The sequence below is a fragment of the Astatotilapia calliptera genome, chromosome 8, assembly GCF_964374335.1.
Source record: "Astatotilapia calliptera chromosome 8, fAstCal68.1, whole genome shotgun sequence".
Classification (NCBI taxonomy): Eukaryota; Metazoa; Chordata; class Actinopteri; order Cichliformes; family Cichlidae; genus Astatotilapia; species Astatotilapia calliptera.
Genome location: NC_137429.1, coordinates 24060238 through 24188560, shown reverse-complemented (window position 1 = coordinate 24188560; position 128323 = coordinate 24060238). Strand labels below are relative to the sequence as shown.

The 128323-nt window shown below is 40.0% G+C and overlaps 2 protein-coding genes and 1 long non-coding RNA gene across 4 annotated transcripts; 2 read left to right on the top strand and 1 right to left on the bottom strand.

Annotated features, from left to right (window-relative positions):
* Nucleotides 1–25359: 25359 nt before the first annotated feature.
* LOC113027656 (uncharacterized) lies at nucleotides 25360–38904 on the bottom strand. Of its 2 annotated transcripts, none has more exons than XR_003273112.2 (5): nucleotides 37840–38904; nucleotides 35875–37198; nucleotides 33331–33421; nucleotides 33159–33239; nucleotides 25360–26221 (listed from the first exon to the last, which is right to left on the bottom strand). It is a non-coding gene; the product is annotated as an uncharacterized LOC113027656 (long non-coding RNA). The 2 variants fall into 2 exon arrangements; XR_013911034.1 differs by having other exon boundaries at nucleotides 35875–36081; nucleotides 38584–38904.
* On the top strand, nucleotides 38888–116712 carry pemt (phosphatidylethanolamine N-methyltransferase). Its single transcript, XM_026177316.2, has 7 exons — nucleotides 38888–39169; nucleotides 42626–42733; nucleotides 70103–70218; nucleotides 84921–85066; nucleotides 94881–94992; nucleotides 113005–113079; nucleotides 116290–116712. The coding sequence occupies exons 1-7, from the start codon at nucleotides 39062–39064 to the stop codon at nucleotides 116342–116344; spliced, it is 720 nt and encodes a 239-aa protein (XP_026033101.1). The 5' UTR covers nucleotides 38888–39061; the 3' UTR covers nucleotides 116345–116712.
* Nucleotides 116713–126263: 9551 nt separating this feature from the next.
* LOC113027819 (dexamethasone-induced Ras-related protein 1-like) lies at nucleotides 126264–127963 on the top strand. Its single transcript, XM_026177639.2, has 2 exons — nucleotides 126264–126642; nucleotides 126898–127963. The coding sequence occupies exons 1-2, from the start codon at nucleotides 126372–126374 to the stop codon at nucleotides 127425–127427; spliced, it is 801 nt and encodes a 266-aa protein (XP_026033424.2). The 5' UTR covers nucleotides 126264–126371; the 3' UTR covers nucleotides 127428–127963.
* The last annotated feature ends 360 nt before the right edge of the window (nucleotides 127964–128323 follow it).

The window sequence follows — 128323 nt, the reverse complement described above, 5'->3', positions numbered from 1 at the left end:
CTCGAGCTTATCAAGAGCTTTTATGGCCTTAAAAGAATTTCTTAATAGATTTTAGTGACCAAGACAGAACCACCGTGATTTAAAGCCTGAAGGGCTCGTACATTTGCAAGGTTAAATACATTTTTCTGTGTTTGGCTTCCTGCAACAAAACTGGGCAGACTGAGTAGTACTGCAGTGCCTGTGCTCATAGAGTTTGTTTCACTTTTAATTGTCTGTAACCTTGCTCTTTATTTTAAAATGTGCATTTTGTCATCCAGATACTGTCATTGGTTTACAGATTGGGGTTTTTTCCCTTTAAAATTAATTAGGCTGAATTATCTAAAGCCAAGAGTCACTGACCTTTTCAGCCTCAGCTTAACCAGATATGTGATTCCCAGAGTAAGACTACTTAACTGTTCTTTCTCTGTTTAACCAGTGTAGCAGTTTCCTTCTGTCTGTAATACTGTAGTCTGTGACTCTGTTTTCACAAGCTGTTCAGCCCAGTTTGAACTACATCTGTTAGACGCTTCCACTAGTAACAAGCAGTATTCTGAATTTCCTTAAACAAAGGCTCCACTATTTCCTGTAAAATACAGATTTTTCTCTTCAGAGGAAATCCTCCAAAAGATTTGTGCTCAGACTGAACATACTTTAGCTCTGAGTTTAACGTAAAGCTTTTCCAAGGCTGAGATTTTAGGTGTGGTCTTAACAGCGTGGTTCTGCCAACTTTGTCAAAGATGTTTGAAAGCCAGAGATTAATATTAAGTAATGATTAAATGCAGATAGAAAAAATAACCTGAGTAAATACAAAGTCCCGTGTGAGTTTTACAACACATCTAACGAGACGCAGATTGACAAGAAAGTTTAATTTTTGTCTTTGGACAAGCCTTTGTGTTGCTTTTGGTCAACAGTGGTTTTCTCCTTGGATCTCTCCCATGGATGCCATTTTTTAATTCATTCAATTAAATTGTATTTGTACAGCATCCTCTTTGCTTAGGCTGCTGCCCCCGCGACCCGGCCCCGGACAAAGCGGATGAAGATGGATGGATGGATGTACAGCATCAAATCACAACAACAGTCGCCTCAAGGTGCTTTATATTGTAAGGTAGACCCTACAATAATACATACAGAGACAATCCCAACAATGATATGACTTCCTATGAGCAGCACTTTGGCGACAGTTGGAAGGAAATACTCCCTTTTAACAGGAAGAAACCTCTGGCAGAATCAGTCTCAGGGAGGGGCGGAGCCATCTGCTGCGACCAGTTGGGGAAAGAGAAGGAAGACATTTTTGCCTGGTATCTTTCTTACTGTTGAATCATGAACTCTGACCTTACTGAGACAAGTGAGGCCTGCAGTTTTTTAAATGCTGTTCTGCATTCTTTTGTGATCTCCTGGATCCATTGTCTGTGTGCTCTTGGAGTACTTTTTGGTATGTTCACTTTTCCTGGGAAGATTCACCATTGTTCCAGGTTTTTTCAATTTGTGGGTAATTTTAAGACAGATACCTAATACCAATATTTGGTCATTTTTAAATCCAGTATTCCAATATAATATTCCAATCCAGTCGATATTTTTTTCTTTCCAACACATAAAACATGAAGTGATTTCTTTCAAATTTGCTCTGTTCAATTATTTATTTATTAGTGTACTGCACAGTAAGCAAGCATTTGGCATCCTGGTCAACAACAAAAAGGACAGGTTTAGCACCCCCCCAAAAAAAACCCATAACAATCGTCAAATGTCAAAATAAAAATGACAGAAGAGTGCACATGCTAAAAACAGTCAGCTGCCAAGAGACTGAAATACACACAGATCCTCAGAAGTACTGCTGCATCCCACACACAACACGTGTACGGAAACATAAAAATACACACAGAAAATATGTTCATTCTTCTCTCCTAGGCAAACATCAAAGTAAAAAGTACTTGCGCTGTAGTTAAACTCTGGGGTCCACAGTAATGGAGACCTACTGCTGACCAAATGCAGTACTTAAGGCATAAAAAATAATTATTCTTGTATAAAAGGTTTCAGTGGCATTTTGCAAAGCTTAATGGGTTGTTTTTAATCATGATGCCAACATCATCCCCCATGACAATGTCTGTCTGTTTGACTTTTCATTCTGTTCACGTTTGTGAATTCGCATATGTCTAGTCTCAAGAAATGTGAAAAAAGATACGAGTCACACAGGTCTACGGACCCGTCAGTGACTATATACAAACATTAGCATATTCTGGAACTTTTTAAACTGGAGTAGTAGCAGGAAGTTGCTATAACTAGAATGAAATGGATGCTGCACAAAAAATCCTACTTGTCTTTGCTTTGCAGCATGTGCAGCATGTGCAGCCTGTGCAGACAGCGTTGTTTCTCTTTTTAAATAGAACTGTCCGAACAATCTGCAGTATGAAAATGAAGAAATTAGAGCTTGTATTGCAGCACATCATTTAGTGAAATGGTAAGTTCAAGCATACTTTGCTAACACATTAATACTACAGTCACACCAAAGACTGCAGCATGACAAAAGCAGTGGCGTGTCTAGAAAATTTTTTTGGGGGGGGCCAGGTAGGGGCACAGATTTGTAGAAGGGTGGCACATGTAATTGGCAGATAATGTTAAAAAAAAATTCTACCAACCGTTAACCATAATTCAATAATCCTATAAACCTAATAACCGGATGCGCTTTTAACTTTTATTAAAATGAGATTTTCACCACTATAGTGAAAAGTGTTTAGATACTGTGTTGATAAAGTACAAGAGATACAATCAGTGCTTTGTCAGTTTATTCAGCATTCAAGGACAAGTATTTTTACTGACAAATAGTGCACATATGTTTTGGGCTAAAACATTTTTGAACATTAAACTACAAACATTTTTAACATACAATTGGCAAATTAGCCAATGCAATGCAAAACTTATTTAAACTTATTAAAATATACTGAACTTTTAATAAGACTCTGTTACATGTTAAGAAGACAAGAAGTACAAAAACATTTGTGAACAGCAGCACTTGTAGTTGCAAAATATTTATTTTTTGATAGAGAACATTTACTCAAGTACCTACTCTATGCTTCATTAAATATTATCAATGACTTAGAATAGGTAGATCCGCCTGTTACAGTGACGGGTGGCGAAACGTGTTACAAAGTCATCCAGGCTTAATGATCTTGCCCTTTTCCTCTCAATACTCAAAACTCCAATATTGCTAAGCCTCTCATCAGTCATAGTTGTTCGTAGATGATTTTTTATAAGCTTTAGCACTGAAAAGCTACGTTCACAAGTAGCACTGCTGACAGGTAAAGCTAAAGCTATTCGACATAAACGAAAAAGCTGATGAAACACCTCTTTGTAAGACTCTAGGAAGGTAGTAAACCCCAAAATACTGGAGAGTTCATTCCCACACCCTGCTCTCCTTTGAACAACCTTTCTAGCTTGATACAGCTCATGTTTGAGGTCTTCAATATCACAGTCATACAGACCAGCCAAGCTTACAACTATTTCCTCTGACAAAAAGCTCTTACTCTTGGGGTTTAGTGCCTGTATACCCCTCATAATATCACAATTGGTCTTGTTGAAGCGCTTCTCCATCTCTGCATGTACATGGTCAAGAATGGGGTAAAATACTTCCCTCTTAAACTTGTCCTTGTCATCCTCCTTACACCTGTGTTGCCCGATTGGAGAATCTACAAAATAACCCTTTAGCCTGAGGCTCTCTCTCTGCACCCTTCTCTTAACTGTCTCAGAGGCAACAGTACACTGTTCTGCAATATCCATTGCGTCTTGCCACAGCTCATCAAAACAGGATTCACTTCTATATTGGTCCAAGGTGTCTTGAAGTGCATGAATTAGGTCTACAGCCTTTGCTAGATCAAGAGATGGAGACTGAAGTACATCAGAAAGCAACTTAATTTCCCCTAGAATTTTTCTAAATGTGGATAAATTGCCAATAAATGTGAGGTCAATTTGTGCCAACAGACCCCGTGCCTCCACTGATCTGTCACCGCTGTTCTCTAAATCTATCTCATGTAGCACTCTTAATATAGCTGGTAATCTGTCCATTACAGTTTTGCATGCACTGTAACGACATGCCCACCTGGTATCACTGAGTCTCTGAAGCTCTCTAGGAGCCTCTGGATACATGTCTTTTTGAACTGTGATCCATTTTTGGTGAACATATGAACCTGACATGTAGACATACAATTTCTGCAACAATGAAAAAAAGCAGTGTGCTTCAGGGACTGATTTCACTGCATCAACGATAACAAGGTTAAGGCAATGTGCATTGCAATGTACATAAAATGCATGTTTTGCCTCTGTTTTGATCCTGGCTGCAACACCCCTGCATTTCCCTGCCATTACTGACGCCCCATCATATCCTTGGCCTACAAGATTGGATCTATATTCAAGGCCATACCTTTCCAGACACTGTATGATATTTTGAGTGAGCCCTGCTGCATCTAGCTGACTTGCTCTCTGGAACTCTAAAAAACTCTCTTGAACAGCCCCATTGTAGTAATACCTTAGTACTAATGACAGTTGCTCTGTTTTCTTTAGGTCTTTTGTTTCATCTGCAATCACAGAGAAGTACTCACTCTCCTTTACTTCTCTGATAATGTCTTCACGTACCATCTCTGACAGACATTCGATTACTTCATTCTGAATGGTGTTACTGGTATATTTTGCATTTCCTGCAGCTTGTGGATTATGCTTAGAAAGAAGTTCCATTAACTCTAAAAAGTTCCCCTTGTTTTGTGATGTATCTGTCTCAAGATGCCCCCTTTGGGAGAGGTTTTGCATAGCTGTAAGGAGAACTACTTCAGCAACAGTTTTGATATATATGCGATTTTCCTCTACTTTTTTTTTATATGCCTTGTCCAAAGCATCACGCACAGATGAATCTGTCAAAATGTTTTTCTGATGTTCACTCCAAGCATACATGGCATTCGTATGACCTTCAGATTTCTCATGCCCCTTAAAACCTCCATCTTTATACATTGCCTTCTTCCAGTTTGAGTACCCTTCATGTGATGTAAAAGGAGTTTCAGAAGCATTTGGAATGGAAAAGTATCTACATGCAAAACAATAGACAGAGTCCCGACTTTGAGAATATTCCAGCCATTTGTGTTGTGAATACCATGTCTTGCTGAAGGCCCTCCTCTTTTCACCATGTACTGTTCGAGGAAATATCTTCAAGTGTGGCTGTCTAGGTCCCTCCGCTGGATTTTGAGATATCTAAGTGTGGGAGGATTCAATTAAAAAAATCAATGAAGAATTGTTTTTGATCTAGAACAACATCTCTTGCAAAAGTGACAGTATCAATATTATAAAATGTTTAATGCACAATTAAAGGCTTTCAATATTAATCTATGAAGTAAGATTGGAGGTTAAATACCATGTGGATGGCCCAGTGTCGTACATGATGTTGAAGGAGAAGATGTTTCAAAAGGCACCACATCCTGGTTATCTGGTGGATCATGAACAGGTGAAAAAGTGCCTGGGATAATATAAAAATATTACATTTCATTAAATAAAAAAAACATGTTATTTAAAGCAGGATTTTGTTTTAATTTCCAATTATGTACCACAATACATATATTCACTTATTTAATTATTTATTCCCAAATATTAGGATTTGTCCCCTATGGATCGGTTGAACACTTGACAATATAAACATCCCTTCCTTGCATTTTCCTTATTCATTCTCACATACCTTCATTTGTAGAAATCACAGGTGACAATGATGACTGCTGCTCAGTCCACCTTTCCCTGACATTGCTCTCTGCTTCTGGCGTTATTTTAGCCTTCTTAAGGAAGAAATTCTCAATATTTTGAGATCTTTTCATTCTCCACTCCTATTCTTCTATCTATACTAGTTGGCCCTGAAGTAATAAAGCAAAAACTTATGTCACAAACAACAACTTTCTTGATGTATGACCTTGACTGGAAGTCAGGGATGTCAAATTCTTGCCCTTATTGACCCCTATCATGCATGTTTTAGATGTTACCTATACCAACATAGCCAATTCAAATCAAATAATCCCCAAACACCTAGTTGTGCACAAGTCTGTAAATGATTCTTTAAATCAGCTGTATTGAAGTATGGAAACATCTGAAACCAGGAGGACCAGAACTGCACATCCCTGCATTGAACATGGCACAAACTTTGGTAATATTGATGTATAAAGAACAACACTGGCTGATGATGAAGTACAGTCAGCTGGCATGGCGACACTGCCAGTATTAACCTGCAACTTGGATTATATCTTATAACTAATAACTCTTATGCTAGCTCCGCGGCCGCCCAGTAGCCTACTGAAATATTCGGCGGTTGCAATAATTCTTTAAGTGTTATTTTTTCCTTGGTATTCTAATTTCACCGAAGTTTACTAAACTCAACAAACTTAATATTACTTACCAGGACATTTATTCTCTCATCATTTTCTTTTGCCGGAAAATAGCTTTCTGTGGTGCCGTCTTTCTCCTTCCTTTGCCGATGCTGCATTCACTTACACTCGGATATCTGAGCTTCACTACGAAAACGTAATCGTACATTTGATATTTAATTGAATTTTATTGTTTTAGCTTCGGGGTGGCACCTGGGGTGGCCAGTCTGGTTTGGGGGGTGGCCTGTGCCCCCCCAGGCCACCCCGCTGGACACGCCACAGGACAAAAGTTCCTATCAATGAACTTGAGATCTTGTTGCTGTTAAAACAGTTGCTTCAGTGATGGAGATCAGCTCAACTTCAACAACTTATTTAGAGACAGGTTGCCTCCCACGAAGTCACCTGTGGATTCACCTTCAGTCAAAGTGCCTGTCCAGAGGCTGAGAGGATTGTATGCTCAATCTCAATTTCAAAAAGTTGGTTGGCACAAAAATTTTTTCATTTCACATTTGCCAAAAAAACATCTTGTGGTGCTCCTGTGCTGCTGACCACAGTGTAAGACGTGATGTCCTTCAGCCTGACGTACTGTGGCCTGTCGGTGAGGTAGTCGGAGATCCAAGCCACCAGGCAGGGGTCCACCTCCATCCTGTTCAGTTTTTCCTGAAGCATACATGGCCGGATGGTATTAAAGGCACTGGAAAAGTCAAGAAACAGGATCCTGACCGTGCCTTTTCCCCCATCCAGGTGTGAGTGGGCTCTGTGTAGGAGGTACAGGATGGCATCCTCCACTCCGACACCCACCTTGTATGCAAACTGTAGTGGGTCCTGGGCATGTTGTACCTGTGGTCGGAGGAGGTTGAGAAAGAGCCGCTCTAGAGTCTTCATAAGATGTGACGTCAGTGCCACCGGTCGGAAGTCATTCAGCTCATTGGGCCGGTTCCTTTTGGGGACCGGGACGATGCAGGATGTCGCAGACTGAGATTGAAGACTCGTTGTAGCGGCTCCCCAAGTTCAGCAGCACACGCCTTTAGCATCCTAGGACACACCTTGTCTGGGCCTGCTGCCTTTCTGGGGCGAAGCTTCCTCAGTTGTCTCCTGACCTGATCCACTGTGACACTGGGAGATGTTTGGGAGGAGGGGAGGGGGGGAGATGTCTTGCTGCTGAGAGAGGGATTGGAGGAAGGGGGTGTCATGGTGTCAGGAAGGGGGGGAAGCGAGGGAGGTAGGAGAGTGGGGAGAGGACTCTGTAGTGAAGGTGAGGGTGGGGGGGGTTACTAAAACCGTGATTTTTTGCGAGAATGCCTCATGACAGTGACGTAAGCGAGTGCGCCGTTAATGACAACAGCTGTGTGCAGATCAACAATGAATCACATATCGATTGTGGGAGAGAGTATGAGCGTGCAGCGTTTAAAGCATGGAAGTACTGACCTTACTTTGAGTTTGATTCCATAAAAAGTGACAAAAACATTAGTGTCCATCGTGCGTGGGAAGAAAACTTCTTTTTACAGCGAAAAAAACCCCTAAACTTCCAAGCAAGCACCGAGTGCGCAACGACGTAATGGGAAATTCACAGAGACACTAGCGGATTCTTCAACTGACCGCGGCACACCTGCACCAGGGTAAACCTCCGCCTACCGCAGTCCTGCTTTACAGGTGAAAATAGAGCAACAGGACCGCTGAGTCTTTGACTTTATTTATTTTCTGCTGTGTTTTACTTGCATATATTTGAAAGACTGAGTGTAAACACAAAAAATATTTTATTTTATGAGCTGGAATGTGCAGAAAATAGGTTTAAATGTTAAACTAATTTATTCAAGTCAGAGAATGTTGCATATAATTAAATTTTTGCTTGATGCATAAAGTTAAAAGATTAAAACTGATAAAACAAGTTAAAAAAAGAGACTTTTCCATTTGATTACATTTTGTATGATGGATTATGTAGAAAAAGTAGAATTGGGCTGAAAGACCTATCGCTTTATTACCTCTTCAGGTTGTAAATCGTGGTTTTAAAAAGTAACTAAGTAACTAAGTAGTTAATTACTTTTGAAAATAAATAATCAGTAAAGTAACGGGATTACTTTTTGGGGGAAGTAATCAGTAATTAGTTACTGATTACTTTTTTCAAGTAACTTGACCAACACTGCTTATGAGCCACTGAAACAATGATGTGAGCATAACCTGTATTTTTCATGGTCCTTTTTCTTCTCCTTTTCTTTTTGGTAATAGAAGGTGACCATGGCCTCCTTCGATTCTAAAGCTGTACTGCAAACTCGCATAACCATTATGCCACTGAGGATAAATGCAGAGTAAAATGCTAAGGTTTTCCTACAATGTTGTCCTTCTTTGTTCCTAATAGTCCACTAACTCATACTCTGTTCATAATCATGTTTAACTATCAGCAAACTGAAGACAACAGGTTAAAAATAAAGCTGATATTTTATTGCCTGGATTGATTCAGAAAAATCGGAAATCAAAAGTATTACCTTGAGCCACGGATCATGAGTTTAGCTGAGCCCATGTGTAACTGTTGTTCTACTTGGAAGAAGTTGTTATAAGGCAATTTGGCCCCTGTGCTGAGAATGGTGCAGACCACTATTTGCTCTGGGATTTTCTATCTTTGGTATATGCAAGCTTCACATCCATCTGTTCAGTGTTCTTAGATGTACAGAAACATACAAATGGGCACAACAAAGAAGCTTTTAAGGCGCTATATCTATATGTCATGGTCCGTGGTCCTGTGTCTGTGGAATGCGTGATGCTCGGGTAGCCACACCCCCGGGCTGGGCCATCACCAGCACACCTGCTCTCCATCATGGTGATTACACGGAGATCCACTTAATCTGGCGCTGACGGATGCGCCACGCCAGTCCGTTAGTCATCCCCACAGTGGTAACCAGACTTCCACGAAAAGTGTGCATTCTCTTCTGCTTGGAACTTTGTTTAACCTGCCTACTTCTGTCCAGGTTTCTACTCGGCGTCTGCTACCTGCCTGTCCTCCGGCTCAACTGGATCTCGCGGTGCTCACCTGGCCCACTCGCCATTCCCACGGACTTCCTGCCCCCCACGGACTGCCACACTTCCCTCCCGAGCTCCCACGGTCCCGTTCTATCGTAAGCCCCTACTCTAACTCAGTCCTGATATGTTTTCCCCGCTTCCTGGCTCCCTAGTAATCATCTCCCCTTTCTATTGCAGCCCCCCGCCGTCCCGATCCCGGCTTCCTCGTGTCATTGTTTCCCCGGGTTTTTAGTTTCTGTTTTGCTCTCTAAATTCCCCGGGTCGCCTTTCGTTGTTTCAATAAAGTGTCTTTCTGTTAGCTCGGAGTCTGCGCCTGGATCCTTTCGTGCCCGCGCACCACGGCCCATGACACTATATGTGATATGTTTCAAGAGGCTGTTGAGCTCTAGTCAGCATTCATAGAGCTCCAAAGACAGACTTCACACCACCATCTCTTCCAGCTTTACAAAAGTAATGCTGTAATAAAAACACTGCTATTTTGCTGTAGTCTTATTGTCATTTGAACTCAATTTTTAAAGCACGTTTCTAGTCTTATTGATCAAAGCACTTCACAATAAAAGCCACATCTAGACTGGATTGTTATTGTATACATAGTTTGGAACTTCAAGTATCGAAGACTCTCACATATAGACACAAACACCAAGGAGCGTTCAGGACCTCACTAAAGAAAGAGCTAAGATAGACCCACTAATCTTCTGATTAGTGGGTCTATCTTGACCTCTGATGCCTTTGCAGTAGTAAAAAAAAAAAATGCTTAGCAACTGCTAGTTGTCCATCTATATACATAGGTATACACATTCACTGGTCAATTTATTAAGTAAACCTGTTCCCCTGCTTGTTAATGCAAATAATAATAATAACAGCTCTCTGGGCTGATAAGGCCAGAGAGTGGATCTGGGAAGATAAGCCAACTGCAAACCACTGAAAAGGAATGACATTAATACTGGTGTATAAGAGAGAACTACAGTCAGGAGAGGATATGATTTACATGTGGATGTTAAACCGGCTAGGACATAAAGAAAAATTGATGCAATAGGGTCTAATGCGATGGGGATTGTAATTAGGAACAACAGGATGTTAAAGATCCAAAGATTCAGAAAATATTCTGTCTCAGTATACTTCATTAGTTTAAACTAAGCATCACAAGGAGTACGAGTTAATTCACTGTCACCTTAAAATGATTTTGAAGGTGACAAGGTTGTCACTGAGCTTCCTTTTAATGCCACACCCTCATTCCAATATAGCACCTTCAGGATGTGGTGGAGCAGAGATTTACTGCTAACAAAACTGCAGCAGATGCATGATTCATGTCAATTCAATTCAATTCAATTTTATTTATATAGCGCCAAATCACAACAAAAGTCGCCTCAAGGCGCTTTATATTATACAGTAGATACAGAGAATAGCCCAACGATCATATGACCCCCTATGAGCAAGCACTTTGGCGACAGTGGGAAGGAAAAACTCCCTTTTAACAGGAAGAAACCCACGGCAGAACCAGGCTCAGGGAGGGGCGGGGCCATCTGCTGCGACCGGTTGGGGTGAGAAAAGGAGGACAGGATAAAAGACCTGCTGTGGAAGAGAGACAGAGACTAATAACAGATATGATTCGATGCAGAGAGGTCTATTAACACATAGTGAGTGAGAAAGGTGACTGGAAAGGAAAAACTCAATGCATCATGGGAATCCCCCGGCAGCCTACGTCTATTGCAGCATAACTAAGGGAGGATTCAGGGTCACCTGGTCCAGCCCTAACTATATGCTTTAGCAAAAAGGAAAGTTTTAAGCCTAATCTTAAAAGTAGAGATAGTGTCTGTCTCCTGAATCCAAACTGGAAGCTGGTTCCACAGAAGAGGGGCCTGAAAACTGAAGGCTCTCCCTCCCATTCTACTTTTAAATACTCTAGGAACAACAAGTAGGCCTGCAGAGCGAGAGCGAAGTGCTCTAATAGGGTGATATGGTACTACAAGGTCATTAAGATAAGATGGGGCCTGATTATTTAAGACCTTGTATGTGAGGAGCAGGATTTTGAATTCAATTCTGGATTTAACAGGAAGCCAATGAAGGGAAGCCAAAACAGGAGAAATCTGCTCTCTCTTTCTAGTCCCTGTCAGGACTCTTGCTGCAGCATTTTGGATTAGCTGAAGGCTTTTCAGCGAGTTTTTTGGACATCCTGATAATAATGAATTACAGTCGTCCAGCCTGGAAGTAATAAATTCATGAACTAGTTTTTCAGCGTCACTCTAAGACAGGATATTTCTAACTTTCAGTCAATGCGCCACAAAGAATTAAGATAGTTCTGAAAGGCCAGTGTGTACCTAATAACGGGGCCTGCAAGTGCTGAGAGATGCAAATACCATCTGCAAATGAACGTGACACAAAACGAAAAAAAAAGAGCAAAATTTCTACATGAATGCTTAGAATTTTTATTAAATACAAAAAAATGATAACTTCAAAGTTTTCTTAGTTTAACATAAAGAAGAGTAGAAAAGCGCTATATAAGAACCAGTCCATTTACCATTTAATATGCTAGATTGTTATGTATTTCTGTTCTGTTGTTCTGCCTGATAAAAAAAAAAAGTATCATTGCACAGTGTTTACCCTTTTTTTCTTAGTCTTACAGATTATAAACAAATGAATTCACTTGTTTTACCCCATCCATGGTGTTCACAGCAGGCTGAATGCCAAACTGTCGGCTCAGTTGATTACTGAAGACATCAGTAATTAGTGGCTGTTATCTGAAGTAAAGCTTTATTAAAGAGAAACATGTATTGCCCTCAATAACCGACATACAGCCCAGTTATTTATTTGCAGAACCTACTAATTGCTTGTCTGTTTTTGAGCTGTATAAAAAAAAGAAAAAGAGAAAAGAAAAATACTCTCAACCCACCACAGAAAAATGAGATTCCTGCTGCAGAGGAAATGAGAGATCACAGGGCCTGATTATTAAAAATGTTTTCCCGAATTACTAAAATAATGAAGAGGGAGAAGCTAAATAAATTCAGCAGATGACACAGCATACCAAATATTGCATGCATGAACACCAGCGTTTAAATTACAGCAGAGATTTTCTGCCGTTAGCGGTTATCAAAACATAAAATCTGATTTACTTGCAGAGATGTGTTTCATTAGTTGTAAGCAACAGGAAATGGCCTTGTTACTGCTATGCATCAGAATTTCAATAAGATTTAAATGCGTCATTTCCCGGTTCAATTAACCATAAAATGCAAATACAACACAGTTTAAAAATGTGTAATAATGATACAAAGTCATTCATTTATAGTATTTGAAAAAGCAATAAGTTAGTACTGTATGTTTGCATTAACCGATATGCTAAAAGATCAACAGATGGAGAGGAAACACTATTTTTAGGCCTAATAATTCATGATTAAGAATTAGATATTTTTCTCAGCAACTTCTGGTTTACTATTAATTACAGTATCACCTTTTCACATTTGCAAATGAGCCACAATAAGGGTCTGTTTTGGTCCTAACCTCCTTTAATTAAACATGGAGCAGTTAATGAAAAACAAAGGAGTGGTATCAAACAGATGGTAAATGGTTTAGATAGACAGATGGATTTACTTCTCATCTTTACACTGGGTAAAAACAATTCTATTTTAGTTTTCAATATAGGCAAAAAAGGACCAGAACATAAAGCTTGTATGCAGCCCTGTTAGATAACAGCTGATACCTTTTTACACAACCATCTGTCAAATCTTACACTGAACATGGCATTGGCAGAATTGGTAGAGTTAATATAAATTAGTTGGTTTCCTGAACCCGGCATTTATGTGCAGACCCGGCTTTTAAGCATACAGCCCAAGTTTGGGGTCAGGGATTTGGGAAGAAGCTTAATGTTAGCCTGCTTTAACATTGCAAAACCAGTTTTAATGTGTGTTTGGGGTCACTGTCCTGTTGGTGGAACACCCAAGTCGTGTCCAGGTTTCCACCATCTAGCTGTTGATCTGAGGTGAAGTTTGAGTTTGGAAGCTGTCCTTTGACATCCACTTTGTGCAGTGTACCAGGATCAATTGCAACAAAACAACTGCAGAGCATGACGCTACCACCGCCATGCTTGACAGTTGTTACAGTTTTGCGGGCTTGAAAGCGTCAACTGTAGTCCTCCCAACATACGTCGTCATTGTGGCCAAATTGCTCAATCTCCGTCTTTTAAGTGGTAAATGGACTGGTACTTATGTAGAGCACACAAAGCACTTTAAAGCTCATCTGACTATAAAACTTTTCTCCAGGAGGAATTTGGTTTGTCCATGTGGCCAGCTGCAAATTTTAGTTCAGCTTGAAGGTGTTGATTTTGGGGCTGGCGATTCAGTCCATCACAATCGAAAACTCACTTCACTGTCGACAGTAATACTGTTGTTCCAGCACTTTCAAGTTCAAGTAAACATCAAATAGCACTTATTAGTTCCTTGGTAATATCCAAGTAACATGTTACACTGATAATCCTGAAATCAGTAGACCTTCCCAACTTGTGTAAATATCCTTCTTAGATCTTCACTTACTTACTTGGACTTTCTCATTGTTCTAAGCAGAGTTGACTAAACTACTGGCCCAACAAATCCAGTATAGTAGCATTTGAATTGAAAAAAAAACCTTTACTGCACTTTTAAAACTTTGTAACTAATCTTTCTTTCTTTGTTTTCATAAGACATTGACCATATGAGAGCACAATTGCTGCCATACACCTGTTCTTGTGCAACAACTTATGCCCCCAATTGTCATGACATGAGCACATCTCTTCAAGGTCTAATGCCGTAAGGTTTTTCTTGCCTTTCAGACAGCTTTTAAGCACTCAACATGATGGATATTGTCTCATGACAGGTTACATAAAAACACTTTTTCCTCGTTTCTTCTCTTTTCTCTTTCACTGACATCGTATTGATCCACAAACCTAACTTTTGTGGCTTTTGTTCACTCAGACTTGACCACACTGTGGTCCTGATTGCCAATCAAGTTATTCTGTGTCCAATCAAACCACAAGAGAAAGACTGATAAAAGGACAAATAGTTGAGTATTCTTGATTGTAATAAAATAAATGCATTTCAGATCTCCACTTTTCTGAAATGGCAAACTGCAGCTCCAGCTTTGAGAATGGAGAAAGAATAATCCTAATAATCTTAAATAATTAGAATCTTTACCGTTTTCTCTCTAAAAGCAGCTCACACTGCTGCAAGAAATTTAAAAGGTGTTTTAAAAAAAAAAAACAACAGCCGCACATTTTTACTGGATTTTCCAGTTGGTCGATGTATAATTCCCAGATCCAGGATTTTGTGTTAACCACATATTATTTGAAGATAAAAACAGCAGAAACAGTAATATGTTCATTTTAGATGTATCAGGATATTCTAAGGCCTTTTTTTATATGTAAAGAGGAAAATTGTTTGGTATTTATTTAACTCATTCACTGCCATTGACGTCTATAGCCGTCAATTGCAGTGCATGAGTCAATGGGTTTAACATATTCACTGCCAATGGCTGGCAGTGAATGAGTTAAGTGCCAATCCAGCCAAATAATTTCAAAGTTCTTTTGTAGTCCGTTGCCTTCTACAGTATTTACTTTTTCCCTGGGAAAGCTCTGGTAGCAATGATCTGGAACTGGCTTGCTATACTTAAAATCTTTTTATCATACATAACATAAAACATTTAAGTGATTTAAGTGAACATTTAAGTATTTATTTGCTACGTTTATATTATAATCTGCAGTTAAAAGTAATATATATATAAATATAAGCTCAGTCCAAAAGGTCCAGTTGTACAAGTTGTGAGACAGATAAAGGTGCTGCAGGGAGTATGCCAAGTACTCAAAAAAATAAAGCAAGCAATGAAAACAAAATAAAACAGAAAATCTATGTGGAACTAAGCACAAAGGCAAGTTGACAAACTGCGTAAACAGACATTCCACAAAGGAGAGACAAGAGTACATGACATATACTCAGGAGACTGATGGAAACATCGAGCAAGACATACAACTGGGAAAGTAAAGGAAAGAAACAGAAGCAGTGAAATGAAACAGGAAGTTAGCCCTATGATAGACTGGTGGACCCGTCTCCCACCCTATGACAGCCAGGTTAAGCCCCAGCCCTCCAGGATGGAATGGATGGATGCAGTGGGCATTTCAGAGTCTTTTGGGGCACTGGGCAAAAGTTCCCAAGGGACAGTCAACCAACATTCATCAGCCTTAGGTTATTAACCCAAGGCTGATGCAGACATAGGCAATGGAGCTCAAGTGGCAACTAAAAAACAACGTCTGGAAATCCAAGCTGAAGAAACGCTTTAGTGATGAACACTCACAGGGAGGTCCACAGTCAGTATAACAAAAAAAACCAAAACAAAAAACTAAAGAGAGGCAAAGGCTATAAAAACACAAGTTAACAAGAGAAATGGAAACACCAGGGAAATCAGCTGAAACTAGTCATTGCAGGCTGAGACAAGGGAAGCAAAACTAAACACAGTACACAAGAGATGATGTGTGTGGCCTTCCAAAATAAAACAGGAAGTAACTAAACATGGGAACATCTAACACATAAATGCAAGCTTAAAATACACACTGAACACAACATGGAGGAATAATGACAACTCAGGGAATTAACTAAAAACAATAACTATGATTACAAATTACAAAGGAAAAGTCAGCCAAACGGAGAATAAAATTGTGGAAAAGAAAAGAAAACAGGAACTATAAGGTAGGCTGAAACTCCAAATAACCTAAAACAGGAACAACCTAAGGAGAATATTACATTATCTAAGCATCTTCCATACAATTAATGCTAGAGTAGCAACATTTAGCTATCTAGCATTACATTGACTAAAGGCTAATTTGCAAAATGGGGCCCTACTCAAAAAAAACTGTCATAGAGTTAGCACTCTCTTGAAATTGGATTTAAAAATAAGTTGTTAAAGCTAAAGTTCTTAGAGCATGTGTAGCGGATCTTGTGGCAGTTCAGAACATGACAATACTGGGTTATTTGTTGGTTGGCTAACAGACTTACATTAGTTTGCGTTAGTTAAGTGAATTGATGATAATACATTAAATGAAATGAACTAATGATATGTCAAATGGCAAGAGGCTATTGTCTGCAGATGTGAACACAGATGTGAACTAAAACTGACCTTTGGATTATTTATGGGCACAAAACTGATTTGAAAACCACTGGTTTAGATGTTCGTAACAAATGTGTAATTGATCCTTTGAGAGTTTGCGCTTTGGGATGGATTTCAGCTTGTTCCTCTTACCTCCATTCTTGAAAAGGTCTTCATACTGAGAAGCTGAAAAAGTCTTCAGAAATGCAAGCCAAATTGTGCCAAAGGCTCCGCCACAGGTTTCAACAGATGCCGATTTCAAGTAGCACCCATCAAAGCAGAAAATCAAAAGGGACGAAATGGGCAAAAATGAGTATTATGTGTCTGGTAATTTGTGCCAGTTATTTTATAGTCCATGAAACAAATAAGCTTGTAGATGCCGGAAAATAGACATGATCACACTGACCCCTTTATCACTAGAGAAAGCACTGATTGAATTTTCCAGTTCTGATAGGAAAATAAAATTTTAGGTTTGGGATTTTCTCCATATCAAGTATTGATCTGATATCACTGGTGTCTTTCTCATTTTGAGAGGGAGACTGTGCGTAATTCCTTTATCTCAACTTAAACTAAGAAATTAATACATCTAAGAAAATTTATTACACAAATTGGCCTTATTTGGTAGATAAATTCACAGAATAAGAGCCTATCCCAGCTATCCCAGCTTGTGAAGGGTGCACACAAGCACGGGCAGGATGCCAGTCTGTCACAAGGCTAACACAAAGAGACAGGCAACCATTGATACTTACAGTCAGCTAAGGCAAATTTGAAATCACCAGTTAACCTAACCCATGCATGTCTTTTGGACTGTGGGGTGAAACCAGAGTAGCCATAGAGAGCTTGTACAAAAACATAGAAACTTCACACAGAATGGCCTTATTCAGGATTTCTTGCTGTGGGGCAAAACCCCTACGATCACCGATGTCTTTAGTGCTGGTCCTTTGTTTGGTCTCTTTTTGTTCTCCCTGTGCTCCCCTTCAGCTCTTCCCTTTTATTCATCTTCTCTTTCTCTCTCTCTCTGCATGGGTATATGTGCATTTAGCCTTTTCTCACATTTCTAATTTTTACCCCCTCATCTCCTTAAATCCCCCAAATCAATCTCAGTACACCATGGGTATGAAAAACGCCATGAACACTGTTACATTTGTGATACCCCCTTTGTCCAAAACACATTGTTTGTTTGTTTTTTAGAAGGAACTTTGCAAACCTTAGCTCTGCTGCCATGTTCTTTATAGAGAAAAAAGGCTTTATCCTTGCAACCAGTTTAAAGAAGCCATAAGTGTTTTTTATATTTGTATTGTCATAAACTTTAACATTTAACGTACTGTCAGAAATCAACACGCTTTCTGCTGGTTAAATGCTGGAGGAGATATCGGCTCACTATGAAATGTGAGTGAATTCACTCACAGGGAAGTGTACAATGCTTTATACACCCTCTGCACATCATTTAAATGCTCAACCCCCCAGTATTGAAGTGTATCAGTTTACTTTTCAAAGTACTGTCACATGCACCTCACACTGCTCAGATGTCAGCATATTACGTAGAAATGCCGCTGTCAGTGGTGGAATATTTGTGTCAATAAATCAGTAAATTGGTGAAGAGGTCAGCAACTGAATTACAATGACTGACATTGTAAATGACCACATAAGTAACCTAGAGAGTGAAAAAGTCAGCCTTAAAGCAAAGAAATTAAAGCATGATGTAGCTTCCACTCTGTGCTCTTATGACTCATTCTCAGACTATATGAGCCAGAATTAAAGGCCACTTTGCAGCCATCTTCTGTCATTGCTACAGAGGCCTCTCGTTGACAGACTCATAAAATTACTATGATCGAATTAGAAAACTGCGTTAATCTGTTTCCCTTGGAGACTGAAGAGCGCTTCCCACAGAGAGGTGACGCATGTTTCCTAGTAAGAATACAGGCGAAAACGTAGGAAGACTACTGCACTGACTTTCTGCTCATATATGATGGAAATGGGCCCTTCAGCCTCAGTCTGTAGGTGACGTATTTGTGCATCAATTAACAGTCCCACGAGCCACATTGTCATTTCCAATCAATCTACTGCTGTAGTCACGCGGCAGCCGTCTCTATCGATCCAGTGACAAGGATGACTTGTTTACATACATAGTTACATTTTGGCTCGCCTCATTTAAACTCTAATGACATGATAGAAAGTAAGGATGGCGGGAAACTGTAATGTTTATAGAGGGAAGGAAGGGCAGGGAAGGAAGAACCAATACTACAATAATTAACAACTTAAGAATAGTAACCTCTTTAACAATATCGCATGATGTACTATGGGATTATAACTGTCCGTGCATTAATGTCATATTCAGTTCCATTTTATAAATAGCACCAAATCACAACAATAAATGCTTCAAGGCACTTTATATTGTAAAGTAAAGACCCTACAATTTTACAGAGAAACCCCCAAGAATCAAACAACCCCTGTGAACAAGCACTTAGCAAAAGGCTTAAAACTTTCCTTTTTGCTAAAGCACATAGTTAGGGCTGGACCAGGTGACCCTGAATCCTCCCTTAGTTATGCTGCAATAGACGTAGGCTGCCGGGTGATTCCCATGATGCATTGAGTTTTTCCTTTTCAGTCACCTTTCTCACTCACTATGTATTAACAGACCTCTCTGCATTGAATCATATCTGTTATTAACCTCTGTCTCTCTTCCACAGCATGTCTTTTATCCTGTCTTCCTTCTCTCACCCCAACCGGTCACAGCAGATGGCCCCGCCCCTCCCTGAGCCTGGTTCTGCCGGAGGTTTCTTCCTGTTAAAAGGGAGTTTTTCCTTCCCACTGTTGCCAAAGTGCTTGCTCATAGGGGGTCATATGATTGTTGGGTTTTTCTCTGTATCTATGAAGCGCCGAGAGGCGACTTATGTTGTTATTTGGTGCTATATAAATAAAATTGAATTGAATTGAATTGGATTGAACAGTGGGAAGGAAAAACTCCCTTTTAACAGGAAGAAACCTCCAGTGGAACGAGGGTGAGGGAGGGGCAGCCATCTGCCACAAACCAGTTGGGGGTGAGAGGAGGAAGACAGGACAAAGGACACACTGTGGAAGAGAGCTAGTGATTAATAATAACTAATAATATAACTTAACCATCCATCAATCCATCTTTGAGGTGTAAACTGGTCTTGGTTCTGCCCTGGAGCCTCCTCCCAGTAGAAAATGATGGAACCACCTCATCTAGGATGTGCCCATAAAACATCCTGGTCAGATGGCAGAACTACCTCTACTTGCTCTTTGAGGCTCATTCCAGTTTCAGTCATTATGCAAATAAGTTTGTGGAAACCTGCAGTCAGGTGAGACTGAAGAAGTCGCTTGGACGAGTGACGAAACGTTTCTCCCACAAAACGCTACGTCCAGATGAACAGAATCAACTTTCAAATTCAAATTCAAATTTTATTTGTCACGTACACAGTCATACACAGTACGATATGTAGTGAAATGCTTGGACAACTGCTCGTGACCTAAAGAAAACAAAAAAGGAAAGGCTATGAATAAGAAAGGAAATAAATATGAAAAATTAAAAAGGGTAAATTTAACTAGGAAGGAATAAAATATAAATTAAGGTTAAAAATGAAATAACTGTACAACACAAATTAGAATGAAGGGTAAATTTAACTGGGAAGAATAAGATAAAATATATAAATTAAAGTTGAAAATAAAATAACTGTACAACAAAATACACAATACACAATATAGAACTATATAAGAATGTATGAAGAAATCTAAATCTAAATAAATATATACACAATAACAGCAGCTGTACAAGTATTAACTGGAAATGAAGAATATAGTGACCAGTGTTGTGCAAAAACAAAGTCCAGAAAGTCCAGTGTGTGTGTAAGAACTGTATGTGTGGGTCAGTACTGTGTGGCGGTGTGATTGAGAGACCGTATCGCCTGCGGGAAGAAGCTCCTCCTCAGTCTCTCTGTGTTGGTCTTCAGGGAGCGGAATCGCTTTCCTGACCTCAACAGAGAGAACAGTCTGTTGTTGGGGTGGCTGAGGTCCTTCACGATCTTCCTGGCCTTGGTCCAGCACCGCCTGCTGTAGATTGAGTGCAGGTCAGGGAGCTCGGAGCGGATGGTGCGCTCAGCTGACCGCACAACCCTCTGTAGAGCTCGTCTGTCCTGCATGGTGCTGTTCCCGAACCAGGTTAAGATGTTTCCCGCCAGGATGCTCTCTATGGTGCACGAGTAAAAGTTCCTGAGCACCTTGGAGGGCAGTTGGAAGTCTCTCAAGCGTCTGAGGTGGTAGAGACGCTGTCGGGCCTTTTTCACCACAGTGTTGATGTGACAGGACCATGACAGGTCCTGCGTGATGTGAACTCCGAGGTATTTGAAGCTGTCCACTCTCTCCACTGGGCACTCGTTGATGACGGGGGTCTGGTAGTTCCTCTCCTGCTTAGTGCTGAAGTCCACTATCAGCTCCTTTGTCTTAGAAGGAGGTTGTTCCTCTGGCACCAGTTCTCCAGATTCCTAATCTCCTTCACGTAGGCCGTCTCGTTGTTATCAGAGATCAGGCCCACCACGGCGGTGTCGTCAGCAAACTTGATGATGGTGGTGGAGCTGGTAGTGGCCACACAGTCATATGTGTACAAAGTACTTTTGGAGATTTACTTACCTGGATGATTGAGCATACATCAAGACCTCATTCCAGTACATTTAGCTTTTTACTCAGTGTTTGTGAGCATATAAGGCAGCTTAACTGTTGAATAGATGGCTTTGATAAGCCCTTTCATTGTGATGACTGACCAGTATAGTGCTGGCATCACTGCAGACACTGCACCAGTCTCCTGCTCCTTTCTCCCCTAACTCCTAAACAGTGTTGCAGTACATAAAAACTGTGCCCAAAAAAGGGGGATCTACGCATCCTTAATGTTCTAGAAGGTCTTAAATTTAAATGTTGTTTTATAAAACTGCTGGCTAATGCAAGCCCTTGATGAAATATTCAGTTTGATTTCCACTAACGAATCTACTACTTAAGTAAATTTGCACAACTGCTTTTCACTTCTGACTGTCAGTGTCACAGATGTCGTACTAGTTTTAGTCTTTGGTTTTTGATGCAAGCCAAGCTATATGTACCTGTTGCGTGTAGCTGCAAAGGGATTCAGTAGCTCTTTTTTCAGTGGTACTGCCATGGCTCTCCCATAGAACTCTCCAGTGTTGTCCAGCTACATTCAAGCAGCAAGATTAAGCTTAAAAATCGTACATATGTTTTATTCTCATGGGTAGAAATAAAAACAAACAAAGACAAAGTCTGAGATATCCTTTTACTGTATTTTCACATACACAAAGTAAAGGAGTTGGGGAGGGGACCAAACTAAAGGGGATTCTGTTTTTTTGAAGTGTGAAATATGACATGAAAAAATAAGAGAAAAGATTCTACCACTTAAGATATTCGACGACTGTTTGTTTCTTGTGAGCAAATTACCCTGCATTAAATCAAATAAAGCATGGTCCCAAATTCTGCTTACCTGAAAACACAAGCGTGTGCACACACACACTGTAGTGGCGGCACTCCGTCTCTATTTCACTCTTCTGTACCACCTTTAGGAGTCAGTCCGGCAACATGTATTTGAAACGCGAGCAAGTCCAGGTACTTTTCTTGCAAAAAAGATGTTTATTGAAACTTTTAATTTACATGGCAATACTCGGTCAAAAAACTGTGTTGCTTCCAGCTTATCCGACTCCCCAACTACGTAATTACAGTGTGCCGGAAGCCCAAAATACTAAAAAGCGCATTAGAATGTCGGACTTCTATATTCTATACCTTTAATAAAACAGTATTTTGAAATCAACTAGAAATTATATCCTTAACATCAAACATGTATATTTCTCCTCTAATCATTTTACCAGTACCAATAAAATTAACCTTTAATTGGCTCTTACACACACCAAAACAGATCTTCTAATCAATCCTAACCCTCTATTTGGCATCTTTGGTTTGGAAGAAACTATTTTGCATGTCTATCAGTTTTGGTCTTAGAATTACAGCATCTGCACAAATATTTGCTATACAGGAGACAAATTTGTTATCAGTGCTCTCTTTTTATGCTTGAAGTACATATTGCCCATTTTAACTGCACTTGACAAATTGCTTTGTGCTGCGCAACTTTCTGGTAGAGGCCATTCATTTTCCAGGGCTCCCTGCACACCATGTGCAACTGAATGTTCTGACATGTCATTGCCGGATCATTCTGACCGTCTCACCTGACTCAGCTGTAAAACATCATGCTCGCTTCTACCACAGGGACTACTTGAAGTTCCCCAACAAAAGCATACAAGCGTCCTGTCTGTCAGTTCATTATACAGTATCAGACACAACACATTCATTTATCGATTGCTCTTTGATTAAAAACATTAGAGTACTGAGTTGCTAAGTTTCTGTGTAAATGTGGACTTGCTCAGGGCTAAAGCAAAGGTTTTTCTTAGAATAAACCAAGTATGATGATATTTGCAGAGGAAACATCGAGTACTTCTCGCTTCATAAAGCGATATAGAAGATGGATGGAATGTGACAATCTAAATGAAAGCTTTGCCCTGGAGTATATTATGCTTCTTTCCAATTTCACAGTAACTGTGTCATGGTTTCCAGACCCTACAGGGAGGCGGTTTTAGCATAAAACTCACTTTTAATGATGGAAAAAAACAACACCCCAAATATTCAGAGAAACAGAATACACAACAGACTCCAAATTGAGTGAACACATAGGAATGAAAAACACGTAAATGTGGACTTGCTCAGGACAGAGGGGAGTTCGAAGAGTTTGGTGCACATTGGTGGAAAGAAACATGGAGATAAGTAGACATTGGAAGAAAGACTAAAGGGCTCTGAAGGTATAAATACACAAAGGCCTCATTTGGAGGGTAGGGGACAGCTGGAAATACATGTGGAATAATGTATGGAGACACAAAGAGCAAAAGACTACCAATAACAGGAATTGTATGGTGTTAATTACCTTAGGGTTAGGGTTAAGGTTAGGCTAACCCTAACCCTGGCTCTGCATACAAAACACTTGTGGTTCAAATGTTTTATGTAGAGTAAGCCATTATAGAATCAAATAGTGTTGGGACTTTTGGAAGCCAGCAGTTTTTCGATTTCTTTGTATATTCCCTCATATCCATTCTGAAAGCTTTGGCAGTCTCCATTCAGGAATTTGCTGACATGTGTGATTCTGTACTGTATATTCAGGCTATGATTCTTATTCCTGACATTGGGGTGATACTTAATATTCTCTCATGAAAACTAAAGATAAAGTAAAAGTAAACATAAAGTAGCAGGACCAACATAGGAAGAATCAGTGGTACTGAACATGCCAATGACAATACGTTATTGGACTAGTTACGCTTCCGGAGAGGTGCACGTCAGGTTATGACCTACAGAATTTTAGCAGGTTTTGTGGTTTTGACGTACCTATGGTATACATTTAACAGCATAAAGCCCTTTACCCAGCCTTCTGCAGTCGTGTTTTATTTAGACCAGTAGTGAGGTGCTGCTTGGACTCTTGGACTTCCTGGACTTGGAAAACAAAGGGCAAACTTCATCACTTCAAGCCAATGATTCAAGATTCAAAGCGGTATAAAGAAAAGCATTTCTCTGTGCAATGAAATTCTTTCTCTGCTGTCCACACACAGATGCCGGTTAATATGTACAATAGAACTAGAACAGATAAAATACTAAGAGGATAAATAAATGGAGACAAGAAATTGAAGGATTAAATAGATTTGTGTGTAAAAGAGCTATGAGCTTAATATGCTGGTTTGATATGTAAGATAACCTGATGTGCAAAAATTCTGATTTATGTTAAAGTAGGTCAGCTGTTGAAGAGTCTGAAAGCAGTGGGGAAGAAGGAGTTGGTGAGTTGGGATGTTCTGGACTTCACACTTGTAAACCTTCGTCCTGAGGACAGAAGTGTGAACAGTCTATGTTGGGGGTGTGTGGACGCAGCTCTCCTCTGGACTCTGTGATGGTAGATGCTCTGCAGAGAGGGCAGCGGGTCCTGGTGATCTTCTCTGCGGTTGTTATCACTCTCTGCAGGCGTTTGCGGTTCATAGCTGTAGCGCTGCCGTACCATGCAGCGATGCAGCTGGTCAGTGTGCTCACCACAATGTAGCTGCAGAATCTGCTGTATACATAATTTCCTCAGCCTCCTCAGGAAATACAGCCGCTCAGCTGTATTACAGCCGGGGTTCAGTGTGCAGGTGAGGTCTTCAGTGATGTCGCCCAGGTACCTAAAGCTGCTCACCCTCCCCACTTCAAGACCCCAGATAAACACTATCATCATGATTCCTACAAAGCAGTAGAAAAAATTCATCGTACTTGATCACTGACCATCAGACTTATTATTATCACTCTTACTGCAGGTGCACAGTCAAACCATTTTTGTGGGAGTTGGAGGATTTTCTGTTTTCCACTAAGGGACTTCACTCTTTAAAGATTTTTGCAATGTGTGAAGGACACAGCACAGCCCATCAAATTCCCAATTATCACTTGGCATGTCTACTGAGAGAGAGCAGGGCACTCAGGCGTACAGTAGCTCCTTTGTGCCTAGTTGACATAGAGAGAATTTAACTGCAAACATGTACACCACTTTCCTGTGTGTCAGGCAATTTTGCAGGAATTTCAGGTGGTTCTTGTTACTGTACGAGAACTTGTCCAAGCACAAACCCACATTAGATACAGTACATGGCCTATTTATACATGGACAGCATACAGTACACATGGACAGCTTCCCACAGGAAAGCGAATGATTCAGTGCAGGTAAACACTATTTATCAAAACAGCCGCTGGGTGACATCATTTTCTTCCAGCTTTCTCTCGTGTTTACGGTCAAAGGTCGACGGAACGACAACAAGCGGAAGGCTCTGCATTTATTTTCCCACAATTCCCTCACCCAAAGTGAAAGCACTGAAACACCAAAGAAAAATAAGTAAATCTGACGTTATTCCAAATCACAAATGGAGGCAACAGAAAGTGGTTACAACACACTCCTTTAGAGCGTTTCCAGACACACATTTAGCACCGAATGTAATTTTTTACATGCAAATTGTCAGTGACAGTTATATACTTTATTTGGTTTAATGTTGGTGTAATTTCAGTAGAATCTCCTGTTGAATCCTGTTCATTAATGAATAATCTCCTTAATGGTTCTAATGTAATGATTTTTTTCCCCCATGGCTATTACAAGCTTTAGCCTGCTGAGTTTTAGCCGGCAGTCCATTGCACAGTGTTAGATCACCAGAATAATAGATGTCAATAGTAAGGGATCAGATAGCACAAGACAGGAAATTGATAAGAATTACAAATCTGCTAAAGGAAACAGTGGCAGTCCATCCTGCTGTTTATGTTTCGGGCTCTCCTCCTAATGCTTTTAGCAGCTTTACTGAATTAATAGAGTACGTAATGCTGAAACTCATCAGCAGTTCAGTTTAGTACCGAACACCTCATCTCTGATTTGTAACAACCATGAGTTATTACGCTAATTTCGACTTACGCAAAAGAGCTCACTTATGCAAAGAACATATCGATCCCTATGAAATGCAACTTACAGTAACATTCGCAAACAAGATGTACTGATAGCACGAGGGTTCAGCAGTTTCTTGTAATCCAGAAGGAAGTGCATCTTCCATTTAAGGATATCAGACTCATCGTGTATAGTAACGGATGTTGTTGTTTGAGTGCAGGAGGTGTATTCATTCTCTACACACTTTTCCTCTTTCCTGTTGGCAAGCAAACAAACAGAGAAAGTTTTATTAGACTCAAGTTGCTACCCGCTGCTGTGCGGTGACAATTTATTAATTTATTTATTTATACAGTGATTAATCAGCTCTAAGACGCACCTCTTCCCATAAAACAAAGAGCAAATACATATGGAAACTAGCGCAGGACATTTCCAGGAGAGTCATGACAACAAAGCAATCATTTACATATACAACATGTTAGTGGGCCAGTGAAAAAACTAACAACAATATCATAAAAAGGAAATAATTAATCAGGTAAAGCATGTCGGCCCATGCAGCCATTCACCTCAGCAATAGTTAATAATAATAATAATAATAAATTTTATTTATGAGCGCCTTACAAGTCACCCAAGGACACTTTACAATAGGATAAAACACTTAGTAAAACAATGGCAGAATAAGAACAATAAAATAAAGCACAAGATAAAATGAACAAACAGTGGATTCACAGTGAATATGCAGATTTGAACAGATGAGTTTTGAGTTGGGATTTAAAATGGGGGAGAGAACCAATATTTCTTATTTCAGGGGGCAGAGAATTCCACAGCCTGGGAGCAGAGCAGCTGAAAGCTCTGCTTCCCATGGTGGTGAGGCAGAAGGAAGGTACAGTAAGCTGGACAGAAGAAGAAGAACGAAGTGAACGGGCAGAACAAGTGGTGGTTAACAGGTCAGAAAGGTAAGAAGGAGCGAGGTTATGAAGGGCCTTGAAGGTGAGCAGAAGAAGTTTGAAAATTATCCGGAATTTCACAGGGAGCCAGTGAAGTTCCTGAAGAACAGGGGTGATGTGCTGGTAGGAGGGGGTTCTGGTGATAATGCGAGCAGCAGAGTTCTGAACCAGTTGAAGCTTATGGAGGGATTTTTGGGGGAGACCATGCAGAAGAGAATTGCAGTAGTCAATACGGGAGGTAACAAGACTATGTACAAGAATGGACGTAGACTGGGTGGAAAGAGAAGGAAGCAATCTGTTAATGTTACGTAGATGGAAGTAGGCAGAACGGGTGAGGTTATTGATGTGTGATTTATAAGAAAGTGTACTGTCTAGGATGACACCAAGGCTCTTAACCTGAGGAGAAGGGAAAACTGTTTGCCTTCAAAAGGTTGGATTTGGTGCCAATAAGGAGGATCTCAGTTTTATCCTCATTGAGCTTTAGAAAATTAGAGGTAAACCAGGATTTTAACTCGGATAGACATTCTTTAAGGGAAGAAGGTGGGAGGGAGGAATCAGGTTTGAAAGAGAGATATAACTGGGTGTCATCAGCAAAACAGTGAAACTGAAGATCAAATTTGCGGAAGATGGTACCTAGAGGGAGGATGTATATTATAAAGAGAAGAGGGCCTAAAACTGAGCCTGAGTTAAACAAAGATTAAACAAATTAACTGCATGATTTTTACTGCTTTAATGGGAGGGTGTGTGTCAAACATATATATTCTTCAATGAATGAATGAATAGGTAGTAGAAATATGAAAAGGAACAAATAAAGGGAAAGGTGTTGTTATCATTACCTAGTATTCTATTCATGAATATAATGTAGCCAATAAATTGGGTTAATGCCATGACCTAAGGGCCAGAACTGGCTCAAACGGTCCAATCTCTCCACTGGATGACTTTGCAAGTGTCAAATTTGAAAAATAAAATAATATCTTGCTGTGGAAAGCAACAGTATTTTTAGTGCTGGAATCGTAAAATATGAACTGAAAAGTGTAACGTTGTGAAAGTTTTGTACCTTTGTAGATCCACTGTGTAGTCACGGTGCTGAATTTTTATTTTAAAGATATCTAATAGGCTAATATGTGTCATAAATGGATGCTTCACCATTTGTAAACATTTACCAATTAACTATATAATACATAATGTGGTTGATTAATCTCACGGGTGCCGTAAAATGATTTGTAACTTTCAAAAAATATAATTAAATACAATTACAAAATATAAATAATCATTAATAATATGAATTAACAACATTCATTTGTTAACTTGGGCGATAAAAGTGTCAGTTTAATTGCTTATTTTATTTATTTTCATAGTGCAAACTGCTCAGACTGTTATTGAATGACCTGTGGAAGGTCTAGATTGAATGCTGGAGTTTTATATTGGGCAGTACAAGGAAGAGAAACCAGTGAATGCAAGGAAACTTTAAAATGGAAGCAATTTTATATGTATGGGAGTGAAAAAAATGAGCAAGCTGATGCCAGAAACAGGTGGGCAATATATATCAGCCAGTAGGCGTGAACCATGTCAGGCCCTGGTGCTGTCCAACTCTTCATACTGGAGACCCTTTCTTGGATGGATATATATATATATATATATATATATATATATATATATATATATATATATATATATATATATATGTATATATATATATGTATGTATACACATACACCCAGCACGCCCCTGCGAGCGGTTTATCCTTCAAGCTCGGGTCCTCCACCAGAGGCCTGGGAGCTTGAGGGGGTCCTGTGCAGTATCTTAGCTGTTCCCAGGACTGCGCTCTTCTGGACAGAGATCTCCGATGTTGTTCCCGGGATCTGCTGGAGCCACTCGCCTAGCTTGGGAGTCACCGCACCTAGTGCTCCGATTACCACGGGGACCACCGTTACCTTCACCCTCCACATCCTCTCGAGTTCTTCTCTGAGCCCTTGGTATTTCTCCAGCTTCTCGTGTTCCTTCTTCCTGATATTGCTGTCATTCGGAACCGCTACATCGATCACTACGGCCGTCTTCTTCTGTTTGTCTACCACCACTATGTCCGGTTGGTTAGCCACCACCATTTTGTCCGTCTGTATCTGGAAGTCCCACAGGATCTTAGCTCGGTCATTCTCCACCACCCTTGGGGGCATCTCCCATTTTGACCTCGGGACTTCCAGGTTATACTCGGCACAGATGTTCCTGTACACTATGCCGGCCACTTGGTTATGGCGTTCCATGTATGCCTTGCCTGCTAGCATCTTGCACCCTGCTGTTATGTGCTGGATTGTCTCTGGGGCATCTTTACACAGCCTGCACCTGGGGTCTTGCCTGGTGTGATAGACCCCAGCCTCTATGGATCTTGTGCTCAGAGCTTGTTCTTGTGCTACCATGATTAGTGCCTCTGTGCTGTCTTTCAGTCCAGCTTTGTCCAGCCACTGGTAGGATTTCTGGATATCAGCCACCTCCTCTATCTGCCGGTGGTACATACCGTGCAGGGGCCTGTCCTTCCATGATGGTTCCTCGTCTCCCTCCTCTTTCTTGGGTTTCTGCTGCCTGAGGTATTCACTGAGCACTCGGTCAGTTGGGGCCATCTTCCCAATGTATTCTTGGATGTTCGTTGTCTCATCCTGGACTGTGGTGCTGACACTCACCAGTCCCCGGCCCCCTTCCTTCCGCTTAGCGTACAGCCTCAGGGTGCTGGACTTGGGGTGAAACCCTCCATGCATGGTAAGGAGCTTTCTTGTCTTTATGTCAGTGGCTTCTATCTCCTCCTTTGGCCAGCCTATTACCCCAGCAGGGTACCTGATCACGGGCAGGGCGTACGTGTTGATGGCCCGGATCTTGTTCTTACCATTCAGCTGACTCCTCAGGACTTGCCTGACCCTCTGCAGGTACTTGGTGGTTGCAGCCTTTCTAGCGGTCTCTTCATGGTTCCCATTCGCCTGTGGGATCCCCAAGTACTTGTAACTGTCCTCTATGTCTGCAATGTTGCCTTCTGGTAGTTCAATCCCCTCAGTTCTGACTACCTTCCCTCTCTTTGTTACCATCCGACTACACTTCTCCAGTCCGAACGACATTCCAATGTCATTGCTGTATAGCCTGGTAGTGTGGATCAGTGAATCGATGTCTCGTTCACTCTTGGCATACAGCTTGATGTCATCCATGTACAGGAGGTGGCTGACAACTGCTCCGTTCCGTAGTCGGTATCCGTAGCCAGTCTTGTTAATGATCTCACTGAGGGGGTTCAGGCCTATGCAGAACAGCAGTGGGGACAGAGCATCTCCTTGGTAGATCCCGCACTTGATGGTGACTTGTGCTATGGGCTTGGAGTTGGCCTCTAGTGTTGTACGCCACATCCCCATTGAGTTCCTGATGAAGGCTCTTAGGGTCCCATTGATCTTGTACAATTCTAGGCATTCCAGTATCCAGCTGTGGGGCATTGAGTCATAGGCCTTCTTGTAATCAATCCAGGCAGTGCACAGGTTGGTCAGTCTGGTCTTGCAGTCTCGGCTGATTGTTCTGTCTACCAGTAGCTGGTGTTTTGCGCCTCTGGTATTCTTGCCAATTCCTTTCTGTGTCCCGCTCATGTATTGACCCATGTGCCTGTTCATCTTAGCCGATATGATGCCTGACAGGAGCTTCCATGTAGTACTGAGGCAGGTTATTGGTCGGTAGTTGGAGGGGACCGGTCCCTTCTTGGGGTCCTTGGGGATCAGGACCGTCCGGCCTTCAGTTAGCCATTCCGGGTGTCTCTCGTTAACTAGCAGCTGGTTCATTTGTGCTGCTAGACGCTCGTGGAGTGCAGTCAGCTTCTTCAGCCAGTAGGCGTGAACCATGTCAGGCCCTGGTGCTGTCCAACTCTTCATACTGGAGACCCTTTCTTGGATATATTGGATATATATCCAAGAAATAGATATCCAAGAAAGGGTCTCCAGTATGAAGAGTTGGACAGCACCAGGGCCCGACATGGTTCACGCCTACTGGCTGAAGAAGCTGACTGCACTCCACGAGCGTCTGGCAGCACAAATGAACCAGCTGCTAGTTAACGAAAGACACCCGGAATGGCTAACTGAAGGCCGGACGGTCCTGATCCCCAAGGACCCCAAGAAGGGACCGGTCCCCTCCAACTACCGACCAATAACCTGCCTCAGTACTACATGGAAGCTCCTGTCAGGCATCATATCGGCTAAGATGAACAGGCACATGGGTCAATACATGAGCGGGACACAGAAAGGAATTGGCAAGAATACCAGAGGTGCAAAACACCAGCTACTGGTAGACAGAACAATCAGCCGAGACTGCAAGACCAGACTGACCAACCTGTGCACTGCCTGGATTGATTACAAGAAGGCCTATGACTCAATGCCCCACAGCTGGATACTGGAATGCCTAGAATTGTACAAGATCAATGGGACCCTAAGAGCCTTCATCAGGAACTCAATGGGGATGTGGCGTACAACACTAGAGGCCAACTCCAAGCCCATAGCACAAGTTACCATCAAGTGCGGGATCTACCAAGGAGATGCTCTGTCCCCACTGCTGTTCTGCATAGGCCTGAACCCCCTCAGTGAGATCATTAACAAGACTGGCTACGGATACCGACTACGGAACGGAGCAGTTGTCAGCCACCTCCTGTACATGGATGACATCAAGCTGTATGCCAAGAGTGAACGAGACATCGATTCACTGATCCACACTACCAGGCTATACAGCAATGACATTGGAATGTCGTTCGGACTGGAGAAGTGTAGTCGGATGGTAACAAAGAGAGGGAAGGTAGTCAGAACTGAGGGGATTGAACTACCAGAAGGCAACATTGCAGACATAGAGGACAGTTACAAGTACCTGGGGATCCCGCAGGCAAATGGGAACCATGAAGAGGCCGCTAGAAAGGCTGCAACCACCAAGTACCTGCAGAGGGTCAGGCAAGTCCTGAGGAGTCAGCTGAATGGTAAGAACAAGATCCGGGCCATCAACACGTACGCCCTGCCCGTGATCAGGTACCCTGCTGGGGTAATAGGCTGGCCAAAGGAGGAGATAGAAGCCACTGACATAAAGACAAGAAAGCTCCTGACCATGCATGGAGGGTTTCACCCCAAGTCCAGCACCCTGAGGCTGTACGCTAAGCGGAAGGAAGGGGGCCGGGGACTGGTGAGTGTCAGCACCACAGTCCAGGATGAGACAAGGAACATCCAAGAATACATTGGGAAGATGGCCCCAACTGACCAAGTGCTCAGTGAATACCTCAGGCAGCAGAAACCCAAGAAAGAGGAGGGAGACGAGGAACCATCATGGAAGGACAGGCCCCTGCACGGTATGTACCACCGGCAGATAGAGGAGGTGGCTGATATCCAGAAATCCTACCAGTGGCTGGACAAAGCTGGACTGAAAGACAGCACAGAGGCACTAATCATGGCAGCACAAGAACAAGCTCTGAGTACAAGATCCATAGAGGCTGGGGTCTATCACACCAGGCAAGACCCCAGGTGCAGGCTGTGTAAAGATGCCCCAGAGACTATCCAGCACATAACAGCAGGGTGCAAGATGCTAGCAGGCAAGGCATACATGGAACGCCATAACCAAGTGGCCGGCATAGTGTACAGGAACATCTGTGCCGAGTATAACCTAGAAGTCCCGAGGTCAAAATGGGAGATGCCCCCAAGGGTGGTGGAGAATGACCGAGCTAAGATCCTGTGGGACTTCCAGATACAGACGGACAAAATGGTGGTGGCTAACCAACCGGACATAGTGGTGGTAGACAAACAGAAGAAGACGGCCGTAGTGATCGATGTAGCGGTTCCCAATGACAGCAATATCAGGAAGAAGGAACACGAGAAGCTGGAGAAATACCAAGGGCTCAGAGAAGAGCTCGAGAGGATGTGGAGGGTGAAGGTAACGGTGGTCCCCGTGGTAATCGGAGCACTAGGTGCGGTGACTCCCAAGCTAGGCGAGTGGCTCCAGCAGATCCCGGGAACAACATCGGAGATCTCTGTCCAGAAGAGCGCAGTCCTGGGAACAGCTAAGATACTGCGCAGGACCCTCAAGCTCCCAGGCCTCTGGTAGAGGACCCGAGCTTGAAGGATAAACCGCCCGCAGGGGCGCGCTGGGTGTTTTTTTTTATTTATATGTATGTATTGCTGTAGTGAGAAAGACTGCCCTTTGATACCAAAGTTGTAGCTAGTTTTTATATTTGTGGATATTTCAAGAAAAGACTGACTATCTTACCTTTTTTTCTGTAGGTACTCTTTCAAATGTTCACTTGTCTAAATGCATCAAAGGTCCAACAACTTGCCACGGCCCCTTCAGCTATGAAAGGAACAGTTAATATATGCATGGTTTTACCTGCACTTACTCTTGTATAGACTGTATAAATGCACTTGAATACTGATTTACTCACCTACATACATACTTCAGTGAATTTGAATGGTGGTGTATCTCCTTAGCGTAGGATAAAAGCTACGACTGATTAATGCGCACGAACAGTAACACTGCAAGCAGGAAGAACCACATCTCACTGATACAGTTATCCAATGATTTGCAGATCCTTTCATGTGGAAACAAATATATAATACAAACATGTTCCACTGAGTAACTGATGTTGACATAGCATTTTGACAGCTTTACTCTGTATGCACCTTCTGCCTGAGGGACCTGGGTCTTGAGCAATGAATGCAGTCAATTAAACCTCATAGCAACATGTGTTAATAGATATATCAGTGAGAGAAGAAGGTGAAGGAAATAAAGAGTTCCTGCAGGCTGTAAGACTGAAGCATGAGATAGAGAAACAGCATAAGAAGGGAAGACCCGCAAAATGTGTTTTTTTTTCTTTTAGTGATATTTCAGTGGTACTTGACCCTCTTGTATGTGTATGTATATTGCATGTGAATTTACAAGAAGTGGTTTTTATGTGAATAGCTGGATTAATGTTTAACTATACATGGAAATAGCTACAATTATTTGTCCTGCAAACCGAACAGGCCTTTCAAAACTTTGACCAGATGTGTCTATGCCATTATTCAGCCAGCTATGTAATCAAAGGTGCACCGTCGTTTTTTGACAGGTGTGTGTAATAAATGCAGCCGAAATAAAGCCAACAAACTCTCCTCAGCTGTGCAGTGAGGACCTCGTGGTGGATAAATGGGTCAAAAAACACAGGGGGGATGGCGTAACGGCCTGTTACCATACTCATTGAAGTCATCTATTTTTTCTCAAGCTAAACCCCCCAAAATTGTTTTTGTGCATTTACATAAGCAAAAAGTACTGCACAAATTTTATGAGCAATCCCTCATTTCTTTTCATTTTGCTTCCGAGGACCAAGATCTTTTCTTATGGTATTGTTGCTTTTTCACTCATTTTCAGTAGAGTGCTTGTATACAACCATTTGCAGGGGAATATGTTAAGCCATTTAACAATGACCTAAGGCTTATTCAAACATATTAAAGTCACCTAAATCTACCTGTAACAGACAACTTAGAAAACATTTACATTTTGCATTTCTTTAGATATCACAGTTTGATAATCATAATGTCGTATTTTTGCAGCAATAAGGTGATTGGCATAGAGCTATTAACTGAAAAAAGTGGCCTATCTTGGCAAAATGTAACTGGACAAGAGGAAATAAAAGAAGTTGCAGTCATAAAACTGTCCACAGCAAATAAGAAGTATCTGGAAGTCAGGTCCATAAGAAATAGAAATACAAGACCTGACAGGACCTGACAGATGCATCTAGCCATTCAGCTGATCGATCTATTGTTTGCCAAACCCTCATCAGAAAGTCTCAGCTGAAAGGTGGCTATCAAGAAGCCATTCTTATGAAAGAGGGAGAAAAGGTATGCCAAATTGAATCCATCTATCCATCCATCCATTCGCTTCCACTTATTATTTTCAGGGTCGAGGGGGGCGCTGGAGCCTATCCCAGCTGTCTTAGGGTGAGAGGCGGGGTACACCTTGGACAGGTTGCCAGTCTGTCGCAGGGCCAAATTGAGTCCAATGAATCCATAGATCAAAATTTGAAATCTTTGGATCAAATTGTTGTCGATGTGTGCTAAGGAGAGAGGTGTTAAAGTGTCAAAGCCAAATGTAAAACAGTAAATATGGTGGAGGAATTGTCCTAATTTTGTTTTGAAGCACACACCGAAATATGGTTCTGAGAAGAACTATATTAAAACATACATCATGTTCGTGAGCAGAGAAATAGAGACATGTGATATTGTTACTTTTTCATGATCCTTAGCAATGAAGGAGGAAAGTTAGAATCAAACATTTGCTATGCAAGTCACTCTCTTTGGGGAAAAAAACCATCATTTGTACAGTCACAGTGATGCAAGCAGCTACTGCCATTGCTTAAGAACACATGACTTAAATCTCTGCTGGTCCTGCATACTCAATTTCAATAACCACAGCAGCAATTTTGTCCAATAAGAATGAGTAAATAAGGTAACAGATTATATTATTGAAAAAGACAGTTTAGTCGTGTAGGAAATTCAGCTGCAAAATGTAAGATTTGTTATTGGAATGAATAATTAATTATTTATTTTATGAACTGAATGAGTTTATCATTTTATCATCTCAATTGCTATAAAGTATCTTCAACACAGCATGATGTTTATTTTGTAAATGATGTTGCTACTTAGAGCATAAAAGATAAAGCAGGGCATTAAAGTGACGAAGAAAATGTATTATTATCCTACGATTGACAAGTCGCTTAGGAATAGTGTTGTTATCTTTAGTCACTTTAGTGTCTCTCAATCAGTTCCACATATTGCTTATTCACAGATGCTTGCAATAAAAGACTATTCATAGAGCCATATTTACGCACTTGAGCATATTTTGCACCAGGTAAAATATTTCAGTTAATGTCAGTGTGAATGGCTGATTAATTTGATCATCTCCCACTCTTACTTACAGTGTTACTTCAGTTCATTGAAATTTGCAGGCATACCTTTATGCACAGCTATCTTAAAGTCCCAGCACAGCATCTTAATCCAACTGAGGTCTTGAATGTGACTGGGTCATTGTTGCACCTCAGTTCTTTTCTTCTTCGGCCATTCTGTTGTAGATTTGCTGTTTTACTTGGAATATTTGTCCCACTGGAAAACTCAGTCTGGACCAAGCTTTAGCTGTTGGACAGATGGCCTCATATTTGAATCTAGAATACAGAAGAGCTCACGGTCAGCTTAATGGCTGCAGGGTGCCCAGATCCTGTGGCTTCATCACTTCTTCATGTCAGTGTTTGATATTTGACATGAGGTGTTTCTGTTAATATGCTGTGCCAAACGTGCACTATGGGCAATCATCCCTATCTGAAGGACATTGTCCCAGAATGGCCTGGCCCTAAGGGTGTAATTAAATGGAATTTAACTGTATTTTAGCTGAAATTCTCTCTCACATTGTACGTATGCTGTACTTTTTGGGGCGTGGGCTGTATTATGGAGTGGCTCCATCTTGTCTAATTTCCAGCTATACTTTAAGTATACTGTAAAAGCCTGAAAAGCCCCTGTATCTAAGATGGGGAAATATTGTCTGTTTTTCTGCTAAATTACCAGGACATTATGCAGTAGGTTACTTTAAAATTAATTACGCACTACTTAAATTTACTTACATTTAGGGATGTCAAAGAAAACCGATACTCAGATATTGTTTGACACTAAAGTTATTTTCGAATTTGATATTAATTTGCAAGAATATCAATATAAACAGTGTCCTTGTCACCTCCTCCACCTGGCACAGTACTTCAGAGTGCACCATTGCATACAAACAGGCACACAGCTCTTCTCCCCGCTAACACTTGAAGAAATTAACATTCATAACACTGAAGAAAACTTTAAAATAATTTTAAAGAGGTCACCACGGCTCTCATTTCAATGACACTGAAGTATTAGACAGTCATTATAAATGTCACCTTGAAGTCGCACACGTTAACGTTAGGCGTTCAACTGTTAGCAGCTACCCGATAGCCACATTAACCACCTGTTATCATTAACTTAGCGGCTAGCAGACTGCAAATCAAGGATAGAATATTGAGTCATTCCTTTTGTTGTTGCAGGATGAGGTCAAAATCGTCCCAATGGTATCAAAAATGTTATTGGGTATGGAGTATTTTCCTGGGTTCTTTTTGTAGTAGTTTGAAATTCTAGTATCATTATAACCTTACTTACAGTTGTAACTATAATTACATTGTAATTTCAAATAAAATACACTGATATTCAATTTAATTACAGCTGTATTATCGAGTGTTACTTTCTTGTGATTTTTTTCAGATGCACCTTTGCAAACCTAAGCCATGTTGCCATGTTCTTTTAGAGAGAAAAGGCTTTTTCCTGGCAACCCAGGCATACTTTTTCAGTCTTTTACTAATACCTCCTGTCTTTTTGTACTGTCATGAACTTTAACATTTAACCCGCTAATGGAGGGCTGCAGAGTCGAAGATGTAGCACTTTGTTATCAGTTTCTCTAACCACTATATGGTCTGACCTTGGGGTAAATTTGGTGGGATGTCCACTCTTGTTAACACACACTTTGATGTTCCAGACCTGCATACTGAAAACTTCAGCTTTTATTGAAGTGGCCACACTTGTTGATGATCAAATATTAAGTGCATTTCCTTGGAAGTACCTGTTACTGTACCACTGCTGTTACTAACATCAAGGCTTCAGAATATTAGCCATACAAACACAACAATGGTTGTAATGTTGTGATTACACGTGTTTTATGGAGGTTGTAAGCAAGGAAGCAAGGAAGAGAAACAAGCAGAGCTGAATGAGACAGAGGGAAGAGAATCTTAATTACGGCCATAATCTTCACCGATTTCGCGCTCATTTCATTTTATGTGGCAAAGTTGTCGGCTTACATGCGGTGATGAATGGATGGTATGCTCTGTCAGGGAGCTGTAAGGCTTTCAATGCACTTCCTCTATTTCTCCCTCTACATGGGGTGTCTTCTGCTTAATGACTGACTCCAAACAAACACTGGCAGTTGGAGGAGGAGAGGAGGAAGAGTAAAGGAAAAGGTGCAGAAAAATAGAGAGGACAAAGTATGGACATAGATTAAATGAGAATAAATGAGAATGAGGAAGGAAGGGAAATAAGATTGTGATGTTGAACAGGAACAGGAAAAAAGATGATAAAGGGATGCAAATGAAGAGGTCATGGGAAGACAATACAACAAGGAAGTATGTAAAATGTAAGGGGACAAAAAGCAGAGAATAGGATGATAAAAGCAAGGTGGAAGGATGAGTAAGAAGAAAGCAGAAAGGAAAGAAGAAGAGCTGTAGGAACTTTTTTTAAAAAGATTAGAAAATGACGAGGTTAAAAGGAATCAGGGGTGGAAGTAGGTCGGGAGGAAGAGGTCAATGAAAAGACAGTGAGTCAGGAAAAGAGAACTGTAAATACACAAAGGAGTTGGAAACAGTGGAAGAGGAAAAAATGATAGAAGGAGAGAAGATGCTTACAGAAATGAGGCAAAAGCAGAACGAAACTCAGTGCAAGAAAGGACATAAAAGTTAAAGAAGAAAAAGACAACAAGAGAAGTGAGGGAAGAAACGAAAGAGGAATTATTAACTTCAGCCAACTGGGAAACAAAGCTGAATAGGTCTGCTTCAGTTGTTATTACCCTTTAATTTAGACTTCTAAAAAAAGGAAAAAACACTTACAAAAAAATCTGTTTCAATCTTCATCTTGCATTTAAACTGATATGTTTTACAACTGAACGGTTTATAGAGGTTATAGCTGGGAGGGAGTCCTACAGGTTATTTTTTTCAAGCCAGCAGATGTCACTCTAGAGCGACAGGCGATCCTTTTTACTACAGAAGAGGAAAAAAAAGGACATAAAAAAATCAAATATTAAATGTTCAGGTGTATTTTACAGAACATATTCAAATAAATATTAAAACATTATTTTGTTATTATTTTCTTCATCTGCAAAATTAAAATAAAATAAAATAAATAAATTGAACCGCATTTCCCACAATGCACTGCAAGGTTGGAGGTTATCTGGACATGTGTAGATACCCACAACTGCCGCCTCTTTTTAGTGATAAATTAGAACTTTGCTCTGTTTATTGTGCAACACTTATCTTCCGCGCCGGTGTGTGAGTGCTGCGTGTCCGTTAGCGTCCACTCTGCGTGTATATGAGTGACAGCAACGCAGACGCTGAGCGGAACGACAGTCCTGCTACAGACAACCACCCCGCGCTGCTCGACTGCTGCGGAGGGCTCAACAACGTCGATTATTCCAAGGTAAAAGTGAAGCCGTGTCACAGGAAGTTGTCCCGCGTAACGTAGCTCCGCTTCCCTGAGAAGCTACATTTGTCTCTTGACAGACCGACTGAACTATTGAGCGCTGACCGCCGGAAAACACAGTCGGTACAGTTGGTAATTTCAAAATAAATGCACGACTTTCTTCATTCGGAGAACACGTGTTTACTATGACCAGTACAATGCAGTTTCAGCATAAAACACAGACGTAACAATTCTTGTCTGTTTAATTGAGCCATAACATGTATATTTTGTGACATGCAGGGTATTGTTATGCTCTTATTTTGATTAAAACAGAAGAGGTTATGTAACCGGCGCAGGTTGAAAAATGGAGCAGGGAAAGTGCCATGTTTGCTAGCTATTAAATTGTGCATTTCAAAGATAAGTTCATTATTATTGAAGTAATAATACAAATACCAAGCAGAACATTTTAACATTACATTTTCCATATCCATAAACGAAATATGTCTTAGTAAATTAAAAAAATGATTAAAGGTTAGGTGTTATTTATTTATATATTATATTTATCTAACTCAGCCCATCATATTTTTATTTACATTTTTAAATGTAATTTTTTTTTAAATTTATTTTCATATTTTAATTTGTGTATGTATCTGTTGATGGCTGGCAACTTTGTGCAGACGTTTAGCTTCATTTCCACACATGACAAATATAAATATATGTAAAGACGAAAAATGCAAAAATGTAATTGTGTAAGCTGTTAGCCTACAGAATCTTGTGAGCATGTAATATCTTATCTGCTGCATATATCTCAACAAAGTAATGCTAACCTGTTCAATTTCCCTTTTCACTTTTCTTATCCTTCCAGATAAAAGATTAGCTGTGATTAGCCTTTTTAATGAAAACACACGGTAGTGTTAAGTGTTTTTGCCACCCTTTTGTCCTGCTCCATTAAATCTTGGCAGATATTTACTTACCATTTGCCAGAGGTGGGACCAAGTCATTGTTTTGCAAGTCTCAAGTAAGTCTCAAGTCTTTATCCTCAAGTCTCAAGTCAAGTCTCAAGTAATGTCAGGCAAGTCAGAGTCGAGTCTCAAGTCACTGGTGTAAAAGTCCGAGTCAAGTCACAAGTCTGAAACTTTGAATTTCAAGTCCTTTCGAGTCTTTAAAAAAAACAAACGAAAAAATAATGTTGCAGTTATATGCTAAATGTAAATATTAGACCATGTAATTTTAAAATCTGTGTTTTTCTCAACACATACAAAATAGTGAACTTAGAAAATATACACAAATTGTGAAATTGCACCTCTTTAAAATGCAGCTCAATTAAACTTAGCTCCAAGAATAATTTTCACCGACAGTTCTGAGATACGCTGCATGTTATTCTTGGATGCGGTTGTAGGACCAGCTTTAAAATCGCATGACAAAAATATCATACACATTAAAAAAAACTGTATCACCAACGTAGCCTGGAAAACATTTGCTAGTTAGATGAAGTCAGCTATCTCATCTTAGCATATTTATATGCATATTTATAATTATACGGTTCTTGGAGTGAGTGCATACACTCATGAAGTTTAGTAACTTCCGGTCACTGCAACAAGCTCAGGTACAGTTTACCGACGGATGGGTGCAGGACCTTGAAATGCACCGTGTAGAACGAAAGACCATCGTACGTATCATAAGTTTACCAGTCTCACAAATCGTCTTCATAAATACACATTCGTTAACCGTTTATTAATATAACCTTTGAGCTCAACGGTAATTAATTAGTAGTGGAAATAATTTCTGGTAGCATCACAGAAATGTAGCAGTGACAATAATACTGTATGCTGTAATCGTACTGGGCAATTAGTGATACAAAAAACCTGTTTTATCCTGTGAATAAAAGTATGTGTTTTTGTCAGTGTACCATAATAACAGAAGCGAAACGCAATATTGTGTCAGGACAATTTACTATTTATGCACAATAAATAAAGGAGCATAGCGCGACAATTTCTGTTCAGCGCCAGACTTGCTTGTAACCTATATCACCAATTATGTTATGAAAATGACGCATTAACTACAACAGCAGACTGACCTTTGTGTAAATGCTTGGAGCAGACTAACCTGTGAGCTGGAGGGTTCTGGGACGTTATATTTGATCTTTGAATGGCTGCAATCCAGTCGCCTCTTTGTTACTTCGGAAACATGGCTCGAACAATTTCTCTTCAACGACGTAATCCGATAACAACCGATCTCTTTACCCATCGGCTTCCCGTGGCTGTCATGCGACCGGCTATTGCAGTTAATAATACAACAGCTTCTTGACATTTTTGTGTTTCTTTTTATCGCTGTGTGACTGATTTTAATTGAAAGCCTGCGTGCGCTAGTACCGCTTGCCATGAGTTCCCAGAATCCTTTGCGGTTCTACCCGTGAATGACGTCACATTTTCAATCTCCATATAATATGCATGTTAAATTTTATATTTGGGGTAAAATATCAAGTCTTTTCAAGTAAACCGGTTCAAGTCCAATTCAAGTCCCAAGTCATTGGTGTAAAAGTCCAAGTCAAGTCACAAGTCTTAGAACTTTTTTTCAAGTCAAGTCTAAAGTCATAAAATTAATGACTCGAGTCTGACTCGAGTCCAAGTCATGTGACTCGAGTCCACACCTCTGCCATTTGCCAGTTTTATTCAGTTTTACCCCTGTAATGTAAGAACCCCTCTTCAAGAGAGGGGTTTGCAAACCCCTCCAAGCTCTTGTAATCCAGACCATTCCTTTAGCAAAGCCTTCAGGCTGAAAAGAAGTAAATTTTATGTAGTCACGATGCTGTCATGAAGTCTGCAGATCTTTCCTGTTGACTAACTGCAAAATGGCTCACAGTACTTTTGGCTATAATTCCCTTTTGGTGCTGACACTGTGAAGAACACAGAAGACACCCAAAGTAAACAGAGGGCATTAGCCTAAGGACGGATTTTATTGCTTTCCATCACTGGCGCCAGTGGATATAAAGTGGAAAACCACACAGAGGAGCCTACTGTTTTTGAAAGAAATCTTATCGCTGTTGCTGCACTTCATAAAAATTAATTAAGTAATCTTTACACCCTTCAGCGTGTTTCACTGTGTGATCTGTGATTATTTTGCTCCTGCTTATTCAATATCAAAGCGCTGTACGAAAGCTTTTGATATAGCATGACTACGCGGTAACTGGCCAGTTCAAACCATAAGTCAAGGACACTTTGGTCAGATTAGGGAAGATGGTTGTATAATGTGTAATAGACTGTATATGAAAGATGAGCTGAAAATTGTTTTGTAGACTTTGCTTGGAATTGGCCGGTAGAGCCAGGGCCTTGTCATCTAATGCTAGTTCTGGCTAGTTAGCTTGGTTAACAAGGTGCATCTGCTATTTATTGTCATGTTATATGGAATGGATGTGACCTTAATTGACAAGTCAATTTTTTGTTTCTCTTATTTTCCCGTGGTTATTTCTTTCAGATGGACTTGACGCTGTTGGAAGCCTTCCTAAAACACATTCATGTTTACGACTCCCGCTTGTGTATTGCTGTGATTGCCATCCTTTTTAACCCTTTATTTTGGAATGTGGTAAGTGCTGCTCTAGATTGTATTAGAGCTTTTTTTTTTAGCTACTAAAAAAGAGTGTATATTAGTTTTAATGTGTGTACTTCTCATCCTGTGCAATCAAAACCTTATTCTTCCATTGCCAAAAAGAGCAATTGTTTTCCAATAAATTTTTGTTAGACTTTTCGATTTGAAACCTGTGACGGTTACCTTCAAACAGCAAAAGTCAATACTTAAAAAAAATAAAATAAAAATCGAACCAAACAGTTGGATTGGAGGCCTGTTATTGCAAATAGGATTTGTAGCTTCCAAGATGGCTTCAGTGTTAATTCTGCGTTTTTTAGCATAACAAATGTAGGTCATCAGCATACGAGTTATCAGGTTGAGATCTGAACTTTAACAGGGTCATTAACACTGCCTCAAACCATGACACAGCCTCCATTGTTTTAAAGATGCCTTTAGACACTCACTGTTGTCTCTCTTTTTTGTCTTCTTCCAAGTCAAAAGAAGCCACAGATTTTGTTTTGTAATTTGGCGTACTTCAGCCTTTTCTCCATGTTTCCCTTTCTTAAAAATGGTTCCTTAACAGCCACTCTGATGACCATTTCTGATGAGCCTTTAGTGAACAGTAGGTGGAGGGGCAGATGCAGCCCTCAGGTCTTGTGTCATATCTTTGCTGTTTATTTTCCTATTTGTTAATGATAGGACTTTTATGTATTATTAATCTGCTGTAAATGGTTTTCTTTTGCCCTCCCTGTTCTTCCTTTGCCCTCCACATGTCCACTTTCTTCACGTTTTTAAGGACTAACTGCACAGCATGCTGAGATATGTCATGTTTTTGGCTAATAGCAGTATGGGAGTCAACGTGTTGGAGATTAGTAACTAAGGAAGAGTCTGCATTCATATTTTTAGTCCTTTACATCATCAGAGGGTAAAGACTCATTACATAAACTTTTACGTGACGCTCCACAGATGCTCCAGGTATCAAGTGCAGGCATAAGTGCGCACGTATTTCCCACTGATGGTAGTTATTGAGACAATTAAGTCAACACTGTGGTCTAATTATATCTGCAAGTCTACATAATACTGTAAATACAACATTATGTTACATAAAGCCAACTCAACATATTAATATCTAAAGTACGTAAGCATTAGTTAGATTAAAAAACATGCATATATATCTATACATCTTTAATTAAAACTTCACAAGAGGTCAAACAGATATATTGCATTTTCATATGTCTCATTGGCTCCAGCAGCCTTCATTTACTCTATGATGCTGCTGCTTAACTTTCATAATAACAATAATAATAATAAATTACTCTGCAGTGGAATTATTCTCTGAAATTGGCCTAATTTAACTAGAGTTTCACTGCTCCAACTGGTTCATGTGTCGGGTTTCGAAATTCATTTAATTAACCTTTTAATGATGACTCACTTGGCCATTTAATCTATCCACCATAACACCTGCACAGCCCAGCAAGAAGCCCCAGCATGTTTGTCTTATGGAAGGAGAAGCCAATTATCTGCATTTAAGTAAATGTCACTGAGGTACTCATTTCAAATCATCCTGTTTCAGCGTTATGATGCAATAGAAGCTTTAAGTGGCTATAATGTGAGACAAACAGCGTTAGGATTTGCTCATATAGAAAGGTTATCAAACTTTTCACTTTTTTATTATCTCCTCTGTTTGAGCTACAGCGCGGTAATTGTCAAAGTTGTGACTACTCTGGATGGAGGTTTAATTAGATTTTATTGGAATATTATCTTGTTAAAGAGTGACTCAACACATTTGGGATGGATGGTGTTATTCTCTACCCCAACATCAGGCTAAAGGAACTGCCAGTGGGATTTTAAGAAGAAATGACAATCCCTTTGTTGTCACCTAAAGAATAAGGAAGATGATTGTACAGACTGATTTGATAGAAGGTAGTGGAAAAGTAAATGTTACACTCCCAGTTCACTTTTTCTTTTTGTGAATTAATATAATAGATGCGTTATGGAGGTATTTTGCAGCTAATAATGCTAGAGGATGTTTGGATTAGATAAGTTTCCTCTTGCTAACTGATCCAATAGATGCATTTCCAAGAAATATTTGACTGTTAAATTGATTGACAATTTTACAGGTTTTTTTTCTTGTTTTGTTTTTGTTACCAACTAGCTGCTAACTTTGAATTTAATTTAGCTGTTAGGAAAAAGTTTGCTACAATGAGAACAGCATGAATAATAATTAAAGAGGTGAAATGTGATGTAACACCAGTTTGAGAATTTCTACTTTGAAGGTAGTGTATTGTATTTTATCCATTATTATCTATGTGCCAGAAGTGGCCATTTCTAGATGGGATGTTTCTGCTTTGGGTTAGCCGTCTTATGAATGTATAAAGACACAAATATGTATAATGATACAGTGAAGTAATATTATACATATAAACATGCCAGAATTTATTTTTTGTGTTGTTTTGGTAGCTGCCTTTTTTTTTTAAGTGTATTTGCATCTACACGTTTAATTCAGTTTCTGACAAGTTTTATTAAAGCAGGCTACCTGATGAAAGCGTCAAAAAGTCAAAAACTGCAGTTCCACTAGTGGCAACCTAAGGCTGGTTAACAAAGGCACCAGTGCATCAGCATTGCACCCTAACCCTTGATAAGGAGCGTGGCCACTTTGACTGACATAGCCTAGACAGCATCTATTACTTCAAATTATCAAGCTAGACCTCAATGGTTAGTTTTTGTGCCGTTGGTGCCTTTGGGGGCATTTTAAATAGATTCTCTGACAACATAATGGCCTTCTGTGTTGTAAACACCAGCACTACATACAGTCCAATAACTTTAACCAACCTTTAAAGTTGCAATCTGGCACGTGTGATATTATTTATATGCTATTAGCATATAATATTTTTAGACTACTTAATTTATTTTAACACAGTCAAAGTAAAAATGTACCCTAGAGATGTTGTAGCCTGAATTATCTCTAAGAAGGATGAGCATTTAATTGGAAAGCTTCCAACACTCTCATACTTCAAAGTTGCCAGTCTACTTTATTATTAGTGAGCAAGGACATGAAGCTACTTTTGCTTTAACAGCTGCAGTGTGAGGTACACGGTGCCCTGTTAGTTGTTTAACACAACAGGAGATGGTTGAATTGACAGGAGAGTCTGTAAAAGCAAAAGCGTCTGAGCTGAAGATGTTTTGCAGTTTGGAACGACCCAGTAATTATCCTGTGGTCTGTCTACTGTCTGCAGATTTTTTTAGGTGACAGAATTTACAGTAGGTCACAGTCACACTGCATTGTGACAAAAGAAATACTTATAAGAACGCAAATTGTTTCCTGCTGCACATTCAGAGGGAGCCTAAATGTCCGGGTAAGACTAAAGGCAACTGAAGAACAGTTTGGAAGACATTCCCAGCCCTCTTTTGGCTTTGGGACCAAATTCTTTAGATGTGATCTCCTAAGAAGACATTTCTATTCTGTTTGAGTATGTCAGGAAAATAAGGACAGTCCTTCTTTCTGCACACTTACATTTTATTACCAAACTGACTGACAAAAATGCTGATGGTTATTTAAAATTTCATTTTTTATGTGTAGGTTTTTTTAATAAGTCTAGTTTGGACCAGACATTTCAAAATACTTCAGAAATCACTGTCTGTGAACACAGTTCATGCAGATAACATGATCTAGAAACCTGCCATCTTCTCTGGGCTGAAGCTCATTTAAGACGGACTGAGGCAAAGTGGAAAACTGTTCTTTGGTCAGATTAATTGAAATTGTCTTTTGGGAAACATGAAAGAGGGGAGCGGCTAGTCCGCTTGTTATCAGCAATTTGTTTACAGACTACATCTCTGATGGTGCATAAATGCTTATAGAATAACCAGATTGCTCATCTAGAAAGGAATCATCAATGCTTAAAGGTATGAAAACCTTTTAGGTGAACCCCAACTATTTACCTGTTTTTCATATTCAAGTGTGAAAATTGTGTAAAGTATTTCCTCCCATTATCTGGTTTTATTTTCACTTCTGAAAAGCACCAAATGCACAAATATCATTCATATCAACCACTTAATTTCACAGGAAAAATTTGCACGGCTAATTTTATTCTTTTTTCTTCACATGTAAATTAACAGATCACTGTGTCTGACAGCAAGTGCTCAAAGTGTGCACCAGTACAGGAAATACAATAGTAGCATTTTACCTCAGACACACAATTAAACGCTGGTCCAACAATGTGGGTGTCCTTCTTTTTCAGCATATATAAACTAATCTGAACTAAGTTATAAATAACTTTATTTAAAAAGTACTGCCATATTTTTAGATTTGTCTTAGGGAAAGGTATCATAAATAGTTAAATGAACTGGGAGAAAATCACCTTTCTATATATAAAGCAACATGTAACTGAAATGTTCTATCAGGAGGTGAGAGACATTCTGTAGAAGTTGTTATAGAGTGCTAAAAAAATCAGTATTTCCTGGTCACACAGCTTTTTATTAGAAAACTCCAGGTACCTATTAAAAGTCTCAGCATAGAGGTATAAGTCTGCAGTGAGGTACTACTGAATACGTGCACCCACACGTGGTTCGACCTGTAAAAAAGCAATCGCAGCTTGGCAGGTACCAGTCAGGAAGCTTTATCCCATTTGCACTCAAACTTTACACAAATAAAGAAAAGCTGTTTTTTATCACCATATGAGGCCACGCTATGCTAGTGTTTCCAAATCGTGTTTCTTATGCAACAAAATATCCCTGAACTGTTCCAACGTTTATACTGAATCGGATGATGTAACTAAAATGAGATGAAGCACAGAGCAGCTGCCCTGTTACAACGTGAAGTCGAGGCGCGCTTCAGTTAATCTTCAAATTAAACATCGTAATGGTGTTTAAAATGCAAGGTTGGTTAACTGCTCTACATCAGGAGGAAAAACACAAACATATCAGGATGTCCAACCTTCTACCTTTGGTCAAACACAAATCGGAGGCTGTTGCTAACACATGCTCAACAAACATGATAAAAACAGACTTGATTTTTGCAGAAACCAGCAAATAATACTAGAGTTGCCATCTTCTAATGGCTACTATTGATAAAACTTCATATTGGAATGTAGAAGTTGTCCCACGCATGTCAGAGAGAAACCCCCCTACCGTATGTCAAACCAGTGATTTATAACCATGATAAATATCATAAAACTATGATATTTTACAACTCTGTAACAATCAATAATCATATGATCAAAAAAAATGATCATCAATCTAAACCAAACCGTGAAGATAGCTGTAGAAACTGACTGTTATAACTCTCAACATTTGAACCAAAAATGTCACATTTGTATTCATCAGTCTATTAGACCCGTTGCCACTGATTGGGTGTAATTTGACATACTTCAGCCTTTTCTCCCAAGTACCTTTGCTGTAACAACCTTTCCCCTGAACCGTCTCTGCTGATGCTTCAGCGAACAGTAGATGGATTTTTTTCTTTCTCATTTCCTAAGACATGACTTTCAGATACTGTTCACCTGATACTTTTTCTTTTTATGCCTCCACTTGTCCAGTTTTCTCACATTTTTAAAATCACACTGCATACCATGCTGACATACGCCAAGTTTTTGGCTAATTGCTCTATAGCATTAACCTTACTAGCTAAAAAAAAAATAACAACACTATTTTAGGCTTGTTGAATTGTTATCTCATTATCTTTGGCATTTTTCATAGATTCAGATAGTGTTTTTGTGATAGGCTGTTACTAACAAAGTACCCAAAGATACAATCTAAAATGGGTTGTCAGTTAGGTGCAGGTTTATAACCTTGAATGATTAACCCTTTAGAGCCGGTCGGAGCGGGCACGCTCTGTTTTGCGTAACTATTTTTAAATCCCGGTAGCTCTGCAACCACGTAAGCTAGCGCAATAATTTTTTTTTGCATATGAAACCGGAGGAGTTGTACTTACATCTTATGCCATGAGCTTGTCCTAGGTCACAGTTTCCTTCCACATATAGCTTTGCAAAAACTGCATAAAAAGCACTTGCAGCAACAAAAACACAATATTCCAGAAACACGCTTCGCCGATCCGATCAGCTGTTCATAACACTTCCTACGTCCATCAGCGTGAACTGTCGCATGTCCACCATGAGCTGCCCGAAACCGGAAGTGACGTCATTTTGCGGAAATGTAGTTTTTTACGATCGGGGCCTTATGAGCCCATACTTGTGTTTTTAAAAGTTATGTTTGAGTTTATGACTTTCTGTGTCGTTTCTGGGATGCTTAGGACTCATATTGCACTGCTGGAAATAGTTTATTTTGATGCATATGCTGTTATTTTGCAAATTTGCATTATAATATTTATTTTTGTTTTTCCTGCAGTATATGAAAATTGGTGTATTTCAAAAATAAAACTATGAAGACACTCAAAATAAATTTCCTGTGGTGGGAAACTAGTTTGTGCAACTTTTTTGTATTTACAGTTTTGAGGGATAAGCCTCTTAAATTTCTCTAACTCGAAATATATGTTAAAAAAAACAAAAACGATTTTCAATTTTTTTTGTAGTTTATTGCACTTTTTTGCAATTTATGTAATTACTATGCACCTAATGCAGATATATTATTAAAATTTGGGCTATAATGGTTGTATTGATGTATAGCAACTTGAAATACTCCCAAAAATGGCACCACAGCATGTAAAAATGTAATATAAGCTCTGGCGGACTTGGTTCTGTGGTAGGTCTTAAAGGGTTAATAAGTCAGTGTTAAGTGGCTTGAAAAACTAGAGGATGTCTTTGAAAATGGTCAAGTACAAGAGCTGTACTAAAAATGAATGAAAAAGCAACCAGTATCCAAAGAAAACCTATAAAAGACCCCCGGAAAGCCTGGAGGATTGCTGTTCAAAGCCACTTTTAAAAATTACAAAAATTTTCTGGATCCTTGGAAGCAAAATGCGAACAGATTACTTTTTCACAGTACTATATTATTGTACTGAATGCTAAAACGAAGTACCACATATCTCTTTTCATGGTAAAGGTTGCTATCCTTGCTGTAAACCATAATCAGTAAGTCTGCGACTGCAGGAATGACAGTGTAAAGTTTCACCTGAACAAGTGCGTGTGTCAGAGTGCTGTGAGTAATTCTACCAGGATGACTCATACTTGAGGTGAAATCACAAAAGAAGGGGTGCAAATGAAAGGAGAAAAAAAATACTGGTAAAGCAGCAAAAACAATCCTCCTACTTCTTAAAGTAATTCTTCATAATGTCTATTATATAACCTGTAAAGTAATAGAGCATTAAATCCATAAAAAGGATCATGACGCTCACGTGATAGTTGAACTTGAAATACTCTGCCGATCACAACCGATTCCTCCCTCGAGAATGCTGCAGCCACGGTCAGACATCATCTTTTTAAGACATTTAATGTTTTGATTGAAGAAACCCAATCAAAACAGAGTTTTTCCAGAGTTGAAATTGCTGTAATGAATGTTGCTTCAGCAACCACTTTGAAGCATTGAAATATTCAGGATCATGCCCAAATGTTAACAATTTTATCTGTCTCTAAAACAGACCCCGCTGCAGCCATGTTTTCTCTTTCTTTAGTCCCGTGTGTTTAATTCATGACACATCCAGTGCCAGGAAATTGACTTAAAGAAAGAACTCAGCAGGGCCAGGAGGGCAGTGTGCCAGAGTGAGGCTGTGACACATTGACCTTGTTATGAAAGGAGGATAATCCTGAGCTTTAGGCCCCAGAAATCAGCCTGTGGTTGCACCGATTCTGGGCATGGTACACTTTGTGTGTAGGGAATGAATCTCTGCAGGCATTACTGACCTCAGCAACACCTGCACAGTGTGGGCTTTGAGCCTGTGTGTGTATGTAGGTGGTCTATATACTGACTCAGGTACCCTGTCTGAGAGCCGGAAGACGGCAATATATCTCTGCCAGTCCAGATATTGCACCTGCAGTTTGTATAGAAAACTTGAATATGCTCTTAACTGCAGTGCAACACTGACTGTGATGATTGCTAATTAGCATTACATTGGAATTTTTTAATTACTCATGATTTTTACATGTGAATCATCTCTTATAATCAAGTTGTATTGATTGCATAGACATGCATGGTGTAATTTCTGAAAGCCTTGGATGTAGTGTTAAATGATGGGTGTGCTTTTTAGGAGCTAGAATGGGCTTAATTGTCCTGTGTGTAAGCTTTATAATCTGTGACATTTTTACAGTCATACCACTTCAATCAAAAGTGTTAATTTTGTTGACCAATAATTTTCATCATAGTTTTTTTTTTTTGATGAAAACAAGATGAAAACAAAATAAAACCTAATGCACGAGGAGTATGATGAAATGTATTGACACTTTCATCAATCTCTTTGTGCAGTAAAGCCAGACTACTATAATCTGATGATGATTAGCCGACTAAAACTGAAAGAATTCAGATTCTTGAATTATAACTGAAACTAAATGACATTTCAGTCAAAAGACTATGAATAAAACTAAATCAAAATTAACTTTCAAAATTACACTGGTTTGAAGAAATTTGTACAAAAAATAGTAATTGTTTTGTGTTGGGTAGCACCACTTAAAGTACTAGATTTTTACTTTTTTTTTTTAAGAGAGATCCAGATCAGATGATTTGTTTTTGTTCTCTTACATCTCTCAGTAGATTCGTCATCAACCACCATTCCACATAGTGTTATATCTCTGCTTTTCTGCTCTACTCTTACTTTTTGCTCTCTCATCCACACTGCCCCATCTGCATAACCACTAAGGCATTGATGACGGAAAGACTCAAGTAATTCATATTAGCCTGTCATTCCTGTACCTCAAAGTTTTTAGTTGAAACTAGAGATGGCACGATACCACTTTTTTATGTCCAATACTGATATCATAAATTTGGATATCGGCCGATACCGATATGAATCCGATATAGTGTTTTTTTTAATCAATAAAACTGTTTTTTAATATCTTGCTGCATTTTGTATAAGTTCATACTCAAATTCAAACAAAAAAAAAAAACCCACTAAAGCTATTCTGTTATACCTGTATGCAAAAAATACACTACACCCAAAATATTTCATAGTTCAGCAATACTGATCAATCTAATAAACTTAAACCTACTCTATCCTCCCTATTCTGGTATTTTACAGAGTAAGCAACCTAACTAATAGGGTTGCAAACTCCCAGCAAAAAAAAAAAAAAAGGGAACCACCCTCCACCTCATGATGTCTTATCGACGTAATCAACTTTAATTTGATGCAGTGTGAAAAAAATGCACAGAAATAAATTATTTTTCAAGAATAATTAAATAGATTCAACATCTTTCTTCAACAGAACTGCAGACTGCACAGATGGTACCTTCCCAAAGGAAAAAGTACTATAGCTTACTAGGGTATATTAGACTTAATAGTTACTATATACAGTAATGGACTTCTATACATTTTACATCAGATTAAAACTTTGGGTGTAAGATTCAGATAATTATTTATTAAAAGCTAGACATTTTAAATGAGAATAAGAAAGAAAAGTATGTCTCTGTGCCTCTTTTCCCTGTTAATGCCCTATCGGCCCCCCTGGCTAAATTTTGCTACATCCGCCCCTGCACAGTTACCAGCCGTCAGCTAGAAAAGGATCCTGGTGTAGAAAGTAATAATAAATTAATTCTAACAACAGCTTATCAAGCTTAAACGTGCTGCTGTTGTTCACCCGCTGGTTTCCTCTTTCTGGCGCAAAGTGGGCGATAAACAAACAAGAGAGACGGACTTGCGACGGAAAAGCCGAACAGCTGATCATTAATCAGTTTCATGATTGAAGTAGCAGCAGGAGAGGGAGAGAGAGAGAAGAGGCAGTCGCTCCATATATCGGTTGTTAAGCTTAACGCTGGAATGCTTTACAAACATTCAGAGATGAACTTACACACTTGCTTTACTTCTCTCTGGGATAACTTCCTCGGAGATGAAATGGTAGCGAGGCTCCGAATGCTCAACCAGACAACAGGCCTTGCACGCTACAGCCGCTCTATCACGTGATGCATACTGCTCCGATGTGCTATGAGCGGTTATGAGCAGAGTTAAGCCATGTCACAAGTTTTGTGAGGTGCTTTTTTTTTTTAATATTTAATGGATCGGATTACATTTTTTTTCCCTCTCCGATATCCCATCCAGTAATTTAGGTCAGTATCGGACCGATACCGATACGTAATATCGGATCGGTCCATCTCTAGCTGAAACCTTATACAAACTTTATTATTTCAAAAGAATCGCAGGCAAAGCAGTCAAGTCACGGTTATGCAGTCATGGACAGGTTTGTGTGCCACACTCCTCTTTCTGCTCTCTGCTTACATCCTCTCTTTCTAAAACTAGCACCTAGGTGAAAGAAAAGGGTTGTTGACACGGATATCTTTAAAGCATTATTTTTGTGCCATTTACATTTGCATCTATCATCACTGAAACCCTTGAATGAGTTTCCATGGCAACAGCCATGTACATTATACCATGTGTTTGTGTAGATGACATTTCTGCTCATATTGTAAAACAAATGCTTCATTCGCATTTTGTTTTCATAGAAATCTTTTTTAGGTAGCGTTACATGCATGTTTTCGAGCTATGTATCTAATTCATTGGTAGGAAAGTGGTCAGCTTGTCTTTTCTTGGTTTATCTACCTTGAGCTCACATTCCAGCTAGAATTCACACTTGACTTCAGGCTCTAGGTAAAGAAGGTTTTTATGCAAAGCATGTTCTGATGACCTTAAAAATGTTTGTCTGCAAAACAGTTTGCTTATATTTAGTGGAAAAGGGCCTGACAAAGTCTACTTGAACCTGGACAGGGCTCATATAAATGATGTAACACATTGTCTTTGCTGTAAATGACTGATTGCCAGGAGATAGACTGTAAGATTCTGAAGTTTGAAAAAGGAAATATAGATAATGAGGTAACAGAATAAAAAAGCTCTTATTATTAAATTACATTATACGGACAAAGGTTTTGGTCAACACCTCACAATCTCTACAGTCAGGTATCGGTCCCATTGCCATGAGACTCCCACAAAACTTAAGTACCTACCTTGACCCACCTTCACAACTGTTTGTGACACGTACCGCAAACAGTTGGGAAAGAATGGTTCACTCCAAAAAGCTCAAAATAGTGCAGTACTGTAATAGGATGCCACCATTGCACACCAGTGTGTGAAACCTCTTCCCTCCGAGATAATCCAGGATTAACTCTAAGTTTAATTGTTGCAAATGGAAGCATTTAAGAGCAATTCAGTGATGAAACAGCAGACTATGTAAACTTACAGTGTGGAGTCATCAAGTGCCAAGGTAATGCAGTGTAATGTTCTACAGACTCAATAACTACAGAATTCAAAACAGACCACTGCTGGACTCTGGAGCAGGAGAACTGTGTTCTGTAGAGTGATGAATCCTGCTTCCTTACCTGCCTGACTCCACTGTAACATTTGCTGGAGGACAGGTAATGCTATGGGATTGTTTTACTGGGGTGGCCCTGCAGAGCCAATGAAGATAAAGCTTAGTCCTTCACCATTAGAGAATTCTGTGCTCCCGACATTATGGGAGTAATGACCTGTACCAAATGCAGTGAGTGCTCACACTTAGCATTATTATTATTATTATTATTATTATTATTATTATTATTATTCGTTTATTGTTATTGTCACCACAAGTACCTGCTGTACTGATTCTACCTACCTACCAGTGTTTTAGCTTCTATTTGTGACTGACCTGCTCTATGACTACCACATATTTTTTAGTCCTCCATCTGTCCTTTTGTTCTCACTTTCCATTTCCTTTGGCACTTGAATGATATCAAAAGAGGAGCAGATACACGTGCCCTATTGAGAGACCTTAAAAGAAAGTAAATCCTCTTTTAGTTCTAAGGTTTTATAAATCAGAACATAATAAAATAATTTCTGGTCCATAGCAGAATGAACAATAACACCAAAAGGTCATACCAATGTTCAGACAATTTGCAAAAAACCCAAGAACTACATACAATACAATTTTCTTTATATAGCACATTTAAAAACCAAAGGTATACCAAAGAAGTAATTAAGAGCAATAACAGATACAAATAGATAAAAATATAGTGACAGGTGGGAGACATAACTAACCAGTAATACACCATGTACAGTAGCACAAGCCAAAAGGCTTAAGGTTAAATCATTATAAACATTAATCAGAGCAAAAAGATCAATTACAGTACACTTACAAATGCAGGCTCTAGGAAGCAGAGAAGGCTAGGCTAAATAAACAAGTTTTTAATCAAGATTTAAAAGATTGAATTGAATCAGATGTGCAAATAGCTTGAGGCAGACTATTCCACAGTTAGGGTGCAATGAAGGCGAATGTGCGGTCACCTCTGGTCTTAAGCCGAGATCTAGGTCACACCAGGAGCATTTGACCTGCTGATATAAGCGCTCTCCTGGGGGTATAAAAGCTGAGAACAGTAAGATAGATGAGCGCGGTATTATTTATGATTAGGGATGGGTATCGTTTAGGTTTTATCCGATACTGGTGCCAAACCGGTACTTTTGAAACAGTGCTTAAAGAATGGAGAACACAAAATTGGTCCAAAAACCTCTCATGTTCAGCTGTTTTTTTGTAAAAAGATAACAAGCTTAGCCTTTTCTGCAGCTATAGGGGATTTATGGCATCACTCTTGGCTGGAAGCAGTGCTTAAACAATGGAAAAAACACAAACTTTGTCCAAAAACCTCTCATGTTTAGCTGTTTAACTGCAAACAAGAAGACAGCCGCATGTAGCTATGATGATATTTGCTAGTTCACCTTACATGCATTAATGTAATAACGTGGTTAGCCTACTCAACGTAAATTACATACGAACAACATTAAGCTACTCACGCAGAGAAGAACGGCTGCTGCTGCATCATCATCCTCATCATTTCTGCTACACTGGCAGGGCTAGGGGCCAGGACTCTACTCTTCGTGTTTTTGGGGATGTTGCTAACTCCGGGTCTGATAACAGGCAACACACCCGCAGTAGATATGCTCGGTGTGAGGTCTCGCAGCAAGCTATCAAATACGGCACATTTCTCAGCTTTTAAAAAAAACGCTATGCGTCGCCAGGTGTTTCATCGGATTTGAGGTGTTACCTCCTTTGACAGTATCACAGTATCAGCTTAAAGCACTTGTTGCAGGCTGCTGAGTTTGCATATTTTGCTGTGAAGTACAGCCAGACTTTTGACCGCTTCGCCTTGGTCATTTTTAATCTGTAGCTCTGCTCTAAAAGAACGTACGTACCTGGCCCCGCCTACTATCCTCGGAAACGTAAAATGATTGGCTAGAATCTAAAGTGTATGACATCTCAGGAAAAAAAACACTGAAATAAAGCACCGAAATGTGCGCTGCTTTTCGGTCTGGTTACTACCGTTTATGTCAGAACCGATACCGTTACCCATCCCTATTTATGATTTTAAAAGTGAGCAATACGATTTTAAAATCAATGCGATATTTAATGGGGAGCCAGTGCAGGTCGGAAAGAACTTGAGTAATAGACTCAAACCTACCACTCCCAGTTAAGAGATGCGCAGCAGCATTTTGAACTAGCTGCAGTTAGTTAGTTAGAATTACAGTAATCAAATCTGGATGTAACAAAGGCATGGATACGTTTTTTTTAAGATCCATAAGTGGTATATAGGGCTTGGCCTTAGAGATTAGACATAATTGATAGAATCTAGATTTAACTACATATCAGACTCTACAAGCTTCAGTCAATGTGTTAAATGCTGAAGTTTGTGACAGTACAATTAGGAAAAGACTGAGTAGGTATGGCATGTTGGAAGAGTTTCTGGGCGAATGTCTCTTCTCTCAAAAAGAACATGGCATGTCAACACAAACGCCTCATACCAACTGTGAAGCATGGTGGTGGAGGGGTGATAATTTGGGCTTCGAGTCAACCATTAACTCCTCTGTACACCAGAGAGTCAAATGTGAGGCCATCTGGATGATGGCTAAAGCCTGGCTGACATAACTGAAACCTTCAGACATCCACCTGGTTGAATTTTGTGTCATGACCTTAGGAGAGCTGTGTATAAACAAATGGGCTATAATTTCTATGCAACAATGTGAGAGACTGGTAAGTGATTAACAATTAATCACTTATCAGGCATTAATAATTATATCTCCATTAGTACCCTTTACATTATTGTTGCTAATTTTTCTACGATAAAATGAAATGAACACGTCCAATACAACTCACCATTTAGTTCAATGAAACAAGGACAAAGAAAAAGGAATACCCCCCTGTTTGTAATCAATCACCTGACTGCACTGAGTGTTATCAGCGTGAATATGGATATTTTCTTTTTCAGAATCAGAATACTTTATTAATCCTTAAAGAAGTTATGTGGGTTACAGTTGCTCCAAGACAGTAACAGTAACAGACTAAACTAATTAAATAATACAATATGTTAGAGTTTACAAATGTAAGAAATAGCACTAATATATAAAAATCACGCAATCATAAATCTCAAGAATATTACAGACTTCACGTGAGTGGGCATTTATCTGAGAGAAAAATTTAGATTACAAATGACATTTGAGACTGACCAAGAATCTGAATCTGAAAGCTGAGATTTGAAGTAATGTGGATGTAGTAGCAAAATCCTGGGACGAATACATCAAGTATAGTACATACAGTTTTGTTTATTTCAAAGCCAGTCACTGAAAGTGATCCTAAGATAGAAGCTATTACATGGTGTTTCAGCCTCCAGTTTTGACTGCCCCACTCTGTGGCTGCCACTTATTTTTCTGTATTAAGCTACATCTTTGAGCCTTTCCCTCTTTAGTCCTCCTGCACCTGACCTTTTCTTCTTCGTTTCTAAGGTCCTTGAATATTATCAGCAGAGAAACGGATACAGACATGTACGTGTGTTTTAGGAGTTCATACCCATACGTCAGTGCACTGAACTGTGACAAGAGTCTGCTAGGACATGAAGTCCAAAGTGGGACCAAGAGAGTTGCTGTTGTGCGGATTTTGAGAGGTTCTTGCTATTTTATTAACAGTCAAGTTGAGGAGGCCGAAACAAACCTCAGACATTTCCCAGATAAACTCACGCTCACCAACAAAAGTAACAGCATTCATATCAGCTTGTTTAAAGATGACATTGGTAGGATTGACATTTTGTTTAGCTAATCTCAAACTCTTTGCTATCTTTAGTAACTATATACTATCACTAGTATAAAACCCTGAACTGATACCATATCAGTTTGTCCCGTCATTAGTTATGTCAAAGCCAGTGCACAATTGTTCCATTCTGAAAGGACACCATAGTAGTTATAGTAGTAATAAATTCAAAATAGGTTTTAAATATGGGTACTAAGCATTAGTATGGTGTAATATGGTAAAAATATGTTACAAGTAATGTTTTTTTTAAGGTAATTGAAATGGAATGGTAGTTCTTGAACAACAGTTCAAATGTAATTTATGACTCTTTATGGCAGGACTGTACACCCCATCACAATAAATGGGGAAATCTAAAACTTATTTGGCCACCTATGGCACTATTTAGCAGATTATTGGATAAGAAATCAGTAAATATAATAAAGTTATAAAGTAAATAACTTTTGGTTTAGTTTTAGTAAATGTTGATTTTGATGAATAAATATGTATTGTTTTGTATTTTAAAAAAGTAATGGCACAAACATATCGAGTACAGTTCTCCCCTCAAAAATAGAGGTTGGTCTTAGTGGAAAAAATAATTATGCCACTAGCACATGCATTATTAATCCCACCGTATGTGAAGATAAAACTGCTAGAGCAAACAGCATATTAATAGTCATGTGAGCTTCTCTCTACATATTAAGATGACCCAGTGACCTACATTTGAGGAAACAAAGGGCTTATCAGCTAATGCTGTCAGCAGAGGTCGGGGGGGAAACAAAAATGATGACAACTAGAGACTCTCTCGAGTTTGGGACCACACCCTTTTCAGCAATATTCTGTGAATTCGCTTAGACCAACTTGGGTTTGGTACTCTCTGATATTATAGCAATGACTTAGTAGAGTGTTACTGCTAAAAGAGATGGCTGGATCCATGAGCGTAACCAGAGATTTGACAATCATCATCTTTGTCTTCTAGTCAGAAAGTTCACATGGGCATTTTGACCTCAAGTGACTGAAGTCAATAACAGCAGATGCATTTGTTTCAGCGATGCAAGAGATACTCGTGTATTTATCGCTAGAGTGAAGAACTGAAGTTACAGTTCATTGCTTTTACGATTTTATTCACTAGACTTTTTTTTTTACTTGCAATCAATTACACTGATTGCAAGGTTGACGTGACCTCAGATGTACCTACACAGCGTAGGCTAATGTCTGCATGTTTTGGTGAGTCACACCAGTGGGCACAATGGAAACAGTTTCGAGATTGTTGATGTTTTCTTCTGGTTGTCACATTAAAAGTCTGATATGCTGTTTGATTTGCTATAGTTAAAAGAAACTGATGCTGGCATTTCAAATAGGCCTAAAAAATCAGCCCCAAGCATCATAGTTTTTGAACAAAGTCTTTAAGATATAGTCATGTTTTGTTTTCACAGAAATTTGACAACTTTCTTTTTCAAATAAGTACAAACTTGCTGGAATTAAGAGGGGTGGGGGGGACAAACAAACAGAAAAAGCATGGCACAGTGTCTGAGTTTGCAAAGTTGCATTTAAACAAATTACACAAATTCTGGAATTTGATGTCCACTGGACAGCAAGTCCAAAGTGGAGATGTTTGGCCATAATGCATAGTGCCATGTTTGGCAAAAAACAATCACAGCATATCAGCATAAACATCTCATACCAACTGACAGGGCTTGGACAACTTGCAGTTACTTAGTTGACCATGAATTTCTCTGTATACCAAATTATTTCAGAGTAAAATGCACGGTAATCTGTCCAACGGCTAAGGCTTGTCACAAATGGTGTTTGTTAAGTTAATGGTGCTAAATGTGGTTCAACAAGTCACTGAATCACGGGCGTCCATATACTTAGTTTTTTACACAGAAGGACTGGAGCGAAGTTTCCTGCTTAGAGTTAAATTTTTGTCATTATGGGATTTTTCTCCCACAGAAGACCAGGAGTATTTAATCAGTACCATTTGTCTGTCTGTCTGTTTATTAGCAGTTTCCTCGAGCTCGAGGTGAAAATCATTTTAGTGAAAATCGGGTCAAAGTCACACCAAATGTGACAATCAGTTAAAACTTTATATTGTCTGCAAGGTCTTTAAACTTCACAAAAATATACTAGGCCTTTAAGACTACCTAGGTTGGCTAATCCTTTGAAGTTGATCTTCATTGTTAGGGCCCAAGGTAAAAGTTGACCTTAACATAAATTTGAAGGAAACCATATCGGGTAAAATATAATGTAAAAAGGCATGGGCTTAGCTGTATGCCACACTTGTTATGTTTTTTAATCCATCATCCTGTGATGTCACATTAAAGACATAACGTTTCCAAAATCACACACTGAATTGAATTGAATAGAATAGAATTCAACTTTATTGTCATTGCACATGCACAGGTACAGGGCAACGAAATGCAATTTGCATCCATCCAGAAGTGCTTTAGTGATATAGATATATTACAATATATATTAGCAATAATATAGATATGTGAGTATATTACAGAAATGGGTCTATTATGGTATGTTATAATGTACACGGTATGAAGTATGTTGTGAATATTCTATAACTATAGGTATGTACAGGCTGTAGTGAGTACAAGCTATGTACAGGCTATGAACAGGATATAAATATGAAAAACTATACAGAATATGAAATAAATAACTTTACAGAAATCTGAGATATACAGCTATACAGAAATGGGAACTATGCAAGTTGTAAACAGTTGTAGGATTAAAAATTATCGAATGTACAGAATGATTATTTACACAGAGCTATACAGGGAGTGCAGAATTATTAGGCAAATGAGTATTTTGTCCACATCATCCTCTTCATGCATGTTGTCGTACTCCAAGCTGTATAGGCTCGAAAGCCTACTACCAATTAAGCATATTAGGTGATGTGCAACTCTGTAATGAGAAGGGGTGTGGTCTAATGACATCAACACCCTATATCAGGTGTGCATAATTATTAGGCAACGTCCTTTCCTTTGGCAAAATGGGTCAAAAGAAGGACTTGACAGGCTCAGAAAAGTCAAAAATAGTGAGATATCTTGCAGAGGGATGCAGCAGTCTCAAAATTGCAAAGCTTCTGAAGCGTGATCATCGAACAATCAAGCGTTTCATTCAAAATAGTCAACAGGGTCGCAAGAAGCGTGTGGAAAAACCAAGGCGCAAAATAACTGCCCATGAACTGAGAAAAGTCAAGCGTGCAGCTGCCAAGATGCCACTTGCCACCAGTTTGGCCATATTTCAGAGCTGCAACATCACTGGAGTGCCCAAAAGCACAAGGTGTGCAATACTCAGAGACATGGCCAAGGTAAGAAAGGCTGAAAGACGACCACCACTGAACAAGACACACAAGCTGAAACGTCAAGACTGGGCCAAGAAATATCTCAAGACTGGTTTTTCTAAGGTTTTATGGACTGATGAAATGAGAGTGAGTCTTGATGGGCCAGATGGATGGGCCCGTGGCTGGATTCGTTGTCACTGATGAGGCCAATCACTGCACGAATATATCTTAAAATCTCAAGTTTTTATAGCTTATAGAAGCCAAAGATTTCAGCCAATCCTCCTCCAATCATATGGATAAACATAATAACATTTTAGTTATGTAATGCTTCGAGGTCAGGGTCACACAAATTAGGAAAAAAACTTTAGTTTCCATTGGATCATCTCCGAACATTAAAGGAATATATTAGTGATTGGGAGACATAGGCACTTTCTTTCTTTGAACTCTTTAAAACATCAATAGAACAGAACATTGACACAAAATCATTAATATACTACACTAGACTTCTGTGTTAATAATGCTGATGTCAGCACAAATCATCTGTGAAAATAATGCATATGCCATTATTTGGGATTTTCATATTATCAATGCTGATATTACCTTAAAACATCATCAGGTTTTCGAATACCCCTGTTAAACTTCATCCTAACCAGTGTAGTTTTTTTTTTCTTTCTTTGGTGTATACCTTTCAATTTTTAATGGAAAATCCATTTTATTGCCTTGCAATTGGCATTGTGGTATTTAAGTTATAGCTGTAAAACCGTATAGGACGAACAGTTTAGTAATGGAATGGTTACTAAAAAGTCTACATAAAAATGTAGAAAAATGATGTGTGAATTATATCAGGCAACTATTCTCCAAATGTGTTTTTGTTGTTGTTGTTGTTGTTCATTTAATAAGCAAAAAAAAAAGTTATATAACAATACATTTTCGGGATAATACTGATGAAAGGACTGTCAGAAAAGTTCCTGTTCTGATTTCATAGGTCATTAATTGTAAAAAACAAAAGTCTTTGTCGATCACATTGCGTTATTTGTGTGTCCTGAACTTAACAAACACCAACAAAAATGGATAAAGACGGAGTATTAAAGGTCACGGTGTAAAATGTTTTTGCACCTGGAGGGCAGTGTGATGTAACTGTGACCACAACAAACTGGGTACACCATCAGCTTTGAAGCAGCAAACAGTTTTTACGTCTTTTTGTTCTCTTATTTTAATCTTTATGACCTGGATCTAAGTAATACAAGGAGAGCATTTAGGCCTTTAGTCTTTTCATCTGCGTGCATTCAAGTCTGTGTTTACAAAGCCTTTAAGCATATCAGCTGAATCCTTTTTGGTGACATTATTGGGGTGATATAATAGTCGTCCTCTTGCGCCTATGGCGTGATCTCATTAGACTTTAAACTAGTACAAAAAGTATCCTTCATTGTTACTGTTACTATTTTCTATCCTGTAAAATAAATAGAATAATTAGCCACGAATTAATAGTCTCAACTACTAAAAGATTAGAGCAACATATAATTACTGTAGAGGTGTTTGAACCTACTTAGATAGACAGTGGGGGAAAAGTATTTGACCCCTGGTGAATTTATGATTTTTACCATTTACAAAGCGGTCTGTAATTTTTAATAGACGTTTTGTTTGTTTGTTTGTTTGTTACCTAAATAATGTAGATTCTTGTGACAGAAATAAGTCTTTGATTTACAGCTTGGTGGAATAAGCACATCTGTCAGACATTTCTTGTAGCTGGTCACCAAGTTTCCATACTTCTCAATGGGAATTTTTACAGATATCTGAAGTTTCAGCTCTCTCAGTAGATTTTCTGTTGACTTAAAGTCCAGAGACAAGCTAGGCCAACTGCATGAACTTAATCTGGATGGACAACCTACCTGTGATTAATTTTTAATGTCCTAACTGAGTGAAGAAGGTTTTCTTTCAAGACTTTTCAATATCTTCCTCAGTGCATTCATACTCAGTGTTGGTCAAGTTACTTGAAAAAAGTAATCAGTAACTAATTACTGATTACTTCCCCCAAAAAGTAATCCCGTTACTTTAATGATTACTTATTTTCAAAAGTCATTAATTACTTAGTTACTTAGTTACTTTTTAAAAACACGATTTACAACCTGAATAGGTGATAAAGCGATAGATCTGTCAGCCCAATTCTACTTTTTCTGCATAATCCATCATACAAAATGTAATCAAATGGAAAAGTCTCTTTTTAAAACTTGTTTTATTAGTTTTAATCTTTTAACTTTATGCATCAAGCAAAAATTTAATTATATGCAACATTCTCTGACTGGAAGAAATTAGTTTAACACTTAAACCTATTTTCTGCACATTCCAGCACATGAAATAAAATATTTTTTGTTTTTACACTGTCTTTCAAATAGATGCAAGTAAAACACAGCAGAAAATAAATAAAATCAAAGACTCAGCAGTCCTGTTGTTCTATTTTCACCTGTATAGCAGTAGTGGCGTAGGCGGAGGTTTACCCTGGCACAGGTGTGCCGCAGCGGTCAGTTGAAGAATCCGCGAGTTTCTCTGTGAATTTCCCATTACGTCATTGCGCACTCGGAGCTTGTTTAGGGGGGAGGTTTCGGTGTAAAAAGAAGTTTTCTTCCCACGCACAACGGACACTTATGTTTTTGTCACTTTTTATGGAATCAAACTCAAAGTAAGGTCAGTACTTCCACGCTTTAAACGCTGCACGCTCATACTCTCTCCCACAATCGATATGTTATCCATTGTTGCTCTGCACACAGCTGTTGTCACGAACGTCGCACTCGCTTACGTCACTGTCATGAGACATTCTCGCAAAAATTTCACGATTTTAGTAACGCAGCGTTCCTACGGGAAAGTAACGGTAATCTAATTACCGTTTTTGCAATAGTAATCCCTTACTTTACTCGTTACTGTAATCTGATTACTTTTTTCAAGTAACGCGTAACGCGTTACTGCCCATCTCTGTTCATACTTAACCAAAGTAGCATTGTATCTAACCACTAATCAGAGACTGGGTTTTTAAAGTGTATCTTTGATCAATTTGTTGCTAGCAGCCTGCAAAAAGGCATCATTTGTTTGCATTGTTTTTTTTGTTATTCATCTGCTGGGGGCAATAAATGATCACACACAATAACATTATAAGTGATTCAAACTATGTTCAGTCTTATCTCAATCTTACAGGACTCCAGAAATCTATCCGTATGTGTAAGTTTAGTTTGCTCCATGTGTTCTGTCCTGGCAGACAATTAATCAAATATTCACCAGTTTGTGTGTATCCATGTGTCCTGTCCATGTTCTTGTTCTCTTTCTCCTCATTACTCCAGGACGGCACACATCCACGCATTAATGTACTTGGCTGAGTCTGTGTGCAGGTTGTTCTCCATTACATGTCTTTTAATACAGTGTACAACACACACAGACACACAAATGCAAAAAACTTTCAGCTTCTTATGAGGCTAAAGTTCAAGGTGACATTCTGTCATTATAACCTCCATGCATGCCGTAGATTCTGCTTGGAGTTCTGTTGCTAGTATGTTGCAGAGGGTGTCTTGAGGTAATATTCAGTTGGGGCTACTTTTAACTATGTTTTCCCATTTCAGCTCCTTAGACATGGTTCCATCTATCTGTTGTCCTGACTTGAAGTCCAATCAAGTGCCTGTATCTCAGATTTAAGTGGGCTGATGGGGATGCAGGTGTAGCCTGTTACCTAAGCCTTGATTGAATTTGTGCTGAAGAGCTGCTAGTTCTCCCAATGTGGCGCCACTGCCTGTACTCTCCTCATCTGTGCCTGCTGTTAGTTTCAGCGCTTGATTGATGATTTGATAGCAACATCAGTAGTCTGCATACAGAACACCTGAATATTTTTAGCATACGCCATCACCCAGTGAATGGTTGCAAATCAGGCTGAACGAGGCTTAGAGGCCCACTGCCTGATCAGAAGAGAGTGTACTAACATAAATGGCCTGCTAATATGGATGATGGAGGTATGTTTGTTGGGTTTGAGATTACTAAGACTAGCTAAGCTAATCTTTTTTTTTTCATGATAGTTACAGTAGATAGAATAATTTATAGTCCTAACCTAAATCTAAAATAACCAAATAATTTTAAATAAAGACCTAATATTTATTAAATTAAATTACTAAAACTTAAATAATACATATGAAGTATATAATCCGTGTGTCTAGCAAAAGGATTTGCTCTACTGTCAATCCCTCTAAGCCACAAATGTAGAAATTTTAGCCCTTTATAGTGATAGATTTTTATGTACAGCGACGTGAATCGTATCAATGAAAACTTGCACAAACTGCCATGAGACTGTGGGTTTTTTGTGGGTTTTTTTTTTTTTTTCTTTATACAAAGTCGTCATTTTAATTTTTTTCCAGTGAAAGTCATGATTATTCTCTTTTGGCATGGACATGGACAGCGAGAGAAACCGTGGTCAATTAGTTACTGCTGTTACTTGTTTGAAGTCTGCTCCCTGGGGAGCATGTGTAGTTGGTGCATTGTAACATCCAAACAGCAGTGCATTCAGTGCAATTTCATCTATAGTGTTTTATCGTCCTTGTGCCAGTAGTTACTTTTTCCTTGTTAAAGTTTACTTTGGATTTTTTAGGTCAATGTAGAGGGAAAGACACAGTAGAACTCAACCCCAAAAAACCCAACATGTCTTTATAAGATTGTTTAACCTCGACCCGAACTCTTCCACGACATGCATTTTTAATTTCTCTTTGATATTTGGGCATATTGGGGCCCGATGAATGTAAAAATAAAGAATTGCCAGATTTTTTTTTTTTCTTACCTTATTTTTGTTTTTAAGAAAAATAAGAGCCATATATGAGGATATTCGTTTAAAGTTTTGATAGAACAGCAGCAGTATAATGTCCTCGTAAGTGGATATCAGGCCCATGTAGAGCACTGGTCACTCTTCTGTATAAAGTTGCTTCAGTTCATTGAGGTTCGCAGGCATTTGTTTATGCCACACCATCTGATTTGGGTTTTGCAACACATCGTTCTTTTTGTGAGCTATTTAGACCTTTCTTTGATAATGTGCATGGATCATTGTTGCTTTACCTATTGGACAGATGGCTTCACATTGGACTGCACAGTGTTTTTAGGTATACAAAGGAGTTCATGTTACTGTGGCTGCAAAATAAGTCCAAATTATTATACCTCCACCAACGTGCTTGACAGTTGGTTTGAGGTGTTTGTGCTGATATGCTGTATTGTGTATTATGTGTATTATGGGCAGTCATGACCACTTTGGTCTTATCTGTCCAAAAGACATTGTTTGTGAAGTTTTTTTGTCCTCCTGACAAACAAGCCATACTTGTTCAGTCTTTTTCTAATTGTACTGTCATGAATTTAATCTTTCCTATTGAATAAGCTTTTGATCATTTTTTTAAAAAAGTGATGCCCTACTATATAAAACCTCAATATTTAAAGAGGGTATCCATTCTTTTTCACATTAATGTATAAAGTATAATAACATGGATTAGCCTGAGTCATCTGGTATATTTAGCAGAAAGTAATAAAACTCTTAATATCAATGACTAAGAATTTCATTGGTCACAAAATGTCCTCCTCTCTTAGGTGAGTACACTCTCTACCTCTTTTGAACCCATCTCTGTACTTATGCATTTTATTTATATTCAGTTGGAGCTTAAACTGTAGTTTTATTAGGGACACTTGAATGGTTACATAATGTTTCCTCTCTTATTTTTGACATTACCAGGTTGTCATGACTTTTTCCTATGATTTTCTGTCAACTCTGGAAAAACCTATGATAGAGATATAATGGACACATGTAGGGAGGCAGATGTGCTTACGTAACATTAGATGTACATGGAAACCTGCCTGAATGACTTGCTGAAAGACTAGATTCAGGAGAATGAGTGCTAGCACAGAAGCTAATTTATTATTAATTGACCAAATAGTTATTAGCAATTTTATCAACAGGTGTAATTACTTCTCGTTTATATCTGTATATTCGACTTTTTTGGCATACACACATTGTTAAATGCATTTTCAACATCCAAAGTTGGAGCAACATCATGTTAAGCTTTATTAGTTAGCTACATTTAGCTGGAATCTTTTAGGATCTGTCCATATAGCGCAGCATTTTCTGTTTGTGTTTCCATTGATAGTTTAGCACAGTCTAGCAGGGGCTGTAGTCTGGTGTAGTGGTGTAGGTGGGGTTGCCAACAACTAACAAATAAGAGACCCTCTGGCATGCCAGAAGCACAATGCACAGAAAGCTGGGCATAGTGTAAATAAGTGCTGTATGTTCATGCAGCCCATGAGTGACCCTAGAAAATTTGCAAGTAGGTGTTTTTTGCCAACTGGTCAGGAAATTTTTTCTCCAGTGACCAAATCAGGATGACATTTGAGCAAGTATATGACACTGGCAGTAAAGCAGAAGTTGACCTCTTTTATAGGTTATTCATCCCAAAATTGAGGTGCTAGAATGAGTCAGTTTATTATGTGATACAAGGAATTGTGAAGCTGATGGGGCGCTCTCACCAGCATATAAAAGAATGTTTTCTTATTTTTGTATTGAGCACACATCCTGTCTTTATTTTTTATGTTTTTAGATCAGTGCCACTTACTTTGAGTCTCAAAAAGAACCATTGTGAATTGGTAAAATAATATGTTGATGTGTTTGTAAAATGCATTGTGTCATCATTTCAACACAAACCTGCTATCTGCAGACCTAATCATTATTTATTCCCCCACTGTTGCTATGATTGTTCAGTTTCATTCCAGCTCGCTGTGTGCTAATGTCCATGTGGAGCAGACTGCAATGCAAACTGTGGATGTAACCATACATCTTAGTCAAAGTACATCAGCTGCTGGCCCTTAATTACATAGCAGTTGAACTCTGTTAGGAGGCAGAAGAAAAACGAAAGAAAGGAAAAGGAAATGTCAGCATACGGCTTGCTGAAGGCTGGGATTTAAAAAACAAAACAGACGACATGAGCTTCAGAGAAAGGAGAAGGGGATTAATTCTTGATTTAAGCTTTTCATCTATTCTAAAAATGCAAAGAGAGCTGCCAAGTTTTCTCAGCATGCTTAAGCATGCTTTCTCAGCTGCTTCTGATCGGTCTTGAGCAGGTAGCGCTAACCCATTAACAATGCAATTTATACCTGGGGATTGCTGCACTCCATAAAGGACTCTTTACCACTTCTTAACATTTGTTTCACCTCACCTTTATATTTATATTCCTCCTCTTTTTTCCTACCTTGCCGCTGCTGAACATAGAAAAGCTGTTGCCATGGTAACATTTGTGCCTGTGGGATTCATTTTTGTTGTTTTTGGTTTGTTTTTGTTTTTTTACAGTCATCTATGCATTTCCTTAGCCCACTGTCAGGTGGTAATTTTAAGTTTTTCAGTCATTTCACAAACAGCACTTTGAGTTGCTAATGCCACTGAAAGGTTCACCGTATGGACAGATGGGTTAAATGCCTTTTGTGCTGCATAAATGGGCAGGATGTGACTATTTTCCATTCTCTTTTTTTGGGAGAGAAGTGTTTTGGAAAATGCAACTGTGACCAGTTAGATAAGATTCTATGGTGTCACTCCCTGCTGGATATGCACGGTAGTATATAAAGAGCTTAAAAAAAATAAACACTTATCAATAGCCAGCAAGAGAATACAGCTGTGTGGAAATGCACCAGCTGTTTCAGAGGTGAACAAATAAACTTGAACAAATAATCGCTTCAGGGCAGAACAACATATGCAAACAAACAGCACTCTTCTGTCTCTATCATGGGCACAATATTTCAAAACTGTAGACAAAAGTCATGATATTTAGCTATTTAAGGCTCAAAGCCAGATACCAAAAGCAAACAAGATCTCTCTGTCTCTATACGAGAAACTGCTGTGGTAGCCAAAGAATCCTGTTTTATTCTTTTTCTTTTGCCTTCTTTTGGCTGCTCTTTAGCGATTGACACAGCAGTGTATCTGCCTCTGTCTCGTCCATCCCTTGCATCCTCTTATGTCACACCAACCGTCTACATGTCCTCTTTCACAACATCAATGAACCCTCTCTGTGGCCTTCTTTTCCTCCTGCCTGACTGCTCCATCTCCAGCATCCTTTGTCTAGTATAGCCACTATTCTTCCTCTCTACATGTCCAGACCGTCTCAGCTTCACCTCTCTAACTTTGTCTCCAAACAGCTCAACCTGAACTGTCCGTCTGATATTCTTATCCTGTCCATCCTTGACACTTCCAGTGAAAATCGTATTCATTTTTGAAAACTTCATTAAAATGCAGATAAAGGCAGCACTTTTGAGACTTCACAAAAGTATATGCAAATTGACCAGGAGACCATTTTCAGTATTTTGTCAAGAGCATTCTGATTTTTCATGGCCAGTAAAGCCAATGTTTTCATGTGCACGTATTGTTGTTGCATACATAATACTGTAAAAAAACAAACAAACAAAAAAAAACTGTTGTGATAATGACCTAGATGTTTCGGGCATATAATGAACAGGATTTTGCATGGAGCTTATTTTCTTGGTTGAATGTTGCTTGTAGATGGACTATAAAGTATGCTTGCTTGGTAAAACTGGTGTAACCCATTCCCTCACTGACCTGGGACTGCAAAAAACTGGCTTCAGTGGCTTCAGGACCTCCTGTTTGATCTACTCATGAATACAGATGAATCTTTCAGGTGGCTTTTAGTAAACTCCAAATGGGCTGTCATGTGTCTTTTATTGAGGAATAGCTTCTCTCTGGCCACTCTACCATACAGGCCTGATTGGTGGAGTGCTACAGAAATGATTTTCTTTCTGTAAGGTTGTCCTTGCTCCACATAGCAATGCTGGAGCTCTGCCAAACTTGAGTTTAAAAAGTTGAGCTTTGAGGGTTTTTTAGACTGACATAGTGTGACAAACAATCATTAACTTTCAGTTTTTTAATGCAGTTTAATTGGATATTTATGGTAAACACCGTTGTCATTGTCTTCCTGTTGTCAGGTGGCGAGATGGGAGCATCGTACACGAAGACTCTCGGGGCTCTTTGGTAGCCCCTACCTGGCCTGTTGCTGCTTGGGCTTCGTCATTATACTGCTAAACATTTACCGCAGCCACAGGTGAGGAACACACTTTTAACCATAACAAAATATGGTTTGTTATCCCCCTCATCCAGTCCAACAATTTTAAATTTGTACGTCACCTTTGATTGAAAGAAAGCCTTGGTTCTCATAACATTGGATGGCAGGCCTTCACCAGTCCAGTGGTCACTTGGACATCATTGGACATATAAGCCTGTATGAATTTGTCCCCTTTTACACTCTTTGTTTCGGTTTCTTCTACTGTTTCGTCCAACCTCTGTGCCTTCTTTTTCTGCTTTCTCCACAGCTCCTTTTTCCTTCCTCCTTGCTCTTTATCTGTGCCCACGGTTCTGTATGTGGCAGTATCACCCCACGCTTTACCACTTCCTATATGGTGTCCATACACCCACACCTCCCCCTGTGGGTCAAAATGATGACAAAGGATTCTCAACAAAGCCACACACAGACTGTATGTCAATGCAACAACAAGCCTTTTTTCCCCTCTCTCAAAGGATCTGTGTGATGTCTGTTGCTGGGCAACAAACATTTTGGGAACAGGCTGGTCCAAAGAGATAAATTGTCTTGCCAGTTTTCTCTTGTGCTCAGGAAGAGAATTTTTATCAACTCACCATGCATTCTGAGTAGCTAAATATAGCTGTGGGACAAAGCGATTTATTCACTCACTCATTCATTCACAAGAACTGAAAATGTGAATTAGGTGATTAAATGCTGTAATAAACTTGGATGTAGTCATATAAGGCTGCAAACAAGGATACTGAATAGGAAGCTGTGGTTCCATGTCTTGTCAGAGGAAAAAAGGCAAGACTTCTGGATGTCCTTTGGAGAGACGAGTTAAAGTGAAAATGTTTGGGAAAATCCATGTTTGATGAAAACCAAACAAAGCAAACCCAAACATTATGGCTAATGGGTAAATTTTCTCATTTCAGTGCAGCTAGCCAACAGTGTTTTAGTTTTAGTGACCTTGTTTTTCACTGAGTCAGCAGATCTGTCACTGCTTAGCTAACATAACTTAAGTCTATTAGCAGCAACCGACGAGCCAGCCAGTGACTCTAACTTTAAAGACTTATATCTTAGATCCTGCTTCACAGACAGCTGTGACAGTTTCAGCATAGGGCTCCATGGTGTAAATTGGCCTTAATACATGTACTGTTTCATGTCCACTTTAAGAGGGTTGTGCTTAAATAAACACTTGCAAACTGCAATTAACTGAAGCAACACATAATGAAGAAATATAGAATCCTATGAATACTTTTCTCTTCACAACTATATACACTGATAGTACCGTAAGTTTGCGGGCCATGAAGTTAAATGTTAGCATGTTCACTTCTTAATAGTACAATTAGAAAGGACCCTTGGGTTTAGCCCACACAGTCTGTAAATTTAGCTAATTATATTTAAAACCAAATGTATCCCTGACAAAGCAATTATTAGAGCGCATTTATTTAGAAATCTTTATCGTGAGGTTCGTGTAAATTCGTGCAGCAAACCTAGATACAACAAAGCCTGTCAGCTTTTTCAGTCAAACACCTTGAACTTCACTGCATCATGTACATGTAGCTGTGTAAAGGTGCAGGTTTCATATCCCTCCATGTGTCACTGCTGCTGCTTGCTTCAACTCCTACACGCCCCAACATCCACCTGTTATCTGAATGGATAATTACTCATCAACTATTTTCTTTGTTAGGAATAAACTTGACATTGTAAGGGAAACAAGCTATCCAAATCTACCTGATCCTGTGTACAAAATGCATCATTCATGTATCATGAATTAAAGGGGATTGGCCAGATTCTTTGGAAAGCTAAGTTCAGTTTCACTAGTCACACCCGTGCCTGATTACTGCTAAACATGAATCAAGAAATCGCTTGCATAGAAACTGTCTGACAAAGTGAATTGGGCTAATAGATCTAAAAAAGTAACACATTACACTGTGATATAAAGACATAGCCAAGAAACAAAGTCTTTTACATCTATCAGTGCAGAGTTACAAAGCTATCACTAAGATTTTCTGACTCCAGTGAATCACAGTGATTGCCATTATCGACAAACAGAGAAACCTTCAAACACCTTCCCAGAAATGGCCGACCTACCAACATTACACAAATAGCGCATCAATCACTCATCCAGGAGTAGGGATGGGTATCGTTTAGGTTTTATCCGATACCGGTGCCAAATCGGTACTTTTGAAACGGTGCCGGTGCTCAAACGGTGCTCAAACCGGTGCTTAAAGAATGGAGAACACAAAATTGGTCCAAAAACCTCTCATGTTCAGCTGGTTTTTTGTAAAAAGATAACAATGTTAGCCTTTTCTGCAGCTATAGGGCATATATGGTATCACTCTTGGCTGGAAGCAGTGCTTAAACAATGGAAAAAACACAAACTTTATCCAAAACCTCTCATGTTTAACTGTTTTCCACTTTTTCTTTGGTCATTTTAGCCTTTTTGGCCAGGGTGAAGGGAGTATCTGCCATCAAACAAGAAGACAGCCGCATATAGCTATGATGATGTTTGCTAGTTCACCTTACATGCATTAATGTAATAACGTGGTTAGCCTACTCAACGTAAATTACACACGAACATTAAGCTACTCACGCAGAGAAGAACGGCTGCTGCTGCATCATCATCCTCATCATTTCTGATACACTGGCAGGGCTAGGGGCCAGGACTCTCCTCTTCGGGGTTTTTGGGGGATATTGCTAACTCCGGGTCAGATAACAGGCAACCCACGCACAGTAGATGCGCTCGGTGTGAGGTCTCGCAGCAAGCTATCATACGGCGCATTTCTGGGCTTTTAAAAAAAAAACGCTATGCATCGCCAGGTGTTTCATCGGATTTGAGGTGTTACCTCCTTTGACAGTATCACAGTATCAGCTTAAAGCACTTGTTGCAGGCTGCTGAGTTTGCATATTTTGCTGTGAAGTACAGCCAGACTTTTCGCCTTGGGCATTTTAATCTGTAGCTCTGCTCTAAAAGAACGTACGTACCTGGCCCCGCCTACTATCCTCGGAAACGTAAAATTATTGGCTAGAAGTGTATCACAGCTCAGGAAAAAAAAGCACCGAAATAAAGCACCGAAATGTGCGCTGCTTTTCGGTCTGGTTACTACCGTTTATGTCAGAACCGGTGCCATCATGGCACCGGACACCGGTACCCATCCCTATCCAGGAGGTCTCAGAATAACCCCGAAAAACATCTAAAGAACTCCAGACCTCACTTGCCTCCATTAAGGTCAGAGTTCATGATTCACCAATAAGACGGAGGCTGGGCAAAAGTGGGATCCGTGGGAGAGTCCAAGGAGAAAACCACTGGTGATCAAAAAGAGTACACATTTGCCAAAAAAGCTCCCCAAACATCTTGATGATCCCCAAAACCTTTAGGAAAATATTCTATGGACTGACGAGAGCAAAGTTGAACTTTTTGGAACGTTTGAGTTCCGTTACATTTATCATAAATATGAACACATCGTTTCATTTAAAAAAAAAAAAAAGCATCATACCAACAATTGTGGCACCAGCATAGTACTGGTAGTGTGATGATCTGGAACTGCTTTGCTGTTTTGGGACGACCTGCCATAATTGATGGAACTATGAATTCTGCTCTCCACCAGAAAATCCTGGTGAAAGTCTGTCCAGTAGTTTCTGCACAGAAGCTGAAGCACAAAGTGTGAACTTTTAAATGCAATTAAGATTCTTTAGAATTACCTTAAACAGGCCGTTCATGATTGCAAAAATCTCCAATGTAGCTGAAGTGCCAGTTATCTCAAACACTTGATTGCAATTTTTTCGCCAAGGGTGGCACAACCAGTTATTAGGTTGAAGGGCAATCGGTTTTTCATATAGAACGTTGGTAGGTTTGGACAACCTTTTCCATTCCCTTAATAAATGATTTTAAAACTGCATTTTGTATTTACTCAGGTTATCTCTGTATAATATCAAATTTCTTTGATGATCCGAAACAGTTTGACAGATATTCAAAAAAATAGATTTTTGTGCGCGTTTAGAGGGCAGCACACAGAGGGCTCTGCTGTAAACATTTGAAAATAAATAAAGGTGAAGTGGTAGCTTTATATACAGTGGGGCAAAAAAGTATTTAGTCAGCCACCGATTGTGCAAGTTCCCCCACTTAAAATGATGACAGAGGTCAGTAATTTGCACCAGAGGTACACTTCAACTGTGAGAGACAGAATGTGAAAAAAAAATCCATGAATCCACATGGTAGGATTTGTAAAGAATTTATTCGTAAATCAGGGTGGAAAATAAGTATTTGGTCACCTCAAACATGGAAAATCTCTGGCTCTCACAGACCTGTAACGTCTTCTGTAAGACGCTTTTCTGTCCCCCACTCGTTACCTGTATGAATGGCACCTGTTTGAACCCATCATCTGTATAAAAGACACCTGTCCACAGCCTCAAACAGTCAGACTCCAAACTCCGCCATGGCCAAGACCAAAGAGCTTTCGAAGGACACCAGGAAAAGTATTGTAGACCTGCACCAGACTGGGAAGAGTGAATCTACAATAGGCAAGCAGCTTGGTGTGAAAAAATCAACTGTGGGAGCAATCATCAGAAAATGGAAGACATACAAGACCACTGATAATCTCCCTCGATCTGGGGCTCCACGCAAGATCTCATCCCGTGGGGTCAAAATGATCATGAGAACGGTGAGCAAAGATCCCAGAACCACACGGGGGGACCTGGTGAATGACCTGCAGAGAGCTGGGACCAAAGTAACAAAGGTCACCATCAGTAACACACTACAACGGCAGGGAATCAAATCCCGCAGTGCCAGACGTGTTGCGCTGCTGAAGCCAGTGCATGTCCGGGCCCGTCTGAAGTTTGCCAGAGAGCACATGGATGATACAGCAGAGGATTGGGAGAATGTCATGTGGTCAGATGAAACCAAAGTAGAACTTTTTGGTATAAACTCAACTCGTCGTGTTTGGAGGAAGAAGAATACTGAGTTGCATCCCAAGAACACCATACCTACTGTGAAGCATGGGGGTGGAAACATCATGCTATGGGGCTGTTTTTCTGCCAAGGGGACAGGACGACTGATCCGTGTTAAGGACAGAATGAATGGGGCCATGTATCGTGAGATTTTGAGCCAAAACCTCCTTCCATCAGTGAGAACTTTGAAGATGAAACGAGGCTGGGTCTTCCAACATGACAATGATCCAAAACACACCGCCCGGGCAACAAAGGAGTGGCTCCGTAAGAAGCATTTGAAAGTCCTGGAGTGGCCTAGCCAGTCTCCAGACCTCAACCCCATAGAAAATCTGTGGCGGGAGTTGAAAGTCCGTGTTGCTCGGCGACAGCCCCAAAACATCACTGCTCTCGAGAAGATCTGCATGGAGGAATGGGCCAAAATACCAGCTACTGTGTGTGCAAACCTGGTAAAGACCTATAGTAAACGTTTGACCTCTGTTATTGCCAACAAAGGTTATGTTACAAAGTATTGAGTTGTATTTTTGTTATTGACCAAATACTTATTTTCCACCCTGATTTACGAATAAATTCTTTACAAATCCTACCATGTGGATTCATGGATTTTTTTTTCACATTCTGTCTCTCACAGTTGAAGTGTACCTCTGGTGCAAATTACTGACCTCTGTCATCATTTTAGGTGGGGGAACTTGCACAATCGGTGGCTGACTAAATACTTTTTTGCCCCACTGTATGCATCCTGAACCAGAACTATTTATCAAAACAAATTTGTTCAATTCAAAAATTAATTTGATGAAGTCGCTGGTTGGACTTAAGTGAGTCAGTTGTTGGGCTTGCAGGCAGCACTTCTGATGAGCACTGCACATGTGAAAGTCAACAAAATATATTTGAGCAGGAATGCTTTTAGTGTCTGTCCTGTAAGGTAATGACTAAGTGAAACACTGAATCCTTGGAAAGTGGAAAATGTTTTTTTTATTTAGTATTTTTTGCTGACAAATTATTTATCCTCTTTTTGTACTTGCTTGCAAATTCTGAAGCACGGTTTTCTTGATTATTGAAATAAACCTTCCTTGAAGGTCACATTTCTAATAATTGGGTATATACAGTCTATTGCATAATGTTTTCTGCAGTTTCAACAAAAACCTTTTAGAGTCTTATGCTAGGTTGGATTTGGGAATTACAAATCTCTAGACAACATGCAGCAGATCTGGGGGATATAACAGTTAGGGAGTCAACTTGCATAGCCCCATACAAATTATTGCACTTTTTATTGAAACTGCATGGTTGCAGCTACCAGCATAAAAGTCTTTAACTTTTAATCAGTGTAACCTGATTATAAAAATGAGGCAAACAAGTTTAGCTGCTCTACTTATTACAAATAGCTGTGCCAACCAACTGGACCACTTTCAATTGCATGGCGATTGCACAGGTAGCCTTCTTGGAGGCAACCTGTCTCCAAACAGTCGTAATCTCCCTCACATTAACGGTCTCCGTTAGACACTCTCATTCTCAGACAGATTGGCAAAGGTTTGCATTTAATTACTGTCTAATCTATAAACCCAGACGGATTGTGAACACATTGCAATCAGTCCAAGTCAGTCTGTAGGTCTGTGATGTGTCTCTCTGCAATATGGGACTTGAGTCAACCTTTGCTTTTATATTGGAGTATAACCAAAGTACAACCAGGTGGCAAAGGTTCCCAAGCACCAATCTCATTTTGTGTCTATGTCACTAGATGTAGATGAATTTCTGATTAAAAATCTTTAAGCTTCTGGCCGGACTCTGAGTGTAAGTAGTTAATATGTGCTTCTGTTAAATTATGAATGTCTATGCATGCAGACAGTAACAGACTTTGTGGATTTGTCACAGTTAATCGCTGTATTATCATAAACAGATTGCATGTAATTGCCAACTTGGTGGAATTTCTTAACAAACTGATGATCCACTAAAGGTGGTTTGACTTTGAGTGATCACTGACCTTGTTCCCATCTTCAAACCAACCACTTCAGTCGCAACAACAGTGGAGTCCAAGTTAACTGCACAGTTTCATTAATTTTGGCCATAGCAAAGTCTCTAACCATTACTTTCGTAGTGTGAATGTAGAATTAAGGTCCTCAGTTAAATAAAGGTGTTGTTTGTTACATCTGGGGTTTTTTGCTGTTCTGTTTTTTCTTTTTCTAGTCAGGACTCTTTAATATTATTAAACACAAAAATAAAGACCTATTCTGGTATTTATATAATGGCAGTTAAACCAGTAAAATCATTTTAAAAATCATTAAAAACCATCTGTTTTGTAGAAGAGTTTATTATTTGACCGATGATGAAACCACAACAGTGTCACGCCGGTGCTCCAAAATGAACTTTGTAAGGGAAATCAGTGGGACTTTAATTTAACAAAATTGCTGCAGAAATGTGTAGAATAGCAAAACACCACAAGTAAAATAGATGAGGTTGAATGACGTATTCACCCGGTGAAAAACTTGATTTAGCGCTAATTACCATAGTAACAAAGACAGAGTAAAGCTGTTAGTGAGCAGACATGAACATTAATGAATGTTGGGTTTGGGTTTTTTTGTTTATCAATCAAAGTGACTCATTACCCACGTATTTGGCACGTGGGCATTGTTCTGGTCAATTCAAGCCCACTAAGTCAGATAATATACTATTCATTGTTTATGACAAAATAATCTTTCCTTGAGTGAGAGCACGATGGCATGACCTGTAGAAAAGGTCTAGCTGCCTGGTAGTTGAAACAGGACATTTTAATCTTTGTGGTATGTGTTCTAACCATGCATCCATTTGTTCACCTTGAATGCACCGTTTCTATTTTTAGAGTTGAAGACATCAGTGCCCTGCTTGCTTTTTCTACCAATGCTACAGCCTCATTTCTCAACTAAAAGCTTACATTTGCTAGTTCTGCTGCTGTTCATATAAAAACTTTATCTTACCAAAAAACATTTGTATTCATATTGTCTCTCAGCATGCCATGAAGAGTGATGAAGTCAAAGTACTATACAAGACACATCTCCTGGATGCACTGGTACGCATCTTCAGTGATGTATCCTGTGGTCATCAGGTGTTTCGGGTCTCACAACATCATACACCCTCACCCAGGCTCACAGCCTCGATGGCCCTCTTCTTGGCTGCCCCAGCCACACCCAGCCGGCCTAGGACTCTGCAGAGTGATCGTCCTGCAAAGCCCCTACAACCCACTTCTATGGGCTCATAGAAAGTCTCTCAGCCCCTTCCCCTGCACTCCTGCACTAGTTCCTGGTACTTTGCACGTTTCCTTTCATTGGCCTCCTCGATCCGCTCCTCCCAGGGCACTGTGAGTTCCAGCATGATCAGCTGTTTTGAGGCCTCAGAAATAATGATCATACTCAATATAGTAGTGCACATTTTTTTAGTTTTCAGCAGAATCACTGTGCTTATTGGTTGTTTATGACAGCGGTCCCAAACCCCCGGCCACAGACCGGTACTTGTCCGTGAGTTGTTTGGTAGCGGGCCGCAAGAGTTGAGGCTTGGGTGTGAAAGTTATGGTTTTCTTGGTTTTACTTGTTTTTTATTGTTTTTGGGGTTTTTTTATAATTTTTAGCGTTAACTTGGTTTCCCTGGGTGTTTTCCTGTGTGTTATGAATAAATCTTCTTTTTTTGGTACTAGTACTGGTTTTATTTTGTTGTATTTATCCGTGAGGCCAGTCCGTGACAATATTGTCGGACGTAAACCGGTCTGTAGGGCAAAAAAGGCTGGGGACCGCTGGTTTATGAGACTACCATGGCTGTGTTCTGATCTGCTGCTCGGCCAGTTCAGCAGATTTGTCCTCTGCAGGAAAGCGCAAATAGAAACATGCAATTCTGCTCTGCTCACCACAGCAGATACAATGGTCCTCTGTGGAAAAACAACAAAAAACCCACCTAAAACATTATTACTGTTTTCAGTCCCAGCTAACAGACACACTGACCAATTGACCTTAAAGCCTCTTTGTTGTGCTGCTAAATTGTCCGCCTAAATGACTTGCTTACAGTGCTAATGACCTGATTGCCAGCTACGCCTTTTTATAGCTCTGTCAGACCAAAATATAACTATTTGACAGGCATGCAGGATATCAAGGGAGTTTATTTTTATCTGCCAACCATACAGCACTGATGCTCTCCACTGATTAGGCTTAATGATAAACCTTTAGGGAAAGCTCTCTGAGCTTTAATAAGTCAATTTTGTAATTAACTGTCTATGTTTATCTTTCCTGCTATTAACACAGAGTCGAGAGCAAATGACAGATTTAGAAGTACTAAATATAAAAGGGTTACACATTCAGTCGTACAAATTGCTCTGAATTTGTAACATGAATATATCAAAAATCCATGTATATAAATATGATTAATGTTTGGAAAAGGTTGGCAGCAGGTATTGAATTGGTTGTCTGTACAGCTCCGTTTGCTGATGAATGAGAGACAGCCTGTACTGAACATGCCTGAGAAGACAAACTTTGGAGTGGCCAAACATGAGCTACCTTGAACTGTGAGTCAGGGTTCCTAGGAGCAGCCCTGAGTCATGTTACTAAAGCTTTCAAAATTTTGTCCTTTACTAAATGACGTACTTTTAGTAAGTGTACATGTACCTTCGGTTTTACTTCTGCAAGTACAAACTGGCTACAGAGGCTTGTGTTAAAAGCACTGTTGCTCCCTGTGCCTCGAGTTGAATGGGTAGTTTTGTAAGGGAGAAAATCCACAGACACTTACCCATTTGAGAGTTGTTGTTTTTTCTTGGGTGGGGGTAAAGAATCTTTTTGTTTTTAATTTAGGCATTGTAATGTGATTATTTTTGGGTGATGCAATATTAAAACCAGGCATTAACAGTCTACATTGATCATCATTACACAATGCAAGTTACCAAAGTTGTTCCTTAAAGTTGTCTGCAAAGAACTATTTTAAATGTTGGACAATTATTTGCCCAACATCATCCTGAACTCTGAATCAAGATGCATAAGTATCTCCGCAGAGCGTCACAGAGTTGCTGTCCACATTTTTGACTGTTTCAATGTAAACACAGAGCAGCTGAGACTAGCAGGAGTAGTAAAAAGATGGAGGGCAGTAGCTCCTCTTTTCTGTTGCATTTACAGTTGAGAGTAATACAAGTTGCTGCAACAGCTGCCTGTGTGATCATGGCAACAACAGAAATCAAAGCGAGAGAAATGCTACACAAGCAGATTTTATCTGTGATGCGGCAGTGGACACACCTCAGAGAACAGATAGATGAAGGGGGATAGAGCAGGGGTGGGCAATCTCAGTCCACGAGGGCCGGTGTCCCTGCAGGTTTTAGATGTGTCCTCGAACCAACACAGCTGATTTAAATGGCTAAATTAGCTCCTCAACATGTCCTGAAGTTCTCCAGAGGCCTGGTAACGAACTAATCATGTGATTCAGGTGTGTTGACCCAAGGTGAGATCTAAAACCTGCAGGGACACCGGCCCTCGTGGACTGAGATTGCCCCCCTCCTGGGCTAGAGGATCATCAGCTTCAAACTTAGTAGACAGTTATCAGTGTTTACAATTTTGGTAGAACAAGGTAATATATGTTGCTTTAACAGAATGTGAGTGTTAAAGTAAAAACACATAAAAGGAACAGCCTTGATGGAAAATGTTTGTAGAGACATTTGCCACAGAAAACATCAGCTTCAATAATCCTGCTTTTTCTGTAAAAACATTGGAGCTCTGTTAAGTATCCCCTAAGGGAAGATGCACAATTAAAGCAATGTGCACAGAGCAAACAGGATCCTGCAGAGCATTTCAGGCTTGTTGACACATTCCTTAAAGAGTCAGAGTAGGCCTCCAGGCTCGAAAGAAGAACTCATTTAAGCCCATAACCGATGGACCAGAGGTGTCTGTCAGTCAAGACTGCTAATCTGCAAGAGGTGGCCTCCACTGAATACAATATGTTGGCCCCCATCTGTAACTAAGTCTATCAATTTTTTCTGACTTGAACTAAATGTGGTACATATATGATACATGTAGGAGCCAAAAGTAAGAGTTCGTATTATGCACAAGGTATCTTTTTCTTTTCTTTTTGTCAATTTAGTTCTCTTGTCTAAATGGACATCTCTATCTGAAGTTCTTATTAATCATCTTAAAAGACAACATTTACTTTTCACAGTCTCAAAGTTCTTAAGTTGTCTGGCACATTTTCAAGGATGTATTTGGAGATCCAAAGAGATCTTCATCTTAGACAGATTAAAAAAGACTAGTTGCTGTTTTCTGGCTAAATGAAGTCAACAACTAGTTGACCAGAGTAGACCAGACAGCAGCATTTCCTCGTGAAAGTTGTGAACTGATCTGTGCAGTATTTCTATTTGCTACTGGCTTGTAGTCCTGCCAATAGTAAGCAAAACTAGCAAACATCTCATCACTGCAGGAGCAGGAAAGGAAAAAAAGCAAGAAAAAATCACTCTGGAGGTAGTTGTGCTGCAGTGTGAAGGGGAAATCTAGGAAATAAGGGGAAGATGGTGCACCCATTGTTGCTGTAACTGAGGATCCTAATGGAAGCATGAGCTACCTAAAATATATGATCACTGAGTGATCAGAGAGGATTTCAAGCATTTTCAATTAGACTATAGGTCAAACTCCAAGGTTTAAATCTTAAATTGATGTGAAATAACCAGCCTTGTTTTTTGTGTTTCATTTACTTCTAAACTTTTAAACTAAGCAGCTCACTTTGAAAGACCCTTTATGTGACTCCCACACGGAAGCTTCTTATCTGACCTCCAAATATTTCCTCTTCATTCTGTGGTGTTTCTGTCTTGTCAAACATTCTGTTTCACATTTTGAAGGCTTTAATGGAGATGCTGTATGGCTTTGACCCGTAAGGCTAATTTACGTTATTGTGATGAAACAATTATATTACCATGAATAGACACTTTGCTGTGCTATAGCATAAAATGGTACAGGAAAACTTGATTTTAATGAGAGTTTTTCTGTATTTCTTGGACCAGCGGTGATTCGTCACCATTCATTACAAAACATTCAGTGGTCAGTCCCTGAGACCCACTAACCCCCTGCTCACATGCCCGTCCCCCTGACCCCTTTTCCTGCCTCCTTTCCAATCCAAATCTCAGCAGTATGCTCTGCCAGACAACCTTACTTAACAGACATCCCAGCAGTTGCTCTTTGTGTCTGACGTGGCAAAATGCCACATCACATTACACTTCCTGCTTCCTTTTGCAAAAGGAGGAACGGCATAAGATTCACAGCACGGACCCCGTAACCTAGTTTTTTTCTTATTAACCGCAAACCTAGTTTGATTTGGGAGCCATTTTCCTCGGCAAGAAGCACACTACATTCAGACCAAAAGCTACAGGTGTGTTAAAGCTTACGCACATATAGACACACTCAAACGCACACATGTACATGTATGTCATCAGCCCCAACACCTGTGTGGATGTTGCCTTTGAAATTCTGGAAAGATATTACTTTTGAATCCCGTGGCCAGGTAACAATTCAGATCAGCTGGCTGTGAGAGTCCTCATAAAATTCAGAGAACTGTAGAATGTAAAAAGATCCCAAAACATAAAAGTCAGATAATAAATCGGCAGTCACTTCTCCCAGGTTGCTGTAATGTAGACTTTACAAACCTAATCCATGACTTGTTCTTTTTAGAAAGAAGAGGGTTTGCAGAACATTTCCTTTTGGAGAAACGAGCCATAATTGTATAGTCTTTTTCGGATTGTCCCATCGTGAACTTTAACATGTCTTAAAATGGACTAAAATTGTTTCAAAATGGTCTTACAGCAAATATTAGTTATTAAAGATCATTTTGTTGTCTTTCCTTTCAGTAGCAGCACCTGCCTGGTACTTACCAATTTAATTCACTTAAACATTAAGGATCTAATTAGGTTTTCACACATGGTGGCTTGGTGTTGTTAAATGACTAATCAGACAGGGTAATATGTTAAACGACGCCATGTGTTGTTGTTCAACTGAGGTTGTATTTACCTAATAAAACAGGTTTACCTTCTTTTTTATGACTACGGTATATGAGCCAAATGCTTGGTTTCAGACAAAACTGTGAATCATGCGACCCTACAGCCCTTGTATGTTCCAAGAATAAAACCAGACAGCTTAAAATGAGAATAACAGCTCCGCTATAAGTATTTGATACTTTGTTACATGATGTATAAATGTTGCATTAGTGATTCTCAGTGAATTAAGTAAGGAGTGGTTTAGTCAGTATCCCTACCTTAGTCTCATGAACTTGCCTTTACCCTTTAGAATGGTGTTCATATATAAATATGAATTGTCCACATAAGTTTATGGAAGTTGTGCTTCTAATAAATCATAGAGCAAGCAGTGTCTGAACAGTTATTCAGGTGGCACTTAAAGTGGTAATGGTCTGTGGACAAAGTCTCACTGTGAATGCTTTACAATTGAAATCGATAATTGCATTCGTAGTCAGACCTCTGCTAGTATCATCTTTTCATAAAGGCAACACAAAAACCCAGTGGAGCATCTTTTAGAGACCCTTTCATCCTTTTAGAAACTCTTCATTCAAACATTGTATGAAAGCACAAAATGCAAAATAATTTTTTTTTTCAACGAGCACACTTGCCCGACACACAACCCTCACATCATCTGCCAGTCCTGCAGTTGGTGACTAGCTCGATAAATGATCAAATTTATTTTGGGGACATTAAGAAGCAAAATGAAAATGTGTTTTCAAGTATTATTAGAGATAATTAGGTAGAACAGTTTGCAAATCATAGACCTTTAATGGATTACTCTTGTTCTGGATGTATTTCTGTTCAAAGATATCAGAGTAAGGACAGCATGATGGCGTGTTGGTCAGCACTTTTGCCTCACTGGATCCTGGGTTTGAAACCACTATCTAGCCACCGTTGTACTGTCAGGCTATCTTATAAAGTCAGGTCAAAGCTTTACAGTATAATTCTGAGAAACCTAGTTTCCACTCGAGAAAACACCTGATGACAACAGCTTTGAACCGTTAGATTGTTCGGACAGATGCAGATTAAGGCTGGGCCACTGGAGATAGAAAAGAGTGGAAAGAGGAAACAGATTCTACCCACTTCAGCAGCTTACTAAGCTGCTGTATGGCTAAGGTACTTTACATGTGCTACTAAATTTGAAGCCAGATATGCTAATGTTATGTACAAGAGCAAAATCTTATTTTTTAGCATGAAAAAATGCTGCAAGACATTAGTTCTCCATTATTATGTGTTCAGTTACAATACCTGGAGCATCACACAGCATGCCACATCCAGTATGATGTGTGCTGCATGGATGTTACACACTTGTTGTATAAGATAACAACAAATTTGTTATGAACAAAGTCACGACAAGTGGGGGGGTGACAGCTGTATCTAAACCTGTCCTTATACTCTATTTTTGTGACATTACAGGTGACAGCTGCACCTGTGTTACAACTGCATGCTTCCAACCCTCCAATTTGTGCTGCCCTTACGCTGGCCTTTATTGTACTGGCTGTGTCTGTGTTCTTGAAGTGGTGCATTGTTAGGAGATAAGCTTCAAACCTTTCCACTCCAAAACTTTTCTGTTTTGCAATTGCAGCAGCATGCTAATCTCCCTGTTGTTTCATACAGTATAGTACCACTGTATATTCAGGATGTAAGTTTAGGATATTATGGTAGTATTATACAGGCCTTAAATAAAGCAATTGCTCTACTTTTCTGCTTTTGCTGTACTGTGTATATAACCACTATATTCACCATAATGGGACCTGGTCACTTGTGATTTCTTTTTTTTTTCCTGTAGTATGACAGTGGCAATGAAGGCCCAGGCCAGGTGGGAGGTGATGGAGAGGACGGAGGTTTTCTACGCTGGGATAGGTCTTATGGTGTTTGGTACCCTTCTCGTAGTGAGCAGCTTCCTCGCTCTGGGATTCACCGGAACCTTCCTAGGTGAGTCCCAGACACAGTGTCAGATATTAAATGGACACAAAATAATTTTAGTCTAAATATAACTTCCTATTAAAGAATACTGTACACATCACTGAAGAACAAAGATTTAAACTGTAAGCATCTATCCAGACTGGCATATATCAGCAGACGCTTGATTGCCATTGTTCCCAGAGGGTGAATCCCATGTTGTGGTGATTCCTCTTGTGACACTAAATGGTTTACATATGTAGTTTTTAATACAATTCTTTAACAGGTACTGAATAGATTCTTGCAGGCTGTTAACACACTAACCCAACCTTCAGATGCTAACGATCAGAATTTTATCAAATCAAGCCAGGTGGCTTTATTGTGCATGTGCAGTGATACAGTACACAGTGACACGAGACAGCGTTCCTCCAAGACCATGGTGCTACATATAACAGACAATCAACACATGACTACATAGTACAAGTGCAAGGAAGGACGTAGAGACACTGTTGGGCCTTCTTAGTTAAGGAGCAGGTGCTGAGGGACCAGGAAAGGTTCTCCGTCAAGTCAACGCCAAGGAATCTGGTGCTCTTGACGACCTCCACAGAGGATCCATTGATGTTAGGTGGACAGTGATCTCTCCGTGCTCTCCTGAAGTCAAAATTATCTCTTTTGTTTTGTCCGTGTTCAGAGGCAGGTTGTTGACTCTACACCAAGCATTAGCTGTTGCACCTCCCGTCTGTATGCTGACTCATCGCTCTTGCTGATGAGACCCACCACAGCCGTGTCATCGGCAAACTTGATGATGTGGTTCGAACTGTGCATTGCTGCACAGTCAGCAGAGTGAACAGCAGTGGGCTGAGCACACAGCCCTGAGGGGCTCCAGTGCTCAGTGTGGTGCTGTTGGAGATGCTATTACCGATCCGGACGGACTGATGTCTCTCCGTCAGAATGTCTGGGATCCAGTTGCTCAGGAATGATTGTGTTGAATGCAGTTTGGCCCTCACTGTTCTGAGGGCTGCCTTTTCGCCTGCTCTGAAGGCGGACTCTCAAGTCTTTAGCAGCTCACACACCTCTGCAGTCATCCACAGTTTCTGGTTGGAGCGTATTGTGATAGTCTTGGACACAGTGACATCATTGATGCACTTGCTGACGTAACTGATCATAGATGATGTTTACTCCTCCAAGTTGGTGCGGTTGCCATTTGTTGCAGCCTCCCTGAACATGTCCCAGTCAGTGTGCTCAAAACAGAGATGGCACCTCACCTTTCTCAGAACCGGTTTGCAGCATCAGTGAGATTGTGGGTACAATAGCATGTAGATGTTAGCATTTACCATAAATTATAATTTTGCTCAGGGTTAAGCATTACAAAACCCCAAGCATGGCCTTAAACACTTGTTTTGTGTTCACTTAACTGCATTAATTATAATAAAATCATATTTTTTTACAAACTATAAAACTATAAACTTTACAAACTATGAGCAAACAAAGCACCACATTGTGCTCTTGTACATGAAAGCTACAATAAAACAGCCTTTAGTAACATTAAGGGATCACATGAGACACAGGAAAATGCAAAAGAGGACATGTAGTTCATGTCTCTACATAAGTAAAGACACATGAACTCTGACACATTTGAACAATTCATGCGCCCCAACATATTTCTCTGAATATAGTCGTTTTCATAATCATGATATGGCATGTCCCAATATCTTCTTGTTTCCTTCTGAGACAAACACCTTTTCTTTTGTTCAATGTACTCCTGAACACATGCAGGCATTGTTTCAAATGAACATGAGCTCAAGATTGCCAGGACCATTTGGCATGCAGTAGCTTCTGTTTTTTTAGGTCAGTCGACTAAATGAGTCATCTTCAAGAACCAGGCAGATTGTCTGAGCTTCTTCAGCATATTTGTCCATCGGTGCACTGAAATGCCCTCAGTCCATCACTCCGCTTCAAACTAATCACTATCTGTGACAACACAAGGGAGGCAGGAGGAACAGCAGGACGTGCCAGGAATGTGCATGTGTGATAACAGGAGTCTACTTTGTATTCGGAGTGGACAAGCCGGTCGCAAAACGCTGTTTGCAGGTTTCACTCTCCAACCATTTGGAACAATAAATTTTGCAGTTATAAAACAGGAACAATTCAACTTTCAGTATACCTTCAAATAAAAAGCAGTAGTAAAAGCCACATGTCTGGCTGCTGTTACATTTGATGTTTGTGCATACAGTCCTCTGAAAAACTATGGACATGCTGGCTCCTTCCATAGGATAGGGGGTAAGTAGCAGCCAGGCATTACTAATCAAATGCACATGAATAAATAATAATAAGTGTAAACTCCCTGTTGATAACCAGTTAATCAAATGCAATTAATTAGCAGGGAAAATTGATTGATGATATGCCAAAATGTCTATAAAATCAGAGGTTTTGGCAGTTTGGTGACGTGTAGAAATGTTTTTCTTTTCCCTAAATTTAACAATTTTATCTCATCTTGCGTGTTACTGTGTTCTCTGCACTTTCATTGTACTGCCTGTCTGCTTGTCTAGTAACAATAAAGTGAATTGAATAGAATATTTATCTGTTCCTCCGTAACCATGTCATAGACTGATAAAGTCATAAAGAGAAACAATTACTTGAAGCTCTTGAATCATGGGATGTAATTCATTTTTCACAAGACTGCATAGAGAGCAGTGAAAACTCTTTTTAAATTGTATGTTTAATCGAACATTCAATTTTTTTTCTACTTTGAATACAAAAAATCTGAATGAACTGAAATGTTTTAACCATTTTTTTAACGATCGGTTGCACAAAACTGAGAAGTTTTCGACAAATGACAATAGCGTCACAGTAAGTCTCTTTCTGTGGTCAACACTAGACCTTTAGAAAACAAAAGATCGCAGCAACAAAATAGGACATCAAGCAAGAATTAATGAGATAAAATAAAACAACTAAAAATTAAAAAGGTGCTTTTTGTGTTTATAATGTATAAAAATTGTAAAATAAAAAAATGTGATGACCTCAAATTACAGAAACAAAAGTGTAGATGGTGACAATTAAAAAAACAAAAAACAAAAGCTACTGACCAGTCATAGGAGTCACTACTGGTTTATTTAACATTTTCTTTGGTGTGTGGGGAGACGTTGACATGCAGAATTTTAAACAGTGTTATTATGGCAGTGGATGACCTTTCAGCTGGTGGAATAAATATGTGGTATTGCTACCCTTAGCAGCAATAGTTTTACAGCATGTTTTGCAAATTTCTGCAATTTGTTCTGCATCCTCCTTGTGAAATCAACACACATGCTCAGCGCAGTGCGCCAGGTAGAAACTTTTCCGGGTGGGAAGGGGGGATTACATGCAGACAGCTTAATATTCGCAATTTATACTCGATGATTACAAAAAATCGAAGTGCAAGACAAGAGTGACAAGGAAAATGTGGTGGCTACTCTATGATTGCCTTGATGTTTTTCGCGTTCAGAGACTAGTTGCAGGTTAGTTGCAGTGACCAACGGTTCACCAGGAGGTTATGCTTGCAACATCCTCAAACTTTGAATGACCACTTTCCATTTGCTTTGTAAGCACTGTCAAACAGAGAGGTGAAGGTTTTCAAATAATTGCTGTCTACTTCATAAGTGCCGACAGATTGACAACATTTTGCAGTCAACCTCAGTCGATTTGGGGGCCCATTTTACACAAGTTGCATTCATCAGCACAAACTAACTGTATGCTGGTTCTGTTCCTATTGAGGCTTTACAGCCACTACCCACATGATGCTAACTTGTCCACCATTTTGCATGTGTGATAATTACGATGACAATGTAGAATCAGATAAATAAGGCCCCAGACACAGAGGCCTACAAACAAGTCTGCATCCATCTGACAACCACTGGGGCATGAGGGTAAAATGTATACGCCCTGACCAATTCTGAGTGGGTAATGGTAATTGATGGCACTTGCTGGGAAAATCAAATGATTGCACACAGGTCTACAGTCCAGTCAGTGACACCCTGACAACCACCTGTCATTAGTGAAAAACATGTGGTTTGCAACTGGTTGGCAAAAACCTCCTTGCTTTGGTTGGTAGAATACTTTGAAGACAGCAGCTGACTGCAAGTAGTCTCAGACCTAGTTCCCATCTTTTAATCAACCATTTCCAAGGCAACAAGATTGCAGGTTCATTGCACACTGTCTCAATAATTTTGGTCACGGAGTGGTCTCAAACCACCATTTGTCTAGTGTGACTGCAGCATGAGATATACAGGGCAAAAACTATGAGGAGTTTTAAATGTTAATCAAATAATAAAGATCTTTGTATTCCTCCCAACTGTTTCCCAACTGATTAATCTGAATTAATTTGAAAATTTCTGTCTGTGTAAGTTTACATATATGTGTTTCACTCTTGAGATGATTTTAATTGTGTCGGTATGATCTCTATGTTCCACCATGTTCCCTTTGCCCTTCCACCCACATAAACAAACACATACTGAAGGACATAGCCTGTGGGTGTATGTTGTGTTTCAATGTCTTAAATGCTCTATATTAATCCCCTTGAGTCACGGTGACCTGATGATTCAAATTGATGGCACAAGGTTAGAAACAAAGATCCAAACAAAATCAAATTACGCTCGGTGTTAACCTGTTGATTCTGATCACAGACCCACATCTTTAACCTCTAGACTACCACAGTTATTGCAGCTGCTTGTCCACCAAATCCAAATTGCCTAATTTCATAACCGTATTGAAACGACAGTGACGCAGGAGCTCTTAAATCTAAACGGGTTAACAGTAGTCACTTTGAAAGTCAAAAATTGAGGTTAGCATATTGTTCCGTCAGCCAGTTACAGCTGGTTTTCTATTCAAAACCAAGAAATTTGTTTATATAATCAAATTTATATAATTTTTTTTTTATCCAACTCTACCTGTGGCGTTTAAATGAGCATACATTATGAAAATCGTTATATAACTTGGACACTTGGACACAATTCAGCAGGTCAGTGTTACCTACTGGAGTCTGCATGTAAGTGTATGTGTAAATATTTGTGTGTGTGGGTGTATGAGGAGGGTATAAGGGAAATATTAGAATTTTCATGCCCTGTTACATTTAATTCTCAAAATGGGTCAGAAAAAGTTCATGTGTGTGCAGTACTTCTTACGTAGTAGACCTTAAAGGGCTAACGTTACTTTGAGTGGTGACCTAGTTTAGCTGCTCTCACTAACATTTTACTCGCAGACATGCATTTGTTTAACAGACACCTCTATTTTATGGCAAAAGTATCAGAAAGACGTGTCAAAATGGCTTTGACATTTAAACCTCTGAGGTCTAAGTGATTTTCAGTTTCTCCTGGTCATGAAACACTAAACCAGCTTCTTATCCTCTTATGAGATTTAAGCGTGCGAGGGAGTTTACTCAACCAGCCTAGATGTGTCTTGAGGACCTGGAGAGGGCATTCAACAGTCTTCTTTATACAGTCTTATTCACAAATGCCTTTGTGAATAAGATGTATTGGGCCTGTTGTTGGAGCTATGCAGTACAAATGTAGTGAGATCTTGATTCACATTTTAAGCAATAAGTCTTGGACTTCAAGCTGAGGGGCGGTAGGTGTCAGATTTGGTTGACAATGACTTCTAGCTTGTAAAGGACACAAAGTCTGAGGCCATGTCTCTCAGAATAGGCAGAGTGCCCACTCCGGGATAGGGACAGGTTTCTCTGTGTAATGTCTTCTCAGTTTCTTTAAATGAACAAACAGGATCGGGTCAATTTTATAGCAACACCTCCTTTTATTCAGCATCTGCATTTATGACAAAGGGCAACAAAGTGGGATGGCTAATTCTCGTGGACAGCCAGCGTGAGCCCTGTGTGAAAAGGCTCCAGAGTGTCTTTACTGGTAAAGTGGTCTCACAGAAAATTAACATCTAACTCAACATAAGGATGACATGTTACACTAGCTGTCAGATTTTTGTTAGAAACAGACTTGACAGGATATTTTCCTAATACTTGCATAAAGTACAAACAATATATGTTGCCATATTTACAATACTGTGTACAATATAATAGTATTACAAGTTCTAAGTTTGATAGCCACTCTTAAATGTACATATATACATATATATTAAGGGTGCAACGATACACAAAATTTACGGTTTGGTTCGATACTTTGGTGTCACAGTTCGATATTTTTTCAATACAAAAAAATGTTCATGCCTTTTTAATTTGTCATTTATTAAAATGTTAATATATATTTTAACTCAAAAGTACAGTTTTTAAATTTAATGTTGCTGAAACAACAAAATAAATAAAATAAATCTATCTGATCGAGAAATCACTCATCGTTGGAAAAAGAGAGTTTATTACAGAGAAATGGCTCTTTCCAAAATAAAAGCTATACTATACGCTTCTTCTGGGCTATATTCTCAGCAGCATATTAAACATATCAGGTCCCCATAAGGAGAATCATGTGCTAACAGCTGTCTAAATGACTCGGCTAAAGTTTGTAGCATGCGTGCTTGTTGTTTTTGTCTGCTTCCACTTGTTTTTGCACTAGGATGATGTCCGCGTAAATGTGCAGTCATATTCGTTGTGTTCCTGCTAGTGCTGTCAGCGTAAATCTCGTTGAAATGACGTTAACGCCACAACACGGCAAATCTCCGTTAACGAGCTACCGCGGATCGCCCCGTGCATGGGGCTGGACGGCCAACACGTTAACGAGCTAACTGCGCTAACACACTAGCTCCCACCCATGTAATTGAGCATTGCGTGGCACATCCAACATACTGTTTTACTTTAGTCCATGAAGCGCTTACCTTCAGGGTCATACGTCACATGAAAACCAAAATAGTTCCAAACACTAGATGTGAATGAGGGTGGGGGAGGTTCAATTTGCCATGTTGCAAGGAGAGCTTAACTTCTGTCTCGCTAGCTTGCCCTGCGCTCTTCCTTCTGACGATGCTGTCTGTGTTGAGCGCTCAGTGGATCTGCGCTCGACAGTGCAGCCTAGGCGGAGTAGTCGAACGCAGATTCACTGAGCGCTCAACACAGACAGCATCGTCAGAAGGAAAGTTGATAAAATAAATTACAAATGTTGTATTGTTCGATACATATGCGTACCGAACCGAAAGCACTGTATCGAACGGTTCAATATCGATATGAATATCGTTGCACCCCTAAAATATATATATATATATATACATATATATATACATATATATATATATATATATATATATATATATATATATATATATATATATATATATATATATATATATATATATTAGGGGTGCAACGATACACAAAATTCACGGTTCGGTTCGGTTCGATACTTTGGTGTCACGGTTCGATATTTTTTCGATACAAAAAAAATGTTCATGCCTTTTTAATTTTTCATTTATTAAAATTATAAATTTATATTTTAACTCAAAAGTACAGTTTTTAAATTTAGCCCTAACCCTTGTGCGTGTTTTTTATTTTGACAGCGAATGCGCACCTGCGGACCACTTATGTGCAGCCCTGGTTATATAGTTCGTCATATTGCAGCCACAGAAATTATTTTGTCCATGAAACCATAAAGCTGCACTTTCTTTTTGCCTTATAGTCTGATTTGTCATAACTTCTCCGTTTTGTGGTAAGCTTTTCTTTGGCTGTCACTTCTTCACCCTGACCTGTCTTATTTGGCTCAGCAGAACTAAAATATATATATCCTGCTGCTTTTACACACGCACTCACATAAGCTCAGCGATTCTCTGCGCGATCAACCTCTCACATGTTTAAGCTTGCTGTGGGAGATTTCACTTGTCATGTTTGCATAGTAAGCTAACGATTAATAAGACGATGTCAGAGGAATTGGTGCACAAATTATCATCACTCACAGATCAGTGCTGTCGCTCTCTATACACAGTTCGCACGATTGCAAAGTGAAAGCAAAAAAACAAGCGCAAATTCAAACGCGATTTCAATATGTCACATATTGACAGTGGCTCACAGATGCCAATGACATAATTACCCAGCTACATTTCTGAAAGAATGCAAAAGCATTGACATATATTTTTCCTTCCTACAATAGCCCGACGGGCAGGGCAGAGATAGATTTTGGTAGCCCGACTGAAAAAAATCGCTAGCTCCAGGACGTCGGGCTAGCGATATTGCAAGCCCTGTATCTGATTGAGGAATCACTCATCTTTGGAAAAGAGAGTTTATTACAGAGAAATGTCTCTTTCCAAAATAAAAGCTATACTATCCGCTTCTTCTGGGCTATATTCTCAGCAGCATAAGGAGAATCATGTGCTAACAGCTGTCTAAATGACTCGGCTAAAGTTAGTAGCATGCTTGTTGTTTTGGTCTTTGCACTAGGATGATGTCGGTGTAAATGTGCAGTCATATTCGTTGTGTTCCCACTAGTGCTTTCAGGTTAATCTCGTTGAAATGACCTTAACGCCACAACACGGCAAATCTCCGTTAACGAGCTACCGCTGATCGCTCCGTGCATGGGGCTAGACAGCCAACACGTTAACGAGCTAACTGCGCTAACACACTAGCTCCCACCCATGTAATTGAGCATTGCATGGCACATCCAACATACTGTTTTACTTTAGTCCATGACTCGCTTACCTTCAGGGTCATACGTCACATGAAAACCAAAATAATTCCAAACGCCAGATCTGAATGAGGGTGGGGGAGGTCCATGTGTCTTGCTAGCTTGCCCTGCGCTCCTCCTTCTGACGATGCTGTCTGTGTTGAGCGCTCAGTGGATCTGCGCTCGACAGTGCAGCCTAGGCGGAGTAGTCGAACGCAGATTCACTGAGCGCTCAACACAGACAGCATCGTCAGAAGGAAAGTTGATAAAATAAATTACAAATGTTGTATTGTTCGATACATATGCGTACCGAACCGAAAGCACTGTATCGAACGGTTCAATATCGATACGAATATCGTTGCACCCCTAATATATATATATATATATATATATATATATATATATATATATATATATATATATATATATATATATATATATATATATATATGAGTCATCGACTCCTGTTGCACCAGTAAATACAAAGCAGTGGCGCCAACCAGAAAATAGTCCCATTTGCAGTAACACATCTTTGTGAGGCCAGCTTTTAGGCACTAGTGTACTAGGAGGGAAGAAAAAAAACAAAATCACTGAGTGCCCATCAGTGGGTCTCATCTCTGACTAAGGCACTATGCTGCCATACACTTTGCCATTCCTAAGAGTGGGGTTGTCAGAAAAAGTCCCATTACTAAAAGTTAAGGACATATTTCTGCTAAAACAGGTCACCAAAAGAGGTTGTCAGAGGTTCTAAAAAGTTTCTTTTGTAATATTTTGCTATGAAACAAAGTCCAAAGATTACACATGAAGTCATGCCCATAGAGTTGTATTGTTGACACCAGTAACAGCCAGGTGACGCACAGCACCCAGACACTGCAGCATTAACACAGCTGTGTCATGTTCCCGGCAGTGTATCCTCAGTCTGACTTTAGTGTTGTGTTGTTTTGTCAGGTACATGTCAAAAATCATCGTAGACTTGATAAGCAGGTCCAAAATCTGTCTGGTAGGATTGTGAAAACAAGACATCAGTTGATGGCATAGCAGAAACCATGGTAGCGCTGTGCAAGTCCAAAGGGCTTTGCTGACTGAATCCATGTCTACTAGGGACTAGTTGATAAGATGATGTAGAACTGAAATTTGGACAGTTTAGAAATGTTTTCTGCTTCTTGCCAAGTGCTACTGGGATGCACTCCAGTTTCCTGAATCACTGAAAAGAAAAAGAAACTGTCAGACTGAAGTTATGAAACACAGGTTTTGTCCTTTTATGTATTTTCCAGGTGACTACTTTGGCATTCTGATGGATGAGAAGGTAACAGGCTTTCCTTTCAACATCACAGAGAACCCAATGTACTGGGGCAGCACAGCTAACTACCTCGGCTTGGCACTCATGTAAGTGTGTGTGTGTGTGTGTGTGTGTGTGTGTGTGTGTGTGTGTGTGTGTGTGTGTGTGTGTTGGAGACTCTGTGTGTGACAGTAGAGGTCACTTTTATGGAAGTGATTAGCACAAGATGGAGAAAGGAAGAGATTTTGCTTAATAAGTTAGCAATATCTTTGTTTCAAATATAACCAGAGGAGTTTGTAGCGTGTTAATAAATGAGTCCCCTGATGTACGTCAAAAGTCGTTCTAAATAAAGCGAGAGCAGATAATAACCTGGAACCTAAAAATTGTAAATGTTTCTCAAGTTGCAAACTGCTCTTTGTAAATACAGTAAAAACTTTTACGTGTGCTTGTTTCTATGACAACTGTGACCAGGCTGCTGCTACGAGCTCAGCGTGTGCAGTTGCTAGGCAGGCACTCTCTTATTGAAGACCCAGCTGCCGAAAAGCTATTAGCCTCCCATTCTTCCTCTCATGGAGCTATACGGACTCCATTCCGAGTGTTGCCTCATCTTCACTCCATTTTCTGTTATGACAAATTTTAGCCCCATTTTCTCTTTGCTTTGGATTTAATTTGCACTCTATCCTCTATTCTCAGCTCTCGTCTCACTCCCACCTCTTTTCTCTATATCTCTCTCACTTGTGTTCATACAGTTGCTTTAACTCTATCTTTGATGCAACTTTATTATATATGCCGAAATATCATAGCATGCTCTGCCTCAGCCTGCTCTGTTCTGTTCAGAATACATAATATCACATTGCCTGTCGATGGTCAGCAGGAAGCTATCTTTAGCAGTCATGTTCTTCAAGACTTCTCATCCAAAATAAGTTATTTTTGTTTTCATGTGAAGGGATCATTTGTAGTAATAAGCCCTAGAGAATGATCTGCTAACTTTGGCGGCGAGCGGATATGACAAAGGTATTGTAAAACTGCTACAGTGTCTACAAAAATGCGTCAACCGAAATGGCGATTATTTAGAAAAATAAATAAGTCTTCAAGCCTTAAAATGATGTCAATATTATGGAAAATAAATGGTTGTTTGTATTTCTAAAATGATAGGAGACCTTACTTTTGGGATTGCCCTCGTATTTTCCTTCAGGTTTATGACCGTGACTGTCTGCAATGATGATGCTGCTACAGCACTGGTACCAGAGGTTTGCAATGGAATGTTACAGTAACAGAAATTTGATTTTCAAGTGAAATGCAGTTGAATTTTTACATTTCTAATCATACAGTTCAGCTTAATTTAGACATGCGTGATGACTGTATTTAGAACCTACAAGTCCACGCTACTTTCTTACTCCATTGCCAGCATTTGTATCTGTGTGGGCTGTGTTCACAACACATGTAATTACATTTATGCGGTCATGGCATGGGTTTTTCCAAAAACAGCTAAAGTGCAGCTACAGTGTATTTAGTAAAAAAGTTACTAATGTTTATAAGTTTTAATTATTTGGTAGGGGGTTGGTGTCCTGATTGCCCTCATGACTTGGAAGAACAATTTTCAAAAGTTGTTACATTCTGATGGCATAGCGTTGGAGTTGCAGTCTGTATCATCATCATCATCATCTGTCACGACTTAGTCCACATTAGTTCACCGTACACAGAACACCAGCTGCTTAAAGAGCACTGAATATCAGATAGTACCCCTCTGTGACTCCCTCTTTTTCCTCACATTTTATAAGAACTAAGTAAATATAATTTGTTTTATTACAATTGTAAAATCCAGCTGATTAAAAAGTGTGGTGAATGCTGCTCTTTAGCTGCATCATTGACTGCAGTCATGTGCTATGCTTGTGAGATGGATTATTATTTCTTACTAAGAGAGAACAACAACACTGACTTTCAGAAGGTCACTCTCTGCTTCTGGCAAAATCACACAACTGTGCACTAGCCTGTTGCTTTATACAGCTGTGGTGCCTACTTTGGTGTGTATGTGGAGAGTGTCCCAGCAGAGGCAGTGTGTAATCATAAATCTCTGAAATGCAGCGTGAAGCAGTTTCACTGCTCCTACGTTTGTTTTCTCGTTTTGTCTTCATTATATTTTTGATCTTTGGTTAATAGTTTTTAGTTTTGTCATATTAGTCTGGTACTTGTTGAATTGATTTCTTGTTTCATATTCTAGTATATTGGAAGTTTTAGTTCTTATGATATTGATTCTAATGGTTATTCTACCATTTAACGTTTTGTGATCTCTTGTGTTCTGTTTAACACCTTGACTATTTTTAGTAGCAGTTTGTCTGCCTGTGCCTCCTTGTGTTTTGTTGTCACATTGGTCCTCTTGACATTGTTAACCATGTCTGTGTCAGTCTGTTTTGGTTATTTATTGTTTTACTTAGAATATCTGATGTATTTTGTGCCCTGATAGTTTTGCTTCCTCTCTTTGTCTTTCTCAGATTCTCCATATTGTTTTCACCTGTTGTTAAGTACTTTCATATGTGCTGCCCACCTGTTTGTCAATAAGCCCTCAAATATATATACCCTATATGGACAAAAATACCAGGCCACTAACAGACTAGACCTACAGGAGCTGCTAGTCTATGGAAACCAAGGTCATGAAGCTCCCATCCCACAGTGTTTCTGTTGAAGGTAATATCAGCAAAGGTCTGAGTCTGGAGAGCATTAGCAACTTTTCCACATTATCTGCCTCAGCACTGTGCGACCCCGATCTGTAGCTTTACTTTGTGGCTGAGTTGATGATAATTATTAAATAATTATTCACTGATCGCTTGAGAGTGTTTACTGGAGATTGTTGCCTGTCGCCAGGTGATATTGGTTACAAAAAGGTGTATGGGGTCGCACCAAAAACCTTCTCGTGATTGGTTTGCTTGCTAGCAGATCGCCGTGATTGCACATAGTTTCTTTGGAAAACACTGGCTTGTCTGCAAATACTTGCGAGCTTTTGATCAGGTAGTTGTGAAACTGTGAAGACTGTGACACAAAAGTAAATGTAACACTTTTTGAAATAAGTTGGCTTCAGTAGTGAAGCACAAGTTTTACTTGGAAAGCAAATGGTTTCCATTTCCATTTTCTGCTCCGTGGTAAGATAGTGAGCGCTCGTAGACCTTTCGGCAACTTCCATGTAGACTACAGGTAACTGGCAATCTGTTAGCAACCACAGCGATCAGGACATTGTCAGTTTGCACTTTCTTTGTGACCCATTTCATCCCAGGACAGCCTGCAACCTCCTGCAGTTTGGACAAAAGACATTTTTTCCAACCAGTTGTTAGCTACCACTGTGTGTCATTTCAATCATAGTTCATGCCATTCAGAATAAGAGGGAGTTGGGTTTTTTTTGTTTTTAAAATATGAGACATAAACTGAGCATTGAAGCATTGGTGAAGAATATAAAAATGAGGCTTAGAAAGAAAGAACGGAATCTATTGGCAATAACTTGTGAATCATCCACTGTTTGACAAAAAGAAAGATCAATAAATGTGAACAGAGAGTGCAGGTGGTTCAACAAATGGCTCGATCAGACATACAGACTTTCATCTAAAAATTAGGGTGCTGAGCAGCATTCAACAAGTGGGGCACTCAGTACAGAAGACTATCCAGCATAAATCAATACAATGGAACAGCCTAGATCTATGCTTGTATTCCTCAGACTACTCAAATAGTGTTGGAAAGGGTTATTGCAGCTGATTTATCAAGTTACAATGTGAAGATAAAGAAAGGGAGATAAAATACGCAGATGGCTGATGGTTTTATCTTTCTATCTCAGTGATAATGTACAGTGCATCCAGACAGTATTCACAGCACTATCACAGAATCTTATTCCACAATGGATTACATTTATTTTCACCTAAAAATTCTACACACTCCATACTCCATGAAGTGAAATACTTTTGCTTTAAATTCTTGCAAATTTATAAAAAAAATAAAAACAAAAATATAACACATTAATAAGTATTGACAGAATTGAACAATCGTTTTTTGAAGCACCTTTGGCAGCAATTACAGCCTCTATGAGTATGATGCTTGGTGCACCCGTTTCTAGGTATTTTCTCTCATTTTTCTTTGAACTGCTTTAAGCTCCAATAGATTAGATGGGCAACATTTGTGTGCAGCCATTTTTAGATTTCTCACAAGATATTTAATTGGGTTTCCACTCTGGACTCTGCCTGGATTACTCAAGGGTCTTCAGCAGAGTGGTCCCAAATCCACTCCTTTGTTATCTTGGCTGTGTGCTTAGGGTTTGTGGTTCAGAGTGCTCTGGGCCAGGTTGTCATCAAGGATGTCTCTGTACATTGCTGAATTCCTCTTTCCTGCAGCTGTGACTAGTCTCCCAGTTTGTACTGCCTAAAAACATCCCCACAGCATGATACTTCCACCACCATGCTTCACTGTAGGAACAGGTGACGAGTGGTGTCTGGTTTCCTCCAGACATGCCACTTGGCATTCAGGCCAAAGATGTTTGTTTCATCAGAGCAGAGAAATTTGTTTCTCATGGTCTTGGAGTCCTTTAGGTATCTTCTGGCAAAATCCAGGTGAGCTTCCATGTGCCTTTTACTGAGGAATTGCTTCCATCTGGCCACTTTGCCATTGTCTGATCAGTAGAGTTCTGCAGAAATGGTTGTCCCTTTGAAAGGTGGTCCTCTCTACACAGAGCAATTCTGGAGCTTTGTCAGAGTGACCATCAGGTTCTTGGTCACATCTCTGCCTGTGGCTCCTGATCACTCAGATTGGCTGAGCAGCCAGCTTTGGGAAAAGTTCTGATGATTCCAAACTTCTTCCTTCTACAGATGATAGAGGCCACTTTGACCACTGGGGGACCTTCAGTGCTGTATTAAGTTTTCTATACCCTTACCCACACCTGTGCCTCGATATAATCTTTCAGGGGTCAACAGTCCATTCCTTGGATTTGATGGCTTGGTTTGCACTTTGACATGCTCTGTCAGCTATGGCACCTTATATAGACGAGTCTTTTTTTGCTAAAGCATATAGTTAGGGCTGGACCAGGTGATCCTGAATCCTCCCTTAGTTATGCTGCAATAGACTTAGGCTGCCGGGGGATTCCCATGATGCATTGAGTTTTTCCTTTCCAGTCACCTTTCTCACTCACTATGTATTAATAGACCTCTCTGCATTGAATCATATCTGTTATTAACCTCTGTCTCTCTTCCACAGCATGTCTTTTATCCTGTCTTCCTTCTCTCACCCCAACCGGTCGCAGCAGATGGCCGCCCCTCCCTGAGCCTGGTTCTGCCGGAGGTTTCTTCCTGTTAAAAGGGAGTTTTTCCTTCCCACTGTTGCCAAAGTGCTTGCTCATAGGGGGTCATATGATTGTTGGGTTTTTCTCTGTATCTATGAAGCGCCTTGAGGCGACTTTTGTTGTGATTTGGCGCTATATAAATAAAATTGAATTGAATTGAATTGAATTGAGCATTTTCAAATCATGTCCAATCAACTGAATTTGCCACAGACGGACTCACATGCACATCAAGCACTTGAGCTCAGTTTTGAGTGTCATGTTATAAAGACTGTCAATGGCTATCTACTTGTTATATTGTTGTTTTTTATTTTTGATAAATTTGTAAGGAAACCAATACTAGCTTTTTTCACTTTGGTGATGGGGTATTGGGCATAGAATTTAAGGTGAAAAATGAATTTACCGTAATTGTCGGGCTATAAGCCGCTACTTTTTGCACAAGCTTTGAACCCTGCGGCTTTTCTATGGATTTTCCATGATTTTTGTGATATCGTAAGACGATTTGTTTTGTTTGTTCCGCTGTTGTACGGCACTACGTTGCCTGGCGGAAGGATCGGGGTTCAAGAGTGGTATGTTAGTCACATGTCCGTCCGCCAGGCAACGTAGTGCCGTACGAAGTAGCGCGAAAAACAAACTTCAAATTAACGCTACGCATTCAGCGGGAGGCGTGGATGACGAGCGGCGATAAACTTGCGAAAAGCAAGTTATGCCCAACTCCACCGGTGGATTCTGACAGCGTGGAAAAGTGCGAAAACATCCACGATCACCAACGGATTTTGAAGGGCTGGACTGCTGCATGATGGAGAGGAGGACACCGCCACGGCCCTTCTGAGGGTGTTCGACTCTGACACTGACAACGAGGATTTCTTTGGTTTTGAAAGTGACAACGAAGGAGAGAAGCGGAGAGTGGATAACGAAGCCATCCTGAGCCTGTTCGTTTCCGACATTGGAGAAGAGGACTTTGGTGGTTTTAGAGCGCAGGAAGAAGAGAAAGATGGTGAATGACTGACTTTTCTTCTTGTTAAAGCCGTGTCACTGCACCTGAGCCTAAAAGGTAGGCCGAATCTATTTTTCTGGTGTGCTGTAGGTTACTGTTATGTACTACATGTGCAAATATGTACCCATAACTTGTTTTTCAAAATATTAATAAAAGGGGTGTGTCTCCAAACAGCCATCTCTTTCCTGACAATTCCCTTTGTGCATATTCTCTTACATATGATAAGTCAACATTGAAACACCTGCGGCTTTTAGTCAGGTGCGGCTAATGTATGTACAAAACAGGATTTTCCCCTGATTTTAGCTTGTGCGGCTAATATTCAGGTGCGCTTTGTAGTCCGGGAAATACGGTAATCCATTTTGGAAGAAGACTGTAACATAACAAAATGTGGAACAAATGAAGCACTGTGAATACTGTCCAGAAGCACTGTATTATATTTCTAAAGGTATTGTTGATCCACTAAAAGCCATTTCCACATGATATAAAATTCTTGAAGAATTTATGATGTGAAGTGACACCTTTGTCACTTTCATTTGCTTTAATAAATTTTTCATCTACATATGCGTCATATCTGCTTCAAAGAAATGACCTGATAAAGACTTATCAGAGATGATACTCATGCAAGTGCAATATCCCATTAAGAATGCTTCTCTTTCTTATTATGTAGAGAGGAGAATGTGCCAAATAAACATTTCTGTTATCTCCCACCTCCACATGAGCTGTCAATCATAGGTAAGATAATTGCACTATTTTAAAGTGCTGTTCAATTAAAATGGTGATATTGTGTGACTGTCTGACTCACTAGATTTTTGCTTAGGCTGTAACCTCTGTGAATCTTTCCTTTAAACCCACATATCGTCATCAACCGGCTAACCTGAGACCGGAGAATGTTTTCTGTTCTCCTCATTTCTTCAAAGGTTATACCAATTACTGCTTGGGTGTATTTTACAGAATTCCAGCCCAACATGGTACTTGATTTTGATGTCCTCCGGTGATCTGTAATAAGGCTATGAAGTATATAAGTGGATGGTCAGTGCTAAGCTTTTTTTAAATGGCTATTTTAGGTCAGATTATAGTATAAATTGGACCCAGAGAGACACACAGACTCTGACATTCACTTTTTTCTCCTCATCTCGAAATTTTTGCTCAGACATCTAAAGTGTATTTTTAATTCTATGAGTTGCTCAAATATGCTGTGAATTGTTAAAACTCATGTTTACCATTGTTTTTTTAGTTCATTTGTTTGTTTGTTTTCAGAGACCTGATTTGGCTGAGAGGTTATAATGCTAAGATATCAGTTAAGCTGATTTAGCTTAGTTTACCGAGTCCATCCACAGACTGGAGTTTGGAACTGTAGCCTCTGGTTTATAGATTTAACTGGTAATTGTGTGACAGTAGGTTTCATGTAATTTTACAGAGTGACAAGAAAGTAATGTAACGAGTAAATTTACTTTCTCCAGAGAGTAATTAAGTAAGTAATTAGTAATGTGTAATACATTACCCAGTAGTGACCACACTTGAATGCAGAGATTTTAGCATGTTTGCTAACTGGAGTGTTCATGTGCACACAAGCACGATGCCACAGACGTCCCAGCAGTCTGCCTTCATCAGGATGAAATAGGATGAAATGTTAATATTAATATTCTTGTTAATACTTGAGATCTTGATTTAAAGCCAGATAGCAAAACAATGCTAATTAGCAAATATTATCGTGCTACATACTTAAGCTAAGGTAGCAATGTGCTGAAAGTAAACATGATAGCTTCGTCATTCACAGCATGTTAGAACACCTGTTCTTCAAAGGTCACCACCACAATAAACTGCTCTCGTACATCTGTTGTGACATGATGGAGGTACTGTAGAGTACTGGATCCCATTTCAGATTTCTATTTAGAGGAGTCCAACCCAAGGTTTTTTGACAGTCATCACTGGCTTTGTAAGACTCTCGTGTTTGTATGGGACCACCAAATATCACCACATTACAAATCTTTTTTCAGTCATATGCCTGTTAGTTAGCACATTCTTTTTCTGTTGTTTAACAGTGGTCAGCAAAAAAATCAAGTTATGAAATGTTCTCTTTGTATAACTTGACTATGAAGGAGCTTCACAAAGCTGCTAACCTGAATGTAATATAGTTTATTTGTTATAGTAACCCATATTTCAAAATAAAATCAGCCTTTGTTGACTTGACATCTTGACGTCGATTGCAGCCACATCACTCAGGGACTAGCTAAGTAGCCTATTCCTAGATCAATACTCATTAACCCATATTTTCCCAGGCTGAGGTCTATCCAGGAACAGTGTCTGCCAATGAAAATCAATGAGAGCCAGAGAGATGAGTGTGTGACCTAAATATTCCTGCAGACTAAAGGTTTCATGTTCAGTGTGCAAACTGTATAATACACATGCAGTCTGTCAGTTACATCTTATTCATGTTACAATTTTTATAGCAAAGTACTAATACTTTTACTTCTTCCTCAACTGTGAGCTGAGGAGCAAGTTGTTGTTTTTCTTTTACATTTAAATTTATTCTTTTTTTAAAAGAAACGCTAACTTTTAGGACGACGCAGGGTTGTCCAAACTTATGCCAAAGAAGGATTAGCACATCTGCAGCCTGCTTCATACACAGAGCACATATGGAATCGCTCACACAGACTGTGTACATTCATATTCATAAACAATACTTCCAATGAGATTTAGCTAACAGCATGTCGAGCGAGACTTACAGATGGACTGAATATAATATGCTGCGATTATTCAAATATAGCATTCATTTATTCAGACATTTAACTCACAGCAAACTGACAACTGCTGTCTCATTGAATCGTATGCTTCAGAGATCACCATTGTTTCATATAAATCATCTAACATTCTGTCTCAGAATAGGAAGCCAGACAGCTAAAAGGTCATGAACTACTAATAAGAAATATCCTGCTTCTTTTTCTAGAGCAGTTTCAATCACAAAAATGGGATGAATATAACACTGCGTCATACCAATAAATGGCGATGATGTTCCGGTGTGGCATAAGGAGTTTTGGGGGGGGGGGTTGTTTGTAATTATGACAGTTTGTTATATGGGTCAGTGTTAAATAGAAATTTACACAAGGTCTACTGACTCACCCTGTCAGATTGGTCTGTCGCAATCAGTGGGCCTCACAGAAGCCAGTGTCGTGTGTCAAATTTGAAGCTGGGGAAAGATGTGAATCAAATGTAATCCCAGTTATTACTAAACTGACACAGAAATTTAAAGTCACGGGAGAGCTGTTGTTGCTCTCATCTTCTTGCATTAAGCATACAACATAAACCTTACTGGGTTACTACTATTAATGACTAACATACAACACAAGTAATGTGGCTATGCCCCACATCCATATTTTCCCTTATAGGACTTTATGACTTAAATTTGTATTTTCAACTCCTGCTTGTTTCGGGTTTTGAGAAGGACTAAAATGTGATGCCTAGAAAACTGGATCAGAGTAGTGATGGTAAATTCGATTCTTTTTACTGAATCGAGTTTGAATGAGTCACTCACCAAAGTGAATCGTTTTTTTTGAGTCATTTGAGTCACTGAGTCATTTGCCCAGAGAGTGCAAAAAATTTACATTTTCACTCAAACTTAATTTGTTTCTCTTTTCATGTAAATCCTACTGCTAAGATGAGTGATTGAAAAAGAAAAACAACTATTTTTATAGAGCAAAAAAATTAAGATTTCTAAAGGGAACATTTATTTTATTTTATTTTATTTTATTTTATGTTATTAGTATTTTCCTCAAATGTGTCAAATATATATTGTGAGTGATTCGTTCATGATTTGCACATTACTGGATCACTAAAGTGTCTGTTTGTGCTGCCAACCTAACTAAACAATTTTTCTGCCTTCATCTTCATCTTTTTGTGATAAACATGTTTTCTGATGGTGTTGGCCTCTTTCAGCAGTCTTATCACTTCAGACGTGCTTCTCCAGTCCCAGTATTAATTGGGGTTTGCTATTAGACCACACTTTGATATGCAGACTGGAGATGCTAGGAATCTGGCTGACTTAATGATTAGTGAATAACCGACTCTACCTGGGGCGATCGTGGCTCAAGAGTTCGGAGTTCGCCTTGTAATCGGAAGGTTGCCGGTTCGGCCCCGGCTCCGACAGTCTTGGTCGTTGTGTCCTTGGGCAAGACACTTCACCTGTTGCCCTACTGGTGGTGGTCAGAGGGCCCGGTGGCGCCAGTGTCCGGCAACCTCGCCTCTGTCAGTGCGCCCCAGGGTGGCTGTGGCTACAATGTAGCTTGCCATCACTAGTGTGTGAATGTGTGTTTGAATGGGTGGATGACTGGTTGTGTAAAGCGCTTTGGGGTCCTTAGGGACTAATAAAGCGCTATACAAATACAGGCCATTTACCATTTACCTACGCTTATATTTTGGAGAAAGGCAAAACAGCTTTTTTGGGAAAAATTTTAATAATTTTTGCTGCATGTTTGATGTCTGATTACTGTCTTTGTTTCTGATTGCCAAGACTTGAAATCAATTTAATAGCAACAGAAATTACATATTCTGATTGCACAGGGTTAGAATTGGGGTTAAGGTTATATTGACACTGACAGCCAAGACTGCACCCAGCAACTCACTAGTGAAACATGTGTGTCTCCCAACTAGGTTAGTGGTTGCTGGAGGTTGCTGGCAGTTGCTGTCAAACTGATTACTAAAACCTTTGTCAAGTAGACCTAAAGACTGGTTATTGACCCTACCACCCTGAGGGAAAAGTGTGTCTTCTGTGGACTCTGAGGTTGCTGGAAGTGTCACGAATGTAAAGTTGGTTACAGAGATTTGAATCGTACTGCATCAAAACCTTCCCTGCCGATAGCTAGCAGTTTTCAGCATTTGTCAGCAGTGTTGGTCAAGTTACTTGAAAAAAAGTAATCAGTAACTAATTACTGATTATTTCCCCAAAAAAGTAATCCCGTTACTTTACTGATTACTTATTTTCAAAAGTAATTAATTACTTAGTTACTTTTTAAAAACACGATTTACAACCTGAAGAGGTGATAAAGTGATAGATCTTTCAGCCCAATTCTACTTTTTCTGCATAATCCATCATACAAAATGTAATCAAATGGAAACGTCTCTTTTTTTAACTTGTTTTATCAGTTTTAATCTTTTAACTTTATGCATCAAGCAAAAATTTAATTATATGCAACATTCTCTGACTTGAAGAAATTAGTTTAACATTTAAACCTATTTTCGACACATTCCAGCACATAAAATAAAATATTTTTTGTGTTTACACTCACTCTTTCAAATAGATGCAAGTAAAGTAAAGTCAAAGACTCAGTAGTCCTGTTGCTCTATTTTCACCTGTAAAGCAGGAGTAGGGCAGGCGGAGGTTTACCCTGGTGCAGGTGTGCCGCGGTCAGTTGAAGAATCCGCGAGTTTCTCTGTGAGTTTCCCATTACGTCATGGCGCACTCGGTACTTGCTTGGAAGTTTAGGGGGGGGGGGTTTCGCTGTAAAAAGTTTTCTTCCCACGCACAACGGACGCTAATGTTTTTGTCACTTTTTATGGAATCAAACTCAAGATAAGGTCAGTACTTCCACGCTTTAAACGCTGCACGCTCATACTCTCTCTCACAATCGATATATGATTCATTATTGATCTGCACACAGCTGTTGTCACCAACGGCGCACTCGCTTACGTCACTGTCATGAGACATTCTCGCAAAAAAATCACGGTTTTAGTAACGCAGTAACGCAGCGTTCCTACGGGAAAGTAACGGTAATCTATTTACCGTTTTTGCAATAGTAATCCCTTACTTTACTCGTTACTTGAAAAAAGTAACCAGATTACACTAACGCGTTACAAGTAACTCGTTACTGCCCATCTCTGTTTGTCAGAAGTTTGCAAGAAAGATGCCAACTTGTCTTCAAGTACAAACTTCTCACCAAGCGGTGGGGGAATTGTAAAAAGTGCAACACATTCAAGAAATCTTTCACCTTCAAAGTAAAAGTTGTGCATTTTAAAATGTTGGCTACAGAAGTAAGGCACAACTTTTACTCAAAAATCATTTTACATGAACATTCTTCATTTTCTGTTTGGGTTGCACTTTTTCAAGTTTCACTACAGCTCAGATAGCAAGTGGTGAGTGTTTGCAGACAAGTTGGCATCTTCCATGCAAACTATGGGCGACCAAACTAATCTTTTAGCAATCAAAGCAATTACAGGGAGCTTTTTGGTGTGTACCTTCTCACCGATCTCACATTTGGACTGCCAGCAACTACTAAAAAAACATTTGGGAAATAAACATTTTACCTTAGTAGCTGGAGATTGCCAGAGGTCACAAACCGGTCTAGGTTTGTGTGACTGAGACTCTAAACTTCAGAGGCTCAGGGTGTTAGTTCCACCCTGTTCCTTGGTCTCTGCAGCTCAACGTGGCAAAGACCAAGGAACTGATCGTGGACTTCAGGAAGACCAGGAAACACTTGACCCCTGTTTCAATCCAGGGGGTCAGTGTTGACATTGTGGAGGACTATAAATACCTTGGAGTACACATTGACAACAAACTGGACTGGGCTAAAAACACCACAGCACTTTACAGGAAGGGCCAGAGTCGTCTCTATTTTTTGAGGCGACTGAGGTCCTTCAACATCTGCCAGAAAATGCTCAGGATTTTCTATGAGTCTGTTGTGGCCAGTGCGATCCTCTATGCTGTTGCATGCTGGGGGAGCAGGCTGAGGGTCGCAGATGCCAACAGACTTAATAAACTAATCCGTAAGGCCAGCAATGTTGTGGGGATGGAGCTGGACTCCCTCAAGGTGGTGTCGGAGAGGCGGATGCTGTCCAAGATAAAGACAATGTTGGATAACACCTCCCACCCACTCCATGACATGCTGGTCAGTCACAGGAGCTCGTTCAGTGAGAGACTGAGATTACCGAAAAGCACCACTGAACGACACAGGAAATCATTCCTGCCTGTGGCCATCTCTCTGTACAACGCATCCACTTAACACACTGTTTGCTGCTACAACTACACATGTTTCTTTTCCAAATATTTATTTATAAGTGACTTATGTATGTATGTATGCATATATATGTATATATTGTACTATTCTTAGTTAGTGTATTGTCTGATTCTGATTAACTTGTAATCCAAGTTACACCCCCCCCCCCCCCCCCCCCAAGTACCACAGACACAAACCTATTCAGATATCTTGTCAACGTCATGTCTCCTCATTGTGGCACCTCACCTCATCCTCCTCACCACGTCAAACACATTCACACGGTTCCCAGATGTGATAGATTAAGTGTGTCTCAAACTGGTATATGTAAAACAGTAATGTCCCCCCTTAGATAACTTGTATAAGTGTTATTACCTGCAAAATGTAAAAAGCTTACAATACTGACATTAAAAAGGCGACAGGTTACTGAGTACTGAATGGCTGTATGATTTAAAATGAGTTAAAGTTCAAATGTGGCATATTGAGGCTGAAGGACAAATTTCCTCTTCTTTCATTTTGAGTTTTTTAGATAGAGCTACAGAGCCAGTGCAGTGTCCTTTGTCATGGTCTTGCATTTGAATAAGTCTGGAAAAGCACTGAATTTATTACTGCCCATTTATCTAGGTCAGGGTGGATAGTTTCATAAGCCTGTTCAGCAAGTCAAGTTCAGCTCCCCCCGTGTCCTGCTCTGATTGATTCTGATTAACCTTTTTTCTTTATCCTAATGGCAAACAAGTCTTTGAATGGTAAGCTTCAATAGACGGTGTGGCACAAATGTAAATCAATTGTGTGAAGTGTCAAATTCAAAGAACAAAAATGCTCTGCAACACACACTAACAGTGAATATAATGGCAGCGCTCTAGCTTGTCACTAGCTTTTTCTTATTCAGATTGCTGTGCCTCATGAGAGGTGTTTTACATCAGCACTCAGGTTTTTGCTTAAATATGCCCGCTGCTTTTCCTCCTCTTATGCAAGACTGCATGTGCTACTGTGCAAAAGCACACTTTAACATACAATGAATGTGTGTCACTGTGCCACTTCCTGATCAGATATATGTAGGTCAGTGTGTCGAGTGAGTGTAAGATTGCTGTTTCTGATGCCCACCCACAGATGGCTTGTGAGTAAGGTGTAGCTCCTGAGACACATACAGGTGCTTTCTGAGTTATTAGCGTAAAAAAGACTAATAGAAAGTAGAGTGCTACAATAAAAAGTAAAATACATGTCACTCATTAATTTAAGTTGTCTATATTTTAATTCCTCCACTCTTGTTTTCCACCTGTATAAATAGGATACGATGGTTGGCGTTTTTCCAGCTCCACAGTGTAATGTGGAGTCAATGCAAGACACCCTACGAGACCACCCATCTCCCATGCTACAGTTAGCAAACTGCTTGCCAAGTTTCGTGAAACTGGTTCAGTGTTGGATTTGCCAAAATGTGGACACAAGAAAACTGTCACTAATGAAGAAACATCAGTGGCTGTCCTAGCTTCATTCAGCAAGAGCCCACAGCGTAGCACTCACCGCATGTCACTGGAGAGTGGACTTAGTCGAACATCCCTTTGGCAGATATTAGCTACTCACAAATGGCACCCTTACAAACTCCAGCTACTGCAGCATCTCAACGAGGATGACCCAGATCGGCGCACAGAATTTGCAGAATGGGCAAAACAAAAATTGGAACAGGACCCTCAGTTCGCGCAGAAGATTTTGTTCAGTGATGAGGCAAACTTTTATGTGAATGGTGAAGTTAACAAACAAAACCACTGCTATTGGTCTGACACTAACCCACATTGGATGGATCCCTCCAAGACTGTTGGCACAACAAAAGTGATGGTTTGGTGTGGTATATGGGGTACAACGATAGTGGGTCCATTCTTCATCAATGGAAACCTCAAGGCCACTGGATATTTGAAATTGCTACATGATGATGTGTTTCCCTCTTTATGCACTGAAGCTGGCACGTTCCCTGAGTTTTTCCAGCAAGATGGTGCACCACCACATTATGGGTGCCAGGACCGAGCATTCCTAGATGAACAGTTTCCTGGAAAGTGGATTGGTCGTCGTGGGCCAGTTGAATGGCCCCCAAAGTCTCCCGATCTGACCCCCTTAGACTTTTATCTTTGGGGTCATCTGAAGGCAATTGTCTATGGTGTGAAGATATGAGATGTGCAGCACCTGAAACTACGGATACTGGATGCCTGTGCTGGCATTTCTCCTGCGGTGTTGCTATCAGTGTGTGAAGAGTGGGAGAAGAGGGTTGCATTGAAAATCCAACACAATGGGCAGCACATTGAAGACATTTTATAAGTGGTCAGAAACTTGTAAATAACTCATGAAAGAATAAAGTTATGTTGAAACCAAGCACACCATTGTTTTTCTTGTGACATTACCAATAAGTTTGATGTGTCACATGGCCCTCTTCCTATTGAAAAAACAAAAGCTGTATCCAAGATGGCCGACTGCTAAATGGCCACCATGGTCACCACCCATCTTGAGGAGTTTGCCCCCTCACATATACTAATGTGCCACAAACAGGACTTTAATATCACCAACCATTCCCATTTTATTACGTTGTATCCATATAAATGGCCCACCCTGTACATCTTTTTTGTGGGAAATTTTTATTTGGTGAAATCAGTCATATATGCCTAGAGAGCACTCTGCTAACCTAGTATTTACCTGGTGACCAGTATTCCCCAACTAGTTTGCAAGTGGTTGCTGGAGTTTGTTGAACGTTAGTGTTTATGTGACACCAAAAACCTCTTTGTAATTGCTTGGGTAGCTAGCATATTGCTGCTGTCACTGTAATTTGCATAGATTAATCCATGGGCCTTTAGTAACTGAGTTCACAGTGACTGCCAGCAACCTACCACTTACCATCCAGTTGTGGAATACATGTTTCTCTGGCAATCAGTGGTTTCCAGATAGTCCCCAACCAGTGCCTCGACCTGTGTGGCTCTTTCTTTCTTTCTTTTTTTAAAGCATAAGGATAGCATAGTGGTTGGAACTGTTGCCTCACAGCAAGAAGGTCCTGAGTTTCCACTTCCACCATCAGGCCAGGGCCATGCATAGAGTTTGCATGTTCTCCCCGTGTTTGCATGGGTTCTCTCCGGGTACTCCTGCTTCCTCCCACAGTCCAAAGACATGCAGGTAGTGGGGATAGGTTAATTGGTAACTCAAAATGGTCCATGGTCCATGGTCTGTAGACGACGCCATCAACATGGCCCTACACTTCATCCTGCAGCATCTGGACTCCCCAGGAACCTACGCCAGGATCCTGTTTGTGGACTTCAGCTCTGCCTTCAACACCATCCTTCCAGACCATCTCCGAGACAAGCTTTCCCAGATGAATGTGCCTGACCCCATCTGCCGGTGGATCACTGACTTCCTGACGGACAGGAAGCAGCATGTGAGGCTGGGAAAGAATGTCTCGGACTCCCGGACCATCAGCACCGGCTCCCCTCAGGGCTGTGTTCTTTCTCCTCTGCTCTTCTCCCTGTACACCAACTGCTGCACCTCCACCCACCAGTCTGTCAAGCTAATCAAGTTTGCAGATGACACCACCGTTATTGGACTCATCTCGGACGGGGATGAGTCTGCCTACAGGAGGGAGGTTGAACGTCTGGTGTCCTGGTGCAGCCACAACAACCTGGTGCTGAATGCCCAGAAGACAGTGGAGATTATTGTGGACTTCAGGAAGCACACAGCCCCACTCCCCCCCATCATCCTGACTGACACCCCCATCACCTCTGTGGACTCATTCCGCCTCCTGGGTACCACCATCACCCAGGACCTGAAGTGCGAGCCCACCATCACCTCCGTCATTAAGAAAGCCCAGCAGAGGATGTACTTCCTGAGGCAGCTGAAGAAATTCAACCTGCCAACACGGACGATGATGCAGTTCTACACTGCAATCATCGAGTCCATCCTCACCTCCTCCATCACCGTGTGGTACGCTGGAGCCACTATCAGGGACAAACAGAGACTGCAGCGTGTTGTGCGCTCTGCTGAGAAGGTGATTGGCTGCAGACTCCCATCTTTGCAGGACCTGTACACCTCCAGGACATTGCGGCGTGCAGCTCGGATCTCAGCTGACCCTTCTCACCCTGGACACAGTCTGTTTGACCTGCTCCCCTCAGGCAGGAGGCTCCGGTCCATTCGCACCAGAACCTCTCGCCATAAGAACAGTTTCTTCCCCTCTGCTGTTGGACACATGAACAATAACCATATGACTGTTCCCACCACTAACACATGACCCTACGCTGTGTCACTGCATCATTCCATGTTTGGCACTGATCACCACCTGCACTCATGTATATATCTTTCTACGTAGCACTCTTAATTCTTATTCTCATGTATATATCTCATGTATAGCTCATGCACATATCTTTCTACGTAGCACTTTTAATTCTTATCCCTACTTTTATTTTTTTCATGTCTATTTAAGTGCTATTTATGACACTATGTTTGCACTGAAGCACCGCAGCAATTTCCTAATGTTGTAAACCTGCTCAACATTTGGCAATAAACCCCTTTCTGATTCTGATTCTGATTCTGGTTGTCTGTCTCTGTATGTTGGTCCTATGATAGACTGGCAACCTGTCCAGGTTGTACCTACTAAGACAACTTGGATAGGCTTCAGACCCCCATCACGACCCTGACAAGGATAAGTGGAAGAGAATGAATGTTTGTTTTTTTTTGGGGGGGGGGGGTTAGGTAACGAATGACATTACATTACATGTAATGGATACTTTGCTGAGAAATGGTCTAGTGTATATAGCATATGTAACTAGACCCTTCTAACTAAGTCATTTTCCCCCTCTGTCTGCAGTGGTGCCAGTCCTGTCGGTCTAGTTCTTACTGCCATAGTGGCCTTGGCATACAAGGTGGCAATAAGCTTTGAAGGGTAAGTCTTTCTAAATCTCTCATTTGTCATTAAATCACATTTGTTGTTAAAATCATTTATATATGGGTTTAGTGAGGGCAACATGTGACAACTGAAAATAACCTTAAATAATAACTGTAGGTTACAGCCCCCAGAAATGCTCGCTACAAATGCGGTCTTATAAAATCAAAAAAACCAACAAGAGTCAAAGAGATCCAAGAGCCCTAACATTTAGCAACATCTAAAAAACCTGTAACAGTAATTTACTGACCATACAAAAGAAATAAGAAAATAAAGATGTGCAAATACACTGACTTGATTCATCAGTTATAAAACAAAAACAAAAACTGCAGCTGTAGTGGCTAGAAGGTGGAGGAGGGAAGAAAACAACTTCCTGCTCCCTTTTTTTATTGGTTTCCAGCTCATTAAACCAAACTAGAGACACCTGGAGGAAAAAAGCAGAGACTTATGAGTCATGGGCCCTAGACTTTAATATGCAGATAACCAGAAGGAGGAGAGGACATGGATCAAAAAACCTTTCTGGTCAAAAAATGAAGGCTGAATGATAATGTGAAAAATATGCAAATAAACTTAAGTATTGTTTCAGCACAGACTTATTCAGCAGTCAACCTGCATCTGCTGAGTCACACAGATTATAACACAGGATCCTGAAGGTCTGGTGTTATTACTCATGACACGTGTCACATCAGCAGCTTTTAGAAAAGACTGAAAATTACATTTGTTGATTAAAAACAAGAATCAGCAACATATGGGATCAGTGTTGGTCAAGTTACTTGAAAAAAGTAATCAGTAACTAATTACTGATTACTTCCCCAAAAAAGTAATCCTGTTACTTTACTGATTACTTATTTTCAAAAGTAATTAATTACTTAGTTACTTAGTTACTTTTTAAAAACACGATTTACAACCTGAAGAGGTGATAAAGTGATAGATCTTTCAGCCCAATTCTACTTTTTCTGCATAATCCATCATACAAAATGTAATCAAATGGAAAAGTCTCTTTTTTTTAACTTTTTTAACTTTAACTTATAAAACTATCAATAGTTTTATAAATAAATAATTTTAATGTATTATTGAAATATTAATATATCCCTGGGATTAAATATGCAGTTAAACTTATTTACATTAAACAGAAAGGAGATTTTTCACTGGCCGGCCCACTTAATGTATGTATGTGGCCCATGATGTGAAAAGAGTTTGACATCCCTGCTCTATCTCACCAGTCCAACAAAACTTGGCTTGGTTTATAACTTTTTTCCTTCACTGCTTCTCATGGACAATTTCTTCTGCAGCACGACTCACCCAGCGATTGCAAGAAATGATTCTGCTATCCTTGTCTAGCTGAGCGTTTCTGAGTAGCCTCAATAGACCAAATAAATCTCCACCCGAGTAAAATGAAAGTCTAAAAAGAGATTTTTAACCCTGGCTGAGTCGGAGGCATGCTTTTCCGAAAGTGTCAGGCATTAAACACAAGCTGTGCATGAGCGCACAGATTTACATCCGGCAACACTGATCCATCGTTGTCTCACTTAGCTTGAACCTGTGAATTGAAGGATAGGCAGGTGCCAGATTTTACCACACACTGCCACTGGGATTCATGTGCTATATTTGTGTTTCGCTGCTGGAAGAGATTCAGGATGATCTCATTTGTTTAAACTATACGTGGAGAGTAGGGTGTCTGCTTGGATTCTACCTCACACGGTGACTGGAATTGGTAAAAGTGGCGGTGGGATTGATGCGGGAGCCATGCAGGGAATAGAAACTGGTGTCAAGTGAGTTCAGAGAGCGTCTTGGATTTGTTTTAGCTCGTAATCGCCATCTTCATGATACAAATAGTGCAGCGATGAAAGCTCACACCAGGATGAAACGGCACTGTTTCATCTATTCTTACGCACAGTTTATTAGATTACTATGACTTTCCTGAAAAGCGAGAAACTGATGACTGGCCATGGTGGTAGATCCACAGGCTGGGTGCTCTGAGAGTCAGCAGGATAACAAAAAATTACTTAACAGTGTGAAGTGTAAGCATTTAAATGTTTAATAAAGATGCTGTGACATCCAGTACTGCAGGAGCTCTGTAGAGTACTCCTAAAAAGCTGCGCTGTGCATTTAGTTTTTTCACTTTTATCATACTTCAGTTCCTTATTTCCTCGCTTTAATGATATACTCAGTAGTCACCATGTTAGAGACACAGTTTAACTAACCATTAACTAATATCTCAGCCAGTCACATGACAGCATGGTTCCAAATGCGTCCCGAGGTTCATAACGGGGATGAAATGTGATTTCAATGGTGCTGACTCTGCCATGGTTGTTGGTGCTAGTAGATTAGCACGAACCACTGATCTGCTGGGGTTTTCCCACACAACCATCAGTAGGGTTTACAGAGAATGGTCTAGAAGAGCACAGAAAATATCCAGTGAGCAGCAGTTCTCTGACCTGTTGATGCCAGAGGTCAGAGGAGAATGGCCAGACTGCTTTGCGTATGCTCAAATAACCACCTGTTACTACCAAGAGATACAGAAGAACATCTCTGAATGGACAGCGTGTTGAACCATGAAGGAGATGGGCTATAGGAGCATGTTGGATGACACTCCGGTTAGCTCAGAGCAGGAAAGTAAGTCTGCATTGCATGACTTCACCAAAGGGCCAGGGTTTAGGGTAAACTATATGTAAGCATGGATCCATCCTGCCTTGCATAAACAGTTGGTGCATTGGGAGATTTGCATCATTGGTGTGCAGTCCTTGTAGGAGCTATACAATGAAGAATGAAGGTAAAACAGGTCTAACCCAGTACTAGCAAGGTGTGCCTAATTAATGGGATGGATATGATTCCTTTTGGCAGTAAACTTGATTGCAACGATACATTGAGACCAAGAGGCAGTGTCCCAATATGTTACATCATGTTGTAAAATTTTCACGATACATAAATTCTTTAAGCGTGTCCACTGATTCTGATTCTTGTGTTAGCCATTAGTACCACAGAAAAGCTTCAAACTCTGTTTTGCTCTTGGACTCCAAAGTTTTGATCTGCATCCATCTGCAGCAGAGTGGTGGAGCACGTGGAGAGACGAGGGCATCTTGCTATCGTTCACTCATATACTCAGGCTCCCTCACGGTTCAACACACAGGCGCGCTCCTGGCACAGAGTGGTACAGCCTTCCAAGCTCATTTATTGTCCCATTACATGTTTGTTTTTCTGTATTTGCAGACCATTCACCGAACAGATCTATCGAGAGAGGAGTCTGCGCCACAAGCATGAATAATTTCCCCCGGACACGTCCTATTTCGGGTTCAGATGAGGATTCCCTCCGGTGTGAACAGACTGAGAGCCTTGGTCATTATTTGACCTCCTCCATGGATACGAAGGAAACATCCCCACTACTGATCCGTGTGTTTTTCTGTTAGTTCAAAGTGATTTTGTGAAAGGGGAATCTACATGCAGGCTTTTTTCTGATCCTGTCACATGTCAGTCCTTTTGAGATCGAGAATCCAAATATCGATAGTATCGATTCAAACGCTGGTTTAGTATCGGATTAATAATTTGCTTCTATCCCCACAGTTCAGTGTGTAACCCACTTAATTGTGTTAAATAATTATTTTTTTTGTAAATTAAAAATATACCTCAAACATGCACTGTGAAACATGTCTGAACCTTTTTGTGTTGACTGTCATGTCTGTTTAATTTAGGACCTACAGCGCATTTAAACAACAGAAGTGGTTCAGAGACGACACGTTTACCTTCCAGCTCTCCAAAAAAACTCAGTCTGAAAATACATGAAAATCTGAAAGGTGTCTTTTGTTGTGTTACTGTGGAAAGTAAAAATCACAGTGACTTTAGTGGTCATTAAAATGTGTTCAGAATTTGCAAAATGATGATTATTCATCTCCTAAGTCATGACGCACTGCTCCACCCTACATAAGCTGCCTTTATAAGTTAAAGGTATCGGTATAAGCAATACTGGCTCTGTATTTACTTGGAATCAGATCAATACTAAACCTTGCAGTATTGCACAGCACTGCCAGAGGGCAAATCTGCTTGACCTATCAACATGTTTAACACTCAGCTGTATCATATTTATCTGTATGTGTATTAAAGATCAGCAGCAGAAAACAGGCCATAATATTCTTCAAGGCAGGTGGAGCGCAGAAATCTTTTCACAGATAAGATGTTACAGATGCATAGTGCCGGACAAACATGCAAACTTGCAACATGCATAACTGCCTGACAAAGAATTCAATGTTTTTTTATAATCTACATCTATCAAAACAGCAAACAGAGGGGGCAGTCCTGCAGGGATATCAGAGGGCTTTGCTCAGTTGAGATGTGCTAGTGAATTATGCAGGTGAGTCAGAATGTATAATTCAAATGCATTTGAAGTGACTGGAGAAATTCATGAATAACCTTTTTAATTATATCTGTGTTTAAGATCTCCAACTGTATATTATTATTAAAAGTCCCAGTGACCCCTGTTGTTTTATAACTCTCCAAGTGTATCGTCCTTCAGAGGTGTGTCTGTGCGCTTTCCTGGCTGAATGACTGAATTTTACCTGTAGGAAGTTTACTGTTCTAGATATTACATGATGTAAATTGCTTATTTTTAAAGTGTTAGCCAAGACTGAAACCACAGTGTAACAAGGTCCCAGTTTAATCCGAGTTCACTCAAAAGCCAACATGATAACTACCTTGTTTTTAAAAAAAATATTTCTGAAACCGCTACTGAGACGAACATTTTCAATGTCTGTTAAAGTAAAACAGAAATTTTAAGGCCACTGATCCGTACTTTATAGTAAAAATATACATGTATATGCATTTGCTGTTGCTTCACACACTGTGACGGTTTCAGTGTTAAGATGCATGGTACTGTATTTACTCTATTATGTTAATCATTTCAAATTTCAGAGAAGCTGTTTCACTGCTGGCTTAACAGTGCAACTATGCAAATCATTCCAAAGTGAACAATGCACACTGCCTGCTACTTTATGCTAATGAAGTGATTTATGTAATAAAGGAATGAGTCAGGGTGCAAAGCATTGGTCTCCTTGTGTTTCAAGAAATACAGACTACTAATGGAAGCACTTAAGGCAAGACTTTGCATATCTGTCTCCAACAGGGCAGATGAGAATGTGGGAATATGTATAACAATGCCTTAAAATGTTTAGCTCCTAAACAATGCAATGATTTTACTAAACCCCAAGAATTAGATTGGCTGAAGATTACTGGATTTAAATTTCACTGTGCTGGTATACAGCTGCAAACTACAGGGAAAAGTGTCCAATCCAAGTCTGCTTTCACTGCTCAGATCTTGAAGATTGAACATTCAGTGATGTGGTTCTCATGTTCTCCCCATGTACATGCATGGGATTCAGTTAACTGCGAATGAGTTATCCCTGTGACAGGCTGGCATCCATTCCTGGGTGTACTCCACCTCTCAGACAATGACAGATGGTATAGTCTCCAGCCACACAGCAAACCTGAATTGAATAAGCAGAAGAATTTGAAAGGATGGAAGTTTCTGCACTTACTGAGTTTTGGACTCTGTGCTATTCCAAAACATGGGTGACCTAAAGCTCTAGACCAGGGGTCCCCAACTCCAGGCCTCAAGGGCTGGTGTCCTGCAGCTTTTAGATGTGTCCGTGATCCAACACAGCTGATTTAAATTGGCTACATTACCTCTTCAACATGTCTTGCAGTTCTCAAGAGGCCTGGTAATGAACTAATCATTTGATTCAGGTGTGTAGACCCAGGGTGAGATGCAAAACCTGCAGAACACCGGCCCTCAAGGCCTGGAGTTGGGGACCCCTGCTCTAGACAGACAGCAAGCCTGATTACTTTTAAGAGTAGGCTTCAAACTTTACTTCCTGACAAAGCATATAGTTAGGGTTTGATCAGGTTACCCTGAAACACTCATTTTGACCACAGACAAAAAAAAAAAGTGAATTTTTAAAAAGTTGAAAAATCACTAATGAGCACGTGTGGAAAGAAAAGCCAAACAGACTGGTGATAATGTAGGTACAATACACTCAATTTCACTTCTATTCACTTAAGCTGAAATCTGTGCTACAAATAAATTTGGAAACCTATTAAAGTGTTGAACAAATTAGCATCTTTCCTTTTCTTTATTTCTTACATCAGGACGGTGACATCATTTTGCAGTCAGTACTGTGGAGTGCAGCTTTGTTGGACACTGGCCTAATGTGACTGTACTGAAGGAAGAGAGAAATATCGTGGGCATTATCAAAGAAAATACTAATAAAAAAAAAAATCTCATAGCCGCTATGCAACACAGTTTTTCTTTTTTAAGGCTAAGAGATGTCACTGCCAAACAATCGGCACCTTGAGGGTGCGCTCAGCAGCAGCCCCAATGACAGAGAAAAAGAAAAATATTTTCATCATTTACTTTCTGCCACATTAAAAATGTGTTTTCATCCAAATCCTACGACTATTTAAATGGACAGTTTCATTCTTTTATAATCCATTATTTTAACTTGTGACAAGTATTGTGAGCATTTATCCTCTTACTATCCACCAGGTCACCATTATGGTGCTGGGTTTTGGCTAAGCTACGTAGTACAAATAATCAAATGATCATAAACTAGATGTCACAATTTTATTTAATGAATTAAGACGCATCACAGTTTTTCTTGTATGTAGATATGGTCAAGATGACCTGCTTAAGTTCAAACTGAGCATCAGAATGAAGAAGAAAGGTGATCTAAGTGAATGTGCAGAAACTGCTGATCTGCTGGGACTTTCCCACACAGCCGTCTCTACAATATACAGATGAGGGTTTGAAAAAGAGAAAACATCCAGTGAACGTCAGTTCTCTGGGTGAAAAATCGTTAAATGCCAGAAATGAGTAGAGTATGACCAGACTGTTTTAAGCTGAGAATATGACAGGAGTAAGTCAAGTGACTAATTACAAGTTACAATCAAGGGCTGCAGAAGAGCATCTCTGAATCAGAGAAGCTAAAGCAGCTGAAGACCACACTGGGTTTCACTCCTGTCAGCTAAGACGAAGAAACGAAGGCTACAGTTTAAAAAACTATTGTTTGGTTTGATGACTCTCAGTATCTGCTGCAACATTTAGATGGCACAGTCAGCATGAAAGCATGGATCCACCCTGAGTGATGGTGTGGGGGATATTTTCTCAGCCCATTTTGGACCCAACTGAGGATCATTTAAATCCCACAGCATACCTGAGTATTTCTGCTGACCATATTCATCCCTTTATGACCACAGCGTTGTCATCTACTGATGGATGCTTCCATCAGGATAACACCAGATCACCTGTGTACTTAGATAGATCCCACAGTCATCACGTCAGTCCAACAGATCACTTTTAAGATGTGATGGAAGGAGAGATTTGCATCATGTGTGATGCTGTCATGTCAATATGGACCAAAATTTCAAAAGGAATCTGTGCCACAAAGAGTTAAGAAAGGCACAAAAGGGGTTCAACCCAGTAGTAGCAAGGTGTACCTAACAAGGCGGCTGAGGAGTCTAAATCTTTCTTTGCATTTCATGAACTAAGCAAGAAGAGTAGCAGTTTTAAGGTGTCGATATAGAAGCTGTTTACATGTTTTTCATCTGGATGTGAAAATTAGATTTATGTATTTTTCTTGCAGAAAGGAGTTTGCTACATCAAAATAAGAGAATAATAATGAAGGACCACCAGGATCTAGTGAGTATGAATGCAATATGAACAACAAACTCTGTAGTATTCATTAGGATTGAGATTAAATGGAGAACACATGCATGCACTTTAACACTCAACATAAAATCATGGGACTTTAGCTCGTTTTGGTTGTTATTCTAATATTCAAGTGCATCACAACAATAAAAGTTTCTTTCAGTGCTTCAAAACTCTGAATAACTATACACAAATGTGCTTACAGTCTGCATCCTGGTAAGTAGGTCAGAATGATGGTAAAACTCAAATGTAATTACATTTTATTATCCTTGCTTTACATTTAGGCAGCCATTATGACATCAATTTGTTTTGTTCTTCAGAAAACATCTGGACTGCTTGGTGGTCTGTCCTTGTACCTGCCTGAAAGAAAAAGCCCTCTTTTTTTTCCCAAACAACTTGAGACTTATGTCTATTGTTTGGTGTTTTTCTTATGCAATGTCTTCAGGGTAAAAAAAAAAACATTCTCCAACTGTTCTGCTGTTGCCCTCCTCAAGGTCAAATGTCTTCCATTCCATTTTCTATTTTCCAAATACACTATTGTGCCGAAATCTTTTTAATCATGATTTCAATGACTTAAGTCAACTGGAACATTTGAATTCATCATTCCAGTCACTTACATGGCCTCAGGTGTGTAAAATCAAGCACCTTGCCATGCACAGTGCTTCTGTGACCATTTGTGAAAGAGTCAGTCGCTCTCAGGAGTGAATTCCAGCATAGTACCATGACAACATGCCACCTGTGAAACTGATTGGGAACGACAGCAGCATATAAAGACATTTTAGTCAATTTTATGCTCCTAACTTTGTGGGAACAGTTTGGGCGTCCTGTTCCCACATGACTGCACCAGTGCACAAAGCAAGGCCTATAAAGATATGGATGAGCAAGTTTGGTGTGGAAGAACTTGACTGGCCTGCACAGAGTCCTGACCCCAACCTGACAGAACCAATTTGGGATGAATTGGAGAGGAGACTGTGAGCCAGGACTTCTTATCCAACATGAGTGTCTGACCTCACAAATGTGCTTCTGGAAGAATGATTAAAAATTCCCATAAACTAGGGGTGGGTGATACAGTAAACGATATACGATAGAAACGATATAGATTTGGTCAGTGATAGAGATTTTGACTATACCGCTCTATCGCGATAGCGCATGTTGATGATGTCATCAAGCTGCGCCTGTTTTGGTCGAAAGCATCGCAGTGGCTACAACCAATATCATCTGCAAATTATGCCGGTCGACAGTCATAGTAAAGAGATGAAGCACTTTTGAAATAAGGGGAAAGCCAAAAACTGCGCTTCCTCCTCTTCCATAACATTGATTCATTAATATTGAATTCTCTTGCAGCTGTTCTATTCCCATGTTGTTGCAGTATATTAATAACTAACCTCGTATTGTGGATGAATAATCTCAGTTGTTCTCCTGACTGAAGTTTGGCCCTTGTATAGCATCCTGCTATGCGATTGCATTTGTCCCTAACCACCAGAATCCCTCAAGTTAACTATTAATGAGTGGAAAAAAGTTGGCGTTCATCCTCCAGCTTCACTGTGCTAATGTTATGCTAACATACCTGTGTCGCTAGCAATCACGTAGTACAACATGTTTAGGTGGAATCTAGCGAGCTAACGAGCTAACTTCCTGTTAACTTCTAACTCCGTTAAAAGTAATAAATTCTGTTTTTATGGATGTTAAACTTAATTGTTACATCTGGTAAAGCAACAACGCTGATGATTTAATTAAAGATGAAAGAATTTAGACAGTTTTTAACTCTCAGTATTCGTTTGACTTTGGGACCTGAAGAGACGGAGTTTTGGACCCAGATTACCCCACGAAGCTCCTCACTACGGCAGCCGTAATACTCTGACAATCCATCAAGCAGTGCCGCTTACCAAAGTTGTACTAAAACATTTTTTAACAGATTTCTGCACACCCAAATCGGTTCGAGGTCAGTAAGCACAACCAGAATTCATACATAAGGCACACTCTCGATTTTTGAGAAAATTAAAGGATTTTAAGTGTGCCTTATAGTGTGGAAAATACGTTATACAGAAGAAAAGAATATATCGTGATATATATCGTTACCGCACATGCTTCAAATTATATCGCGATATGAATTTTAGGCCATATCGCCCAGCCCTACCATAAACACTCCTAAACATTATGGAAAACCTTCTCCTCATTATAACACCAACCCTCTGTATGCCTTCACTCCATGAACCCTCTCTGTAGTCTTTCTCGTTTTCTCCAGCCTGTAAGCTCCTTATTTCAAGCTCTTAACAGAATGCTCTAACAATAATAAAAAATCACAATCACATTTTCCCCAAAAGGCTGGAGAATGAATTCTTATTTCCTAATTTTTATCAGCAGCTGAAAGAAAATACAAAAGCACCCACTGCAGATTTTAGAGCTTTAACAACAAAAACAGGCATGACGAACATATTAAGATGCTTCAAGCATTTGTTTGCAGCTTACATCACAAAGTGCATTTCCATTATATCTGATTATGTGAGGCAGAGGCACATTTCTGTAGTGTGTTTGTGTGCGTGTCTGTGTGTGTGTGTGTGTGTGTGTGACCACGTGTACAGGTGACTTTCTGCATTTTGAAAGCAACACCTGTGTGAGTGTTGCTTTGAGGCTTTTTTTTCTCTCTCAGATGAAAAATGGAAATGTGGTCTATGATTTGTTGTTACCATCATCAGCTAAAATCTTTCCACACAGCGTGCATCTTTCGCTGTCTTTTACGAGCCGCCTGGCAGACGACCCCGCTCGCCGTCTGCCCCGTTTTTTTTCCACTGCCTCTCTGCGTTTCCCTTCCCACGGCTGGTCGTCCTCGGAGTGGCATTATCTGTCTGCCGTTCACTGCTCTCACGTGCCACCTCTTATCATTACCGGAGCGCACATGTAGGAGAGAAAGAAATTATTTTGGTTAATTTTCTCTTTGCTTTGATGTTAATGCAGCTGTGATGGAACCAAATACCATAATTGTGTTTGTTTAGTGTGTAAGCTGCATGTTTTTCCTCTTTTTGCTGCTCCTCTTGTGTGCCTGTGTGCTGTTGTTTGTCTTCCCAGCGATGTGGAAGCTTGAGAAGCAGATCGCAGTCCGTGGGCATCTGTTTCCATGGTACTTTTCCCACTTTTCTATTTTGATTGCACAGATTTTCCAGTTTAACTGGCCTTGTTAGCCCTCTTTTCTTTAAATGTATTGCATATCTGTTTGTTTTCCACAAAGCAGATAGACAGGAGCCACTTAATGTTAGTCACATGAGCCTATAACACTGACCTTTCGGTTCCTCGATTACGTCATTCATCATCTACCCTTGGACCAATTAAATTCCTCTGTGTCACATATGTGTTATCAGACTCCCATACATGTAAGCAGAAGCTCAATCATAGAAGTCATTATTTAGATTGGCCCTTTCAGAATCAGCTGCATTACATTACTTGATCGTAATTATCAATTCATTAATGAGGCGGGCCCCCCTGTGCCCACACACTGGTGATGTGCCTGCTGGTCAGATGCCTTTAACTGTGGCGGAGCAAACAGTCAGACGTGCTGCCTAATGACCCACTTCCTCACTCCGTCTCTAAGACTGAGGCCAGACATCCCATCAAAGGAGGCCCATTTCCACTCCTTATACCCATAATCTCATTCTTTAAGTCTATACAGCCTCTGGCCATAGATGAGGGTGAAAGCACACACAGATCAGTAAATCAACAGCTTTGCCTTCTCCTTCACCACAACAGAATGGCTCTGCACAACATAACTGCAGACGCTGAGCCAGTTTTCTTCACCGTGCACAGGAAAAATCTGACAGCAAAATCCAGCATTTGTTATTATGTAGAGAAAAGCATTTGGTGGAAAGATCTACTTCGGTTGCACCGTCACTGTTTCGTAAATCTGACCACAAAATTAGCTAAAACTAAAAGGGGTGGATGAGCTTTTACTTACTTGGAAAGTTCACAGATACTTGTCCCTGGAACTAAAAGTCCAGGCTCCCTCTGCTTCCAGCCGGACATCCCTCACGCCTGTGATGAGTCAGCTGTTATTTCCTTCCATCGAGGATGAAGTTGGGAAATCACTGTTCATCAGTGGTGCACTGACTTACTTTGATGGAGCACACTACTCCTGATGGAACCCTGCTGCTCATTTTGACATTAGCTGAGGATGCACTGCTTCATTTTTAAAACATTTTTTTAAAGAGGCAAGACTGAGATTTGAACATGTTGGACATGTGCAGAGGAGGGATAGTGGATATAGTGGACAGATGACGTTGGAGATGGAGCTGCTGCACAAAGAGGAGGTTCATGGACACGCAGAGGGACAGACTTAGGCGCAGGCAAGATCATCTGTTGTTGTGACCCCCAAACGGAGCAGCTGAAAAAGAAGAAGAATCTCATATCTGTGCAAGCAGATGTTCTCACATTTCCACATCTGTGTCACCGAGTCAGGGCGTTACTCCCCACACCTGAAGGGATGAGACACAATGAAGCAGTGAGCTAATATTAAAATCAACTGCTGTCTCCTGTTTTGCCCAATAAAACCCCACCTCCCAACATAGATACACACTTTCCACTTTGCGACTATTTACTACTAATTTTATGAACCGCTGAAGAAATCTTTGTTGCCACCTCGACTGCACACTTTCACAGTGACAGGTGAGTGAGTGTGGTCATCGAAGATTTGATGAATTCCTTTTTTTGCATTTGCTGTGAAACTAAACGGAGACTGCGTTTACGCTGACACATGCGCACAGACACGCAAAGTCACTCCACGCTGAGTTTTGTCCCCCTTCTCCCTTTTAGGTAAGTCGTGGCAGACGCCTTGATGAAAGTCGTGCCCTGAGTGCCCCCTTTCGGTCTCCATAGTAACTGCAGCATCTCGATCAGCCGTTCAAGCTGCTGCTGCATGGTGATTATGAATCAGCAGCTGCTGGACTTGCTGAAGATGTGAATGAATAAATCAATGAATGTGACCTTGTTTGTAAATGACAGCGGTGGGTAAACAGCTGTGGAGACTTTAGATTATTGCTCAGCATGTTTTTCTTTTTTCCCTTTTCTCCTTAGATGATGATGTTCCAGTCAACATGACCTGCTCTGCTCAGTCTAGAGGAACCTGTATCCGCTGTCTGCTTTAATGGTGTCTAAGGTCCAGCCTGTTTATTAACACAGTGTGCCAAAGTGGGTTTTAAACGCCGGAAAAAAGCGTCAATTATTAACTCGGTAATAGTGCTGGAAGTTTTTTTTTTTTAGTTTGGCTGTTACCCACAGACCCCGCCGCCCTGCCCCGCACTGTTACAAATGTTCTGTTTTTCGGACGGTCTGTTTGGTTCTGTTTCCCGGCGCTCTCTCCCCATCTTAATTAGAAGTGACAGACTGACGCACCGGTGGGAGTTTGCTCCGCTTTTCGTTGCACTCAACTGGGCACCGAGTACTCACCGAGCTGTGACGCGGACAAGAGGCGGGGTCAGCCTCGCGCATAAATATGGCTCAGCCTCTAGACAGAAACACACTAGAGCGCAAGTGAGAGCACTGAGACACAGAAGGCTGCTCACCTGCCTTTTACGCACAGACGAACGGTGCACATCCAACCCCGGGTTTAAACATGATCAAAAAAATGTCGCCCTCCGAAAGCGATTTTGACATCCCAGCAAAGAACTGCTACAGGATGGTGATTCTTGGATCCACCAAAGTTGGCAAAAGTGCAATCGTGTCCCGATTCCTGAACGGGAGATTCGACGAGCAGTACACGCCGACTATCGAGGACTTTCACAGGAAAGTGTACAGCATCAAGGGGGACGTTTACCAGCTGGACATACTGGATACGTCCGGAAACCATCCTTTCCCTGCTATGAGGAGGCTTTCAATACTGACAGGTACTTATCCACATTCCTATCAGTCTCCTTTTTTTATACCAGAGAATCCTTATGTAAACTAAGAAAGCAAATGCGGGCTTTCTAAATTCTGCACGGACTCGGTCAGAGCGCACATCGTGCGCTTTAGCGCGTGGCTGCAGGGTGCAGCAGAGCCTCCTGTGCTTTATTGTAACTGTGCATACACGCAGGGAGAAAATGAAAACACTTTAAACAAAAGCAAAGGCGGTTAAACAAAATAATTTTCTCTGCTTTCAGGTGACGTGTTCCTCCTCGTCTTCAGCTTGGACAACCGAGACTCCTTCCAGGAGGTGCAGCGGCTCAAGCGGCAGATCTACGAGACCAAAATGTGCCTGAAAAACAAGATCAAAGAGAACATCGACGTCCCTCTCGTGATCTGCGGGAACAAGGGTGACAGAGAGTTTCACCGGGAGGTTCAGCAGGAGGAAATCGAGCAGCTGGTGGCCGGGGACGAGAAGTGCGCGTACTTCGAGATCTCCGCAAAGCGCAACGAGAACGTGGATAAGATGTTTCAGACTCTGTTTACCCTGGCCAAGCTACCTCACGAAATGAGCCCCGACCTTCACAGGAAAGTGTCGGTGCAGTACTGTGACATGCTGCACAGAAAGTCTCTGAAAAACAAGAAGCTGAAGGACATCGGGGAAGCGTACGGCGTGGTGACCCCGTGCGCCCGGAGACCCAGCGTGCACAGCGACCTCATGTACATTAAAGAAAAGGCCATCGGAGGCGGCCACGGCAAAGACAAAGAGAGGTGCGTGATCAGTTAAGCGGACACTGAAGCTCAGACTCTAATGACACGTTTGAAGGAGAAGAGCCCGGCCTTTGGTCAGAGCAGCCGGCAGCGCTCAAACTGACTCCGGAGGTTTTGGAGACGCCGAGACCGCCGCGCGCTCCGGTGAAGCTCCGTTTGTAAAGGACACAGACTGGACACGAGTCCGCTAAAACTACCAAAAAAAGAAAAAAAAAGGTTTCCCACCAGACATTCGAGAATGTTAGCTTGCTCCGTCAATCAGAGCCCGATGTGTGACGTGGCTTCATACTCTGTGAGATGCGTAAATGTGTTTTGTTGACGTTATACCTTTACAGACGGGAGAAAGAGAGAGAGAGACTCTTTGGGTGAGGAGGTGCAGTGTTTCGGGGAGGTCATGTTTACATCTTCTAGATTTTCTAAAGGCTAAGTACACTTGAATGTTTCGTTGCAATCTAGAGTATTTTTTATTGTGAATGTATATTTATTGTCACTGTCATTTTTCTCTTTTGCAGTGAAAAATATAAAATGTAATAAAACACAAATCAACACAAATATTTATCTCTGTTTCTTCTATTTTATAATGTTAATATTTCTGTAGGCACCTTATAAATAGATGTATTCAAACAAGGGGGATAAAAAGCACAGCCCAAAATAATATCCTTCACATCTCCCATTTGATCTTGTCATTCTGAGATGTCATGCTCTCTGGGACTGGGACGCTTCAGTATAACTGATGCAAATATCTACATTTTGCACTTATCCTGCAGAACCAAGCAGGATCTGTTACTTGTGCCCCTAATTCCAATCAAATAAAGACAATATAGTGCAGAAAAACAGGCTTTATTACCCAGAGGAAATCAATGCTTTCATGTTTATTTAAACTGGGGACAAGTCATGTGTTAGCACCTCACT

What these genes read in the sequence shown, in the direction of transcription:
- pemt (XM_026177316.2), top strand. Translation starts at nt 39,062, where the DNA reads ATGAGTGACAGCAACGCAGACGCTGAGCGGAACGACAGTCCTGCTACA. An exon ending in ACCCTTTATTTTGGAATGTG is followed by an intron (nt 42,734 to 70,102) that starts GTAAGTGCTGCT and finishes TCCTGTTGTCAG; the next exon opens with GTGGCGAGATGGGAGCATCG. An exon ending in GTGGCAATAAGCTTTGAAGG is followed by an intron (nt 113,080 to 116,289) that starts GTAAGTCTTTCT and finishes CTGTATTTGCAG; the next exon opens with ACCATTCACCGAACAGATCT.
- LOC113027819 (XM_026177639.2), top strand. Translation starts at nt 126,372, where the DNA reads ATGATCAAAAAAATGTCGCCCTCCGAAAGCGATTTTGACATCCCAGCA. An exon ending in GAGGCTTTCAATACTGACAG is followed by an intron (nt 126,643 to 126,897) that starts GTACTTATCCAC and finishes CTCTGCTTTCAG; the next exon opens with GTGACGTGTTCCTCCTCGTC.